At 33.2% G+C, this 139,372-nt stretch overlaps 2 protein-coding genes across 12 annotated transcripts; one reads left to right on the top strand and one right to left on the bottom strand.

The window, feature by feature from the left end:
• Positions 1-18,889: 18,889 nt before the first annotated feature.
• On the top strand, positions 18,890-70,445 carry LOC143239235 (arrestin domain-containing protein 3-like). Of its 2 annotated transcripts, none has more exons than XM_076480147.1 (8): positions 18,890-19,424; positions 51,562-51,634; positions 59,596-59,743; positions 62,102-62,204; positions 62,680-62,936; positions 63,808-64,015; positions 65,245-65,393; positions 66,762-70,445. In XM_076480147.1, exons 1-8 carry the CDS (start codon positions 19,166-19,168, stop codon positions 66,798-66,800), a joined length of 1,236 nt encoding a protein of 411 aa, XP_076336262.1. In that variant the 5' UTR covers positions 18,890-19,165; the 3' UTR covers positions 66,801-70,445. The 2 variants fall into 2 exon arrangements, with proteins under 2 accessions (XP_076336262.1, XP_076336268.1); XM_076480153.1 differs by lacking the exon at positions 18,890-19,424 and adding an exon at positions 48,459-48,689.
• A 3,609-nt stretch (positions 70,446-74,054) lies between these two features.
• Positions 74,055-137,688, bottom strand: LOC143239194 (dual oxidase 1-like). 10 transcript variants are annotated; one of them, XR_013021053.1, is made up of 32 exons: positions 134,635-134,902; positions 132,562-132,699; positions 131,625-131,786; positions 126,595-126,785; positions 121,504-121,630; positions 116,178-116,335; positions 114,866-114,926; positions 113,843-113,939; positions 110,673-110,733; positions 109,969-110,062; positions 107,550-107,713; positions 106,909-107,087; positions 104,846-104,970; positions 103,645-103,839; positions 102,377-102,490; positions 101,038-101,243; positions 98,746-98,931; positions 97,043-97,265; positions 95,454-95,547; positions 94,844-95,019; positions 94,082-94,169; positions 93,031-93,245; positions 91,543-91,773; positions 89,946-90,039; positions 88,304-88,353; positions 87,214-87,495; positions 86,581-86,810; positions 84,571-84,729; positions 81,582-81,737; positions 74,809-74,937; positions 74,252-74,474; positions 74,055-74,204 (listed from the first exon to the last, which is right to left on the bottom strand). XR_013021053.1 is itself a non-coding variant. In XM_076480113.1 (31 exons), exons 4-31 carry the CDS (start codon positions 126,772-126,774, stop codon positions 74,352-74,354), a joined length of 4,197 nt encoding a protein of 1,398 aa, XP_076336228.1. In that variant the 5' UTR covers positions 126,775-126,785; positions 131,625-131,786; positions 132,562-132,699; positions 137,378-137,682; the 3' UTR covers positions 74,055-74,351. The 10 variants fall into 10 exon arrangements, 9 of the variants coding, with proteins under 9 accessions (XP_076336228.1, XP_076336192.1, XP_076336242.1 ...); XM_076480113.1 differs by lacking the exon at positions 134,635-134,902 and adding an exon at positions 137,378-137,682 and having other exon boundaries at positions 74,055-74,474; XM_076480077.1 differs by having other exon boundaries at positions 74,055-74,474.
• Positions 137,689-139,372: the final 1,684 nt, after the last annotated feature.

Below are 139,372 nucleotides of genomic sequence, written 5' to 3'. Positions count from 1 at the left end.
CCACACTTACAGGGGTTTTTATCCTCACCTATTCGTTGTCCTCTAGAAAATTTAAATTTGGTGGTCAGTAACCAGTTTATTTTGCCTTAGCTGCATCATATAACTACCCAAGTTCATCATAGAGTCTTTTCTTACTTAGTGCTGTTTTTTTTCTCTAGGTTTGTGGATCATATGAAGGAATGTCTTCAATGCTTGCTTACTTACTTGCACATATCAATTTCATCTCAGTTTTATCCTTATCTTTGATTTGTTCATCTAGAGGTGGTTTAACATATTTGGGCCCTTCCTTTCTGATCGTCCAGGCTGTTGCTTGTCGTCTTCTTGCTCAGGAACTGCAATTTTGTTATTTCATGGATGTTCTGGCTTCTACTGGCTCATTCTGTACAGGAATTAACTATTTATACTTTGTAGCTACTTTTGTGGTGGCTAGGGTGGGCTGGTTAGTGAAATTAAAGAAGCTTGTTCTCATTTCCACTCAATATGTTGTCCACTTGATGGTCTTTTTGACAATACTATCACTCAAGCATTGCATTCTCCTTCAACACTTAATTCAATGGAACATTTGGCTTCCCTCCCACTCTCAGTTCATTAATTCACTGCTCATGAGGTTCTTACTTTTGAGGTTGTGGTTTTACATCATAACACTGGTCCCTGTTTGTCTTGCTCATATGAGGTTCCTTCAGTGGGCATTTCACAATTGATTGAACCTTGATTGAAATTCTCTTTTCACTTCTAATTCCATTCCTCCTTCCCTGCAAGATGATCTGTATTGGTTGCTGGATAAAACCCATACATTGTCAGGTGTGCCTCTTCCGTCCTTGTGCCCATATCTACATCGTTTCAGGGATGGGGAGTATGGGTCAATCACCAATTAGCTTCAGGTCAGTGGTTTGTAGACAGTAACACTTTGAATATCACTATTCTTAAACTTCTGTTCATACATTGGCATCATTTCCTACTTCTCTCCTGACATTGGCTAGAGAAAATTCCTTTGGATTCTATGGTGGTCGCATATATCACCCACCAAGGGGCACCCAGTCCAGAGATCTATACTTTTCGAAGTTGGATTTCTTATACTGGGGTCATGCACGTCACATTTGCCTTATTGGATGTCATGTATCAGATGCTTTCAATCTGGTTACAGATTGTCTTTTGCACACCAACTGTGCATTACATCCCCTCATTTTTAGGTATCTTTGCCACCAGTGGGGCTCTTCCTCTGAAGATGACTTTGCTCCAGGTATCAACACAAAGTTGACTCTATCTTTGTCATATGCATCTCATCTACTGACTCCTGGCTGCCAATGCCTTCAACATGGATTAGTCACACACTTATCTTTATGTGTACCCATCCATCTAGTTGCTTCATTGGATGATTTATCTTATCTAGTTTGCCTGATTGGTCCCGCTTTGTCAACTCAGCCTTGCTTTCCAAAGTTACAACAACTGCTCCCCTGTTTCTTGTCTACTTCTCCCCCACCATGGCCCTTGTGGAGGAGATTTCTCACCTAGCTCTTCAACCTTAGATATTCATTCTTCTTGCTTTCTGGATGTTGGATGGCCTTTATCCAATACCTTTAATTTCTAATATTATAGAATGTTTACTTCCACTGCTTTAACCATGCTTGTATGTTCCTTTCAAATACATTTCCCTCCCTGGCATCCCACCCTTCTCTAACAGTTTATTTCTATAATCCTATATTCTCTTGATTTACCTCCATTTGAATTATTTCCTTGTGTTCCATGTTCCACCTTTACTGTAAAACATATTTTCTTCTCTCAGCCTTTTTTCTTCATTTTTTCTCCCAAAGACCTCAGCAGTTCACGATGGCTGTTCCTCCCTTCTCCTATTTCCCATCTTCAAGTTCAACCAGATCCTCATAGGCTTCTGCTTCCACTCAGGGCTCTTTGTTGTTATATAACCTTTATTCATTTTTGGGGTACATATTCATGACCTTTGATCCCCTAGAAATCCTCTTCCCATCATAATCTTTCACCTTCTTCTTCACCACTTGGATCTGACTTGTGGCTCGATTGGTCTGTTCTTCCCTACCTTCATCCTGCTGGTCTTTGTTTCAGTTGTCCTTCCATCACGTTTGACACTTTACTCTTTCCCTTGCCTCTCATTTTTAATGTCCATTGCTGTAGATGCTGCAGAATGGCACATGGACCATTCCCAGTATGTTCACCTCTCACTATCTGCAATGTTTCTTCTTTTGCTGGATTTTTGTCTACCACCTGTAGCTATGCTGAAAATTTTGGTGGCAACTCTCAGGGATAAGTTTTTATTCATACTTTATTTTTTTCAGGGTCCTTTGTATACATTTTATTACATGGATCCCTCTATGGAGTGATGCCTGACCAGGTATTCTTTAATTCTAAATCCTCACTGTATAGCCATGTTAACTTATGCTTTATCTTTCATGGCTTCATGCTCACTATTGAGATGGAGTGTTCCACAAGATTGTTTATAGGTGAAGAACCTATTTTATTTTAAAAGTCCATCCTTCACCTTTTACCTTTCCATGCCTGGTCTTCATTTAGTCCTTGTTTCACATGTTGAATAACTTCCTTATTAGCTAGTTTCTTCAAATCATTTTCCATGGAGGTGTACCTATACAAGTGGAATGTATTTTTCCTACCCTCATGTGCATGTTGGTACCCCATGGGCAGGTTTTTGATTGAGAGTGAACCAACCAATTTAAGTATTCACACAGATTTTCTGTCTTCTTCCCTTCACTTCCTCTGTCTGTGTTGTGGGTTAAAGTAGTGATACTTGAGATTGTTGTAGCTATTCATCATACTATCTTAATATGGGGATGTTATTGGAATTTGAATGGTCCTGCCTGTTTCATGGATGAGGGAGTTGATTTCATATGATAGACATTTTTTCAGTACTGGTTGTCAAGTTCCCAGATCTATAGCTGAGAGCTAATCTTTGTGTCATATCCAGACATTAGAGAATCAGAGTAGTTCTCAATTCCCCAGTTCTCTGGTTTGAAGTGAAGATGTTGTGATTCTCATCCTGTCTTCACATGGATGTTGATATTACTTGAGAAGGTTTTGAATGTAGTGAACTTACTGAGTGTGGTCTGTCACACTTCAGCCACTCTAACCCAGGGGTGCATCCTTGTTTACCCATTTTCTCACTGTGGATTGAGTTACAATACTTTTCTTTGATTAGGATCACTTTCCTACCACATTCTCTCTCACATTTTCTATCTTGATATCTTACACATTCAACACATGGGCAAAGAGTTTACCTAGCTCAGAAGTGGTTTGGTTCCCCTCTTAAGATTTTCCAGTCTGAATTTATCATTTACAAAGGTATCTTAATTAGTGTGGGATTATCGCTAATCTTGTGAGGGAAGGGAAGTTCTGTATCAGAAGTCATAATTTTCCTGCAAACGTAGTTCCAATAGGTACTTCTCTGTAGTAGTAGTTCCAACGTAGTTCCAATAGGTACTTCTCTGTAGTAGTAGTTCCAACGTAGTTCCAATAGGTACTTCTCTGTAGTAGTAGTTCCAACGTAGTTCCAATAGGTACTTCTCTGTAGTAGTAGTTCCAACGTAGTTCCAATAGGTACTTCTCTGTAGTAGTAGTTCCAATGTAGTTCCAATAGGTACTTCTCTGTAGTAGTAGTTCCAACGTAGTTCCAATAGGTACTTCTCTGTAGTAGTAGTTCCAATGTAGTTCCAATAGGTACTTCTCTGTAGTAGTAGTTCCAACGTAGTTCCAATAGGTACTTCTCTGTAGTAGTAGTTCCAATGTAGTTCCAATAGGTAGTTCTCTGTAGTAGGTACTTCCTGTAGTAGTAGTTCCAATAGGTACTTCTCTGTAGTAGTAGTTCCAACGTAGTTCCAATAGGTACTTCTCTGTAGTAGTAGTTCCAACGTAGTTCCAATAGGTACTTCTCTGTAGTAGTAGTTCCAATAGGTACTTCTCTGTAGTAGTAGTTCCAATAGGTACTTCTCCAGTAGTAGTTCCAATAGGTACTTCTCTGTAGTAGTAGTTCCAATAGTTCCAATAGGTACTTCTCTGTAGTAGTAGTTCCACTTCTCTGCGTAGTAGTCCAATAGGTACTTCTCTGTAGTAGTAGTTCCAGCGTAGTTCCAATAGGTACTTCTCTGTAGTAGTAGTTCCAACGGTAGTTCCAATAGGTACTTCTCTGTAGTAGTAGTTCCAAGGTACTTCTCTGTAGTAGTTCCAATAGGTACTTCTCTGTAGTAGTAGTTCTTCTCTGTAGTAGTAGTTCCAATAGGTACTTCTCTGTCCCAATAGGTACTTCTCTGTAGTAGTAGTTTCCAGGTACCTCAATAGGTAGTTCCAATAGTAGTACTTCCAATAGTTCCAATAGGTACTTCTCTGTAGTAGTAGTTCCAACGTAGTTCCAATAGGTACTTCTCTGTAGTAGTAGTTCCAATAGGTACTTCTCTGTAGTAGTAGTTCCAATAGGTACTTCTCTGTAGTAGTAGTTCCAACGTAGTTCCAATAGGTACTTCTCTGTAGTAGTAGTTCCAACGTAGTTCCAATAGGTACTTCTCTGTAGTAGTAGTTCCAATAGGTACTTCTCTGTAGTAGTAGTTCCAATAGGTACTTCTCTGTAGTAGTAGTTCCAATAGGTACTTCTCTGTAGTAGTAGTTCCAATAGGTACTTCTCTGTAGTAGTAGTTCCAATAGGTACTTCTCTGTAGTAGTAGTTCAATAGGTACTTCTCTGTAGTAGTAGTAGTCCAATAGGTACTTCTCTGTAGTAGTAGTTCCAATAGGTACTTCCAATAGGTACTTCTCTGTAGTAGTAGTTCCAATAGGTAGTTCCAATAGGTACTCTCTGTAGTAGTAGTTCCAATAGGTACTTCTCTGTAGTAGTAGTTCCAATAGGTACTTCTCTGTAGTAGTAGTTCCAATAGGTACTTCTCTGTAGTAGTAGTTCCAATAGGTACTTCTCTGTAGTAGTAGTTCCAATAGGTACTTCTCTGTAGTAGTAGTTCCAATAGGTACTTCTCTGTAGTAGTAGTTCCAATAGGTACTTCTCTGTAGTAGTAGTTCCAATAGGTACTTCTCTGTAGTAGTAGTTCCAATAGGTACTTCTCTGTAGTAGTAGTTCCAATAGGTACTTCTCTGTAGTAGTAGTTCCAATAGGTACTTCTCTGTAGTAGTAGTTCCAATAGGTACTTCTCTGTAGTAGTAGTTCCAATAGGTACTTCTCTGTAGTAGTAGTAGTAGTAGTCCAAATAGGTACTTCTCTGTAGTAGTAGTTCCAATAGGTACTTCTCTGTAGTAGTAGTTCCAATAGGTACTTCTCTGTAGTTGTAGTTCCAATAGGTACTTCTCTGTAGTAGTAGTAGTCCAATAGGTACTTCTCTGTAGTTGTAGTTCCAATAGGTACTTCTCTGTAGTAGTAGTTCCAATAGGTACTTCTCTGTAGTAGTAGTCCAATAGGTACTTCTCTGTAGTTGTAGTTCCAATAGGTACTTCTCTGTAGTAGTAGTCCAATAGGTACTTCTCTGTAGTAGTAGTTCCAATAGGTACTTCTCTGTAGTTGTAGTTCCAATAGGTACTTCCAGTATAGTCCAATAGGTACTTCTCTGTAGTAGTAGTTCCAATAGGTACTTCTCTGTAGTTGTAGTTCCAATAGGTACTTCTCTGTAGTAGTAGTTCCAATAGGTACTTCTCTGTAGTAGTAGTTCCAATAGGTACTTCTCTGTAGTAGTAGTTCCAATAGGTACTTCTCTGTAGTAGTAGTTCCAATAGGTACTTCTCTGTAGTAGTAGTTCCAATAGGTACTTCTCTCTGCTCAAACTTCCCACCCTTACTATCCACATACTTCCAGTGCTTCTGTTTTCTTCAAAATGGTGGTTTGATTGAGGTGCATAGAGAGAGTCACATAAGTGTATTATGCTCTTATTGGTGGAGAGGTTATGTATGGTGATTTACATAAGAGACATGTTAGAATCACTGAATTCAAGTAGTGGGGAACAGAAGGCTCATGGCATGCATAAAGCAAAAGTATGCATATAGAGGGCAGCACTAAACAAAATAGCTAATCTTATGAGACCAGTGACATACCTATAGGAAATACATTTTCAGTATAAGAAAATTATAACTTATAAAAACAAACATGTATTTTATACACACCATTCGTTTATTTACACAAGTTTTACAAATACAATCCAATAGTGAAAGTATTGGTTTTTTACAATGTATTTATTTATATTTGTATATTAAAATAACTGCTTTTGTTATCTTAGAAAGTAAAATTTAAATCCATAATCTTAACATGTTTTCTGTTTATTTTTTTTGGAACTGTGATTATATTTGTTAATAATATTTGTCAAGATTGGAATTGATTTGTCAGTGAAAAATGTCTTGCAACATCATAAAATTGTGAAGAACTTTATGAATAGCAGCATTTTATGTACTTTTACTTTATATGTGTGTGTATATATGTAATATATGTATATATGTATGTGTTTCTTGTTCTCTTTAAATACAGAGTTTCATTATTTATGCTTCTAATAGAATATGCAAAGATGATTTTTTTTTTAAGTATATGCTACTGAATGGTTCCTTTAATAATTAATATTCTATTGCTTATAGGGAACCATTAACAAGAAAACGAATTAGCGTTTGAATGAATCTCTACATTTTCAAATTGGCCTTTGTATATTTTACTTGCTTAACACACAAAGAAATTACTTGTCCACATGGAATCATTGGCACACAAAAATTATAATGATTCGGGTGCAAAGATTTTTATGAAACTGTGCCAAAAAAAATTAATTATAGAATGCAAAAAAAGCAACACTTTGTTTAAGTTTCAGTTACAAAACAAAATTTAGGTTTACATTTGGGTAAGTCTGGGTGGTTTTCGTGAGTCTTTTTAGCACAGGACAGCAATTTATCTTTGTGTTTTTAACTTGTAAGAAAAGAAATATAAATAGTTAATTTTTATTCCTTAAATATTCGTGTGATAGCTAGAAAGATCAAATGAAATGATATACTGTATTTGCTGGTGTATAGAATGATTTCTGACATCACGCAAGACTAGAATATTACTTCTGTAAAGAAATTCCTAGAAGCTATTTTTAAACTGTGCTAACCTGTACTGTAAGTACTCAGTACAGCAACAGTGTGGTATAACTTAAGTTGCAAACATGTAATAAACAACTTTAGAAAGTTTATTTCACAGTTGGACTCGTTCTGTATTGTAAAAAACAAACAACCAAGCTAAACCTAAAATATAGTGATCGACTATAAAAACATGTTTAATAATTAGTGTTTGATAGATAAACTAACTTTGAGTGTAATATTAGCAATACTTTAGTATGCCAGATGAAATCAATACATTTCAAATAAAAAATGTCTTGATTAATTTTAACTGGCATGCGAGAAAAATTATTCTAATTATGAAAAATCAAGACAAACGGCACAATAATAGTAATGTTACCTTTAACACAGTGGGTAGCAGGATGTCATCACACATCCTCAGTAAGACGTACAATGTAGTTTTGGTTACATGTGCTATCAACCTGAACTTTCTCACTAGAACTTCTTTCATCCTGTGTGTTTAAGACGAGAGGTGAAATCAGACATTGTTTAAAGAGTACAAAGTACCATCTTATACACTGGCAAGTATGGTATAGGTCTTTTTTTATACATTAAGTAATGCAAATTGTGTATGTACTTACACTGCTATAAAGTGATTGAACTTAAACTTTACCAAGGTAATTACAGAGCACTGTACTTACCAATGATTTATCATACCTTACAATGTGTAAACTTGTATGTATTTATATAGAATGTTATATTTTTAGAGTTACATTTTGTTACATTGTTTCATTTGTTTTCGTTTTCTTATAAATACTGTTCACATTTACTAAATATACACATATAAAACTACGTAATTGTTATGTTCCATTAGTATTATTAAAACGTACTTTTTGAATTCATTAGTTTTGCTAGGTGCTAAGTGTAAATAATTTCACTATTTGTTTCAGATTTTACTTTTTCTCTAAAACTTGTATAAGTAAAAGTAAATTTTGGTTTATTGCCATAAATGGCAGTGTATTGATTTCCATGAGATATTACTTAATATTTTAATTTTCCTTGATGGAAAATAGACTATGTTTTATTTTAAAGGAAAGTATAAGCTTAGAATATTTCTATGCTTAAACATGTTTATATATAAAGATCAGAAGATATTCTAGAAACTGAACAAAGTAAATTACATTTTTGGAACACCAAAGTTGGAACTAACTAAACAACGAATCAGAAATGATATTAGATAGACATTACAGAGTAGGGACCAATCACTTACTATAAGACACTTTAAATAGAACCTTAAGTGTGTATTTTGCAGTAGTAACGAAGATCATTCCACATTCTATTAATCGAAAAAATAAGTGCCTTCTGTAGACTGAATGCTTGTAATTGGTAGTGATATGCATAAAATATAACATTCTCTGTTGTACTGCATGGTTTGTACCAAACCATTTGAACTATCTTTAATGAGGGCAAATAATCTGTTAATATAATACCAGGTTAATTAAATATGCTTATATGATAGTCAATTGGAAGTACTTTGTGGTTCTGATTTTGTAAACTACTTGTTTTTTACCTCTGTATTATATTACCCAAAGATCATAAATGTATTTGTGACTGGATAATTTCTTGGAATAGAAGGTAATAAAATAACAAGATATCCTGTGTACCTGTTGCAGTAAAGATTAAATCTAATATTAAAAAAAACGAGTTTTTGTGGTTTAAAAACTGATGATCAGTGTTCACGACATCATTCAAGTAATTGTGTTTGCAAAGTTAAGAAAAACGTGAAGCTTTTTAACTTATCTTGTGCAGTCACATTTCCTAACTTGAGTGATGATGTATCAAATCTATATTCACCATAGTTATGAGCCAGTAATTTCAAATGTGTAAGATGTTTTTGTTTTTGTAATGTACTGTGGGATTGATTCGTGGCATTGCAACTATGATTCTCACAAGCAACTCCTCATACTTGAATATATAAATATATGTTTGTGTGTGTATAAAAGAAATATATACATTTAATGTGCAATCTTTTTAATGTTATTTATTATTAAGTGAAGCTTCAAGTTTTAAATACAATACTTAGTTTTAAAATCAAAAGTAACATGTTTTAAAGTCACCCAAAAAGTTTAAGAAACAATTTTTAAATGATTAAGGTAATGTAATTTGCTCTGTTCTATTGTTTATTATCAGCCATTGTAAGCAGCAAGTCAACTTGCTGTTAACTTAGTGTATTTGCACATAACTTAGCTTATTCTAAATTTCGTGATGTTTTCCTTGTTATCCTTATCAAAGATAAAAAGTAGTATCAGTATTATATATTTTTCTATTTTAATGTTTGAATTTTGTGATTAAGCTCTTTTAAAGTTTTAATGTAGATTGCTTGAAACATAATAACATTAGTTCTCGATTCTAGGAGTATTACATTTTAATTGATTGAAAGTTTATTTCATTGTAACAGAACTATATGCAACATTTCAGTTTGAGCAGCATAAATATGTCAACAGATGTGATTGTTCAAAACCACCCTTGATGTAAGACCACAAGTATATAATTTCTTTGTTTTCCAAGGGACCTTCTTGTTATTTTAACAGTTATAAATATTTTGGTATCTTACAAACTTATTAGTATCATTATTAAAGTACCATATGTTAGTATTCACAGAAACGTTTGTAGTATATTGTGTTGCATTATTCTTTATAATAACTGTTAATTGTTCATATAGGTGTGTATAAGTATCTTGACACAGATGTTATATTGACTTCTGTTTGGTGCAAAACAACTGTTTAAGTACAAGTTAAACACTAAGTCATCTGAGGTATAAAACTGATGTGACAGTTTAATATTGTTTTCTATTTTGTATAGTCATAAAATACCAGTTACTGTTGATGAAACACATTTATATATTTTTTTGAAGCACTCAAATTACAACCCCTCATTTATTTATATCATTGGTCAACAATAATCATCTTAATTGTGTGGTTGTTTTTATGTTTGTGAACCTTCACTTTACTGAAAACCATTGTGTAAATTAATGTTTTTTTTAAAGTATCCAAACGTGATGGTTCACTTTAATCAGAGTGTCTTTCAGTAACCTTCACTTTATAATGGTTGTGTTTGTTTGTTTTATAAGTTTTGTTAAAATTATAGCAATTTCTGTTTAACCAAAGCTTATTCAACATAAAAAAAGACGCTAAATCACCAGAATAGCTCAAAAGGATGAGCACTATTCTATGAAAAACACATAGTATTAAAGAAGTAAGTAAGGTACATGAATTTGATCTTTTTCATCTGTGTAAACAGCTCTCAGTAAGTTACATACTGTCATTTTTAGCATATGCAGTTTGATGCTGATTGTAGTATGGAAAAACTTTTTAAAAACTGTTTTGTTCAGATATAGCATATTTCCTGATTGTGGTACTATTTCAAAGTTTCAATAAAGTTATTTAAATGAAGTTAAAATGTTTGTTATCTTCTTTAATTACTACAGTTAATTATTCAGTACTTAAAAATGTCAAACTTTCAAGATGTCATGGTCCATATTACTCAAATGACTTGGGAATCATTTTAACATAGAATTTCGTTTTTCAAATTAGTGGTCCACCTTGAGAAAACAAATGTTTTGAGACAAATGTAATGTCTTAGTGTTACAACTAAATTTGCTACCAGAAGAAAATATACATACTCTTGAAACTAATAACTATTGTATACCATATACAGGATGTTCAGAAAGTCACTCTGCACTTGTATATTTATCAACAGACATGTTTCAACATAGAATACAGGAGGTAAATATAAATGACAATTATAAACAATGTTGAAAGTAACCCCCTTTGGCATCAGTACAGGCTTGGATCCTTCTTATTTTGTTTCTAAACACCGCTATCAGTTGCTGGTTTGAAATAGACTGAATGAATGCTGTTATCACTGATTTCAAAACTGCACAGTGACTTTCCGAACACCCTGTATAACCTAACCTTCTGAAGCATACATTCAAACAGGCACAACAATGTCATTCCATGAAAGAGAATAAATGTATTAACATTTATCTTCAAAACTGTCCTGCTGGTTATTGTATTTTTATATAGTTTATGATTTGTTTAAACTGAAAACAGCTATTTGAATTCATGAAAGAATATCAGTTAAACATTTCATTTTAGATATCATATTGGTATGATGTTTAAAAATACAGAAATAGCTCCATTGTAGTCAGCGTAAAGTCTCATAACGTTAAAATCCAGGAACGGATTAATTAAGGGTCTACGAGCCTTAAAATTTGAAGATTTCCAGCGGTCATACTTGTTCATAACACAAAGTGGTCATTCAGGCTTTAGATCTACCAAGCTGTCATCAGATTAATATTACTTCGGGAAATGGCAATAATTATTAACGACAAAGTTTGTTTGTGGTTAAGCACAAAGCTATACAATGGGCAACCTGTGCTCTGCCCACCAAGGATGTTGAAATCTAGTTTCAAGGATTGCAAGTCCATAAACATACTGAGGAGCTGTTAACGACAACTAACCTAGTAAGTTTTTACGAAAGAGCAACTAAAAATCGGTTTGCAAGTTTTCATCACAGCCTAGTGGATATAGAGCGTTTAAAAGGGATTTGCATATAAGAACAATAATATATATGTGATTTAACAATATGAAATGGATGCAGGAATGGTTTAGAGAAAATTTGCTGGTTCGTTCAATAATCAACGTTGAAAATATAGGTTTTAACATACGTGTTTTAAACTTCTGCTTATTATGTTACAAAAAGCTTTAATTTTCTTGGACTGTGCTTGGTGATTTAGGGATTAGATGCTGATAAATCTTCAAAGTAACGTAGTTCTCATGCATTAAGACAATTTGACGTGTGCACAAAGATAATTTCGAAACAATGTTCATTGGAACTTTGATACCAAGACATGGTACTGGCTTGACCAGGTGGTTAGGGTGCTCGACTAACGATCTGAGGGTTGTGGGTTTATATCCTCGTCCCACCAAACATGGTCGCCCTTTCAACTGTGGGGGCGTTATAATGTGACGGCCAATCCCATTATTTGTTGGTAAAAGAGTAGCTGCTACGTTTCGATACTTGTGGTGAGTACAACACAGATAGCCCATTGTGGAGCTTTGCGTTTAACAACAAACAAAAACGTTTTTCATTGCTATAGATTTTGAATGTATTTGACGAAGGAACCTGCCCATTTCTCAAAATATCCGTTTTTCTCGGACAAGTAAGAAGAAATCTTATAACCAGGACACTGAAAAAACATCTTGATATAGAATTGATTGCACCCCGTTTCTGTAGTTATCTGTGAGAACAACTGTATGTATATGTGTAAACAACTTTTTTAGGTCATTGTCAACACCATGCCTAGTCGCAGTTGAAACCATACTTTTGAAAGAAAGAAATTCAAACGTTAGTCACAAAATTATTTCACACGGGTCCCCCACGTGGGACAGCGGTTAGTGTACGGACTTAAAATTCTAAAACTTCTGGTTAGTGTGTTCACATCATGAATCATGAGTTTCTGGTGTGTATATTAAAGTCACTAAAATGTGCTCTGCAATTTAGGCTTAATTTTTTCTGTGATTTAGTTGGACTGTTTCTGAATGAGAATTTTACGAAGGCTAAGGGCTGGCTTGGTCTGCGAATAGCAGAGAATTCCAAAACATTCGTGATTTTGCATCATATTATTGAAGTTTCGTTTTCAACTTCTTTAAGGTTATTAATACAATTCCAACGTGATCGAAGCTAATATGCATTTAAGATTAATCGAAGACTGACCACACAGTTTAGTTACTAAAAATGCTTTAGCTGAGGCTCTTATGATAATTATCCTTGGTTTGTTTTGAATTTCGCGCAAAGCTACACTAAGGCTATCTGCGCTAGTCGTTCCTAATTTACTAATGTAAGACTAAAGGGAAGACAGCTAGTCATCACCACCCACCGCCAACTTTTACCAACGAATAGTGGGATTGACCGTCACATTATAACGCCCTTACAGCTGAAAGGGCAAGCATGTTTGGTGCGATGGGGACATACAGTTTGATTTGAGTTTGTTTTAAATTTTGCACAAAGCTACACGAGGGCTATCTGTGCTAGCCGCCCCTAATTTATCAATGTAAGGCTAGAGGGAAGACAGCTAGTCATCACAACTCTTGGGCTACTCTTTTATCAACGAATAGTGGAATTGACCATAACATTATAACGCCCCTACGGCTAAAGGGGCGAGCATGTTTGATGTGACGGGGATATAAATTATCCTTAGCTTGGCTATCTTTTGATTCTGGATATTGCTGCAAGTGATAGTGAAACAGGAGATGTGTTTTCACAAGGACAGAATAATGTGGAACATATTATGACGTAACAGATGATATAATGTCAGCTTTAGAATAACATTACCAAAGTAGAAAGGTTAAAGCCTCGTATTTGTTGTTTATAGCACCTCACAACATTAGCACTATCTCTTGAATGGTAGAAAGTTCACTGTTTGAATTGTCGATGTAGTACTGAAATATCTCGTAAACTGATAAACTTAAAAGGTACGATTGCGTATTGGATTGCAATGTTGCAAAAGCATATCTTTGTGTATATCATTGTTTATAATAAAAAGCAAAGTAACACGAATAGACTGTCTTGCCAGATTGTAACAGCTTTTCTATTAATCGAATTCCCAGATTTTTAACATTGTGTTACTGTGAAGTGATTACAGAAAGCGTAATAACAAGCTATGTTTATGTGGATCCAATGAGCAACTGAATAACCTGGCTACTGGCTCTAAGTTAAACGTTACTTCCCATACAGAAAGGTCAAATACGAACTACACAGATTGGTAATAAACGACAGATGTACATAATATTTGACTCTCTAATGATAAGATCTGAGTTTAGAAAAGTGTTGTGGTGCTACTACGAGAAACAAAAATAATTATACTAAAGTTTAGGGTTCCCAAATTACCATGGCTCTAAGGCAGGAAATAATTTAGAATTTATATGATGTGGAATTCTAATGCATTTCGTGTACTACTGTCAACGTAAAAAATTAACCGTTTTTAGATACATTCATGATGAAAGATAAAGCAATCAAATTTTTACTATTCAGAGGAAGAACCAGTCAAGAATAATGAAATATCAATTAGTTCTATATTTTCTTTGTATAGAATAGTCTCAGATATTGGCTGGTTGTCGTCTTGTTAAGTACTTCACCAAGTAGTTCAGAGTTATCCTTTGGTTGGCACTTCAGCCTTGCCTATCAGTGATAAATTTGCTAAACAATGAACAGCATGGTTTAAAAAACGAATAAGAGAACTTCAACATGGAAGTGTTTGCACAGTTGTGTTAGGTGTAGTGAAACTATCATAACACCACCGGTTTGGTGAATCGTAGCTGAACGACTAGGATAAATACATGTATGCCATGTTGACGTATTGAGCAACAAGCAACAGTTGGCTGGTTGTTAACTAAACTTGCTGCTACTTCAGAATGAGGCTCACCATGGATGATTTCTTCTTTAGTGTGAATGTTCACATTGTTCTCATGAACATGTGGAATAGTGAACTTTTGCCGTAGTTGAAGTATATAAACTCGTGCATCTGCACTTTGGTAAGTTAGTCATACATTAGAAGAGATTGTATAGCAAGGCAGTAGAATCACAAGAGTTTATATCTGAAGACTACAAGTTATTTTTGTTTGACCTGCAGTACGTAAACAGTTTGGTTCTGGCTAGACTGGTTAAATTCATTAAACTGAAAGTTGCACGAGTCAACTGCCTGGTGAACATGCTAACAAGCTAAAGTAACTTATTTTTGGTTAATAACTGACTAGTTGAACAGTATTTTATGGAAAGTGTTTGATTAGAAGACGATACGAGTGATGTGTTGAATTTTTTTTACCTGTCTAATAGGGAATTAGAGGACATAAACATATTTTGTGTTTCTGAAGAAAACACGTTCTTTTGTTGGTCAGTTAAGTACTAGTGTTACACTTTCTCATTTAGTATGCAATGCTATTACATACTTGGTTTGGTTTGAATTTCGCGCAAAACTAAACGAGGGCTATCTGCGCTAGCCGTCCCTAATTCAGCAGTGTAAGACAAGAGGGAAGACAGCTAGTCATCACCACCCACCGCCGACTCTTGGGCTACTCTTTTACCAATGAATAGTGGGATTGACCATTACGTTATAACGCCCCCACGGCTGAAAGGACGAGCGTGTCTGGTGTGACGGGGATTCGAACTCGCGACCCTCAGAGAAATTACATAACAGATTTATCCAGCACACATAACCCATTGCGTTTTTTGGTTCATAATTAAAAATAATTCACAGACCTTTTATATTTACAAAATAATATAACAACCTTCATCTCCTTTGATGTAAAATCATTCACTTACGCATATTTCAGTTTTAAAAATAAGATACACATATTATATGCCAAACTAATGTAAACAAATAACTCAAGTCTGTCTCTTAAATTAGTCTAAGTTCATTACTGCAGTGTACACTAAATACGTCAACCTTCTGATGCACTCTGTAATTTAAGATTGCTTTAGGAGATTGACATACATGAGCAAATTTATATGTAACATGTAATACGCTAGGTGGTTAAGGCACTCGACTTGTAATCTGAGGGTTTCCTGGGTTCGAATCCCCGTCGCACCAAACAATTCAAAACAAAACAAAACAAAACCATGTAATTTCTAAACACTTAGGAATTAACAGAACATGGTATCACACGAAAATCAAACGAAGCTGTAACTGGAAAACATAAAAATAACAAACCTGGTTTATAGCCAATCATGAGTGTGTAAGTTTGGCAAAGTTTCCGAGACAATCTTGGTGTATTTTATCTTATCGAACCAATCAATACATTCGATCGCAATTTATCAGAAACGCTGTGTAATGTTGACGCCTGTGTAAATGTTGTCTCCTGGAAACAGTGAGGTTCGGCCCAGAAAACGTAATACGTGGTAAACAAGAAATTATAGCATATTTAAGTACTAAATATAATACCACTAATAATGGTAATATTGTTATTAAGTGATAATGCACCACTAAGTTATTTTCTTAATGTTTTACTGGCTAAATTACGATAAATAATCTTAACAAATATATTTAAAGTTGCATTAAAGTTGGACAGTATTGACATTATGATAATGATATATTATTATATTTTGAAATTCAAACTAATTTTTCAGGTGAATCAAGCTATTAAACGTGATTTAAAAAGTTTTAATGAACGATTATATATATTTGATACCAATTCAATTTTTTGTAAGAGCTTAATATTCAACTTTGTAGAAACGAGCGTGGTTACCTTTCCAATGATTCAGTTATATAACATTCTGTAATCCAATCATTTGATTCAACAAGATGTTTTTTCACAATTAATAAAAATGACTCACTGTAATTTCCAACAATATTTTGCTATAAAAATCTGATATTTATTACTATGTTGAAAATACGTGACTTATGGATTATATACAGTATTTCTGCTTGTTTGTTTGTAGTTAAACACAAAGTTACATGCTCTTTTTTTCTATCTGTGTTTTGCCCACCACGTGTATCAAAACTTGGTTTTTCGCGCTATAAGCCTTCAAAATAATCGCTGTGTCGTTTAAAGGGGGGCTCGATATTTTTGCATTAATATGTGTTAAAAAGCACAACATAATGTTTTATATTTTCACTCTACAACTTTATAAGTATTTCAGTGTTACTTACACAGCGCCTACTCTCAACGCATAGACGTCGTAACTGCCCTAATAATAAATTAGAGGCTCCGAATTATTATTACCCTTTATTGTAACAAATGCTTTTATCCTTATATCTTATTGGTTGTTTTCAACACTATTTTATCATAATTATGAATGTTTAATCACAACATTGGTTCCCTCAGTTATTCAGTGGTATGTATGAAAACTTATAATTCTAAAAATCGGGTTTCGACTAAAGATGGACATTATACAGATAACTTACTGTATAGTATTTTTTTATTAACAACAAGCGAACAACTAAACTCTACATTGGTTAATAAAGTTGTATATTTAACTGAGTTTCTTTAAGGAATTATTTTTTAAAATTGTAGTGGAAAAAATTTTGTTCTTTTAGTGCAAAGCTATTTAATGGGGTGTCTGTGCTTTGTCCGCCGCGGGGATCCAACCCCAAATTTCAATGCTGTAAATCCGTAAAATTATCACTGGCCATCTTGGAAATAACACCACCTGTCACACCAAACATGCTCGCCCTTTCACTCATGTGGGGCGTTATAATGTTACTGTCAATTCCACTATTCGTTGGTGAAAGAGTAGCCCAGCAGTTGACGGCGGGTGGTGACGACTAGCTGCCTTCCTGCTAAATTGGGGACGGCTAGCACAGATAGTCCTCGTGTAGCTTTGCGCGAAATTCAAAACAAACAAACAAGCCCATTGCGAACTTCCAATGCTAAAAACTGGGTTTCGATACCCATGGTGAGCAGAGCACGGATATCTCATTGCATAATTAACTTCAAAGTAAAAACCATAAGTTGATTTATTTGGAATGTTCAACTTAAAAAATACAAAGCTTATAGGTTCAAAATTAAAAGTGCCTTTCATTCAGAGTTTTTAACTTAATAGTTTATGCTGTGTTTGTACGTGAAAAAAAAACTTTATTTTTTCCAGAATGAATTCTGGTGGAAAAATCTGCTTGACTTGTGCAAGAAAATTTTAATAATTTGTTAAAAGAATATCATCATTATGTCTGCAAACATAAACTCATCTCCAAAAGTTATTTTTACTCTTTTTATATTGAGATTTTTTTTACGTATGAAAATTCAAGTTCAAATAAATATATATCTGAAACTTATTAGGTGAAGATAACACTCCTATATTTGTTCATTCACGATGTTAAAAAAACATATAGGTTCAAGAAGCCTTGATAGAAATGAATCAAAACCATATAATCTGAGAGCTTCCGAAGGATGGACTTTTCTTCTTCAGGAAACCTGAAGTATTCATTTTTGTCAACCCTGTATTTGCTGTAAGATACCATGTTGGTCAAATTGTGAACACACGTTGCCAAGAGGAAAACAGAAAGCTTTGAAGAATTTGTTTATTGCGTCACTACGGTGAGTTGTGAGAGAGCGTCAGTTAACCAATATTCCTTAAAAGACATTAAAATTGCTGATGAAATACAGTTTTTGTTTGTTTGTTTTTACTAACGTGGCCTAGAGGTTAGCCTGCCGGACCGTAAATCGAAAAGTGAAGTTCGCATCTTGTGAAAGACAATTGCTAAGTGCTAACACACAGGGCCCATGCTTCGAATCCTCAATTGGTGTCTTAAGAAATCAGAATAGAAAACTACAATCGACAGCGCACTGGAACGCCGAAAATTCCGAGCAGCGAATCTTTTAAGTTCGTAGAACGTATCTGCGTCCTGTTGTATTAAATTTCTCACCACACTCTGGGGTTGCACGCGTGTTTAAGACTGACGGCCAAATCCCACTACCAAAGTAGAGTAGCCCAAGTGTTGGTGGTGGCTAATGTTGACAAGCAGCTTTACCTCTAATTTGTGGATTCAACAGTTGTGAAGGTCGGCTGAAAACTTTAGCCTTTGTGTGAACACATATGAAACAAAGAAAACTAAAATCAAATTATTTAATATTATCCTCACATTCAGCGGATTTAGAGCTATCTTTGAACTATATGCACTATTTTTGCCATCATCTATATTAACCAAACAGCTTGTGACATAGCTATTTAAATCCCTTTTAATATAAATTGTTTACTTATTCGCTCACTATTAAGTATTTTAAGAAAAATATGGGTGGGTCTATCATTGAATGGAGGAGTCAGTAAAAGGAATGCGATCCGAGTGCCCTCTAAGCTATATTACATCCGCATGCGCATTAGTGTTTTCAAATCATTTGTAGCTGGAAAGTTAATCGCATTAGGTGCTGTCGAACTGTGTTAGATTACGAAAGAAAGAGCGTTATGTTGTTCAACCCTTTGTGTTGTGTTTTACATTTCTGTAGACGAGTGTACAAGAGTTACGTGTTTTAACGTCGTCATAAATATTTCGTTGTGATATGTTAGAAACTAATTGTGGAATCCCGTGTACTAATTAATATTGATTTCACTTTTCAACAAGCATGGGGAAATTAAAAGCTTTCGAAATAATTTTTGACGGTAATAAAGCTGTCTTTTATCCAGGACAAGAAGTCAGTGGTAAATGTGTTGTAGATTTGAGAGGAGATATGAAAATGAAGTCCCTTCGTGTGTTTATGCGAGGTGTAGCCAAGGTGCACTGGACAGAATCTCGAAGTACCGGAAATCGACTTGGAGCATACACTGAACATTATAACGCCGAAATAGAATATTTCTTTAAAAAACAAGTTCTGTTCGGCGGAGGTAAGTTAGCCTAATTATGTTAATAAGAAAATGATTGTAATCAAATTACATTAATGCCGTTAAGTCCTTTAAGAAGAAAAAAGAAGTAATTTTATCCAGTTTGACAACACTTCCATTTTTATATGTAAATTTTAATACCAAAATTAGTATATCAACCTATTTAAATTTAACTTTTGACAGCGATAGAGACACTTGATCTTTCACTCGGAAAGAAAGAAGGATTGACATTAACGGTTAAGCTGTAGACATTTCTCCTAAGGAGTAATATGTTTACACTAGTTTGAAAGCAAATGTATTTATTCATATGTTAGTAAGTTTTTATAATTTAATATATGCAAAAAAACAAAACAAGAAACAATGACTAACGGGTATATTCTTTTCCACCAGAGTTGGCACTGTAAAGTGCAACAAGGTATTATAACTTGTTTTTTCAAATGCCCCCTTGAGCTTTTGTAGTGTCTGTCATCATTAGAAAAAAAAACAAAAAGGTTGAAAGAGGGCTAATATTACCTGTGACGAAAATACTGTTGTAGGAGGACAGTTTAAGATATTTGGTGATCTAATAGTATCAGTGATCCTGGTGTTGAAATTTGTTAATAAGGTTAAAATTAAAGTGTTAATATATCACCTTTTTTCGTCTTTAATCATGAGAATGGTGGGACAACTGAACACAGATATAAATTTCAATTAGTTTTTAAAGGAAAATTTGATAAATATTTAAATGACAATGCTGGCTTTTTTTTTTTTTTTACATAAAAGTATAGCGGATGGGATAACCTTGATAGATCAGTAAGTCTCTTGTTATCAAGTGTTACGAGTTTTACCATTTTATGCATTCGTATTGATTTTGACATATAGATGATTAGAGTAACTTGTGTTTAAGTCTCATTTTGCTTGTACGTTGGTGGTTGTCGTTACTTGAAATGAAATTATCTGTGACCTATAATTTCTGGACTAAGGTTTGGAAGAACTTTTTATTTGCTGCTTCAGATTTTTCACTCCATAACGAACTTAATTTTAAACACTTGTGAGTTTCTGCTAATTGAATATCGAAGAGTAAGTAAAACATTAATAAAAGCTATAAATTCTAAATTAGTTGTTAAACAATATCTCAAGTTAAACTTTTGAACAACAACAAAGATAATGTTTATTTTTGCTGTACTTGTTATCTTAACCTAATGATAGAATGTCTCCATGCTAATTTAATGACATGCCTGAGAAGAAAATTATTAATGTATATATTGGAGTTAATGTCACTGATCTCCAAATATTTTAATAAAAATATTTCTTTTGTAACTTTAATGTGTTACATATGATTTTAAAAACACAATATTGTCATATATCCATGGACACATCTTAAGGTTAATTTACTTAATGTTTTTTTCGTGTTTAGTAGATTCTGGTAATAATTGGTTTATATTGTGCATACTTGTCAGTGATAAATAAGTTAAATTTAGTTCCACCTAGTAGTGTTTTAAGGAACTAAAGTGCATTTGATGTGCTCTTTTGATAAAATACCATTTACATTAGTAAATTTTAGTTTTCTTGTCTCTGATGCACTTGTTGGTGAATTACCAAAAACAGTTGTTTAAACGTCGACACATTGTTTTTCAAAATAAAAATAAATTTCATTAAAAGAGAAAAATCTTATAATAGTTATTTTTACTGTTGCTGAGTGCTCTCTTTTGGAATATGAAAATTATGTGAGATATTTTACATTATAAGGTACTTTAAATTCAGAATATTAGGCTTGATGAAAAAACAAAAAATACATGATATCTTACTTTTAATTTATTGCATTTTGTTATAATGTGCATTGTAGAAAAATTTGATTAATATTAATACAAAAAAACTATTTAAAATAGATATATTTACAAAGAAAATTTCCAAAAGCTTTGAAAAAACACAGAAATACAGATGTCATTAATTTGAATGAATTTTGTGTAACATTTCTGATTACACAGTGGAGGCTATAACATGCAAAATTTCAGACTTTTGGAAAATATGTCAAGAGACACAATTTGTAAATTGTGTTTATATTTCTGTTTAAATAATTTAACAAATACACGAAGTGCTAGTGCAGTTTGTGTTTTCTCTGTACCACTTCCTAGTTGATGAAGATGTACTGAATGGACTAAATGGATACTTTGATTTGACCAGTCAGTTATTTTAAAGTTTCATGGACATTCTGTATATTTTAGTTGTACAGTTTTCATCACAATATCAAAATTTTGTTAAACGGCTGTTTCAGTCAAACAAAAGCATGTGGTTTCTGTCTTTGAGGTAATTATCTCAATAATAACTCCCAGTTAGGCCTCACTTAAAATAATGTGTATATTTTCAGCTTTTTTTTTTATCTAACAAAGTATACTGACTTTCTAGTTTTTCTATACTGAATTTTGAAGACAACAGGATGAAGGGGATGATTTTAAGATTTGGAAGGGAATGGAAAGCTGCAGTAAAGATAATTTTATTTTTCTAACAGGATGTTACGGAATGGCTTCCCATTGACAGTATTGTATGCCAGCACTTTTAAAGAGTTTATAAGGGGAATTAATAATTTCCTCAAAAATCAGTAATGACTAATATTTCTTTTTATTGAGAATGAATGCATCGGGAAAAAGTTCCAAGTAGCCCCTAACACTAATATTTACAAATTCTTGTCTCTTCTATAATTGACTGTTACAGTTCTGTCATTGACGTACGGTTATGAGTACTGTCATATTATACATGTATTGTAGATTAATTGTTGGGAAATAGGATCTGTTGCAATTGAAACAAGTAAGTTAAAAAGTATACATTCTGAATTGATTAGGAAGTACATGTTTTACATATTTATATTTGTTTTAATATATTACTTTCCATTTTGGGAATTACTGGATTTTTTATGGATCTTTTTAAAATGTTCCTCCTTTATCTTTTGTTGTGCTTGCAACATGTGCATAATTTATATGGTAGTTAATGTAACGTACATGTTTAGTATTGATATTAAAGTCTTGAAACAATATTCATGTATGCATTACAACATATATAGCCTAGTTTGGATTGTGTGAAACTCTAGTGAAATAATACAGGTTGTGTCTGTCTGTGTATGTTGTTGTTTTTTCCTGAAATGAGTACAGGTTTTATTGGTATGTCATATTGAATAGAAATGTTTGGATTTAAATTTGTGATGGGCTGCTCCTATCCTGGGACTGTATTTTCTATTTCCTTCTGAGGTCTTCTTCAGGCCACTGTGTCATTTTTGTCACTGGAATTTATGTTGAAAACTTGGGCATGTTCCAGAACTCTTGTTTCGGTTCTGTTGAATGTTATCGTGTGTAGTGTTTAAGGAGAGAAATGTAGCTATGTGGGCTGTTTGTGTGAATGTCATAATTTTGATTTTCTAGCAATGTCCAAATATCCTTGATCTCTAGGCATTGATGCAAATTGAGAGTTGATTATTTGATATATTTTGTGTAAAGGGATTCTTTAATTGTTTTTTTTTAGTATCTTTAAGATAACATCAGAAAAGTCACAAAAATCAAAGAATTATTCTAAGTCAAAACCCTTCAACAAATAACAGGATTCTAAAAATCTGTGACTTTTGAATATTCTCTCCCCCAAACCACAATCACAATGAAGACTAAAACTAAGCAGCTCACAGTGAGCCAGCTACTCTCATTCAACACCAAATTCAACATTGTAAGTATGAATTTTAGTGACAAGGAAAACACAGCAAGGGTGTCATCACAGTAAATCCCCTCAAGTGTCCAATATATTTTGGGAACAACACACACTTATGTGTGTGTGTGATTGTGCTATTTGAAAGGTTATTGAATAACATAGTAAATAATTAGAGCAAACACTTAAAAAATGGACAGTTTTTATATAATTCTTAAACAGTGGAAATGTTGTAGGTAGTAGAATCAGTTAATAGTGGCTGCAACATAAGGATTAGAGACTGAATTGTCCAAGATCCTACTTTCCCTGGCCCTCCAATAAAAGTTCTATCTCTCATCTATTGAAAATTGAAATAAATTCATTTTGAAGACAGTGTTGTTATGAAGACTTCAACAAAAAAAATCAAAACCTAGTTGAAGTTATCCATACTTAAATACCTGGCTTTCAACAGACTACATGTGTGTATAACACAGATTGTTTGGCTTTTTCTTTAAATGTTTTTTTTTTTTTTTTTACACTTAAATGTTTCATAATATTTAGAGAAAATAATTTTTTTACATCTGTTTTGTCTGTATGAATTTTTTTCTAAGTGCAGATTACATCGGTTAATTTTAGTAATTCATGCGTGTGTACTTGACATAATGAGTATACATACACATACACACACACACACATTTCAGCAGACCTTTTGGCTCACTGAATCAATCCATGACCTCAAAATAGCATATGAATTAACATTACATTTTGTAACAGTATGAATTCTATCCTGTTATAGCAAGGCTATATATAAACTTCTAGGGCAAGTGATAGCAAATGGCGTAAGTTATAGCACTTTGACTGTTTGAGTCTTTAACGAAATTAACGTGAAATTTCTGGTCCATCTCTTGATTTTAAGCTGCTTTAAAATAATGTCTATAAAAACCAAGTACGACATGTGATATGCATATTAGACATTAAGAAACAAAAAATTAAGTACTTCTATCATTAACTGCTATGTATATATAACTTCAGTTAATATTAAATCTATGTACGTGTAATAGAATATAAAGTATTGGTAAGGAAAACTTGCCAAATTACCGTACGTAATTCTTCGCCTACGTAATTGTCTTTTTACTTCAACTAATCTTATATGTGTGTGGTTTACCGACATTTGTATTTTGACGTTGTATTTTTTCCTTATCAGTTATTTTGTAATTACTCAAGCATGAAACGTAATTCAAAATTCATTAACATGAATTAGTTTTGAAACTGATTTTTAATGTTAAACATTTTTATAAGAAAGTAACTTTAACAGATAGATGGTTGCTATCATAAAGGAACGAAAATTAAAATGTTCCCATGTCATAAAACTTGTATACGTAAATTTATTCCTGTACGATTGGCCTGTAGACCTCAGTAAGTAGTTACGCAAGCTGAATATATTTTCAAATTACGATTTTCTTTTATTTTGGCTACCTCAGAAATTTCAAGTGTTATTTGTGCAAAGTTCGAAGCTGATAAATAAAACACATTTGGAGTATTAATGTACAATTCCACAAAATACTATAAAGAAAATTACTGAAACATAATACACACGTATACATAGAACAAACAAGTCCTCATAGTGACAGAAGATATTTTATAGCTAACATATAAATGATTACTTGATTCATCTATCCAAGTTTCTTACCTTGACATACTGAGACCTCGAGACTATAGGTAATCGATAGGTGGCATTCGCCAATCGATTAATTGACGGATCGTAAATTGATTAGTACACTACGCCTTCCTTACTAAAAAACAGGTACGTGCTACCGTCTTAACTTATTCAACCACAACAATATTTTAACATGGTATCAATTTTCATATTCCATTTCACACTGACTTTGTATTTTGAGTAGTATTCGAATTACATTTTTTAAAGTATAGAAGATTCTCTCAAGTCTTGCCGGAAAAATCGACAATATACCATCGCGCGATCATCATAATTTGTTTTTCAAATTTGTTGTAATTCCACAAATTTTCTGTAAATAAAAAAATATGATTAGTAAACAGTAAAGGCATGTTCTACTCTCAAGATAACGTGTAATAATGTGTTTATTATAAATTTACTATTTCGGAAATTATTTAATCTTGAAACCTTAAGTTCAAGGAAGGTCAATTCAAATGTATCTCAGAACGACTGGTATGGGTATTAACATTTTTATTAATATCCAAAACCTCAACCCATTGATACACATCCCCAGCAACCAGTTAGAAACCCTTATAGAATTCATTACCACCAAAACCAACTTCATGTTCAATAACCAAAACTACCTACAAATAAATGGCCTAAGTATGGGGAATCTCGTGTCACCAGTTCTAGCCAACATTTTTATGACACAGATTGAATCTCAAGCGATCAGTTCAACCTTACACCCACCACTAAACTGGTACAGGTATGTTGGTGATACAATTGCTGGATTCACATCAACAGAACATTCGCAGTTTTTTTCAATCACGTTAACTCGATACACCCCAATATTAAGTTCACCTGTGAACAGGAAAAAACTAACCAACTAACATTTCTCAACTTCAAGATCACTAAAACTGATACACAATTCAAAACAGAAATCCACAGAAAAATCATTCATACTAGTTTATACATTCCCTGGGACTCAGCACATGAAACAAAACAAAAGCTCAACATGTTAAGAAACCAAATAAACACAGCCACAAATCTATGCTCACCCGATAAAATTAACGATGAAATCAACAACATAAAACAACAATTGATCAACACCAACAAATTTCCTCCAAAAACAGTAGTAAAAAATATACGCACAGACTTAGATCAACAACACAATCAACAAATAAACGATAATAAATCCAAATATACAAAAGTTTACACCACCGCATACCATATGTTCCCGACATCAGCGATAAAATAACCAACATTTGGAAAAAATCCAACATTCCAGTAAACACCAAATTTATTTACAAACCATGTACAAAACTGAAGTCCATACATTATAAAAATTACACTGACAAACGCAACACCAACATTATTTATAAAATACAATGCAACAACTGCCACGACTTCTATATTGGAGAAACAAGAAGAAAAATGGAAACCAGATTCAAAGAAAAAAAAACGTTTTTGAACACTGCAAATCAAATAAACACAACATAACCACAGAAAATACCCAAATACTAAGTAGGGAAACAAATATAAACAAAAGCAAAATCAAATAAGCCGTACTTGTACAGCAACTGAAACCAAATTTAAACCACACTAAAGGAACACTTTTATACCTATACTAATTAATAACCTAACATCCAACTGCAACGCCCCCTACAATCCTGTACTCTTTTTTATTCTCTCGCCTGTAAGACGTGTCCGTCAACGGTCACGTTCAAACTCTCTTTTCTGAAAATAACCTCGGAAGGTCAAAACGTTTTTCTCTGCTTCATTAGTACTTTTGCTAATGAAATGTTAATAATCATACCAGTCATTCTGCGATGCATGATAAAAAAAACTTCATGTTTACAAATATTGCGACGCAACGAAACCGAAGCATATTTATTAAAAAAAATTAGAACACGGTATTTAAATAAAGGACCAAATATCGACAAAATACCTCTATTAAGGCTTAAGTAATATACAGTCGTATGACTATTATAGTTGGAACTGTATATAAACTGCTTAAACCTGGTGGTGACAAAACTTTTTCCAAATATTGTATATTTGTTACTGTATTAAATTTTTAATAAGGTTTCGTTTGTTATTCATTCAACTCGTACATAAACGGAACTGTCTTAATTAACTAATGTCTTTGCTTAAAGAAAAAAACAGAAATCATTTAACTTAGATACTTTCTCAATTCACAACCAAAGGAACATTTACAGAAACTATGAATTTTTAAACCTATATATTTACTGTATTGATACGACCTATTCTATTTTTGTCTCTGTTCAATCATATTTAAGTTTTCTTCATACGTAGCTGTTTTCAATGTATTGTTTTATTATTAAGTTAAAAAAAAACAACAACTCCTGGTGCCACCATATCAAAGTTTCAACCAAAGCTTGTACGAAAACTTAGGTAAACGCTGATAATCGAGAAATGTGTAATATATTGTTAAACGGTGTTTGGTTTTTGTAAAAATAAAGTTATTATTGTAGTTGGACAGAAAATTCAAAGAACAAACAAGTAAGTTTTGTTTACAAGCTAAACTTTGGAGTTGTGCAGATATTAAAATATTAATTTTGGCTTCCTGAATTATGCTAAATATGTCAGAATGTGATAAAATATAGATTTTAAAATATTCTTCGAGTTAAAATTGTTTAAATGGTAGAGGAAGTTCTGTCTTCTGATACAGTAATTCAGGGTTAAGTTATTTTGTTCATCCAGAATGAGTGGTTTTCCGTAAGAGAGCAGAAAAAATACGGATAAATGATAATAATTTGACAAGTGTAAATGAAAGATTTTCGAAGTTTGTTTTCTGCGACGTTTGGAGCAGACTCCCTTCTTTAGACACGGTCTGACGAAGGGCTTTAATCTAAGTGTCAGTTTGTTCTTTATTTTCATTTATTCATGCTGTACATGAAAGTATACTGCACATGCAAAGTATTACAAAACGTTTAGCTACCTGAAAATACAGTTTAGAGTGGTTTCGTAGGTTTCTCCTTTTGAATGTTTGTTATTGGTGATAAACATTCTACTCATTTGTGACACTTTAAAACAATTTGTTATATAAAGTTAATAACTGTTATCACCCTAAAATAATCAACAATAGCATATTTAAAAAAAAAAGCTTTGGCTGTAGGTCTAAAACATCTGTAAGTTAATATATTCCCAACAATTAAAAAGTATTCTACTGAGCGCGTGCAAAAAGCAATGCGTGTATTAGACGAACAATACTAATATTGATAAAATCGAGAAATGTCAGATTTCTTGTTTTTGTTTATCCCGAATAACTAGACACAATTAGTAATTTTAATGATACAATCAATCTTGAAGCCTATAAAATTATTGAGTAGCGTAGTTGGTTAATAATCAAACGATTTCAAAGACTATCGAAACCCGGTATTTAGAGTTATTGAACCAACAAATATAATTACAGTAGTTTGAATTCTTTGATATTCTGTTTCAGCAACTAGAACCATAAAAGAACAGCAGTGTGTTTACACAACTTATATTTTCAAGAAGCTGTTGTTAGATCCATATAGTTGTGAACGGCTATTTGAAATGTTAATTATTCATAACTGTGAAAATCGGTAAAGTTCATTAATATAGATATAAAACCATGAAAATAACAGATGTGTTTATGTACTTACGTTTAGAAAGAGCTATGGACATTTTTTGAAAGGTTTATTAAATAATTGTTAATGTTCACAAAAAATCAAACAAACGGAAATTAATTTAAAATATCAGTAGACATTGTGAAGGAGGTTCATTCTTGTAAGTTTCAACTTTTTGTTAATTACTGTATTTTTCACTAAACGGTACAAGCAATACCACGATTAGTTTAAAGAAATGCCTTGAAAGTTGCAGTGCAGTAAGAAAGTATTCGACATATTTCTCACCAAGGTGTCCGTACGATATGTTATTGAAAGAATTGTATCTTTGAAAGTGCAAAAGAAAATGGATAGAAATGATGCGAGGAATATAAAGAAGTATTGAAATGAATTGTTCCTTTGTGCCATGAAGTCTTCACAGACTCTGGCAACACAAACGGGCGATAAACCATTTACCATTCCTTGACATAAGTGTGAAGCCACGCCGTCCTTTGTGTACCTTTAACGTCGTTTATATGATATGTGGCACAGTCGCGGCGTGATGTTGAATGATAATCGTCTGCGTTAATGCCGCTACTGACTGAGCATGTCCCGGACTTGCAGACGCGAGGACGCGCGAGATAGTCATTCGTAGCGTTTGTTGTTGAATAATTTGTTAAAGGAATCTGTTGCAACTCATTCCGCTTTAAGCTTTCAGCCAGTCTATTTCAGATTTACAATACGAAATTTGGACAGTTGACATTAATAGTTTTTGACTTGCAGACATTTGCCAAAATAATTAGTTGACGTCTCGGAAGAGTTCTGATAAAAACAAAACAAACGAACTTCATATAAAATTGCACGATTACTATTTTTATACCAAATGACAAAAACTGTAAAAACTCTGATGAAGAATGACCAGTCTTTCTAAATCGATCGGATTATAAGGTTTTTATCATGTTATATCAATATTATTAAACCTAGGTGTGTTTCTGACATCATGAATATTTTATACCAGAAGTTATATAGTATAAGTTATTAGATGAGACAGGTATCTGCCGGTTCGAAACGTGTTATTCTGCTGTACATGTGTGGGTCAAAGAGAGGGTGTCTTGGAAGAGGTAGAAAATTGTCCAAAGTTGATTAAAACTTAAGTCAACAAAAACAGTACGTTTTCTTTTTAAATTATAAATTTTACACATTTAGAGAACTATGTCCCGTCTCTCTCTTTTTTTTTTTTTTTGGTACATATTCAGTTGAGCCTAAATACACTGAATTCTCTATCATTTTCTGTCTTTTATTGTAGTTTGTGGTATTTTTCTTGGCTCGTATGTATATTATGTTCTAATTGAAGTGAAGTAAAAGGCAGTTTTATTTATTTATAAAAGACCACCGATTAAGTAAAAATTAAAATAACAAACAAAACAAACTCGCCTACTCATCTTTCAGTCAATCATGTTCCCAGAATTAATTACCCATAGTTCAAACTAGAACAGTGTGTCGGACCCATAGTTCAAACTAGAACAGTGTGTCGGCTGCTTCCGGCTGTTTCTCACGCGTTGTCATCTTTAAAACTAACACATTACGCAACATCCTACGTAACCTAATGGGTAATTATAAGTTGAGTAATGTTAACAATATCCTCAAGTGCACGTTGCTTTCACGTGAAAGTTGGTTTTAAAGTTATAGTTAATAAACAATGATGATTACAATGTAGTAGACAAAACTATACGAAAAATCCAGAAACATTTGAACTTGTATGTGCTGTAAAACTGAGTTTACGTTAGGTTCCCTCCTAACTCATCCGGGAATTATCGCTGTGTTACACTGAGCAACACACGAATTAAAAAGCTAAGCTGAATGTACATTCGGTTTTACGGCACACATACAGTGCCGGATGAGCTAGTCCATCATTTTCCTCAGTTCATTCTTTTACCATAACTTGCATACCACGCCTGACATGGCCAAGTGGTTAGGGTGGTGGATTTGCAGTCTGCTGGTCGTGGGCTAGAAATTCCGTCCTAATAAACATGCTCACCCTCTCAGTCGTGAGAGCGTTACAAATTGACGCTCAATCCAACTATTCGTTGGTAAAAGAAAATCTATCCCGAGAGTTGGAGGTGGGTTGTGATAACTAGCTGCCTTTCCTTTAGTTTTTCATAGCTAAATTAGTGACGGTTGGTGCAAATTTCATGACGAATAATAAGTGAAATATTAAATCTTTATCTAAAACATAATTCTAAATTACCGGAAGTACAAAACAGTTTCGGAAAATTTCCGCAAAATAATGGATCAATTAGTTAGATTTACTGAAGCTGTAAGAGAGAGTTTTAACAAAAGAGAGTGTCTGGTCGTTTGTCTTCTCGATTTAGAGAATCCCACTATTCGTTGGTAAAAGAGTTGGCGGTGGGTGGCGATGACTAGCTGCTTTCCCTCAAGTCTTACACTGCTAAATTAGGGACGGCTACCGCAGATAGCCCTCGCGTAGCTGTGCGCAAAATTAAAAACAAATCAAACCATAAATAGCCAAACATAAACCATTCCATGACAGATTTCTCAGCAGATCATTTACGTACTTTAAGAAAAACTTAAAAGAAATGTCACGCGCATTAGATCGCTATATCATGCATGATGAAAATAAACCTAAGTATCTCTCACCCTTAAATATGTACTGCAAGTTTAGTAACATACCACCTGTTGGTAGACCTATCTAATTCATCATCGTGTTGTTTTATCATATAGAACAGTGGTTCTCAACCTTTTCTGACTTGCGGCACACTACGACAATCTGAAAATTTTCGCGCCACACCTGGAAAGTCTTAACGATTTTTTTAGGTACACGTTATACGGCAAGTGTTAAAAATTTTGGAACGAAATCACGATCAAAACAGGCGATAATAATGTCACTGTGCATCACGTTTAGATATACGTAACACAGAAGAGTTAACTTAAAAAGCCTTAGAACGAAAATCACGGTCAAAGCAAGCGATATTAATGTCATCTGCACATTGACAATACTATCGCCTGCTTCATCTGCACATTGACAATACTATCTAAGGCTTTGGCCGTGATGATTTTGTGATAAAGCAGAAAAATCAAAACTTTTTTTTTTTACATATGTTTTCAATGTGACGCTTGTGCCTGCTTCCGAGAGCAAATCAAATTAAAGCGAAGCTCTAACGTAGACAAACAAGCTCGCATTTCATCATCGACTGTAAGAAGCCTCACTCTCTTTCTGGCTTTAATTTCAGTCAATGCTGAAAATCCAGTTTCACAAAGCCATGAAGATGCAAATGAAAGCAGAACTTCAACTGCTTTTGAACTGATTGCAGGATATGAATTTTTAATGGAGATCCAAAACTCATCCAAGCTCTTTTCTGGAAACAATGACTGATAAAATTTGTCGTTTCGCCCCCTCGGTGTGGATTCCTGTACGTGGTGAGGGGACCTCCCAGGGAAGGTTCTGTTCTATCTGGTTACCTTCTCTGGGATCTAAACATCCACCCACGTGTTTGCTGTGCGTGGCGACCCGTGAAGGGGAGGAGAGGATCCTGGTGGTTGAGGGGTCCAACCCTAACACACCACTTTGGCCTCGAATTCCTGTAGACGGGCGGCCTTTGGGTGGCCCCCCTTGGGTCAATCGGCTGGTCCACTTGGGCTAGAGTCAACCAAGTACCAGTGTTGGAAGTTCTCAACGGGTGTTGTGGACATTGTGCCTGATGCTGGTGTTTGGGTATAGTGCTCACGAAGAAACACTGGCGTTGCTGCATTGTCCTTGCGTGACTTTGTAGTGCGTCCCCTTGTGGGTACCGAAATTTTTCCTTTTTCTTATGGATCCTCTAAAAATTTAAATAAAATTGTAAAAAAACAGTCAATGGGTAAGCGACCACGTCTTGAATACTCAGAACAGCAATCTTCAACATCAGTAACACACGTACCTCATTTTCTTATATTACATTCTCTTTTGGAAAAACCTTTAGGACAAATGTCCCCTTTTTTTATTCAAAAGGGACTAGAGGGACTTGCTGGCTCTCCAAAGTCAGTAAAGAAACTTCGATCTGGTGACATATTGGTTGAAACATCCACACCACAACACAGTGAACTCCTCTTGAATTCAAAGGCAAATGGGGATATACCTATTGAGGTTACACCCATGCTACCTTGAATTCTTCACGAGGAGTTATTGTTAAAAGGGATTTGAAGAACGTTCCCGAGTCAGAGATTCTCGCTGGTCTCTCTACTCAAGGAGTTTCTGCAGTGAGGCACATCTCCACTCGCAAAGATGGAGTTACACTGCCAACAAGTACCCTCGTTTTAACATTTACTTCACCACGTGCACCTGCCACCATCAAGGCAGGTTATCTCATTTGCAGGGTTCGGCCATACATACCAAACCCTCTTCGATGTTTCCAATGTCAGAGATTCGGCCACTCAAAGACATCTTGTCGTGGTTCCCTGACATGTGCTCGTTGTGGAGGCAAGGACCACGATGCTTATGACTGTGACATGAACCCACATTGCGTAAACTGCAATGGTTCTCACCCCCCCCTTACTTTCATTCTTGCCCAAAATGGTTGGAGGAAAAAGAGGTGTAACGTTTGAAAACGACACATAACATTAGTTATCCTGAGGCTCGGAAATTGCTGTCCACAACTCCATCTCGGACATATGCTGCTGCACTTCATTCCACAACTACAGTGGGAGTGCAGACAGATCTCTCTGTGCCTCCAAGAGAATCGTTTTCAAAACAAATGAAAAGCCTTTTGACGTCCGTGGTTAAAAAGGTTGATGAATCGACTTCCACACCCATCTCTGTTCCTCCCATACCTTCCAACAAACCTCAAGATCCACGTCCTTCAGTTTCAAATACAGGCATTTCTTCTGATACATCTTTTTCTCCCACCACAAGAGACAAAACAATTATTCATTCGCGTCCTCAGTCACTGGATTCCCCTTCCAATAACAAAAAACCTGCCCACCCGACCCAGAGCAGGATCCATGGAGGTTGATAGACCTCCTCCGACTAAAGACAGTAAAGAAAAAAGACGTGGTCGTAAACCGAAGGGTTCTCCAGCCACTTTACCTACCCGTTCTTAAAAATGGCCACCTTGATAGAATGGAACTGTCGAGGTTTACGTTCTAATCTGGATGATGTCAAAACGCCGATTGCTTCCTACCATCCTGTTTGTCTTTCTTTACAAGAAACATTTCTCAAAACTGCTGATACTGTCTCCATTCGGCAGTTTTCTCTGTACAGAAATGACAGGTTATGTGATGGTCGAGTACATGGAGGGGTGGCACTGTTGGTTGATCAACACGTGCCCACCCTGTCTTCGTCACTCAACACACCCTTGGAGGCTGTAGCCAGCCGTGTTTCCTTGGGTCATACCATCACTGTTTGTTCTCTGTATCTGTCCCCTGGAGAGACATATGATCAATCAGATCTTGATGCTCTCGTTGAACAATTGCCATCTCCATTTCTAATCCTAGGGGATTTTAATGGACATCATCCCATCTGGGGAAGTGCTATTATTGATGGGAGGGGCCGATCTGTAGAGCGGATGCTCTCTGATCACAATCTTTCTCTTTTCAATACTGGTTCTTCCACTTACTTTCATGCACCTAGTCAGTCCTTTACCGCTATTGATCTCTCAGTTTGCTCCCCTTCATTATTCTCCCATTTTTCATGGAGGGTTGACAGTAATCCACTAGGCAGTGATCATTTTCCGATCCTTTTGAGAGAGACTGGCCGTGGTCGATGCCACCCTACCCGCGTGCCCCGGTGGAAGCTGGATCAGGCAGACTGGTCCACTTTCACTGCTCTCGCAGAACTTGATCCTGCCATCGTAAATCAGCCATCAATAGACGATTGTGTAGCAGCGGTAACTGACTGTATTACACATGCAGCTGCTCAGTGTATTCCTAAAACCTCGACACGTTTTCCACGATATCCTCGTCCGTGGTGGAATCCTGCTTGCCACTTAGCACGGAAGGCTCAAAAGCGGGCCTGGGATACTTTTCGTAGATGTCCCACACTTTCAAACCGGGTTGCTTTCCAACGGGCCCATGCACATGCTAGGTGGGTAAGACGTCAAAGCCAGAAGGAATCTTGGATTAAGTTCACAACCAGCATATCTTCTACCACCAGTTCCAAGATCATATGGGACAGGATTCGAAAGGTTAATGGACACTACAATTCTATCCCCCCTCTCGATCTTACTCTTTGATGGTCAGGAGGTGACTGATGTTCGGAACATCGCTAACACTCTAGGTGAAAGCTTTTGCCGGGTATCTAGCACTTCTGCTTGTTCCTCCACCTTCCTGGCCATCAAGACTCGGGCAGAGCGATCACCTCTTTCCTTTCGAACTGACTGTTTCTTTGACTATAATTGTCTCTTTACCCTGGTGGAACTAAAATTGGCCTTTCATCGGTCTGCCAGTACATTCGTTGGACCTGATGATATTTATTATGACATGCTGCACCATCTATCTCCTGCTTCTCTTGATGTCCTTCTGATTGTTTTCAACCGGATCTGGCAGGAGAATGTTTTTCCTGATGCCTGGCGCCAGGCTATTATTTTACCTTTCTCATAGCCAGGGAAAGATCCCAAGATTCCTTCAAACTACCGTCAAATTGCTTTGACGAGCTGTCTCTGTAAGACATTAGAAAGGATGGTTAATGCTCGTCTTGTTTGGTTCCTTGAATCAAACAACCTCCTCTCGCCCACCCAGTGTGGGTTCCGTCGACAGCACTCCACCACAGACCACCTAATTCGTCTTGAAACATCTATCAGAGAAGCCTTTCTCAACCGCCAACATCTTGTATCAATATTCTTTGACATAGAGAAGGTTTACGACACAACATGGAGGTATGGCGTTTTGCGAGACCTCCATACATATGGGTTACGTGGCCATCTACCCATGTTTATTAAAAAAATTTTAATGGACAGGAGATTCCAAGTTCGTGTGGGTTCGACACTTTCCCGTTCTTTTGTACAGGAACTTGGAGTCCCTCAAGGCTGTGTATTGAGTGTTACACTCTTCAGTATAAAGATAAATGCCATCACTGAACAACTCCCTCTCACTGTTGCGAATGGGCTGTATGTCGACGACTTTCACATCTCATGCCAGTCGTCAAACATTAGATATATTGAGCGGCAACTACAAACTGCCCTCAATTGTGTACGGAAGTGGACTCTGGCGAACGGCTTTAATTTCTCTCTCTCCAAAACTGTATGCATGCACTTTTGCCGTCGACGGGGTATTCACCCTGATCCTGAACTTCATATCGGTGAAATTTTGCTGCCAGTGGTCCCGGAGACCAAGTTCTTGGGGCTTATCTTTGATCGTAAACTGACCTTTATACCACACTTAAAGCAGCTTCAGGTCAAATGCACAAGAGCACTGAACATCCTCCGTGTTCTCTCTTCTACCAGTTGGGGGGCAGATTGCTGTTCAATGTTAAAGGTATATCGTGCTCTTATTAGATCGAAACTCGATTATGGATCAATGGTCTATGGCTCTGCCAGACCCTCGGCCTTAAAGATGCTGGACCCCATTCATCACCAAGGACTTCGACTCAGCACTGGGGCTTTCCGTACCTCTCCAGTTCAAAGTATATACATTGAATCTCATGAACCTTCTCTACACCTTCGCCGTTTGCAACTATCTTTACAATATACTTCGAAACTTCATTCCTTACCAAAGCATCCCACCTGGAAATGTGTTTTCCTTCCTCGGTGGGCAGTACTTTTTTCAGAACAGACGATCTGTCATTGCTCCGTTTGGCCTTCGCATCCGGGCGCAATTGGATGAACTGGATCTGTCCTTGGATAACATTGCAGATTCCACAGGTTGGCCCATCCCACCATGGCTTATTACAGCCCTTAAATGTGACCTTTCTTTCAGTCACCTAAAAAAAAGGCAGATACTCCAGATTGGAAGTATCGTCTTTTATTCAATGAATATCTTTCAAACAATCATTCAGTTCCCATTTATACAGATGGTTCCAAATCAGGTAATTCAGTGGGCTCTGCTATGGTTTGCTATGGGTCAGTAGTTGCACGCAGAATCCCTTCTACAGCTTCTGTGTTCACTGCTGAATTGTATGCCATATCTCTTGCCCTGGATCATATTGCAGCTGAGCAGTACTCCAACTGCACTATTTATACTGATTCGCTTAGTTCTATACTTGCCTTGGAATCGCTACATGTTAGCTCACATCCTATTCTCGCTGATATTCGAAACCGACTGGCCCATTTCTCATTAACAGCTAGTTCAATCCAGTTTTTCTGGATACCAGGCCATGTTGGTATTCGCGGGAACGAGCTTGCAGACACGGCATCTAAATATGTCTGCTTCAGCACCATCACTCCTATGCCTATTCCGTACATGGACTATGATGTTGTCTTCAAGGCTCGGCTCCGTGCCAGCTGGCAGTCCACTTGGAGTGAGCAACGTGACAACAAACTTTTTCAAATCAAACCCAAAATTGGACTTTGGCCATCTAACTTCCGTAAAGTTCGGAGGAAGTTGTTCTCAATTGGCTACGCATTGGTCACAGTTTTTTAACTCATCATTTTCTTTTATCTGGAACTGATGCACCAATGTGTAGTTTGTGTAACACTCAAATCACTATCAGCCACGTTTTACTTTCTTGCCATCGTTACAATTCTCAACGACGGCAATATTTTAAACATATTTTTTCCCAGGGTCAGTCTGTAACACTGGACAGAGTTATTGGTGATGGTGACTCTGTCTACCTTGATAATGTTTTTAATTTTTTAATGGCCATTAATCTTTTTAATCTCATTTAAGTGTCGCATATTTATTCATTACACCTTTTTAATTGTGGTTCCTTTTTTACAGTTTTAATCTCTCTCCTTCAATTTGACATTGGACAATGGCCAGGACTGGAAAGGCCAACTTCAGGTGACTAACGCTACTGTTTGAACTATCCGTTTGAACTACTCGTTAGTCGTCCTGGTGAGTTGTTATTATACTTTAGCTGCATATCATTTCACACTTTTACTACTTAACTTTTTAGTACTGGCCATATTGACTCATAACCCGGAACAAGGACTGGAAAGACCAACTTCAGGTGACTGACGGTGGTTTTTATACTTACCTGTTAGTCTTCCTGGCGGGTTATGATCATTACCATTCTGCTACAGGTAGTTCTTTACAACTTTGTTGACTGGATGTCAACATTGGTTTTTACGCCATTTTCTGTTTTAATTGCCGTTTTGCCTTTATCTTCAATTACTTTTACAAAATTTACTCCATTTACTTGACTTTTATCTTTTTACTGGACATTTGGCTACTCATTATTACGATTTTGCGGAGTGTCTTTTAAAACTTTTATTCTTTTACATTTTGATAATAGCTGCTATGACACATAACCCGGAACCATGACTGGAAAGACCAACTTCAGGTGATTGACGGTGGTTCTTGAACTTACCTGTTAGTCTTCCTGGCGGGTTATGGTCATTACCTTTTTGCTAGAGTAAATACCTTACAACTTCTTATATTCTGCCTTCTATCTTAACATTGTAGACTAGGTGTCAACATTGGTTTTATACTTTTTTGTTTTACCTTCATTTCCATTTATGTCTATTACTACATTTATTTTTTTTTTACATTTTTACCGAATGTCTGGCGCAGATAGCCTCGCTGCTTTGTGCCATAAAACACTAAATCAATCAATCAATCAATCAATCAATTGTCGTTTCGTAAATCAATGAGCTGTTCTTCCTCCTCAGTTGTAAGATTTGTTGTCTCTGTTGATTCCGAATGGATAGGTCACCCAGTTATATTCGTCGACAGCAAGTAACGGGAAGTAATGTTTCAGTGCGGACTGTAGGTCGCTTAATGTGTTCAAAATTTGAGGGACAATTTTCTTCTTTGACGGACATTTGTTAACAGAAGGAAAACAATCAAGGACTGGTTTCGAGATCTTATTCTTCCACAGCGTCACCTTTCATCAAAGGCCTTCAGTTTGGACGTTGCAGTAATAATGTTTTCAGATGGTCCTTGGAGACTAAGTTAAGAGAATTTAATTTGTCAAACAAGTCGAAGAGAAATTGAACCTTCAGCCACCAGATCTCATCAAGAAAAAAAAAATCAAAACATGCTTCCTCAAACTGCAAGAGAAGAAAGTACTTCAGTTTCTAGTTGGACAAGACGCTTTAACACCTTTCCTTTCGAAAGCGATCAAACTTCACTGTGATACAGTAGCTTTTTGTAGTCTGAATCCATCACTTCACAGAGAAGAGAGAAAATCGAGATTGAAGTGGCCGAGACTTGATGAAATTCACCACTTGAATAACTTGATTCATAACAGACTGCAAATCTTTCGGCAAGGATTTGGAGGCGAGCGCCTCTATGTGAATCATGCAGTGAACAATCCTAATATTTGGATTTTGTTGGCGCGTCAGAGTGACGAATCCTTTCTTTTTTTCCTTGCATTGAAGGACAGCCATCGGTGTAAACGCTGACACAGTTATTCCAATGTAATTTGAAGAGCAAAATGTTTTCATTCACCAACTCGAAAATGTCTTAGCCTTTCGCTGTACTTTTTAAATATTTACAAAATCAGTTTTCGTTTACGATTTTTCCATCTTTTATGAATCGAACAAAAGCCATAACTTGAGCTTCTCCACTAACGTCAGTAGATTCATCAACTTGAAGAGACCATAACAGAGACAATTTATCTTCAGGTGCTTCGAAGTGTTCGCAGACTTAATTCTTCAAATCCGACGACAAGTCTACAATTGTGCGCGAAATTGTGTCATTGGACAGTGAAACTTGCTTAACTTTTTTGGCGGCATCCGTTCCAAGCATAGTTTCAACGATGATTGCTAAAGCTGGCGCAATGACTGATTCGGCCTCCGTATGCGCTTTCTTGCGTTTTGCCAATAATTGAGCAACCTTATAACTTGCAATCAATCCTTTTCGGGCAGCTTCATGTGGTTCACAAGCTTCCTTGATTGTTCATGTTGTTGAGCCGCAAGGTTCTCGAAGTATTCTTTTGTTTTATCCTTCACAGCTGAATGTTTTGTTTCCAAGTGCCTCTTCAGTTTGCTAGGAACAAGCGCCTCGTTCGACAAAGCTGCATTACAGAGTAGGCAGAATGATAATTGAGAATGTTCCGATTCCAAAGCGATAAAACCGTATTTTTTGCTTTTGATTCAACACATTCTCCTTTGCAGCACCAGACTTACTTAAATATTTTTCCATGGATAAATGATAAAGCTAATTCATACACGATAAGCACGAAGTTCTGCAGTTGATATAAAATTTCTATCTACAGCTTAGTAGCTGTAGAGTGAATGAGAACGTATTCCATAAAGCAGTTTGGTTGTTTGATTCATCATTTATGACGTACGAAGCGCGTGTTGCGCTACAATTAAACTAACAGTCGAACTGTTGCAGTCGAAAATGAAATTTAAGTTTGAACTTCTCAGTGGTCGAGTTCAATGAAAACCATCGAATGTTTTGGAAGGTTTCAGAGTGTTTCTATAGTAACTTTTATTAACTGATGTTTTCGACTTGCTTGTAAAATCCCAAGAAAGTTGAATGTGTTTCAAAAACACCGCGGCACACTTACCAATCTCTCGCGGCACACAGTTTGAGAATTATTGATATTATGTATTAAAAGGGTATTTATGTAAATATACATAAAATAAACCAAGAACATGACAAACATTTGAATATATGGACAATTTATATATAGCGAGTTTGTCTCGGTATAAATGATGAACGTTCGAACATAAATGGACATGCATAATGAGAAACCCACTTAAAAGTAAGGCTTCGGCATGGCCAGGTGGTTAAAACATTTGGCTCGTAATCCAAGGGTCGCAGGTTCGAATCCCGGTCGCACCAAACGTGCTCGCCCTTTCAGCCGTGGGGGCATTACAATATTTCGGCCAATCCCACTGTTCGTTGGTAAAAGAGTAGCACAAGAGTTGGCGGTGGGTGGTGATGACTAGCTACCTTCCCACTTGTCTTACACTGCTAAATTAGGGACGGCTAGCGCAGATAGCCCTCGAGTAGCTTTGCGCGAAATTCAAAACAAACAAACAAAACTTAAAATTAAGAGTGTATCTCAAGACGGCTGGTATAGGTATTAAAACTCTTATTAAAATAAAGTAGATAACTCTCTTTGTTAACCCGAAGATGACGTAAAAAGGTCGAAACGTTGTTCTCCACTTTACTTTAATTAAAGTTTTAATACCCATACCAGCTGTCTTGAGATACATAAAGGCACATGGCTTTGACAGGGGTTTTGAATTCATATTAATGGACATTTGTGAAAGCAGTACCCTTTTTATGTTGCATTAAACATTTAACAGTTGCTTCAAACATGAAATTATTAATAACACCATAGAAGCGGGAGGTAGAGGTCAAGATTGTACTTGACCCTCCCAGGTCAACTCAAATGGCCTAAATACCGACAATTAGAAATGGCGAGATTAAAAAATCTATGCGCCTAGATTCAGTTGTGTGTACAGTTTTCTATAGCTGTATTGGGTTGCTCAGTTTTCTTCTAAACAGTTTGAAAACATTCACTCTGAAAACCCCTCGAGGTGAATCCTTGTACGTGGTGAGGGGACCTCTCAGAGAAGGTTCTGTACTTTCAGTTTACCTCCTCTGCCATGCGTGGCGACTCGTGAAGGGGAGGAGAGGATCCTGGTGGTTGAGGGTCTATCTCCAAAGCATCACTTTGGCCTTGTATTCCTGTAGACAGGCGACCTTGGGGTGCCCCCCGGGATCAATCGGCTAGTCCATTTGGGCTTGGGTCAAAGGAGTACCAGTCTTGGACGTTTTCAACGGGTGTTGTGGATATTGTGTCTGATACTGGTGTTCGGGTATAGTGCTCTAGAAATTCTGGTGTTGCTGCAGTGCCTTTGTTTGACATTGTAGTGCGTCCTCTCGTAGGACTCCATGATGGATGGGACAGTGGTTACTGAAATGTAGCATCTGTTATGGATACCACATTTATGAGAAAATAAATAAAATTAAAAACCCAGCAGATTATCGGAAAACGATCCCGCATGGGCGATTCTGCTGTACTATCACCATCGCAGTCAGATTCTGTACCTAATTATCCATTCAGTCAGATTCTGATTTCTAATTATCTATTCCTTATCTGAGAAATATTTAGGGCAGATTTCTCCCTTTGAATAAAAAAGAGATTGGAGGGTTTTGCTGGTTCTCTTAAGTCAGTAAAGAAGTTGCACACTGGAGACATTTTGGTGGAAACATCTTCACCAGAACATACCAAACTCCTCTTGAAATTGAAGGCCATTGGGGATATACCCATCGAGGTTACTTCCCGTGCAACTTTGAAATTTACCAGATCAGTTACATTTGAAAGGGATTTATAGAACATTCCTGAGCTGGAGATCCTCGCTCGTTTCTCCAGCCAAGGCGTTTCTGTGGTATGTCGAGCCTCTATTTGCAAAGGCGGAATTATGTCTTCTAATGTTCTAATATAAATGATTACATTACCATGTCCTTCTGCCACAGCAAAGCAGGTTATCTGAAGTGTTAAGTATGGTCATATATTCCGAACCCTCTCAGATGTTTCCAGTGTCAATGGTTTGGTCACTCAAAAACATCATATTATGGTTTTTAACATGTGGTCGTTGTGGTAGCAAAGACCACGATGCTTACGAGTGCAAACTAGAACCACACTGTGTTAACTATAGTGGTTCACGCTCCTCTTACGCTATTTCTTGCTCCAAAGGGTGGAGGGGAAAGAGGTTAAATGCTTGAAGACTGCCAATAATATCTCCTACCCAGAGGCTCGGAAATTATTATCCTCAACTCTGTCTTGGATAAATGCTGCTTCACTTTATTCAACTGCCACAGTGGGAGAGCAGACAGATCTTTCTTTGTGTCCAGGAGAGCCGTTTGCAAAACGTCTGAAGAATCTTTTGCCCTCCATGACTTAGAGTTAACGAATCTTTGTCTACTTTCATCTCTGTCCTTGCCGCTCCTTGCAGTGACTGCCTGGCTCCACCTTCTTTGGCTTCAGGTTTGGGTGTTTCCTCGGGCCCATCCTTTTCTACAGCCCCGAGAAATAAAACAACATCTTAGTCTTGCTATCTGATGACCAGGAAGTTGATAATGCCGAGAGCATTGCTAATACACTTGGCAAAAGCTTTTCTCGTGCATATAACACTTCTACTTTATTTCCCACTTTCTCAGCCATGAAAACACGAGCAGAGAAATCGCCTCTTTCCTTTTGGACTGATCATCTTTATTACTATAATTGCTCCTTTATGCTGTTGAACTAAAACTCGCTCTTCATTGGTCTGGCAGTACACCAGTTGGACCTGATGGTATTCATTATGAGATGCTGCATCATCTCTTTCCTGCCTTTCTTGCTATTTTCCTGGTTGTTTTAATCATATTTGACAGGAGAATGGTTTTTCTGATACTTGGTACCATGATACTGTTCTCCCTTTTCCTGAGCCTGGGAAGTATCCCAAGATTCATTCAACCTACAGTCCAGTTGTTTTGACGAGCTGTCTCTGTAAAATCTTAGGATGGTTAATGATTGTCTTGTTTGGTTCCTCGAATCAAACAACCTCCTCTCACCCACTCAGTGTGGGTTATGATGACAGCACTCCTCCATGGACCAACTGATTGGGCTTGAAACATCAATCAGGGAAGCCTTTCTCAAGTTACAACATCTTTTTTCTGTATTTTTGTTACCTTGAGAAACCTTATACAACGTGGAGGTATGGCATCTTGCGAGATATCCACTCGTATGGATTGTATGGCCATTTACCTCTTTTTATTAAACATTTTTAATGAACTGGTAATTTAAAATTTGTGTGGGTTCAAAATTTTATTTTTCTTTCCCACAAGAACTTGGAGTCCCTCAGGGCTGTGTCTTGGGTGTTATGGTTTTCATTATAAAGATTAATGCCATCAGTGGATAACTTCCCCTACAGTTTCAAACGGTCTCTTTGTCGACAATTTCCACATTTCGTGTCAGTCATAGAGCATGAAGTTTATTGAACGGCAGCTACAGACTGCCCTCAATTGCTTACTGAAGTGGACCACAGGAAACGGTTTTACCTTTTCTCGCTCCAAAACCGTTTGCATGCACTTTTGCTACCAACAGGGTATTCACCCAGATCCCAAGTTCCATTTTGGAGAAGTGGTGCTTCAATTTTTCATTGAGACAAAGTTCTTGAAGCTTATCTTTGATTGTTAGTTGGCATTTGTTCCATGCATCAAGCAGCTACATGTCAACTGTACAATGGCACCGGACATTCTCCATGTTCTCTCTTCCACCTCTTGAGGAGCAGATCGATGCTCTGTGCTAAATATATATTGTGCCCTTATTTAATCAAAACTGGACTATGGGCCCCAGGTCTATGGCTCTGCCAGGACCTCGACCTTCAAGATGTTGGACCCTGTTCACACTCAGCAGCTTTGGCTCTGCACAGGGGCCTCATAAACCTTCTCTATACTTCTGCCATTTGCAGCTGTCTTTACTGTATGCTTCAAAACTTCAATCATTACCACAGCATTCTACAGAGGGCTGTGTTTTCCTTTCTCAGTGGGCCATGCTTTTTCAGAGTAGAGGGTCTTCCATTGTTCCTTTTGGCCTTTGTATTCAGGTGCAGTTGGATGAATTAGGTCTGTCCTTGGATAATATCGCTGTATCTGCTAATCATCCATTACAATCATGGCTAATTACCATTCCCAAATGTGACCTTTCTTTGAGCCATCTGAAGAAGGTAGATACTCCTGATTGGGAGTATTGCCTTCTATTTACCAAACATCTTTCAAATCATTCTTCCATTTTCATTTATAGGGATGGTTTGAAATTAGGTGACTCTGTGGGCTCTGCTTTGGTTTGAAAGCACACAGAATCCCCTCTACAGTTTCTGTTTACTGCCGAATTGTGTGTCATTTTTCTTGCCCTGAATCACGTAAAAGGTATGCAATACACGAACTGTTCTGTTTATACTTACTTGCTTAGCTGTCTATTGGCTCTGGAATCGCTAACGTTAGTTATCACTCTGTTCTCGTTGATATTCAAAGCTGACTGGCCTATTTCTCTCTATCATCCACTTCTATCCACTTTTTCTGGATACAAGGTGACATTAGTATTCACGGGAACGAGCTAGCTAACATCACAGCTAAGCCTGTCTGCTGTGATACCATCACAGTCGTGCCTGTCCCATACATGGACTACGGTCCTACATTCAAGGCTCGATTACGTGCCAGTTGGTAGTCGACTTTGAGTGAGCAACGTGATAACAAGCTTTTCCAGATCAAGCCTTGCTCCAATAAACGCTAAACAACCAAACCACTATAAAAAATTGCTGAAATTTTAACCAGTTGTATAGAAGTTTTAATTATTTTTCTCTTTGTTACTTCACCAACAACAGACTAATGCTCAATGCCACACTGCGTTTTTTCCTAAACTTTTCAGTATTGAGATTGAATATGATATTATTATTAGTTATATTGTTATATCTCAGTTATATTGCTACTACAGACTTTAAATAGTACGACAAGCAAACTCGGGCCAGTCTTTCTTTTGACATAAGTAACAAGTGTTATTTAAATTTTTATCACGTGTCTGTCCATATCACAAATCTTCAGAAGATTCCGTTAAATCCATTAAATTTAGTGCTCTTGCTTTGTGACCAAGCAATATATGTTCAAGTTATGAACAACGACATAAAAGTATACAATAAAAACAGCAGAGAGTGAACGACTAACGTGTGCATTTTAAATTAACTGATGAAATGAAAGAATAAACAAACTTAATATTCTGAAAATTATTTTATTTCTGGATTTTTATTTCAAGGAAGATCCTTGAAAGTATAGATTAAAGCGGAACCTTCCTTGAATTTAAACTTCAAGGTTAAAAAGTTTTCGGAATGCTGAGTTCATTTGTTATATTTACTATTGTGCAGGTTCACAATATAAAAAACAAACAACAAAAAACGAGTAGTGGCTAATTACACTTTTTTCATCTCGGGGTTTGACATGGCCAGGTGATTAGGGCACTTGACTCGCAATTTGATGGTTGCGGGCTTAAATCTTCGTCACATCATACATGCTAGCCCTTTCAGCCGTAGAAGTATTATAATGTTTGGGTCAATCCCATTATTTGTTGGTAAAAGATTAGCCAAAGATTTGGCAGTGGTTGGTGATGACTAGCCTCCTTCTCTCTAGCCTTACACTACTAAATTAGGGACAACTAGCGCAGATAGCCCTCGTGTAGCTTTGCGCGAAATTCGAAAACAAAGAATCTTCATTTCGCCTATCGGGCCCTATCCATTATATAGTTTTTTCTCATAGCGACTACAAAGCATGTTCACACCAACAGTATGTTTGATGAAATAAACTCTGATCAGAATAAGTGTGGGCGTGTTTTTATATCAAAGTCACATGAGTGTAAACCGAGGGGAATCGAATCCCTTTTTAGCGTTTTAAGTTCGGAAACTTATCGCTGCCACACCATGGGGAGTGGTCAGAATGGTTAAACCCTGAAAACGTATGCCTAGTGAATCAACATTTATATTTCTGTATTTATTAATGAATGATATATGGAAACGATAAACATTTTAAGATGGTGGATATAAAAATATAAGTTGGAAATGTAAATGCTTTTTTGTTTCTATACAACACAATTGGTAAAATATTAAATAAGTTGAAGGTTTGGTTTGAATTTCGCGTAAAGCTACACGAGGACTATCTGCGCTAGCCGTAACTAATTTAGCAGTGTAAGGCTAAAGAGAAGGCAGCTAGTCATCCCCACCCACCGCCAACTCTTGGGTTACTCTTTTACCAACGAACAGTGGAATTGACCGTCAAGAGGCGAGTGCCTTAGCCACCTGACCATGTAGGGTCTAAGTTAAAGGTAATTAATATATTGTCACTAATTTTGTGTGTATATTTTGGAGTTTTAATGCAGGATTTCCTGTTGTAAAGACAATTTATTTTAGCTTTTTATAGGGAGGGATAGGGCAGAATGTTTGTTTATTGCACTTACTCCTGTTTAGGTTTGAGTACAAGTTAGAATTTTATCAATTTCCGCATGTTTTTGTTTAGTTTGTGTCGAGAGCATTGCTAATTCCGTTTATCACCTCAGAAATATACATGAAATTACTGGTTTTCAATAGGCTTATGTATAGTTTTAGTTTTTTTTTAGTTAGTTAGTTTTTGAATTTCGCACAAAGCTACTCGAGGGCTATCTGTGCTAGCCGTCCCTAATTTAGCAGTGTAAGACTAGAGGGAATGCAGCTAGTCATCACCACCCACCCCCAACTCTTGGGCTACTCTTTTATCAACGAATAGTGGGATTGACCGTAACATTATAATGCCCCCACGGCTGGGAGGGCTAGCATGTTTGGCGCGACTCAGGGGCGAACCCGCGACCCTCGGATTACGAGTCGCACGCCATACGCGCTTGGCCATGCCGGACCTGTATAGTTTTATTCGAAAGATTTGTGAACTTTGCGGTTCGTTTCTAAATACATTAATTTTATCTAAGTGGAGATGTTTTTCTTTTAATGTTATACTAGTGGCTACTTGATGAATATAAATATATTAATATAATATAAATAATTTAAGAAATTTAATATAAATATTTTCGCATTTTGAAAATGTAATTAGAAAATGTTTTGAAGTCGTATATGGTTCAGCAGTATGCAAAACTTTCACAATATATTGGTAGCTTCTATCTGTCAAAGAAAAATCGAATCCATAAATACTATATATACATGCATACACCGACGTGCAGTTTGACATGATTATACATATGTGACTAAAATTGATTGTTGGACGCGTTTAGTGTGTTACCTTAAATTGAAAAATCCGTGTTATATAGATTGATACATGAATAATAAATACGTTCAGCATGTCTACAGTTACATATACTTTGAAATTTCAAGTTGAAATAGACGCGAATATCTGCTGTTTGGAAGACGTGTTGCTGATAGCCTGAATAAGGTTATAATTTAAATCCGTTGGGAACTAAGATTAGTTTTTTTGTTTAGGTATTACTGTGAAAAAAATTCTGTAATATTTATGTTGCAACACACGTAACAGTCGGCTTGGAAAACACTGAAGTGGTTATATGTCAGACATACAACGACTCTTTATAAGTTCTGCGACTTCCAAGAATATACCAGTAATTAAATATATACGTTTTAATATTTATTTCGGAAGATGTTATTTTGGAAATTGGACAGTTGGCTATTGGAATTACTCTGTTACATTGTGTTAAATATAGCTCATTCTGAGGTCTTATTAAAGTAACCGTAGTGATAAATGTTTTCTTACCACCTACTTAGAAAAAGGGGTCGGATAACGGCTGTTTGGGTAATTTATTTAACACGCTAGGGTTTTTTTTATTATCTCTCTAATCTTATATTTCATTATTCTTATAACACAGAATAAGGAATTGTTCTGTGATTATGGGCGTGATAATTGTTTCCATGTCTTGCGAAGCGCTTATATCTTCGAAGTTATACACATTGAAAGTTTTTTATCTTTTGTTTACAAATTTTCAAGCTATAAAATAAAGGATAAAATCTACAGATACTTTAAGTCCTGAAACAGCGTCAGTAAATCAAATATGAAATGCCGTAATTCAATGTTAAAGAGGAAATATGTTGTTACATATTTTAACCATATTTTATTGTTTATTCGTATTGTATATGTGACCGTTTTAATAAAAATTGTAGTTCGCACAACGTTGACAGATTAATGCACCAGGCCTCAAAATCACTGTGATAACACAACGACGTTTTATTGTTATTGTCGCAGGCCGATTTATATTTTTAAACGTTTATAGGTAGCGCCTTTTCTGTTTGACATTTATAATTCAATATTTTGATTTTTCGACTTACTGTTTCACATGGTGTGTGATTAGGGTATGGTGAAGTATAGATATGTGGGGCAAAGTTATGGCCATGGACGTCCTCAGATAAATTTCTAGTGTAGGGATTAGTATAAAATTATCAATTGAACAAATAATTCAGTTACATATGTCGAATGACTAAAGAAAGGATTTTTTATTTTCCAAGGATAACCCCTTCTTTCTCTCTCACCTGCTGACACCTACGGTTATGGTAAGCTGTTTTTAAGTAGATTGAAAGACAGTTGCGATGGGCAACATGTATAATAAGCATGACGTCATACTGCACCGAAAAAAGTTTTTAAGGGCATTATCCCCCCTCTCAGCGTTGTCGCTGCGCATTGAGAGAATGGCGTGGTTAACAACAGGAAGCGTGCCTTATCCCCTGCTGAGAGTGCAGCTATAAATATACACTTGGAGTATGGATAACCTGTCAGGACTGCGAATTCCAATAGTCGGTATTCGTCGTTTCGTTTTGTGGATAGTGAATTTTCTGGCGTTTTCACATGTTGAATGAGACAGCAGTAGAACCGATTCACTTTGTAATCATAATAGTAAACTTGATATTATAAAATATTTTGAGAGCACGTTTAGGTTAAATCAGAATTATTTAAAAAATGAATTGTCATTTTAATTCGAGAAACGTGATATATTCAGTTGTATGAATGTTATTATAGACTTTCGTTTTAATAATACCTTTTTTATCTTGTGATCGTTCAGGTAAAACTGTTGTATTCACTTCATTAAAAGCAGGAATAAAAAGTATATTTGTTTAAAGTGACTGTCTATTATCTAACTTTTACAATGTATTAAAATCGGTCAGTATTTGTGTCAACGTTTACGTTCTGATAAATTATATAAAAAGTCGTTTTTCAGTATGCAAGTTTTGGAATACATAGTATTTTTCCTATGTGTAGTTAATAACAAAGAACATAATGGAGGAAGGTTTACCTTTAGAAATCGATCGGATTTTGTAAGCAGAACTTTGCCTTCTAACTTTGATGTCCGCATGTGTAAGGTTTGAGAATATATTATGATATTGAAGTATTAGAAAGCAGTGGGCATAAAGATTATTATAAAAAATCAAGTGGACGTCCTTTATTTACCATTTTTACTTTTACACAATGTTTCGTGGTGATTCTGAAATTTAGTTTTTCACATTACTTACTTCGAGATGTATTAAACAAATGTAAAAAAAGTCGCAGTTAACCTGGTTTTGTCGTAGTAATAAATATTCTAAACATTAGAAACAGCGTTAATAAAATATTTGTGTATGATTATCATGTTTCCGCTAATTTGATGTTTATTTTTTTGAGTAGCTACTGCTAAGACACACCGAAAAAAGTTATGGTTATGTTGTGAAACATCCACGTTTAAAGTATTTTAGAAAATTGTAAGATATATTTGGTTCAGTAGAGGAAGTGTCGCACACCATGTAATATTTGTGTGAAATCTATAAGTTTAATGATTTTTTGGGCTTCTATGAAATTTTAACTTGCTATACTATGGAGAAAACCTATAATATGAAGTGCCCCTCTGTGCGAGTTTGATTAATTAATCAATTTAATGTTAGTTAATGAGTTACACAGTGTTAGTATATGTTACAGTTAGTACATTTATAAGTGATCTAGTCATTCATTGAATTAAGTTGATTGGAAAGCTAGTCAGTCAGCATGTTTGTTATTGATTCAATAGTTGAAAAATTCTATAAGTAACCTGAGTATGAGCTCGACATTGATTTTTGAAATTCTGATGAAGTGTTATTTTGGAAGTTAGGCCTACCAGTGAACATGGCCTGTATATGACGTTATTGAAGAAAACATTTTACATCTGTTCTTTAAAACTTCTTATATTAGTGTAAAAATGATAACTTTAAAAAAGGGTAAAGTGTAAGTAGTTCTTTGATAATTGGATGCAAAAAGCCTGTAAAACAAACTGTTAAGTCAAGGAGTATTTTGCCAGTCGAAGCTGTGTGAGACTAATGATATGCAGTGTTCATTCGATTTTTCAAAGTTTAAACATTTTTCATTTCCCAGTTATTTGAAACTCATTAAGGCATTGCATGAATAATGTGGTTATCATGTAAGAATTATTAAAAATAAAAAGGCTACCACTTATGTATGTGTCTCTTCCCACCAATTTTTATATCCTTCGTGTGTTTACAATTTATATACATTAAAAGTGTTATTCAGAGCTGATTGTTGACATTATTTTAAAGGTGTTGCCATATCATTATGCCTTTAAATTTTGAACTGTGTTTGTATTATTTAAATAACTTAAAGTAGGCTTGCTCAAGTTCTTAAGGGGCACATTTTTATCTCCATGAAATTTGGAACAAGTTAGAGCTGTATGTTTGAGGCAACATGAAATAGTGATAAATACTGATGAAATACTTATTGTGCTAATATTTTGAAAATGAATGCTTAATCTAACACCATACCATTTGATTTTGTGATATCTTGTTGTCCTTAGGTTATGTTATGGTAAACAAATATTCAGAGAAGGCCGGAGTTGAACACCTTTTGTTCACATTGAAACAAAATAAAATGTTAATGTGAAAACTAACTTATTTCCATCATTGGTAGTTGTAGTTTAAATTGCATAATTACTTTGTCTGGTTACATTTACCATTTTTGTTGAAAGAATCAACCTGAATTTAGTTAATAAAAATTTTAAATGACATTGTTTTTATTTCTTTTTTTTTAAATTATATTTGGTTACAACATGGATCTTATGGTGGATTTTAGGGATTGTGAACTGCATGCATTTTGGTGAATGTGGTGGTTTCTTTATTTTGAATTTTATAAATGTATTTGATATGCATTGTGTGCTTGAATAAAGCTTAAAAGTATTAAAGCTACAAACTAAAAGTTTTATACATAAAGTCTACAAATTTATGTTACAACAAAATTGCTATCAACAATTTCTTGTCATAAATCTGTGTTTTAAACAAAAAGTTTTCTTTCCACTGTTTAAATCAGGTTTCTTCCAGTTATAACCATGTAACCAACATCAACTGTCAGCAGTTAAGATTATATGGCAACAAGCCAGTTTATTTTTTTCTCAAGATAAGCAAAGTGTTATGGAAGGAAAATGAATATTTTGGTGTAGTCTGTAGCGTAAAGGTTTGGACCAAAGTGACCTAGTTACAACTACTAAAGGAAGAGTTGTTATTGCTGTGACTAAGGACATAGGAAAAATAGTTTAATTTTCTTGATAATATGTCATTACTGTATAACTAGTCTGCATAAGAACACTGATGATTCTCAGGTTTATGTTTCAGTGCATAAATAAACAACAGAAATTTTTTTTTTTTTTTTTATAAATTAGATATGGGAGAAGGACGTGAGGTACTAGCTGAAGGTCATCATGAGTTTCCATTTTCCTTCCAACTTCCATCTGGGTGAGTTTGTGGACAAAGCTGAACTTTCCAGTGTTGCAGTTGGGAAAAAAAAAATAATATGAAAACATTAATCACTCTTTAAAATTATATAATGACTGTAAAATTATTTTTTAAATTCAAGTTATTGGTATTTCTATAGTAATAAAGAATTTTAGTATTTCTGAACTAGGTTTTTGGTATAATAGAGAATACATTTTGAGGAAGTATTAGAATAATGAGAAGAGCAACATGTTATTGTTGTAGTGTAAGTTTTAATTTTGTTTTCATAAATTTCAGCAGGGTATTTTCCTTTTAAGATGTCAGTTTTGCTTTTTTAGGATGTTGAAACAAACTTTGTATATGTAATAGCTCTAACAAAAGGTATAGTAAAGGAGTTAATAAAAACTTTAAATATGTTTGTAAATGTATATACTATATCTAATTTTAGTTTTGTTAAATAAGCTTTTTTGGTATAATAGATACTGAGAAATTTGGAATTATTAGCCTGTTTTTGTTTTCACCTTTTGTTGATTGTTTTATCTTTTATTAGAAAAACTCTTTTCAGTAGAATGCTTTTTACTTAATGTACAGGTTTTTAATCCATAGGATGTTGAAACTTGTAACGTCTTTAATAAAGACATGCTAAATAAAGCAGTTAAGAATAAAGATTCAGAAATATTTAGTCTCTTCTCTGTTCGACAAAGAGCTGTTATCTCATGCCACTGCTGTAAAGATTTTTGGACATGCTTCTAGCCTTGAACAAAGCTCCCACCTCTATGCATATTGGCAAGTTAACAGTCTGTGATGTAATAATAATCATTATAGTTTTCTACCAATAGGAGGGTATGCACATCCTCCATTCACGGTAATCCTCATGAGCAATTGCTTTGTTAAGATGTGTTTTATCCTGATGAATAATTTCGTTTTTTTGTTCTTATTGTTTTAAGCTTTTCTTACCATTTATAGTTGTCTTTTTTTTATCATTATTTGGTCAGAAGTTTAATTCTAAGTATCTTCAATTTAAATTTTTCTTTCAATCAAATTTTTAATTTTGGGATGTGTCTGTCCCATTGTCTTTCATAAAGTTTCTTTTGGTAATACCAGTTCCCATTATTCGAACTCAGTATACAAGTCTCATTAAGTAATCTTCAATGCTGTCATTAGGCTTATGTGCTATCAACATACTATGCTAATTCTTATTTCTTCTTTAAAAACAAACTGGTTTTGTAGATAATATCATTGACCTATGTTTCCACATTTATGACATTTCCTAAAGTTCTGACCTTTCTACAGCAACTGGAGGCACGTTGACAGTCATTGCCATTGTCCACTCACTTCATTCTATTCTGATCTCTTGCTTTTGTTGAGCCTGCCACATCTTTTGAAAAGTTTCACCAGTACTATGTGCTTGCCTGTTTTATCTTCTAGTTCCCTCTTCCTAGTGATATTCAAGTAATTTTACTTTTGTTCTTTCATTGTTTGTATTTCATAACTATCTCTTGTTTTCTCTTTGTTCAGTTGTTTTTTGCTGTATCTTGGACCATCTTGTTGCATAAGTCTCCATCATTAGAGTTTCTTCCTTTGTCTTATGAATTACATATTGTTTCTTCTTGTATTTTTCTTCCTCATCTTCTTATTTTCATCCTTTACTTAGTCAATTTCATTGCTATCTATCCACACTTCACCTTCTTAAGACTTTACATCAGGACCCCGTTAATTTTACTAGGGGAACTGGTACATATGTTTTTTCCACTTCAATTGTTTCTTCCATCCTGTTTCAGTTAACTTGGTTTCTTTTTTTCTTTGATCTACAGATTTGGATTTTTTTATTTTTGGGTGTTCATTCCTATCGTATTATCTTAGAGTCCTGTGTTGGCACCTTTCCTTTGAGATTAGGTCTTTGGAAGTGTTCCTTTCACATTGGAAACTCAAGCTGAGGTTGTTCATCTGCAGGCTTCTCTGTTTACTTTGGTTGTTTGGTTTTCCTTGTCCAAAATGTACCAATAGGTTTCTCATCCATGATAAAATTGTCTGCTCTTTTATATCTCACCCTCTTTTTCCTCTTTGATATTCTCCATTTTGGAGGGCTGATCATTATGGATCATGACAGTGACTTCTTTTGAAGCTCCCTTTTGGCTTTGGTCCAGCAAGAGCTTAGCTTTTCCTTTTTTGTACACCTGTGAACTATCTTTACACATGATCTTTGGATAACACAGGTGCTTTTATGTGCACATTTTATGTCATTTTGGACTAAATTTTCTTCTTTCTGGTTGTCTTTTGCTTTTTTCAGATCTTGGCATTTTCAGCACACAGAGGATGTTGTGTCTTAGTTATGAATGTCATGTAACATTTTCAGCACACAGAGGATGTTGTGTCTTAGTTATGAATGTCATGTAACATTTTCAGCACACAGAGGATGTTGTGTCTTAGTTATGAATGTCATGTAACATTTTCAGCACACAGAGGATGTTGTGTCTTAGTTATGAATGTCATGTAACATTTTCAGCACACAGAGGATGTTGTGTCTTAGTTATGAATGTCATGTAATATTTTCAGCACACAGAGGATGTTGTGTCTTAGTTATGAATGTCATGTAATATTTTCAGCACACAGAGGATGTTGTGTCTTAGTTATGAATGTCATGTAACATTTTCAGCACACAGAGGATGTTGTGTCTTAGTTATGAATGTCATGTAATATTTTCAGCACACAGAGGATGTTGTGTCTTAGTTATGAATGTCATGTAACATTTTCAGCACACAGAGGATGTTGTGTCTTAGTTATGAATGTCATGTAACATTTTCAGCACACAGAGGATGTTGTGTCTTAGTTATGAATGTCATGTAACATTTTCAGCACACAGAGGATGTTGTGTCTTAGTTATGAATGTCATGTAATATTTTCAGCACACAGAGGATGTTGTGTCTTAGTTATGAATGTCATGTAACATTTTCAGCACACAGAGGATGTTGTGTCTTAGTTATGAATGTCATGTAATATTTTCAGCACACAGAGGATGTTGTGTCTTAGTTATGAATGTCATGTAATATTTTCAGCACACAGAGGATGTTGTGTCTTAGTTATGAATGTCATGTAACATTTTCAGCACACAGAGGATGTTGTGTCTTAGTTATGAATGTCATGTAATATTTTCAGCACACAGAGGATGTTGTCTTCTCTCTTAGTTATGAATGTCATGTAATATTTTCAGCACACAGAGGATGTTGTCTTCTCTCTTAGTTATGAATGTCATGTAATATTTTCAGCACACAGAGGATGTTGTCTTCTCTCTTAGTTATGAATGTCATGTAATATTTTCAGCACACAGAGTATGTTGTGTCTTAGTTATGAATGTCATGTAATATTTTCAGCACACAGAGGATCTTGTGTCTTAGTTATGAATGTCATGCAATATTTTCAGCACACAGAGGATGTTGTGTCTTAGTTATGAATGTCATGTAACATTTTCAGCACACAGAGGATGTTGTCTTCTCTCTTAGTTATGAATGTCATGTAATATTTTCAGCACACAGAGGATGTTGTGTCTTAGTTATGAATGTCATGTAATATTTTCAGCACCCAGAGGATCTTGTGTCTTAGTTATGAATGTCATGTAATATTTTCAGCACACAGAGGATGTTGTGTCTTAGTTATGAATGTCATGTAACATTTTCAGCACACAGAGGATGTTGTCTTCTCTCTTAGTTATGAATGTCATGTAACATTTTCAGCACACAGAGGATGTTGTGTCTTAGTTATGAATGTCATGTAACATTTTCAGCACACAGAGGATGTTGTGTCTTAGTTATGAATGTCATGTAATATTTTCAGCACACAGAGGATGTTGTGTCTTAGTTATGAATGTCATGTAATATTTTCAGCACACAGAGGATGTTGTCTTCTCTCTTAGTTATGAATGTCATGTAATATTTTCAGCACATAGAGGATGTTGTGTCTTAGTTATGAATGTCATGTAATATTTTCAGCACACAGAGGATGTTGTGTCTTAGTTATGAATGTCATGTAATATTTTCAGCACACAGAGGATGTTGTCTTAGTTATGAATGTCATGTAACATTTTCAGCACACAGAGGATGTTGTCTTCTCTAGTTATGAATGTCATGTAATATTTTCAGCACACAGAGGATGTTGTGTCTTAGTTATGAATGTCATGTAATATTTTCAGCACACAGAGGATGTTGTGTCTTAGTTATGAATGTCATGTAATATTTTCAGCACACAGAGGATGTTGTGTCTTAGTTATGAATGTCATGTAACATTTTCAGCACACAGAGGATGTTGTGTCTTAGTTATGAATGTCATGTAACATTTTCAGCACACAGAGGATGTTGTGTCTTAGTTATGAATGTCATGTAACATTTTCAGCACACAGAGGATGTTGTGTCTTAGTTATGAATGTCATGTAATATTTTCAGCACATAGAGGATGTTGTGTCTTAGTTATGAATGTCATGTAATATTTTCAGCACACAGAGGATGTTGTGTCTTAGTTATGAATGTCATGTAATATTTTCAGCACACAGAGGATGTTGTGTCTTAGTTATGAATGTCATGTAATATTTTCAGCACACAGAGGATGTTGTCTTAGTTATGAATGTCATGTAACATTTTCAGCACACAGAGGATGTTGTCTTAGTTATGAATGTCATGTAACATTTTCAGCACACAGAGGATGTTGTCTTCTCTCTTAGTTATGAATGTCATGTAACATTTTCAGCACACAGAGGATGTTGTGTCTTAGTTATGAATGTCATGTAATATTTTCAGCACACAGAGGATGTTGTGTCTTAGTTATGAATGTCATGTAATATTTTCAGCACACAGAGGATGTTGTGTCTTAGTTATGAATGTCATGTAATATTTTCAGCACACAGAGTATGTTGTGTCTTAGTTATGAATGTCATGTAATATTTTCAGCACACAGAGGATGTTGTCTTCTCTCTTAGTTATGAATGTCATGTAATATTTTCAGCACACAGAGGATGTTGTGTCTTAGTTATGAATGTCATGTAATATTTTCAGCACATAGAGGATGTTGTGTCTTAGTTATGAATGTCATGTAATATTTTCAGCACACAGAGGATGTTGTCTTAGTTATGAATGTCATGTAACATTTTCAGCACACAGAGGATGTTGTCTTCTCTCTTAGTTATGAATGTCATGTAACATTTTCAGCACACAGAGGATGTTGTGTCTTAGTTATGAATGTCATGTAACATTTTCAGCACGCAGAGGATGTTGTGTCTTAGTTATGAATGTCATGTAACATTTTCAGCACACAGAGGATGTTGTGTCTTAGTTATGAATGTCATGTAATATTTTCAGCACACAGAGGATGTTGTCTTCTCTCTTAGTTATGAATGCCGTGTAACATTTTCAGCACACAGAGGATGTTGTGTCTTCTCTCTTAGTTATGAATGCCATGTAACATTTTCAGCACACAGAGGGTGTTGTCTTCTCTCTTAGTTATGAATGCCATGTAACAGGTCTCCAAATCTCTTTATAGTTATTATTTCTATCTTTTTGTTGTTCCCAAGGAGATGGGAGATTGGCATTCTATCATATATCCATAGCCCTTTGAACTGTTTCGTTGTCAATCTTTTGTTGCAAAATGATCTGTTTTCTTGGTATCAGGTAGGTATTTGCATCTAGTCTGTGTATTTCCAAAACTGGTGTTTTAGATGTTTTTTTTCACCCACTCTTGGAACTTCTAATTTTTTTACTATGGATTTTTGTTTTCTTCATGCTGACCACATCTTAGCTTGCCATGTCATGGGAACTTGTTGGAAGATGTACTGTTTTGCTTACACCAAATTCTTCTTGTGGAGTGGTCTCTGGTGCTTTAGTGAATGTTTTCACACTGTAGAAGACTTCACATTGATGTCTTTGTAATTTCTCTCAACATAAAGCTTCCTCCTTCTGGGATGTTTTTTAACTCCATTTTAACATTCTAGTAAGTATTTCTGTACTAATTAAAAGTATAGTTTCCAACTATCATCATTTGCAATTATTCCAGAAATTGAATAATTAAAATTATATTTAGTCATCTGTCGCAAAAGTGGTTGATTAAAAACTTGTGGTTTCTCATTATTACCCCCCCACCCCAATTCCAACTATAAAAACAATTGAAGTATTACTACCAAACTCGCTCAACCTGTTTACAGCTGATGAACTGTATGCCACATTTGCTGATTTTGAACTAATGATTAAAGGGAAGGCATCACCTACTGCTGTCTTTTTTTGTTTGTTTTATTCTTGTTTTTACCATGCATTGAGGAACACTGTGCTAAATGATTAATTAAATGTAATCATCCAGTTCAGTTTATTTCACACACTACAAACTTGTCATTAGTGAACCACCTATGAGATATTGCAGCTCTTTGCTAAAGGTTCTTTTGACAGTATCTTTTGCTCTGTCATTTTTGTTTGGTGAAAGTTATTTCTTCCTTCTCACATTGAATGATGTCACAGTAGGTTGTGCAGAGAGGTGAGAAAATATTTTTGAAGTTAAAAGTTTTCCTACCTGAAAGTGTTTTCCAGATATTTACTTCTTTTTACAACCTCCCAACTTTCATTTCTATTTCTTACATATTTATTTTGCTTTGTCAAGAATGAGTCTTTGTTAAAATACTCGTGGATGGAGCATGGGTTGTCCTCCTGTTGATGAAGGGCCATGGTCTGATGATGATCTGATCATAGTCTAGCATAAAGCACTTTAATATACTGTAAGGGTGAGATCTTTGTTCAATGTTGTGTTATGTGAAAAACCTTCGTGGCAGAGATGTAATAGCTCTTTAATTTTCAGGTAAGTAAAAGTTAACTTTAAAGTTCTTAAAATTATTTCTGTTTTACAAACATAGGTTTTATACATGTGTTGTAATATATTCTGCCATTGGTGTTTTGGACTGTTTTGTAAAAATATACATAGCATTAACAAATTAGTTTATTTCTTTTATTGTGTTTGCTGTAGGCTATATTAACTTTTACACAAGTTGCAGGCTTAAGTTTGCAAACAAATGTTTTATGTAAACTCTTGAAACTACAAAGGCCTAATACACTAATAACAATTAACAAAAATTTCTGTTTTTGTAATACATGTTGTCTGACATACTGATTAGCTTACAGAAGTATTTGACCCATCTTCACTCAGTCAACAATTACTCAGTCATTTCTATACTGAATGTTTCTCTGAAATCTCAATCATTGAACCAAATAATACTTTTTCATTAGAGAACATTCATATTTATAACTGATATACTGATCTAGATATCAGTTGAGACTGCTCGGTTATTACGTCCTCATCACAATTAAGAGCTTTCTCTAGCAAGGGGCCTGGCATAGCCAGGTGGTTAAGGCACTCGACTCATAATCCAAGGGTTGTGGATTTAAATCCCTGTCACACCAGACAGGCCTGCCCTTTCAGCAAGCAAGGCAGGCACTCGACTCATGATCCAAGGGTTGTGGATTTAAATCCCTGTCACACCAGACAGGCCTGCCCTTTCAGCAAGCAAGGCATTATAATGTGATGGTCAATCCCACTGTTTGTTGGTAGAAGAGTAGCCCAAGAGTTGGCAGTGGATGGTGATGGCTAGCTGACTTCCCTCTAGTCTGACACTGCTAAATTAGGGACAGCTAGCATAGATAGCCCTCATATAGCTTTGCGTGAAATTCAAACAAACAAACCAATCCTCTAGCAAACGTATAAATTAAAACATTGAACATGTAACTTACAAAGATCATATAAATTTATTCAATTTATGTGTTACTTCTTTGGATTTATATACATATATTTATGTATATTTTCAATTCAGTGGAATTAATATTAACAAGTTAAATGTTTATAACATCACATTTATGTCTTGTCCAGTAAAATATTTGGAATTGTTTATCTTATCAGTTGCTACTATTTTGAATTATGTTTATCATAATTTAAATCTGTGTTTCTCTTTTGGTACGTATTAGGGGTATTTCCACATCATTTGAAGGTAAATATGGCAGCATACGTTATTGGTTAAAGGCAGAGGTAGAGAAGCCTTGGACATTCAATCATAAAACTAAAAAGGCCTTTACAGTGATTAGTCCTATTGACATAAATAGGACTGAATATATGGTAAGTTATCCATCAGTGACAGTGTAATATACCATATAAATTTGTAGTAATAAGTGGTTCACTTCATAGTATTTTATAAAAGTAACTTAAAGCTGTTTTTATAAACAGTCATACAATAACATAAACAATTTGAATAAGTTGATTATATTTTTAACATGTATGTTTCTTACATATCTATTATTTTGCTTTCATTTAGCTTCATTTTGAAGTTGAAAGAGCTTTAACTTGTAGTTTAATACTTCAATATACACTTGTATTAACATTTTTTAAAATGTTATAATTTATAGGTATTTTCGTCCACTATGTATAATATTTGCATTACCCAACTTTCATTGTGAGTTATTAAAGTGAATAGTTGTTATGTTTCAACCATCAATGTTAATTAAGTGTCCTCAGTACCAGTTCTAACAAATTAATTTAGAAGATGGGTTAGCAGAAGGTAAACAACAAAGTTTGTTTTTTGGATGTAGGTAAAAAAATCAAAACTTCAAAACAAAACAAAAAACATATTAAACCAAAATTAGTAGGAATCGGTTGTAATTGATAAATAAGGAATAATATTTATTAATATGATTTGAAATTTTTTTCTGTTTTGCTATTTATCTCAAACATGAAATATTGGTCATCATTTCATGTAATCTAAAATATAGATATTTTAAGACCACTTAAGGTGTGGTGCTGAATGTGAGTGAAGTTCCAAAATATGAACTCACTTTTCATGTCTGTTTGGCATGTTGTATATTACATCAAAGCACTAATTCAGTTTATTGGATTGTGAATGTGAAGTAACAACTTCTAACGTCATTTCAGTGTTAAATAATCGTAAAAATATATTTTGTAATGTTCTATATTGCTTATACTGTATTTGATTTCTTGTAAATAATACAATAAAACCTCTGACCCAAAGAGAGAGAGTTTGTTAGGAAACAGTTTCAAAACTCAAGATTGCAGAAACAAAATCTGTGCTCTTACATTTGATTTTTTTTCCAGCCAAAGTGTTGAGGTATTTTTTTATATTGGTTTTATTTAATAGATGTGAATAAATTTGGAATAGGGGTAGATGTAGTTCCTCTGAGGTGCTGTCACAGAGATTCATTTTAACCATGTTTTGAACAAATAGTAAGAGTGGAAATAATTGATGTTTTTTATGCATAAAGTTTCTGTTTTAACAGTCAAAACTTTTAGACAGGGGTCTAAATTATGAATTTTCAATAATTCTTAAGAGTATGCATTTCCATTGAAACCATTTTAATTTGCAAAATATCCAGCATGTTGCATAAAAAATTATTTTAACAACACAACAAACATGTTTTTCTGCAAGAAATTTGTAGTTATACGAGTCTAAATCCCTTGCATTATAGAAAATTACTTTTTATTATTACTGTTGTCTGAGGTAACCATTTTAAATGTTAATTTCAATAAAAAAAAATTAATTAAGCATTCTTTATGTTAGACCAGTCAGTATCGGAGAACATTAGAAAATGTTCAGTCAGATGCCAAAACAAATGTTCACTTATTGACTACCTTTAGCTGGGTTAGCTTGTTGGTGTATTAAGTAAGCTGTACTAATTATTGCTTTGATTTTTATTACTGATCTGTGTAGGTGGCATTTTGATCAACCAACTGATAATCAATTGACTGTGTGTTATACAGCTGGAGATTGTGTACAAACTAAATTTGTAAAGAAAAGATACATGTTAAAAATACACTAGTTATGAATTTATCTTTAATGTGTTGGTCCCCACACAACCTATTTGTGGGTGGTGATAGTTTTCCATTAAGACCCACACAACCCACAGGGGAGTTATGCTCTATTTTCTATTTAAAGAGCCACATATTAATTGGGACACAACAGTTGCATATACACTCTTCCCAAATAAAGTAATTGTAAAATGACCAGTGGGACCCTGAAAAATATCATATAATAGGCTTGGGAGCCAACGTGTTAACTTCACTATATTAAAATATTAATATTGGTTACCAAAATGGAAGGTAGATATGACAGTTTTCCTGTTGAGTGAAGTTTAAAACCTATTCTACGTTTCTGTTTTCTAATGTAAACTTAGAACTTAAAACAAATTGGTACGTTACATTGATAATTGTATTTGTCATAATTACCACATGTAAAATATTCATCATGATCTTGGTGTGATAGTGGGTTAAGTTGTATTGTTCATGGATTAATTTGAATTTGTTGTAAAATGTTTACATTAGAAACTTTGTAAATCTATGAAAAATATTGTATGTATGATCAGTCTGAGTTTTCTTTTTTTTCCAATCTTATAGAAAGCATTGGTTGTCTGTACGTTATAGAATAGATACCTTACAGTGATAAACACATTACAATTTCTTGTACAGATGGCAGTTGAGAACAGCATAGAAAAAACTTTATGTTGTTGGTGTTGTACTTCAGGGCCCATATCTCTGTATGCACACACAGACAGAAAAGGTTATTGTCCAGGTAAACAGCGGCTTTAATTACATTAAGGTTTTTTATTTTTAAAAACAAATTATTGGTAGTTTTCTGAAAGATATTTACTTAATAATTAAAATGGTGTTAATATTCTGAATGACGATAAACTCAGAAATAATGTTTTGACCTTGATATTTAATACTAATAACATTAGCACAAACTGTATAATGTTATCATTTTCACTGTTTAATATTTCTTCTTGAATGTGATTTAATATATTTTATAAATATCCAGTATTCTCTGACTATAATTGCCATTGTTTATTCTTGGATGTGATTGTTATTCCTTCTAAGTACCTGTGATAGTCTTTCACTGCCGTTGTTTCTTTCTTTCTTAGCTGCTGTTAATATCCTTTGTGATTATTTGTGACATTCTTTGACTGTCATGACTTGGATGTGGCTAATGTCTTTTCTAAGTACTTATCATATTTTCTGACTGTCATTATTTATTGTTTCTTTGTAAGGGGAATCTATAGCTATCACTGCTGACTTTGAAAATCTTTCCTCGAGAACCATCATTCCTCACGCAACCCTTCACCAAACTCAGACATTCATAGCTGGCGGGAAGTCTCGCTCTCGCATATCAAAGTTTACTATTGTGACAGGACTAGCTATTCAGCCAGGAAGAACAGCAAACTGGGATGCCCAACTGCTGAAAATTCCAGCTGTCTCACCCTCTATCATCAACAGCTGCCTCATAAGAGTAGATTATGCTGTCAGGGTAAGTATTCTTATTTTATTGTATTGTACAAGAAATCAATTTCAGTGCCTGATTTCTTTAGTCATGACTTATTAGCTGCAAAGTAAACTTTTTAGTTGTGGTATTCACCTGAACATAATAGTATTTTGTTGATGAAAAATGAATAATTTATTAATTTTGTAACAAACTACTTTAGATTAAAATATCTTAATTATATTAATTAGAGCTGTGTGCTTTCTTTGAAGAACTGAACTTTTTAAGGGCAAGTTATGACATACTAATCTTGTAATCTTGAGTGTTTCATTTACAGTAATTTTTCACTGTTAAAAGTTAGTATCTAGATATTAAGAAAACTCACAGTTGAAAAGTCTTTCAAACCAAATGACTTCACAGTGTAGGCCTTTGTTAAGAATTAAAAGGTACTGGTAGATATTTGGAAATAATTTGTATATTTAATCCAAAGAAAATTTTGTATTTCTGAGTTGAGATGCTGTTAGCTGTTTTCATCTTGTGCTGTTATAATTGCAGTGTATATATACTGGTCAGGGATTTTTATTTTATCTGTTTTATTTTATTTCTTATCAGTTCATTGATACATAATAGCTTCCATGTTTTCTTGCTAAGCCATCATTGTAGGTGTATTTCTTTCCACACCAAATCATTTTCTTGTTTTATTTCTTTTGCATGCGTAAGAAGTGAAGCCTAATTCTCTATACTTTTCTCTCTATGTTTGGAGCAGATATTTTTACTGTTTATGTCAATTCATTGTAATGTTTCAAATTCCCAACTATGTATCTTATTTACTTTTACTTTGTACCAGATCACTGAAATATTGTTGTTAGCTCTTAACCCGTGTCAGAGCATTTTGTTTAAACTTTGTTTCTACTTGTAGCTAACTCTACAGATACCAGGTGCATACAACTTATCAGTTGACTTACCTGTAGTAATTGGAACAGTTCCCTTACGTACTCGACCATCAAACTACAGGACACTTTCTTCCAATGTAGAGGACCTTTCTAGACTTAATGAATCAAGGTTGGAATTTTACCCACCAGCTCCACCTTATAGTGAGCTGGATCTCTCGTCACTTCCTGATGAACGTAAGCTAATGGATATATATCATACGTGTATATTTTCTGTAGAATGTTTCTACTTACTGAATGAAAGCTAAAAAAACACACATGGATTATAATTGCAGACAGTAATTAAGTGATAAGGGATTCAAAAAGTTGTTGAATTAAGTTGCTAAAAGTTCTCCACTGGGACAGTAGTAAGTTTTCGGATTTACAACACTAAAATCAATGGGGTTACAAAGTTACTCATTTTACTGAATGCATGAGAAATATCTTTTGAGTAATTTTAATTGCAGAAAGAGCTGAAAACCACCAATAGACAAGTAAGAAAAAGCCAGTGTAAATTAATTGTTCAAATAAATAAGAATATATATTAGGTAATTTTATGTTGTCAAATTGCGCTTGACAACTATAATAAGAAGGAATTGAGATTCCGTATTTTTTTATTTATAGATGTAATTACTTGTTATCAGTAGGCATTGCATTACATCATATGGTTTTTCCATGTGTATAGAATATGTAAATTTGTTTTAAATTTGAGAATTTGTAAAACTAAGCTTTTATAAGCCAGTTCAATTGTAGTAAAATTTGGAGCTCAGGATTGTGTTCATACATATAATAAGTATTTTTTAAAAAGTCATATGTATCATTAGAAATTAAAATTCGTAATATTATTTCTTAATATTGTGAACCATCTGTAGTGGTCATTGATAATATAAAGTGTAAGTAAAAGAAACAAAAGGTCAGGTGCTCACTCTTTGTGAACCCTAACTGGCTTGGCATTAGTGTTATTGTTTTTCTGCAAATTTTAAAAGATATATTATTGAAATACATTTATTTTCAGTTTATTTAGTTTCATACTATGGTCATTTTTGTCAGCAATTACACAGCTATTAAAACATTTGTAAACGATTTTTAGTAGCCGGTAAAGTTTATTTGCTTAGTTTGTGAAATGGCAGTTATGTATGATATTACTTTGAAACTTACAAACTTACAGTTATGTATGATATTACTTTGAAACTTACAAAGTTATGCAACATTCTTAGAGAAAAATACAGTTTTTATTTTTCTGTAACAATTTTCAGAAAACTAAAGAAAATTTACGGATATTGTTTATACAAGTTATAGTGCCAATATTTTCATTCTCACACTGGAAAACGTGTAATTCAGTTAAGACCTGAGATTTACTTGACTGATTAAATCCACCTCTCTACGAAAATATTGAGTTTTTTTTTTTTTAACTTCCTATTCTTTAGCTCCACCCACTTATGCTGAGTGTGTAGAAGGATCAGTTGACATAACAGATGATGACGACGATGGGGACATTATTGGAGATACCCGTTTCACACCAATGTATGCTTATGTCCATGACTACCAGTACCAGCCTCCTCCAGCATATTCTGAGGTAAATATGTGACCTTAACAAATATTTAGAATAGCAAGCTGTGTGGATGACTGAGGAAGTACTGTTTTACTTATATACTTGTACTTGCATAATATGCAAAGCATACTTATTGCTTAAATCATGAAGTTCTGTTTCTATAAAGTACATTTTTACAAGACAGTCTAATGACTTGAGTATATTTTGCTACATGCTAGGATACTGGATGTGGTTGTTAAAACATTTCAAGTTTTCCGAACAACATTTCTGACTACTTGTTTCTTGGAACAGTTATTTAGTTCATGCTGGTGGTTCTGATGGCCAAAACATAAATAGTTTATGTGCATTGATTATAAAAATGTTAGGCTTTATGAACTATGTTTGTCAGTGATAACTTTGTAAAAAAGTAGTTTGTATAATTCCTACCATTGTGTTTATGACAAATACAATATATAATGGATTCACACTTGCATTTATAACAACTACAGTATATAATGGATCCACACGTGTTTATGACAAATACAAGATATAATGGATTCACATTTGAGTTTATGACAACTACAGTATATAATAGATGCACACATGTTTATGACAAATACAAGATATAATGGATTCACATTTGAGTTTATGACAACTACAGTATATAATGGATCCACACGTGTTTGACAAATACGAGATATAATGGATCCACATCTGTGGTTACGGCAAATGCAACATGTAATGGATCCGCATCTGTGGTTACGGCAAATGCAACATGTAATGGATCCGCATCTGTGGTTACGGCAAGTGCAACATGTAATGGATCCGCATCTGTGGTTACGGCAAATGGATCCGCATCTGTGGTTACATGTGTAATGGATCCGATCCACAACATGTAATGGATCCGCATCTGTGGTTACGGCAAGTGCAACATGTAATGGATTCACACTTGTTCTGACATATAAAACACATAGTGTTTCGATACTTGTGTCCTGTGTTTATGACAGGTAATAATATATATAGGTGCTTCAGTATTGAAGCATACTATGCTGGTTTGATAATAGGCAGGCAGACAATTATTGATAAGCATAAGGAAGATTATTTGTGATAATGGAACAAATATAGCATGGTTCACCATCAGTAAAATTCTCTTTTATTCAATCGTCCTTTGTCTACCTATTGTTAAGAAAAGTACACATGTTATATACCAGAGTAATGTCAGTTTCTTAGTACATTGGTGATTATCTGAAATGTCTTATGTTATTTTGAAACACTTAAGTTCATTGCTTTTATTAATAGGTAAAGCTGAATTATTTGTATGTTCTGCTTAGCTAGGTGAGTGTATTAGAAGTTAGTCTGTTTTATACAGTGAACGTAACTTTTCAAACTATAGTTGTTTGATTTTCTGTATAGGTGGACCCTCATCCAACTCCAGGGGGAGGACAAGGCTGAATACGGTGTTGGCACACTGTGGGTGATTTGGACCATCTGGATTGTAAACTTGTCATTAGGCAGTACTGTGTTAATAAAAACCTTGTGTTTTATTTAAATCAAGCATTGTGACTCTGTGTTTCATGGAATGAGGTTGGGTGGCCTAATGAATGACAAGGTATTATCAGTCTTTGTATCCCATTTAAGGCCAGTCCTCTATTCCATCTAGATGCTCTGAAAAGTCTTAATTAGACAGCGAGAGTGAAATACTGACCTGAAGTAAAACAAACAAAAAAGGTAAAGTGTAGACTAAACTGAGTGTAGTAGGTTGTGTACCTGAAATGTGGTAAGTAAGCAGTGTCATGAAATCAAGGGAGTCTACATGTTTCTGGAAACTGTCACATCAGGTTAATAAAACTATGTCGAAACATGAACGTATCAGATGTATTTAGAATACTTTCAGTATACATATAGTTTAAATTGGTGTTTAGACTGAAAACTCCAGAAGAAAGTGGACAATGTAAGATCTGTCCATGTGTTTATTTATTTATACAGTTTTCTTTTGTCTAACTCTTATCTTACTTCAAATAATTTAAATGATGTACTACTCATTTCACTGTTTTCTGATTGGTGTATATGTTCTGTTAGTATGTGATAGCCAGCAGTACTAGTAACTCCACAAATTTCATAAATCTGTCATTGTTTTATCCTTTATCCTTGTCAAGAGCAGGACACTTTAACAACAGAATTGTTTTTTAAACTGCTTCTGTTTTACCATATAAAATATTCAATGTTCACAATATTATAATAAAACTAATATTTTCATCAGTCACAACAACACACATTTTAACACTAAAGTATTTAAGAATGTGATGTTGTTTCTCCTTAAGCTGTGTAATGGTCAAACAAAGTGAAAATTTTGGTTCAGCTTTAGTTTTTAGTCATAAAACTAGAGAAAACAGCAATATTTTCTAGTCGTGCAATATTTGGGCTTATTTAAGCAGTCAGTTTATAATGTGTATTTTAAAAATTACAGGGTATATATTTTCTGACTAAAAAATTCAAAATTAATGTTGCATGTATTTCTTGAATAAGTTTATTATAAAATTAACTCCTATATTTCCTTAATGTTACTTGTCATAGCTAATTTCATGCTATTACTATACTACAACTATGCACTTTAATGTTGCTTCTTATAATTACAGAACAGAGTGGCAAATCCATACCTTAAATTTAATAGCATACATCCATAAGATTGGAAATATCTTCTGTTTCTGAATTTTCGTCATAACATTTCTTACAATTACAGTAACAATTCTTCATTCCACTAGTATTGGACCATCAAATTATTGTGCCAGTTTGGAGATCAGCCATTCACCAAAAATGCTTTTGAAATTTGTGCATGAAATTTCACTTTTCTATGTGTACGTTTTCTTCTTTTTGAATTTGAAGATGTGGAAATAATTTATTTAATCTTTTAATTATTTTTTTTGCGAGTTGCATCACAAGGATGGTAATGTGAATTTTATCATTACTGTTACACCAGCTATAGTAATTTTTTTTTCTGTTGGTGTAATTATTTGTTGTAAAATTAAGTTATGAATCCCAATAGAAAAGTGTAGTTATTATTCTATTTGAAAAGCCAAAATTAATTTTCTGTTGTTTTTAGAAAAACAAAACAAGAATGTTTCCTACATAATACATCAATAGTTAGTAATCATTATATCATGGTGACAAAGCTTCAGGTTGTAATCTCTGTATCCTGTGTTATTTTGAAACAGTCAGTCATAACTTGATGAGGTTGGGAAACATTGGGTTATATTCCCTGATAATCAGTATCTTGTGTTATTTTGGAATAGTTGGTCATATTGTGGCGATTGGAGAATAAGTTGAAAATTTGAGATAGTTTTGTTTTAAAAAAAATAGATTAATGTAATAAAATTAATTATGATGAATATTGAATCTGTAAATCATTCATATAAAATAGATAAGTTTGAGTTTAGATTTTCTACAGTGTAATTTAATCTTATGAAATGTTTTACTGTAATTGCTTATTAAATAATTACGGTTCAAATAAAATAAGTTATTTATTTAAAGGAACTGCTTAAAGTTATTTTTGGTAATTATTTTTTCCATTCCATTACCAATCAAGTAGCTGTTGGTGAAACTGCATTTAAATTTAAACTTGGTCACTTTATGATAAAGCTATTTGCACTAGTAGTGTCACATAGAGTTTTTCTGCATGCAGAAAGTTAAGAAAATCCTGGACTATATAAGGACCACATAGAAAAAAAAATGTTTTTTGTAAGTAATGCATATACTTAAATGTGGAAAAAATATTACATTGTAGCTTTTCTTGAATATGGCTTAGCATTAATGAAAATGGTTATCTCATGTTTGAGATTTTTTAGTTTACTCTTGCACATTTTTGTAGTTTTTAAATTTAGGAGGTATAGAAAGGATATTGTGCTAAATAGAATCTAATGCCTTTATTTATAATTCAGAACAATAAAAGGTGAGTTCCATTTGAATTATTACCTTTGGAGAGTTGATTTCTCGTGGTAAGAATCAGCAATTATAGACACAAAATCTTTACTGCTAAAACAACTAATGGCCACCAAAGCAACCTGGTTGTGGTGCTGGGAATTATAAACTGGGAGATAGATCATTAGGTATTAACTGCCAGAGAAAGTTTTGGCAACAATAATTTAAAAAGAATACTTGTATGCAAAAACTGTCTAAATAAAGTTAGGAGTAGCTTAACAAAAAAACAAAACAAAGAAAATTTGATGAATGAGGTCACATTACGTATTTATGAAGAAGTTACATAGCTATATTGCCAAATTTAATTTATTATTTGTAATTAAAATGCACCTATTATGTTGGTGACAATGTACTCGTAATTGTGCACTGTAAGAACTTAGTAGTAAAAACTATAAATAGTGTAAACTATGTACGTGCAACCAAACATTCTAACAGCACAAGCTTTGAATACATTAAAATCTGTATTTTCCAGGAGTTGGATCAAGTTTTATTTTATTGAAAAAAAAAAAAAGAAAGAAAAATCGAACAATTCTTGTTATTGGAGAAATGTACTAAAATTGTGTTATGAATTTTAGTTTGCTTGTAATAATTTTATTATATAAACTACAAAAAAGGTGAAGAAATAAAAGTATTTATTGTATTTTATTGTAACTTTACTATCATATACATTTTATTGTACAACTGTACTAAACATCTACTGGACATTCGTGAATTAAAAGCTCTATTTTGAAATTAAGAAGAATATAACATCACCTTAAAGTTCTGTTACAAAAGGTGTAACAAGGATGTGTGTGTACACTGTTTTAATGTATGTTTTGTGAACTTAGTATACTGTTTTGACTTCTGCGTAACTTATTTTTATGCCACGTTGTTTTATAGCATTATTTTCTTACTAAAGTTAATAACTTCATTGAGATGTTAGAAAATCGAAGTGTACAAAAATTGTGATATTACTGCTGTAAGAAAATATTCTCAGGTTAAATGAATAACTAGAAATTCAAAAACGTTTGCATTGCTCTTACGGAGGAATAAATCTAGCAATATGTAATATGTAAGTCTTTCATTATGAATGTATGTGTGAGAAGATGTTTTTCCAATAAAGTCAGAGCGTTGAAAGATCAAGTTTGTTACTTCCTTCCAGTACACATTTGATATGTATTGTAACTTGAACAAAACTTGTTAGAATTGGTCATTTTGAAAGTTGGAGAAGTAAAATCTAAAAAGAAATCTGATACTCAGTGGAAATGTTTATGTGGTTAGTTAAGAACTTCATTAATATTTGTAGCTTCTTATGCATATTAATAAAGTTTTCCCACATAATTAACCAGAAAGACTGTAGAATATTACATCCACTATGCCTTAGTAGATACAGTTGTCAATAAATGTCTTTTGTGATTAAAATTACTTGCAACATCAGTCATTAAGTCAAAATTTTCATTTAAAGTAATATTCCAAAATTTCTTCATATATTAATAGAATACACCTTAATTTATCCAAGTTTATATATGTAAAAACTGCTCGTTTGGGTTGAGAGAATTTCTTACGTAGAGGAGCGAACAACATTTTGACCTTCTTTGGTCATCGTCAAGTTCACAAAGAAACTGTGTTTTGTGAACCTGACGACGACCAAAGAAATTCAAAACGTTGTTCACTCCACTACATTAAAACTTTTCTTCCAAATGAGCCGTTTTTACATATACATTTTTCTCTACAAGTGGGTTTTCTCGACATCACTGATTATTATCCAAGTTTACTTTCTGCTGTGAAAGGTTTCCTTATGTTACAATTTCTTGACTTACATTAGCATGCTTTAAGATTTTTTTCACCAAAATGTTCTTTATATTTGTAACTTTTGTGTTTTCCAATTAAAAGAAATGCTGATTTTGTCAAAACTATACTGCTATTGATATTTTCTTGTATTATTACAACAGTTTACAGTTGCTTGCTGGGTTTTAAATTAGAAATGAATAAAATTAAAACGTGAGTGGTGCCTGTATATAAAAGAAACTTACACATGTAAAAGCATGGTTACATCATTCCATTTTAATTATTACTGACCAATCTATGTCAGTAAATGCAATATTATGCAATACATTAATTGTTTATAGGTGATTAAAATCGGCACTTAAAACGAATTTAATATCAACCAAAACCAACACAAAGTAATAGAAATTCAAAAACTGTTTTGCTACTATTCCTTACTGTCATCCATGAGTTGTAAAGGATAAAGCCTGTTGTCATAATACCCAAAGGTGTTGGGGATATTCCATCTATAAGATAAGGTCAGCTACTTGAAAATGGTTTCTCTGCCCCAGTAAACTTAGCTTGTCTCAGTAGAAAAGTGGATGAAGGTTTTGTTCTCTGATGAGAAAAAATTTAACCTGGATGGCCCAGATGGCTTCCAACGTTACTGGGACAGTAAGGATATCCCACCAGAGACATTTTCTACACAACACATTGGAGAAGGTTCCATCATGATCTGGGGTGCTTTCTCCTTCCATGGAACAATGGAGTTTCAGGTTATACAGGGGAATCAAACAACAGCTGGTTATATTGTGTACACATGACTGGATCTTTCAGTAGGACAATGCTGCAATCCACAATGCCTGCAGGACAAAGGACTTTTTCATGGCAAATAACGTGATTCTTTTGGACCATCCAGCGTGTTTGCCCAAACCGAACCCCATTGAAAATGTTTGGGGGTGGATGGCAAGGGAAGTCTATAAAAATGGATGTCAATTCCAAACAGTGAATGATCTTCGTGAAGCCATTTTCACTACTTGTAACAACATTCCAGCCAGCCTTCTGCAAATGCTTATATCGACCATGCTAAAGCGAATGTTTGAAGTTATTCACAATGACATCCATGCAACGCATTACTGAGACCTCACGTTGGGCATTTCTTACCCTGTTTAGGACTTCTTTTTAATATGGTCTTAAACTTTTGGCCAGCTAGTATTTAGGCTAATTTCATAGTGTTCACATTTTCCCTATTAAATGCTAAAGGTTTTTTATTTTCCCTTTTCTTATTTTCATCTTTCGAAGCTCTGCTCAAATAAGTAGTTGAGTCTAGCAACTTTGTTCATTGGCCTTAAGATTTTGGGCAGTAGTGTATGACAGTAAGGAATGGTAGCAGAGATGTGTTTTTGAATTTCAATTATTTTTTGCTGTTTTTGGCTTTTACACACACACACACACACACACACACACACACACACAGTATATTATCAAGAAACCAAATTCTCTTAATTCTTTTTCAATAAACCTTAAGCTTCCCAGTGGCTCAGCAGTATGGTTGTGGACTTACAACGCTAAAAACTGGGTTTTGATACCTGTGGTCGGCAGAGCACAGATAGCCCATTGTGTAGCTTTGTGCTTAATTCAAAACAACTATAAACCTTATCCAATGAATGTGTAGAATTTCAGATAAAGTAATCACACATTAATGTACCTCAGAATGGCTGGTATGGGTAGTAACACTTACTAATAAAGCAGAGAGCAACATTTTGACCTTAGGTCATCATCAGGTTAAGAAAGAAGTTAATCATGCATTATTTCCATTTTAATTTTTTAGAAGAAACAGGCATATCATATTTGATTCATAAAACTTACTGTTTATGATGTGTTGTATAACTGATCTTTGTATAATACTACTTGCTATGCTTTTCAAAATAATTTTATTGTGGCCAAACATGATTTATAATTTAAAATATTTATGATGCAATGCACAAATTGATAATTGTCATTAAAAATGTGTTGTGGCTACACTGAGATTTTGGAAGTTCCCCCTAATGCAGTGTTTCCAAAACAGTGGGTGTGCCCCCTCCTGAGGTGGCAGTGATGGTAACCTTTTGGATGGAAGAAATAGAAGAGTTAGAGATAAAAACTGAAATATCACTTTGTTTTCAAAGTTATTTTGCTTTTTATTTTCCTTGCAAGTATTTTTTTAATTTAAAGAAAAGGTAAAGAAATGGAACATTTTGCTGTTATCACTTATAAAAATGATTTGCTGAGTTGGGGGGGGATACAATGAAACCTTTGCTGAGTTGTGGAGGTGTCACCATGTAAGTTTGGTAAACACTGCCCTGATGGTACATGTAGGCTAGTATATGATTCATAACATAGTAAGTACATACCATTAAAAATCTATTTTTGCATTTTTATGCAGGTCTGAACATATAAATAAAACCTGAAGCACTATCATTCTTCCTCCAGTTTACTGTTCTTTGCATTTTTTATCATAAAATATTCCTTTAATGTAGCTAAATTTTTTATAATTTCCTGACTTTCCTCATTTTTTTAAATTTTAAAGAATTATTACTTTTCACAGTATCCTTTCTGGGTTGTTATTACTGGTAGAATCAGTGATTCTATATAAAACCTCAACTACAAAGTTGCTCGGGTAATGTTTTTTTTTTGTTTTATCTGTTATAATAAGACTCTTACCAACAAATCAGTTAGTGTTTTTTGGCAGTTGTTTTTACAAGTGACGAGAATATAAACTCCTTACTTTAGAAATATACACTAATTTGTCTTGTACTGTGTGATACAGTTTCTTTCATAAAATATTTCATTTCACAGTTTTGTATGAAATGCTGAAAATACAGTGGATTGACAATAATATATTTTACACATTTTGTGCAAACTCTATATTCAATTTGTGTTTTTTTATCAACAGTTCAAAAATAAAACATTTCACTTATGGTAAAAGTAGGACAAAGTAAAGGTTGATTTAAAACACAACGGATTCTTTGGCAATTTTATTGTAGACCGTTGAAAAGAAGTTAATACATTCTTTTTAATAACATTACAGTAAAAAGCATGGACTATAATATTACATTGGTGGCTTTAGGAAACATATATAACATTAAGTTTGAGAAATGATAAATTAAGATAAGAGAACAGACAGAGTTTGTTCCACAAACAGCAAAGTTTTATCACCCAGTTTTGTTTAAATATGCTTTAATAAAATGTTTATGCAAATTACAAAAACAGTTAATAAATGAACAGAATATGGTCAAACAATCACTATATATTTTCAGAATGGTGAACAAATAAAGCTCCTTCTTTCTTGTTAAGTTCTTCACAAGACTGTTGGACATTTTGTATCAAGGAAGGAGAGCCAAAAGTGACCACACCAAATTTTCCCACCTGAGAGAGAAGAACCAACTGGTTATTAATAGCTCAGTGCTGTAAAAACATATGTGATTCCTTCTGAAAGAATACATTAAAACAACATCTGACATTTTCTAGTATAAACTAAAGATATATGAATGTAGTATCCAGATTAATTAACGTTGCATTAACATCAATAATATACAAGTACAGCCACAATAAAATGTCATTAATATTAAAAGTGAATGATCTACTACGAACATGAAAATTGTTTTTCTTATCTTTAAATGACTGATACCATTTTAAATTAAATATGAATACTGAAAGTAAGATATTTCTATGTGACAAATTCTGTTTTTTTCCCACTTACTCCAGGATGTTCTACTTGCAGAGAGGCTAAAAGTAGGCGGAAATCTGGACGGCCAAAATGTGTTGGTGTACGCAAACCTGTAAGGAGGTTCCGTCCTGATAGTTTCTGAAAGTACTGCTCACAAACATACTGAGATAAAAAACAAAGTTGACGAGTTATATTAAGCATTCACAGCTTTCGTTACATGTAAAACAAGCAATTTAAATGTAAAAGAAAGAAGCTTTACTGTTTACCCAATGATTCATAATGTCACAATTTCTTAATGACATTTTGTGGAATCTTTCTTTTGTGGAATTTCAAGGCACATGTGGTCAACGTTTAACTAAATTAACCACAGTAATATGAGGAACAACTGAATAGTAAAGCTTCATAAGAAACAATGTGACCATAAACTGAAAGGCTATGTAACATAATTGCAATATAATTATTTATCCCATTGTTGATGTCTTTAGTAAAGAATCTTTCAATATGTAGTTGATCATTGGAATCTCCTTAGGCTGATGTGGAACTAGGGCAGTGACTTTTTATCCATGTTAATGGGTAACTAGGCAGTTAATGTATTCTGTCAGAATGATTGAAGTGACCCAAAGCTTATCTTATACACATTAGCTTTCAATGTGCCCTAATAATATCAAAAATAATCCTACATAGTGTCCATAATCAGTAATACAGGTAACTAACTCAGAACCTGTGAATATGTCTAGACACCTCAGAATCAGATAATTTCCATCCTCCTAGATTCAATTCTTTCCTAGTTGCACCAAGTTAGCCATCACCAGCTGAATGCAAATAGTATATCAATGTAGGATCTTGCTCTTGTGTGGTTCCACTTGGCATAGGAAAAATTCCAGATTGGGTTCTTTCCAAGTTGCCTCAAGCTAAGCATCACCAGCTGAATACAAACTGTACATAAAAGTAGGATCTTGTTCTTTAATCATTCCACAAGCAGAGTGAATAACCCTGGAATGGATATTTTTCTCCTTACACCAAGCCAACTATCACCATCTGGCTGAGGTAAAAGAACACTGAAGGTCTCTACGTACCACTTCTAAAAACTAATAGTGATTTTACAGATTCGTACAAATCACTCCTGATACCAGGTGGTTAAGTTACGTGGATTTACATCTGCCCTGTTTGTGTGACAAACTTAGCAAAATTTCAAAGAAACCAAAACAATATAATGTGCAGGGATTACTTATCTAGCTGAATTTTAAAAACAGCCAAAGTGATGCACGTTATAACTGAAATTGATACCAAAATGAAGCTTGATATTGTTTGTTTGTTTTTGAATTTTGTGCAAAGCTGCATGAGGGATATATGTACAAGCAATCCCTAATTTAGCAGTGTAAGAATAGAGGTAAGGCACAACTGACTGCTAACTCGTGGGCTACTCTTTTACCAACGTATAGCAGGATTGACTGTCACATTATAACGCCCACACAGCTGAAAAGGTGATCATGTTTGGTGTGATGGGGATTCGAACCTGTAATCCTCAGAATACTAGTTGAGTGCCTTAACCACTTGGCCATGCCAAGTTGTGTGATGTTGTTTTGAATTAAGCACAAAGCTCCACAATGAGTTATCTGTGCAATCCCCCTATGGGTATTGAAACACTGTTTCTAGAATTATAAATCTGCAGACATACCAATATGCCAACTGTTAAATGTTAATGAATTCCATAATTTTAAGTGAAAATGGACAGTAATTTCATCTTCAAATATTTCAACAATTTAAATTAACATTGATCAAATTCAATGTCTGATGACTGCAGTCTCAACTTACATGGGTGGTCCAGTCTAACAAATCATGTACATAATATGAATAAACATTATTAGTGCTTTACTGTATTAGAATAGTAACTAAATCAAATGTTACTATCCTACCCTTTGGTGTGGATGCCTGGATTTGGTGAGGGGACCTCCCAGAGAAAGTTCTGTCTTTTCAATTTATCTCCTCAGGGATCCAAACATCCACCCATGGAACCACATATGTTTCTACAGTACTGAGCTGTTAATAACCAGTTGGTTCTTCTCTCTTAGGTGGGAAAATTTGGTGTGGTCACTTTTGGCTCTCCTTCCTTGATACAAAATGTCCAACAGTCTTGTGAAGAACTTAACAAGAAAGAAGGAGCTTTGTTTGTTCACCATTCTGAAAATATATAGTGATTGTTTGACCATATTCTGTTCATTTATTAACTGCTTGCTGTGCATGGGAGGAGGAGAGGAGTCTGGTGGTTGAGTGATTCAACCCCAACATGCCACTTTAGCTTTCAGTTCCTGGAATAGGGAAAAACAATGAGGTCATAAATTAAAAGGTTCTCTATTCAGTTCTCCTCCACTTAAATAAAAATGGCTACTTGAAACTGTGGAAATAGAGGTTTTCATTCTAATCTGGATGATATTAAGGCCTGGATTGATTCCTATCATCCTGTATTTCCTCACAAGAAATAATCTCTGAAACCTACAAACACAGTAATGTTTTGTCAGTTTTCGTTAAACTGAAACAACAGATTGGATGAGTGCATGGTGGAGTGGCACTGCTGGTTGACCAGCATGTGCTCACCTTCTCTTTGCTACTTGATACACTCTTTGAAGCCATCATCATCTGTATCTCCTTTAGTCGTACCATCACTATTTGTTCTCTCTACCCATCTCCTGGAGTGACTCATAATCAATCAGAACTTGATACTCTCACTGAACAGTTGAAATCTCCTTTTTTAATCCTGGAAGACTTTCATGGACACAAACCCCTCTGGAGTGGTGCTGTTATTGATGGGAGGGTTCATTCCATAGAGCACATAATCTTGGATTACAACCTCTCTCTCTTCAATACCAGTTCTTATGCTTACTTTCATGTACCCAGTCTTTTACAACTATTGATCTTTCTATTTGCTCTCCTTCACGTTTCTCTCATTTCTTGGAGTATTGAAGGTGATTCACTGGACAACAATCATTTACATTTCTTGTTTGGTTCCTTTTATCCATCCAATGTGAGTTCTGTTAAAAGTGCTCCACTGTGGACCATCTGATTTGACTTGAAATGTTGATCATGGAAATCCTCCTCAATAGAGAACATCTCGTTTCTGTGGTCTTTAACATTAAGAAGGCTTATGGTACGACATGGTGGTATGACATTTTGCAGAACCTCCATTCCTAGGGATTACATGGCCATTTATCTACTTTCATCCAGCTTAGGCAATTCCAAGTCTGTGTGGGTTTGACAATTTCCTGTTTTTCTCCACAGGAACTTGGAGCCCTTCTGGGCTACGCCTTGAGTGTCACACTTTTCAGTATCAAGATTAAAACTATCACCACACAACTTTCTCCTACTCTTGTAAACACAACACAATCTTTGTTGACGACTTTCACATCTCTCATTGATCATCAAACACAAAGATTATTGGGTGGCAACTTCATATTGCCCTCAACTGCCTGTTGAAGTGGACCACAGCAAATGGTTTTCATCTTACTCATGGTCTACAAGGCAAATTTCTTGGGGCTTATATTTGACCATAAACTGACTTTCATTCCTTGCATCAAGCATCTATGTGTCAAGTGTAAGAGGGAACTAAACAACCTCTGTATCCTCTCTCCACCTCTTTGGGAGTATTGATATTCTATGCTTGTGATCTATCATGCTCTCATTCACTCCAAACTGGACTATCGTTCTGCCAGGACCTTCGTCTTCAGGATGCTAGAGTCCATTCATCATCTGGGGCTTTGGAGGCTTGGCATGGCCAAACATGTTAAGGCGTGTGACTCGTAATGTGAGGGTTGCGGGTTTGCATCCCCGTTGTGCCCAAAATTCTCACCCTTTCAGCCATGGGGGCATTATAATGTGATGGTCAATCCCACTATTCGTTGGTAAAAGAGTAGCCCAAGAGTTGGTGGTGGGTGGTGATGACTAGCTGCTTTCCCTCTAGTCTTACACTGCTAAATTAGGGACAGCTAGTGCAGATAACCCTCAAGTAGCTTTGTGCAAAATTTAAAAAAAACAAACCAAACCTGGGGCTTTGGCTCTGCATAGGGGCTTTTCAAATTTCACTCCAGAGTTTGTACATCAAGTCCCATGGATCTCCTCTTCACCTCCACTATTTGCAAATTTCTTTGCTGAATGCCATTAAACTTTAATCCTTACCACAGCATCCCACCTGGGGTTGTGTCTTCCTTCCTTAGTAGGCTATTCTCTTTTGGAATAGGTGGTCTGGTATTCTTCCCTTTGGCCTTTGTAACCAGATGTAGCTGGCTGAATTGGAAGTGTCACTGGATGATGTTGCTGCCTCCACTGATCAGCCCATCCTGCCATGGCTTATCACCATCCCCACCAATGACCTTTCTTTAAGTTATATGAGAAAGGTGAATACTCCCAATTGGAAGTACCTTCTTCTCTTTGCTGAACATCTTTCAAACCATTCTTTCATTCCATTCTACATAGATGGTTAGAAATCAGGTGATTTTGTGGAATCTTTCATGGATTGTTGTGATTCTATGGTTGCTCACAGGATCCTTTCTACAGTTTCTGTGTTCACTGTTATTTCTCTTGTCCTGGACCACTATTGTACTATTTACCCTGCCTCTTTTAGTTCTCTATTGGCCCTGGAACCATTTAGTGTTACTTTTAATTCTGTTTTTGTTGATATTTTGATATGATTAGTGAATTTTTCTTTATTTTCTGTTTCTATCTGGTTTTTCATGTTAGTATCAATGGGAATAAGCTAGCTGATAAAGTGGCTAAGTATGTCTATTCTGGTGCCATCACAGCTGTGACTATCCCACATATGGGTTATGGTCCTGTAATGAGGGCTTGGCTTCATGCCAGTACCCAGTCGACTCGAAGTGAACAATATCTTAACAGGGTTTTCCAGATCAAACCTGCTGTTGTTCTTTGGCTATCTCATTTCCATAAGAATCATAAGGAGGAAGTTGTTATAACTAGGCTATGCATTTGCCACAGTTTTTTAACTCATGGTTTTTCTTTTATCTCAAGTCACAACAGCCCCTGTTTTACTGTTATGCCATCAGAAATGACCATGAGTGACGGCATAATTTTTGCTGTGTCTTTTCTATGGACAACTTTCTCATGTTTTTAATGTTTTACTTGCCATTGGCCTTTTTAATTCTATTTATATCTTTTATCAGAATTTTGGACATTGTTTGATTAATTTATTTTTTACCTTTTATATAACATTTTTCCTTTTACTGGTTTTACCAGTTGTTTGGCACAGATAGCCTAGCTGCTTTGCACCAATAAATGCCAACCAATTGCTATTCTACACAGTATGTCAGTTTTAAAAATAAATATGAAGATTCACAGTTTACTGACACATGGATATGCATTTATAATATTGGACAAACTGATATTGTGAAGATATTTCAACTACAAATGTATATTTTTTCTATGAATAGTGATTTTGATCACTGTGGAGGTAGTGGGTACTTGAGAGCACTGCCAGTGAATATATTGCTGCTATATACAGATCAACCAAGAGGCATTCAGGCTTAGTATCCCCTAACGTCTCTTCTTCAGAACATCAAAACTGCTAGCTTAACTTAGGCAATTTTAACCCACACCTTAACTCCTGCTGCAAGAGTGTACAATGCTGTATGGAGTTGTGGATGGATTAGCAACATCTAAGAGAGAAATTCCACAAACCTTTTCAAGAACTTCAGATCTAAACTTTGCTCCAGACCCATAAGCAACTTTTGTGCATAAAAAGTTGCCAAAGTGTGTTTTAAAACTTAGTACTGTTCTACTAAGATGGTTATTTAAGGGTTTAGGAATGATTTCATGAGAATATGAAGTTATTAGAAGGATATTTATATTATTTTGTGATGAAATTGAAGAAAAAGAACCACCAAAATATATTTAAAGTATACAAAAATCAATACCATTAGAATGTAGAGAAATGAAATAATGGAATTGTCAAATATATGTAAAAATGGCTGGTTTGGGTTGAGAAAATTTTTTATGTAGATGAGTGAACAATGTTTCAATCTTCTTTGGTCATTGTGAGGTTCACAAAGAAAGAAAGAGGTAACTGACCACATGTTTGAAGGGGATTGTGTAACTGAGTATAGGAATGTAGAGGGTGTGCTTTGATATTTGATTATATATTTATTAATATAGGTATAAAGGTGTTCCTTTGTATTGGTTTATTTTGAGCTTGAGTTGTTGTATAAGTAAGGCTTCTTTAATTTTGCATTTGTGTATGTTTGTCTCTTTATTTAGTATTTGGGTTTTTTCAATGGTTATGTTGTGCTTGCTCCTCTACATAAAAATTTTCTCAACCCAAACCAGCCGTTTTTTAATATATATTTTTCTCTACAAGTGGGTTTTCTCATCATCACTGATTAATGAAACTGTCACATAAGAAAATAAGTATCTGTATTTATTTATATAAGCCTCATGGTTAGGGCACTCGATTTGCTATCTCTGGGTTGCAGAATTGATATTTGTCGCTGAATATCCTTCCAGATGTGAGAGTGTTATAGAGGTACAATGAATCCCGCTATTCATTGGAAAAGAGTAGCCCACGAATTGACGATAGGTGGTGTTGACTAGCTGCCACCTTCTCTCATTTCAAAACGAGTGATGACTAGTGCAGATAACTTGGGAGTAGCTTTGCTCAAAACAAAACAAAAGTGTCTACAGTCACTAAGTTCCCTTGTAAAACATTTTGGATGGGCCATGTCATGTGTCGAAAGGATACCTGAATGCTTTTATAAATACCAACATACAAAAGAGATGTAATTAATTTTAAATTCTGCACTTACCAACATCACAGTATGCATATCTGATTTTTGGTAGAACTGAGTGATGAAAACACGAATGTCTATGAGACCAGTTTTATCCTTTTCTTCAATTTCTCTTATAATATTTATCATCCATGGGTACTCTTTCTGGGACCGTGTGATCCACATAAAATATACCTATAAAAGGAAAATATGCTTATTAAATCAGGATTAAAAATTAACAATACTTATGATAAAGCTGGATTAATACCAAACAGTTATCATGTTAAAGCAATATAAAAACAAAGAAGAAATACTGAGTTATGAATGAAGAAATTATGTATCTATAACTTCAGATTAATTTAAAGTTCTGTAGTAATCTTATTCCTGCACTGTTACTACACAACTCGTTAATTGCTCGTGAAATTTCATATGACAAAACAATTACACACATCATTTAGGTTGAACATTTAAATGCTTTAGCAATGTTCAGGTAAACCTGTGCAATCAAACCTGAGTACCCAACCCCACAACAAAACACAACCAATTATTCCCCAGTTGAGATGTACAGTACGTTAATTTCAAAACTGTAAGTGTAGACACTTCATTTTAAACAATCCTCAACAGTTTTATTGTAATTAAATCTTTGAATCCAAACCCCAGACATCCAAAATTTCTCCCTCCCTCCCTTATATGGGTTATTAATTTTGAAGACTTGTAGAAGATGAATTTAGATTATTGTTTTTAATTGCTTCTTATGTGTTATTAATGGCAGTTTTCAAAATACATTAGTTAAGTTATGCCTGACAGCCTTAAATCTCTTGATCATCCAATTTTTGAGACTGTCAACAAAACTGTTTCTAGTTTGTTTTATTTTTCTTAACTTCTATTGGGAAAAAACCAATGTATGCAAAATTTCAAGTCAGTTTGTCCAAAATTGTGGGAGGAATTCAACATTCGACTTGTATAGATAGGTACGATTGAGAATACACACACACACAAATATTTTTGTTAGAATATACAATTTCTTTTGCTATTTGACATAGGAATAATGTCTACAATTTTGACAGTATCTGCATTTATTTGATGGGTCCTGAGGAAAATTCCTAAAGAATAAAGAGGTTTATATCTTAAAAAAAAATCAACTATCTAGTATCAAATTTATATTGCATAATTAAAATAAGAAGCAAGCTTCTCATGAACAGGCTCTTGGTTAGATCTGTTAAATTAATATAAAGGTCAAATCACCGTCATCCAAATGTTATGTCTGGTTTATATTAACTTTATAACTCACCCTGTACTAAAACAATATATTTTCAGTTTCAACATTACGCATGATTTATATATAAAACAATGTTTGTAGGGTAATATAATTGCATATTGGACTTTTCTATTACACTTTATTTTAAACTGACAAAGATAACCTTGTATCAACTGGTCCCTAATATAGTTAAACATTTTTTATCAGCAGGTTTTCAATGTTCCACACCTACTTCACTATAATAGGAAAAGTTAGGACTTCTTATTCACTCTGTATATTAATTTCCTAAAACTCTTAAAATGTTTTTTAAATTGTTCTTTATCACTTTGCCAGATATTTAGAGAGTTCCTATGGATGACATCAGAAAACTGAACATTATTTATACAAATGTACGAAGTTTATTAAGTTAAATCCAGAATATGTTATTTCAAACATTTCTTTAAAACTGCATGATAAAAAAATTTCTAAATTCAAAGAACAGTCAAAACCAGCATCACAGTTGGACATTATTTGCATCCTGAATTTGAAAGTTTAGAAAACAAACCAACAGAGATGACCAAATTATGTTGTTTTCCTAAAAGAAATGTCCTTTATAATTAAGCACAAAGCTACACAATGGGCTATCAACAAATGTTTGCAGTATATAATAGAATCCTTTATAATTAAGCACAAAGCTACACAATGGGCTATCAACAAATGTTTGCAGCATATAATAGAATCCCTTATAATTAAGCACAAAGCTACACAATGGGCTATCAACAAATGTTTGCAGTATATAATAGAATCCTTTATAATTAAGCACAAAGCTACACAATGGGATATCAACAAATGTTTGCAGAAAATTCCTTTTAATACACTTTTAAAAAAATCAGAAATTTCCCCAATTATCAGATGATGAAAACTAACGAGTGAAACATTAATGAAGCAATTAATAAGTATGCATGGTTGGTTCCAACATGCATAACAGTAGCCATTCAAAAGTTTGTGTCTGATAATTTCAAGATATGTAAATATTACACTTCAATCCTATTCCTTCTACTAAAACGACCCAGCATGGCCAGGTAGTTAAGGTACTCCACTCGTAATCTGATGATCGTGCGTTTGAATCCATGTCACACCAAAAATGCCTGCTCTTTCAGCCATGAGGGTGTTATAATGTTATGATCAATCCCACTATTCGTTGGTAAAGAAGTAGCCCAAGAGTTGGCAGTGGGTGGTGATGACTAGCTAGCCTTTCTGCTCTTTCAACCATGAGGGCATTATAATGTGACGGTCAATCTCACTATTTGTTGGTAAAAGGGTAGCCCAAGAGTTGGCAGTAGGTGGTGATGACTAGCTACCTTCCCTCTAGTCTTACACTATTAAATTAGGGACAGCTAGTGCAGATAGCCCTCTGGAGCTTTGAGAGAAATTCAAAAACAAACAAAAAAATCCTTCTTTCTTTAGTAAATTTTACCAGGGGTTTATTAAGGTAGTTTCAACTCACTGATTTAAAGAACATATCTTTCTTTCTTATGGTTTGATAAATGTTATAGTGACCAATCATAGTTTCGTTTTTCTTCATGAAAGTTACTTGTTTCTCTAGGCCTTTCCTCTAACAAATTTACATAGCTGAATAAAAAATACTTAATTCTCACTTAGTTTAAAGTTTCTTTTCATGTTATAAACACATCAAGGGCCTGAGAAGGTTTTAACTTATTCTATTGTTTATAAAATGTTTCATCTCTATGTGAGAAACCTGGTTTTACAAAAGAGTTAATTTGCATTTACTTTTTTACAAAAGTTACTTTCATCTGTGGATCCTTGAAGTAGCAGGTCTCTTAGTAAAGATGATAACAGTGGACCTCCTCTACCTCCACCAACAAGTACGGTGACATCAGAAAACAACAGATTCCGGTGACCTTTACCATAGGGTCCATCCAAGTACAGCTTCAATGTTAAAAACATAAAATATTATTCATGTAGAATGTATGGTTTTATACCTTACTATAAACCATATTTATTACAACAATCACTGCTTTAATTTTAAATGTTATTTGATTGGCATTTACAGATTAATTGCATTTTATTAAAAGGTTCATTATAAAAAAAACACAATTATTTAAATACATAACCATGATTCATATCGAATACTCAAAAATGGAGAAGTAAAAATACAATAATGTTGATCTGTGAGAGTTGTAATGTAAGCAATTATTTTTGGATAAAATAAAAAGTTATAAAAAACAAGGTTATCCTAACATAGAAAAATGTTATTTATTTCATGATTAATCTCCATGGACTATGAATTGATGTGAGATGAAGGACAAAGTCTCCTTTAAAATATTCTATGGGGAGTGAATGCAAATTACCATTAAAAAACAGGAAAAAGATGTGTAACCACATGTAATCTTTTAATAAGAGAACTACGCTTTGCATTATGGGCTTGGTGGTTAGAGCATTGAACTTGCAATCTGCAGGTTGCAGGTTTGGATCCCATCACCAAACATTCTCATCCTTTCGGTTGTTATAATGTTGTTGTTTTTTATTTTGTGCAAAGCTACTCAAGGGCTATCTGTGCTAGCCACCTTTAATTTAGCAGCATATAGTTGAGGAAAAGCAGCTGGTCAACACCACCCTCCACAAACTTTTGGGCTACTCTTTTTACCAATGAATAGTGGTATTGAGTGTCACATTATAATGCTCCCACCATGACTGGAAGGGTGGGCATGATCAGTAATGAAGAATGAAACCTGTGATTTGTCGATTGTGAGTCAAGTGTCCTAACTACGAGGCTGTGCCGGCCCTCCACTGTGCAGAAAACAACAACATCTGGATTCTCTCTTGAAGCAAATTAAAAAGCAATATATTTGTTGACCAAAGTAAGCAGAAATCCATCAGATGACATAATATGATTAGTTCTGAATGTTATCAACCAGTATCATGAATAAAGATCATTCTTAACAAAACTTCAATTTTTAACTGGCTTTTTTTCTAATTTTAAAATATTACACAGCTTTTAGAGCAATTTAGATTTTCAATCTGATAACATATAGACCATAAAACAGTGTCTTAATCTAAAGTATTAAAAAAATCCTAGCAAGATTATAGTTATCTTTGGCCATGTTTGTTTCATCACTTCTACCATCAAAGATGGATGGAGGTCATGTTTTCACCCATGCACATGTGTGTTTGCTTGTATACTTGTGAGCAAGATTTCTCAAAAATGGCTCAGTTGATTTGGACGAAAGTTGGTATGTACATCTGGACTATGACCCATTTTAAAAGTGAATGGTTTTTAAAGGATCAAGGTAAAATGTTAATGCCACAGAAAGGTAATGAAAATCCAAATCTGCCCTATCTGTTAATATGGGGACCAATTCTTTACTACAACTCAGTCAAATATGATCACATTTTAATTAAACTTGGTGGATTTATCTAGAATATTATTCTTCATTGTCCTGCCAATAATGGTCAATCCCCATTCATAACATCAGGCCTACAGATACATTTTACTATTTTTAACAGTCGAATATTATCAATGCTGCATGGCAAAGGTGCCTATTCTGCTGAATATCCCTCTAGTGTTTGTTTTTTTATTGAGAAAATTTAACATAATGTTTTGGGGCAACATGAGGCCTATTGGTTCACCTTCAGCTGTTCTGTCCACTAAACTATTAATAAATAAATTAAAAAAAAACAATAATAAATCTTTAAGTCAACTCTTGTCATTCATATACTTAAGCTTTTTATTGACCTCACTTAAGTTACTGCAGGAAATTGGAGCTGTGTTAAAGTTACCTCAGGATATCCAAGATGCTTCAAGGTGGAATGATTGAATTTCTTTAGTAAATTGGCAGTCCAGGGTCCTTCATTTTGGATATGTATGACCAAAGTTTCTTCTTGTGGGGCTGATGACACAGGAAAGCAGTAATATTCATGGTGGCTTATGGCTGGACAACTGATTCTTACCCATTGACCACTCATGAACTTGAAGTTGGGAGGTTTCTTGATGAAAAGCAACATCACATCTGTCAGAAAAATCAATGATAATGAATAGATAAAAATAACAAAATCTGATGTACAACAGTTTTATAATGATTTATTTTATTAGATTTATGATATCCAGTGAGTTACGTTTGGTGTGACTATGGCACATGCATAAAAAAAGATAACACATTAAGAAACATAACTGATATAAATTGTAGCATGTTAGGTTATACTACAAAACATAATTCTGGGTGTAATAATATAAAATATCAAAATCAGAAATTATCATAAAGGAAAAATGCTATTCTTAATAATTCAGTTTAAAAAACATGTCCTATAAGCCACATTATTTTAGTATAAAGATATAAACAGTATCAGAAGATATTGCTTTGAAAAATATAGGGCTAATAGTAGCATTTCAACTGTTAATAACTATATGCATACCTGAAGAAAGAGGCTTAGCATGAATCACAAATACTTCAGTAATCTTTCTGGTAATATTGATTAAAGTATTCAGAATAAATAGAATGCATGGAAGCAGAAAAAAGCAGTAGAAGGCTGGGTTTTCAAACACTCTACCCAATCCGTGGAGATTTAACAAGATGTAAACAAGTACATATAAACTGCGACTAGACCAGAAAAAATCAGGGTGGCAATAACATGCATATTTGGTAGTAAACAGGTAAATTGGTAGAAGAACTAGTATCAGCAACACTCCAGTAATCCCTAGAAAAATAACAAGATATAAGTTTAAATTCTATGAGTTCCAAAATAAATAAAACTACCTGCAAGTTTATTCCAGTTTTACAGTGTGATTAACAGACTACTTTATGATGAAAATTACACGTTTATTGTAATTAATTCATGATTAACGTTCTTTGAAATACGAGTAACTGAAACCATATAATAGTAGTAGATTTTCAGTACTTCTATTTTACAGAAATACTGGTAGAAATATCTATGTAATTAAAGTGTGTTATGAATTGACAGACAGTATATTTGTAAGTTTTTAATATTTAAATTCAACATAGTTAACAAAGAGGCAAGTTTTGACCTTAAAATACTTTTCTAAACAATTGTCTGAATGTTGAAAGGTTTTGCAATGGAGGAGTCATATTCATTTCTAGTTATGAAAAATTTTAATTTTAATAATTACAATTTAAATTACAAAAAATCCACAACTTCACCTTAATTACTTTTTATGCTTTTATATATAAAACATCCTTTGAATTAACTTTACTTGCAAATACCACAAAATCATTATGGATTAATTACTTATTTTAGATAGAAATCAACTGGAAAAGTAAGGTATTATGAAATGTACTACACAGTTTCAAGACTTCTGATATAAAATATTTTAGCAGTAGTGTTTCTATTAAAAATAAATAAAACTGTAAGTAATGAAATAAGTTTTCAATAAATGCTGTCAGTATTTTATTCGTGTGGAGCATAATCAGGACAATATATAAGGAAATACCAACTGTAAAATTAAAGGAAAAATCTATTATCATTCAAACTTCACAAACAAACATACCTGTGATAGTTTGGAAGAGCCAGTAATGAAAATCAGAAAGATCTCCTTCACTAAAATATTAACAGAAAATATTTAATGAATGGTTTTGGGTACTAGAAAAATCTATGTTACAAAACTCAGTGGTACTCTATACTCTTTTCACAGAAAATGATGAAAGAAATTTTTAATAGAATTTATTACAATATTCACAAAACACTTATAGAATAATAGAAGAAAGTCTTTGTTTTTACATAATCCATTTCAGTGGCCAACCTGAAGACTTAATGCTAAAAACCAGGTTTTGATAACTTTAATTAGCACAACACAGATAGCCTATTGTATAAACCTGCATTTAACAACAAAATAATACTTATAAAGATATAATAATAGTTTATTGATGTTAAGAAACCTATTTGAAGTAAATATATACAGTAAAGAACTGATATGGATTTTAAACACCATAAATGTAAACAAATTTCGACCTGCTTAAGTTGCCATCAGGTTAAGAATCTGATGATGACCTTATCAAAAACTGTCACTTGTTTTGTGTTTTAAATATTCATATCAGCCATTTCTACTATGTAAGATGTGTTAGAAAAATAAATGAAAGAATTCACAGTTGAAATAAATCTTATCTATACAAATCTGAAAATATTTTGTATATTCTAAACAGTGTAGCATGTATTTAATCAAATTAGCAATCATTCAGTAATTCATAATCTAAAACAAATATTTCTGAGAATATAGGTAGTATGTTCAAACTCTGTCAGATACACAGTATTGTAAAAAGAACTATGATTGTACTGAAACTGTTCAAACCTATTAATTTCAGCACTATTTAGAACACCGAATGTGATGCTTCTAGCAACTCTATGAGTAGAAATTACTACATTAATCATTATGAATAGTAAAAGTCTATTTTTTGTTCATCTTCGTAAAACAAAGACTACCTACTGTTCACAACTTATGAAAGACCATACCACATATAGCTGGCCTAACCTATCCATTACTAAGTCAATAAGTCATCTGGCAATAAACACAAAAAGTAGGCATTCAAAACCTCTTTAAAACATTGTATTGGTGATCTCATGAAAATAAAAAATAATAATGTTTATCCAATTTTATTAAATGTTGCCAGTAAGACCTTTTATTAAATACTAAATTTCATCTAGTTGGCTAAGTTTATGTAAGAGCATATAAGGCATCAGTTGAAACTCTCCTTATATCAACTGCTTAAGAGATAGCTATTGTTACGATACATAACTCCTACACTAGTGGTTATAATAACTAAAGTATAACCTTTAGATGGGTAGTTTTTTTTTTAAATGATATTACTCAGCTGATTTGATGTGTTCTAATATTGGATGGACAACAAATTGTGCAATTGAAATGGTACATAAAATAATAACAGAGATTTCACAAAACTTATTATTATTGTGATATTGTATAATAACACATGCAGACACCACAGGAATTTATTCAAAATGTTTGAAACTTAATTTTGGAAGAAACTCTTACATTCTTTGTTATTGAGCTACATAATCATTTTAAAACTATTTAATGAAACAAATTTTGATATAATATATGCAATATTTTGCAAACAGATGAAAAGTTTTTTTAGAGGTAATTGAATTAAAATGCTTTTCTTAAATGTAATACTCACATATGATAAAAACTGGGGAATAAGCATGACCAGTTAACTGCAGGTTGACTTGATATAGAGTAGAAAAAGATCATATGACCAATCACGTGAATAACTGGGGAAAAATTTAAAACTTCATAAAAATGCTTATAATATAAGAATTAACAAAATAAATGTCTAGCAAAATTAAGAGAAATTAAATTTCACAACAAAAACCATGTTTTGTTTAAAACTCCACACAAATTAATCAGTGTATAGTTAAAAGCTATTCTTGAGGATAAAAAAACTTCCTTATGAAATATTATAAAAACTGAGTTAATATCAAACATTTTCATAGAATAGAAATAGAGGCATAGAAACATTTCATCTACCTACATATATTATAAAACAAATTTGCATACACACAAATTATTCTAAAAATAAAATGAGCTACTCTGATCTGTCAGAAATTAAATTGGGTATATAAAAAATAAATTTGGTTCTCCTGTTAAGATGCCTTCATAAATCAAAGTGGCTATTATGAATCAGATACTTTGAAGAACAACTTGACCTCAAATTAAATATTTTCAGAAATAACAATAGGTACATCTTAAATTATTGTAAAAATAATAAATTCTCCATTCAGATAGTTTTAGAAATATAACAATTTTTGGGACAACACGGAACCTATTAGTCCAACTTTGGCTGTTCTGTCTTCTAAACTAAACTAAAACTGTTAATAAACAAATAATAAAAAAACAATAAAAAAATCTTCAAGACAACCCTTATCATTCATACACTTAAATGTTTCTCTTAAACTCACTTAAATTGACTACTTCTACAACATCTGAAGGCTAACCACCCTGTTAGAAAAATAAAACTGTCTGAAGATGACTCCCGCTCTACTGAAAGTCCCTTACTTCTACTATTCTCACTGTTAAATATGAGAACATATGATGCATCAACACTATCAATTCCATTTACAATCTTAAACACTTCAGTCATCTAGCTCTTCTTTTTACCAGAGAAAACATTTTGAGATATTTCAGTCTTTCCTTACATTTTAACCCCTTCATGTCAGGCACCATTCTAGTAAACCTTCTCTGAACACTTTCCAACAATTCAACGTCTTTCGTAAGGTAAGGAGCCCAAGACTGAACACAGTATTCTAAATGCACCCTAACCAGTGACTTACACAATGAAATTATAACCACTTTACACTGGTATTCAATATTTCTGTAGATAGAACCTAAAACCCTATTTCCCTTACAACTAGCAACTGTGCACTACTTGGATAGCTTTAGACTAACTGACTCTTACACCAAAATCCCTTTCTTTCATGACACTGTCAAGGTCATTCCCATCCAATTTACACTCATAATTCAAATTGTGATAACCCACAGGCATCTAATAACTTCAGAAGTATTTCAGTTGATAATGTTAAAAATAAATCTTTCCAGCAATATGTCTTTCCATATAAAATGTACCATTTAGTAGCTTTGTGTCTATACACAAATATACCACCTGGTAACCAAAGCATAATTTATTACTTAACAAAATACATTACTTATTAGTGTGAAAAATTAATACAGTTCTTTAATAATGTCACTAATAAACAATTTAATAGAAGCATACTTACCAGTAAATATAAAGGAACAAAATGCAGTATAAGAGTGAAACGAAGCTATACTACCAAGTGGAAATATAGAATTTAAAAAGGTACTCCTACAATTTATAACTACATGATGGCACATGGTCAGTAGTAGCAGAGAAAAGGACAACATCATTGGGGTTGTAGCCCCTTGACCAATGGCTAAACTATAGCTAGCTATCTTTCCAAAGTTTGGGTAGGCTGTTTGTAGGATATAACCTGGAAAAAAAAACAACCCACTAGCTTACCGAGTTGAGAGAAACACTACGTATAATTTTATAGCAAATTCATCATATTAATGTTTTTTCTTATACATGAATAAAAACACTAGTATTTTCAACAGGTCAAATTATTATGTATCTCTGTGCATTAATCGAGTTGAACATCATACTGCACATCATCTGATATCGTCAAAGCACACTGTTAGCTTCTGAGCAAAATACAACCTTTTACTGAATACTACATAAATCAAATCTAAACAATGTTCAATTAATTTCAACAATCAGATGTTATTTTGGTGGTAAGTAATTCATTATGATTATATCAAATGCTTTAATTACTTCTGAATAAATGCAGGTCCAGCATGGCCAGGTGAGTTAGGGCATTCAACTTGTAACCTGAGGGTCACTAGTTCGAATCTCCGTTGCATCAAACATGCTCACTCTTTCACCTGTGGGGGCATTATAATGTGATGGTCAATCCCACTATTCATTGATAAAAGAGTAGCTCAAGAGTTGGCAGTGAGTGGTGATAACTAGCTGCCTTCTCTCTGGTCTTACACTGCTAAATTAGGGATGGTTAGTGCAGATAACCTCATGTAGTTTTGCTCCATATTTAAAAAAACCCAAAAAAACTGAGTAAATGCATCAAAGCCAATTGTTCTTTGTTGTTGTTTTTTTATTATCTACACAAAATAACAGATATTTTTGAAAGTTGTTTTTAATACAGTAGAAGTTTCCACTCTTTAAAGTAATATTATATTTTAATATTAGAAAAGTACAACACAATTTTAATAAATACAATATGAATCATTCTAAGGTCAGTTTATTCATGCATATTTTATGTGTTGTTGTAGAATAATTGCTTTCTAATTCACCAAAGATTTCTTTTACACATTTAGAAATTTTAATTCATCAAAGCTATCTCTTATTAATCATAAAGCCAGTATGACAAAATTTACAAGTACTGTAGCATCCTAAAGATTTAATGTTTTTGTTTTTAAATGCAAAATGCTTTTATATATATTTAAATTTAGATAAAACAAACCAAATCTACAGCAAATTCTAATGGAAGTTAGGCAAGAAAAATAAGTACATAAATCACATAACATGCAACTTGAAAGTTTCTGACAATAAAACTTTCTTCTTAACCCTGGGTGAATAAAAGTGTGCAAGTTTTGAGGCTTCATGTATTATGAGAGACTTTAAAGTATTACATTTTACTAACTTACCGTGTTCAATTTAAATAACAACTTACTGTAGAATTTTTGAAGAAAAAGTCCAATTAACACCAATGTACAAAAAACAACCCAGAAGACTTGCAGCCTGTACAACTCTAGAAAATGCCGAAGTAGTATCAATAACAAGCATAAGCCCTTCTTTTTGTAACTTGAAGTGACTGTTGCAACCTGCACTTGGGAAGCTTGTGAAGGACAAACCTGATTGGTTAAAGTCTGGTTTTCATTCACATCACTACACACAAAACACAAAAAAGTTTAATTAACAAAACTTCCCAATAGAATACTTTAGATAAACTACAAAGTATACAAAACTTAAATTAACTAGTCTTGCATTTATATTGATGTAGGATGAGATTTTAGGCCTAAAATGCAACATTTGTACTTTATTAGAAACGGAAAGGTTTGACAGTTGTGATAGATTTCAGATATTTGGTATAATAATATTATTTTTCAAATACAGTTTTATAGACATTGGGTTTGAAAATATTAAAATTAATTATCACATTTTTACGTATTAATGAAAAATGCAAGTGACACTTGCATGTAGGGATTGTTACAATGTGAAAACTTTGTTTTATTTCTGTTAACTATATACAATTACAATTAATACGGTCTTTGTTACTTATGCTACAGAAATTATGTGTCTGATAAAGCTGAACATGTCCAAAGAAGGTAAAAAAGGAAATTTAATTTTAAAATACATTTTTTGACTAACTTATCATCTGAAGATTACATTGGTATAGTATATTATGTTATTATATTAGGAATTAACACAATTATATTTTGTAACTGTTTAGAATTTAAGATGCATATAAATATAATGTACAACACATAGCTGTGAATTAATATGCTTCAAATGTTTTCAATTTTATGTGAATTTATTCAGACATACTGAATGGAAGTGAGATAACTAATCTCATGTCACATTCATGAAACAATTTCTAGGCATTAGGATAATGAACAACAAATCTTGCTTACATTAATTAATTTGAAAAATAACTATTAAAAACGTTTTACTTTCTGAATGTTTTATTAAATATTAATACAATATAAATGTCAACAACTAACCAGTATGCTTTAATTATTGTATCCTGAGCTCGTACAAGTGAACTTTGATTCAAATTTGGTGGTAAGTTTTCTGGGTTACTTCTTCCAACTGTAATATATCAAAAATCTTGATTAAAAGATTGATTGGGGAAAAAAAGTATATCATAAAGATAATTCAATTGGTGCACTTACACTAGTTAGTTTTACCTCTAACTATAAATGTTGAAAAAAAACAGTAATATATCATTTAACAAAATACTAAGCACTTTACTACAATGTACTGTATTAAAAAAGAGTTTGTTTTGGTTTGAATTTTGTGTAAAGCTACACTAGGGCTGTACTATCCCTAATTTAACAATGATAGGTTAATGGGAATGTAGCTAGTCAACAACACCTACTGCCAACTTTTGGCTTACTCTTTCACTAATGAATAATGGGATAGACTATCATGTCTTAATGCTACCTTGGCTAAAAGAGCAAGGATGTTCAGTAACAGAGATGCAAACCTGCAACACACAGATTGCAATTGGAAGAGTTAAAAGAAGTTATCAAAATGTAACTGTTTGTCATTCACACAGGTAATTCAGATTAGTACTCAGATTACTGTGTTCCCCTTAAGAGAGAGTGAAAACGTATATGATAAATAATTTTTAACTGTGGATTAGGTCACATTATAAGATACTTTAAATAGCTTTGGTAGCACTAGACTTCAATTTTTTTAGATAAAATATCCTTAGAAGTAATGGTAGTGTCTAACAAATAAATTACACAAAATATTTTAACCATCAAAGTTCAGTACGAAGTAGCCTAATTCCTCTGCATGGTCTCTTATAAGTTCTCTTAGGTTACTTAAAGTGAAGTGTTTCTTGTCCTGGAGTCCTGCTGCTCTTAACATGGGACCAATCATCTTTCCTGCTTGGTCGGAAGTGAGAGATTCATTTGTCAGGAAGAGCAAAGATCTGCAAATAAAGGAAAGAAAAACAGGGGTTACAACAGAAACAACTTTAGTACAAAACTTAAAATAATATTTTGTTTATCACAAATCTCTAACTACTACATATTATAACTACTTAATAATAATACCATTACTCTTGTGTAAATTTAGATATCTGAAAGAATTATGAACATATTGGACATGAATTAAGTGGTACACAAAAGAACATACACATGAGTACCTAATAATATTAAAATCATCAATACACTTTGGAGATTAATTTTAATATACAATCAACTGGAAATTTCCACAGTAAGCACATCAGTAAAAACCATTTCCTTGCAATTTAAAATTAAAATCCTCAAAAAGTGACAGATGTTATTTTCATAATACAGATGCAAAACGTTTCCTATTCTCATATTATTGTGTATGTTTTTACGATTTTAGGAAAAAACTTACTTTATCAGTGCCATAAGGTCTTCTCTCACCAAATTTCCTGAATTATCTATATCATACATGTGAAACAGAAGTTCACTTTTTTCATCAACAGCCCCTGTTAACAGAATCTTACAATCAATTACCATAATTGTGCAGCCATAATCAGTCATCTTAATATTTAGAATGAACAAATTTTATAATGTTGTATAATATCCATAATAATAAAAGACCCTGTGTCCATGTGTGACCACCATATTTCCACGAGGAAAGAATCTAGAGCTCTGAAACTATTGCACTCATGATAGGATGATTTTCTGTCGTATATTACTTTTCAGATTTGACACAAAATAATTTTGGCCAAGTTTTTTGCCCTGTAGCCCTTAAGCCCAATAATTTTGCTTCCTGAAGGTCTATGGAAAACTATCATATTTTTTTCTAATTCTCACTTAATGAATGAAAAATATGTTGAGGTTATCTACCAGATACTCTTGAATAAGAACAAACTGTTCAAAAACTGGGAAAAAATTGACATATTTTTACAAAAGATGAATAAACCTCAATAGAATATGGGACCAAACATTTCTTAGCCAGCCAAGTTCATTGGGACTTCCCAGAATTCATTGAACAAACCCTCAGAATACTAGAAAAGGTTTAAATAAATAAAGTTTAGAAAATTAGTTTTTTTTTGTTTTTGTAATTAAGCACAAAGTTCCACAATGGGCTATCTGTGCTCTGCCTGCCATGGGTATAGAAACTTGGTTTCTGGCACTGTGAGTCCGCAATCATACCATTTGAGAAATGACATTAAACAAAATAGTTAAAAGAATTTTGGTGGATGAAAAAAAAATTTTCTTTTACTCACATTCATACAATTTTTGGTCTTGAATTCTATGTGAACATTTGTCAAATATGGTTTACTTTACAGAATTTGATTATCTGATTTTGCATTTTATTTTTTTTAAACTTAGAAACTGTCATCAGTGATGGCATCGACTTTAGGACTGATTAGGCCTAAATACTCTAAAAAGTGAAAGTTAAATTAATTTAATTGTTTTCAAAACCTTGATTCAAATTCAACTTGAAAAAAGGCTGCAAACAAAACAGTGGGAACATCTTGATGATTCTGCAGTAAAAGTTTATACATAAAAAATGTGTAAAAAAATCAAAATCAAAATATTTGCTTTAAAAAATAAGGCTTCAAGAATTTACATGTTGGGGAAATGGCATGAAACAAAACAGCCAAAGAATACTGGTGCTTGACAAAATTCAAACACAAACATGGAAAGAAAATACAAGTCTGAGAGTTAAGAAAAATGTGAATCAAAGAATACTGGAGAATGAAAAGAATTGAAATAAAAACTTGAAAGGAAAAATAGAATCCAAGAATTGAAATTAAAACTATTTGGTTATAAAATAAGTTAGATTCAAATAGTAACTGACATATCATTAACTTGTGTGATGGGGTAACTAAAAACGTAATTAAGATAATGCAGATACCTGACTGATACACTGAGGCCTCTGCAAATTATGAGGGGACCTCAGAATTCTATTATTTCATTATTTTAAAATTCTGATGTTTTGATACACTATAATTCACTTTTATTAATCACCATAAGCAAAAATCACAATCATATCAAGAAACTCTCTGAATGAGATGTATCCACTTTTCTGTTTATCAACAAAAGAAAACATTTGTGTGACAAAAATAGAATCCTGCGGCAGAGACAGAGCTTCAGCAAACTCGAAAGGCACTAGTTTAGTGTTGATAACTTCTTTAGCCTGGATGGCATCTACACGAAGTAACTCTTCTTGGTCATGCTCAATGAAAAATGCCTGCTGGGAGAAAAAACATAACTGCAATAAAACACAAAAAGGCATAGTAGAAATAACATATTAACTTAATAGCATCAATAAAAATACTTACAATCATGCTGCAAGTGTTGTTTATCATTTATTAATTATAACATTTCCATATGTAATTTCACAAAAAAGTTAAAAATATTCATAGATGTTTTATTAGCACAATTTACAATACCAACTAGCTAAAACGATGAATTATAAATACTTGTGAGGGGTTGCAAAAACGAATATATGGCATTATGTCAACTACAGTATACATATCTGTTATATCAAGTGTTGATAATGTCTTTTGTTCAATATCAGAGTTTGTCAAGCTGATGTTATAACACTGGTGGATACATAAGTTTATGAATAGGGGCAGCTGAGATGATGGCTTAACCAAATCTTTGAAGTATATTTAATATCAAAAACAATGCACGAGATTAAATGTTACATAAAATTGAAGGGTGAACACTGCTTTTCATCATGACTGAGCAATGTCTGGAGAACTTGGTGCACTCCAGAGAAATGGACATTGCAGTGAGAAAGTATTAGATGGGTAGACCAAAAAAATCTGGCACACTGTGTTGTACTGTTTGGAGCTGTAATTCTTCCTAGTCAGAAATCTTTCTTTTTTAATTGATTGACGTATGTTGTATTTTGAAGTACAATAGGAAGCCCCTCCTTTTTAGACTGATGTAACCTGTAATTTTAAGTCCAGTGATGCTCACTGTATTTTAATATACAGTGAGAAGTCCACCTTCACAACATAAAACAAATGATTGGAGTGAAATAAATTAATTAATTGGTTCAAAATAAGTGAAATACCTGCACAATCTTTCTTCTTTTCTATATATTTTTACTACAGGAGTATCCATGTATGGGGGCACCATAGGAGTTTGTGAGAACACTCCCCAGTGTTTACCAACAGTGCTTATAAATGATTTATAGAAATATACTTTAACATAAAGGAACATAAGTAAGTTTATACGAATATTTTTCACTTGACATGTAATTACAAATGTACTGAGAAGTTCTCTTGCCATATCACTGACTGTCTAAGAGAAGGTAATGAGAACTTGGTAGCACAGAGAAAAGTTGTTCAGTCATTTTATATTAATGTAATAAACTACTAAATGTTCAATAAGTGTTTACACAAAACAGAATATTTCCTGTAAAGAATATGTAAAACTACTTGGACCAAGGAGATCTCAGAGTCTATAGTTATCTAAAAAAATCAGCAAGTCTAGTAATCGATAATAATGGTTTGTAAGACCAGCTGTGATAAGAAAGGCCATTTAATTTATCAAAATCCAACTCAGTCAGTTCACATTTTAATTTTATTGCTAAAAAAGCTAGAACATGTATCTATAGCTTACAGAATCTCTAAAAAGACTTCTGGTAATTCTACAAGAATTATACTGATGGTAATTATTCATAAGGAACTTATTTAATTTCAAAAACTAGACTTCACCTGGGCAAAAACAACACGAAGAAATGTTTCCAGTTGTGCATATCTATCAGCTTTAGTTAAGGCAAATCTCTGTATATGGTAGTTATTAACATTCAGTCTTTGTCTTCCAACTCCTATGTCACCTAAAAATTTTTCCAAGTCCTGAAGGAAACTTTCTCGATAGGAGGTGTTTTCAAATAAAAGAACCTAACAAGAATTTTCAACAGGTCTTAATTAAACACTGTTAAAGGTGTAAACCTACAAATACAACAGATAAACTTTTACACTTTTTGATCCCAACATGCACAGCATTTCTTGTTGAATTTAGTAATCACACCTTCGTCTTATCTCGAGTTGAAAACTGTAAGCTATGAAACACATAAACTAAGCTTACAGGTGAGAACTAAGAACTGTGTTTTTTCTAATTTCTTTATTGAGATTATTAAGGTGAAGTTAATCATGGTATTAATGTACTTGACCTAAATCTAAAATGTGATTCCACATTATTTTCTAAATGGTCTACAGAGCTAAACGTGTCATGATATTATAACTGGAGTTAACAAGTAACAGAATTATTTATTGTTTTGATTCACTTTTTGTGTATATTTGTGTTTGTTATTTAAATGTGGAGAATCCAATATTTTAACTCTGGCCACAATAAACGTGTATGACACTAACTTTCCATGGAAAATTAATTTTTTGGCAACCTTTTATTTTGTAAACTGGTTAGATTGAAATATTGAAACAGAATTTAATAAAAGTGTTCAATTTTTTAAATCACTTTTCTAACTCTGTGAGTTTCTAGTTTTTCTGTCATCTATTTATGATATAATGTTTAAAATTTCTTTCATATCACGAAATACGTATAACTGCTTAACAAAGCAGAGAACTAATTTACAATAGTATTTTAAATATATATTTCTATGGTTTGTTAGTGGCAAAGTTACTAAGGTTATTTGTTGCCATCCATAATTTTAAGCTGCTGACCACAGAGAGGACAACTGGATGGCAGCCTCTACTAATAACTCCTGGGCTACTTTTTACCAACAAATAGTGGGATTGATCTTCATATTATAATGTTCTTTAGGGAAAACAGTGACCATTTTAAGCATCTGGTTTAGATTCCATGTCCCACAGATTACAATTCAAGCAACCTAATCATTAGACCATGCCAGGATCTTTTAATATAAATAACTTTTGTACAATGTACTAAAATACAATAACCTCATGTCAAATGATAAAAATGAAGTGGGTTAAAAATTACAGTGCAATATATGTTTGTTTACAATATCTAAAATAGATACTTTCTTGTTCAACTTGTTTTTCTTATTTTTATTCTTAAAACAATGCTTAACTGCTACATGTAAACTGTTTTCACCAGTAAATAGTAATACTTTCTTCTATTATTAATTTGAATGACACCACGTGGAACACACAAATGTTGAGATTTGAGCAAAATCTAATTTAGACCCATATGTTGGACAGAGAGAGGAAACCAGTTAGTAAAAACTGCCTTTTCTTAATGAAATAGTTGGATTTACCATCATGGCTATATTACCTCCACTGAACAGAAAAAGTAATGCAAGTTGAGCACAGCATTTAGAAGAGATCAAATCTAAATCACTAGATTTTACTTATTTCATTTATCATTCTGAATTGAGGTTTGTGATTTTGAAATTTTTTTGACTAATACTAGAAGGTTTCTTAGTGCTCTGGCTTCATTTATTAAAAATTAAACATTATCTCTAGGACTCAAGTAACATAATGAATACTGGAATAAGTAACTTATTTTATAAGTTAAAATGATGTAGCATGTCCACCTTTAATGATTTGTAAAAGGTTAAAAAAAAAAAACAAAATACAGCTTACTCCGGACATTAAAACCTCTTTTCTTGGCTATCAAAATTTCAGAAATCCATAAATAAAACATAGTACATTGCATTAAAACCAATAATTAAGATACAATCTGTCTTAACAAACCATTAATTAAAATATGACCTGTCTTAAGCATATCCTTTATTAAAATACGACCTGTATTCTAAAGACAGCTGCTGTGGGTGTTAAAACTTTAATTCAAATAAAGTACAGAGCAACGTTTCAACCTCCTTACCTGAAGATGACCGAAGAAGGTCAAAACATTGTTCTGTACTTTATTTTAATTAACGTTTTAATACCCATACCTGCCCTCTTTAGAATACATTTTTACTTCAAGTGCGTTTCTTGTCATCATAAAATATGACCTGTCTTAGCAATTCGTTAATTATGATACAATCTGTCTAACCAAATCATTAATTAAAGTACAATCTGTCTTACCAAATCATAGTGACGAGAAACTCTGATCAGTAATTTGTCATGTTCTCCAAAGGTGCTGACCAGTACCTCCAGAGTATGTATTCTTGAAAGATCAATATAACGAACAGTTTCACCAGTCAATAAACTGACTTTAATGTTCTTCAATTCTGCACAAAGGTTGACAATGACACAGCGAAAACCTTCTTCATGGCTTACCCATTCTATAGCTGAAGCAAGAATATGAGACAAGATATCAAAGTCTATGCTTTGTTAATAAGTTGCTAGGACTTGCTATTTTATATATTTACCAATGATGTATATAAATTCATATAATAAACCATCAACTTTAAAAATTCAGTACAACAGAATGTTACAGAATATTCTAATTAAATAAGACCATATAAAAGATACTGATGCAAAACAGTCAATTTAATCTACTGTCCCAAAACTTTTAAATACCTAGCAACACCTCTGAATATGGCTAATCTAGAAGTTTGAAACCAATCTTTTGGCATTAATAAAAATAATTTTCCAACTTGTAGTATACAATACTCTAGGTAGAAAATTACCTTTGTTATTCAGTGTTACATTAATGGCTGCTTTGTTTTGGAGTTGGTTTAGCATGTTTTGCTAAAGTTTACTAATAATGTTACAATTCAAAGTTATAAATTCGGAATGTAAGTGTTAAAAACTTGTTACCAAAGCAGAGTTAAAAAGCTTGTTTTATATTACTGTTTTGGTGTCTCATATCAAAAGTTTTGTATATAAAGAGTGATCAAGAACAGCTCAGTGCTAATTGGCTTTCATGCAGTTTTTGCTTTGCATTTACAAACATTTTTATATTTTTACTTTTAAAAATAACACAACAGAACACATAGGAGTTAAGTTTCAACACTGTCTTTTTTTTTATTATTATTATAGTCTGCAATGAAAAACAAATTTGGGTTACTGGGTCTTAAACCTACATTGTTCATTGGCTGTACTTGCATAAATATGACACAACACAAGAAAACATTATCTCTGTGTAATACTTGTGTAAGGTTTTGATACATGTGGCAGGAAATAGCCCATTGTGTAGCTTGGTGTTAACGACAAACACCATCTTACTTTTAAAATTATGAGAAAATGATTTTTTTTAGCCTCAGATGTAGAGGTATTGTTTAACTGTTTTGACAACTGGGTTAAATTCTGAATGATTCATATACTAGGCAATAACTTGTTAGTGAACTATTCTACCATTATATTTAACGTTTATTTTGCATATTCAATTATTTAACTGGTTTTAAAATCCTTGAAAAGTATGTTTTTGTGTAGTTAAAAAGAGACACTTCTAATAAAAATTACTTAACATTTTTTTTACCTACAACAGAATTATCACATAAATCTTTTCGTTTTTCAGCATTCATTCTTTTCAACTCTCCTAGGGCACTGTTTGTTCTTCTCCTTGTTAAAAATAACAGCAGCAAAATACAACCTGAATTGACAAATAAAAACACATTTATCACAGAATTATTTTCTCTAAATTAAGTAATAATATTTACAACTAATAAAGGAGCAACTTGAAGGGCAAACTTCTAATTTTGTTAATAAGTTTCAACAAACAGAACATTTGTGAAAAGAAACAAACTGTACATCCAGAACATGAATACATCTATATAAACAACCCTTATAAACACTGCACCTGTAAAAAATAGAAAAAAAAGTCATAGCCTGGACATAGCCTTAATTAGAAAAATACAGTAAAACTATACTAAACACTGAAAGGGGTCTTTAAAAAATTCTTTTATCCAAATAACCAGATGTGCGACAAAAATCAACAACTCATCAACATGTTATACCATATCTACTTTATCACAGGAGTCAGTTTATTTATTAATTAAATTAGAAAATTCAATTACTTGAAGTAAAAGAAAATTCTGGTAACATCAAATAAATGACAAAAACAATCACAACCCAATGTTCAAAACTAAAGTTTATCTGATATGTTGAACAGATGAAATAAATCGAGCAGCAAAAATAACCCAGATCAAAAAATAATTTTGATATTGTCACTGCTTGTTTTCAAATATTTGTGCAAAGCTACTCAGTAACTACCAACATTCACCACTAGCTGTTCCTTAGTTGAAAATAATAGACTGTAGTGTTGGCAACATTATCCACTACTCTTTTACCACTTTTGTTTGACTGAATGTTGTCACCATCGTGGCCACATCAACCTTAAAACATAATTGTAGCCTCAAAGCACAGAGTATGATTTTTTTTTACCAACTGCATGCAAATAAGTAACTCACAGATTCATAAAGTGACATGCAAACGTCTAAGTATAATGTAACAGAAAGACACAGATATTTATCTTTCACTAGTAGCTTATACCATAAGAAGATGACCTGAGAAAAAATTAGTTACTAAAAATGTATACTTATTGAGTCTTAACAAATACACAAATTATTTTAAAGGTATCATGACAATATGAAAAGGCTAAAAAAACGTGATTATGAACACATAACTTTTGTAGCTTCAACAAAAATGTTTTAAAGTTTGGAAAACCACAAATGAAATATCCCATTCAAGCTATAAAACCTCAAGAGAACTTGTAGTAACAGTGTATTTAAATGCTGAAATTCTTACCAAGTATGTAAATTCCTAAAAACAAAAGGAAAAGTGTCAAAGACACTTTTTTCCTATAAGAAGACCTCAATGGTGAAGGAAGATCACAGTTTACCATGTCTTCAGAATCTGAATAGACGTAGTAGCAAATGTCTTCTTTCTCCTTCACCATACATTTACTTTTAACTAACTTCACTGCACAGCTACTATTTGAATCTGTATCACAAGGGAATAGAATAACTGTTAATATAAATAGATACTTCAGCTGGAAGGTTTCTTTTTAACCTGTCTGAAATAATACAAAATAATTCGAAATACAAAAAGTAAAAAATTCTGCATAAGAAATAATATATTTCAAAAGGAATTTCAACACTTGTAAAAAAATTCACATAATTAATTTAAAAAGCTTGAAAAAGAAAGAAATATGAAAAGTAACTGTCATGTGACATGCATTACACAAAACAACTGACACTTATTAACATTTACATTTTATGGATAAAAAAGTTATTTTTGAGACACAGCAATTCCTTGCAGTACTGCAATTTTTCCTTAAGTATATTATGAAAATAGGAATACATTATTCTTTGTTACATATTTCCCCGGGCTCCAGGACTGTAGCCTCCCTGACATCTCCCTCTCGTCAGGCTTGCCTATATTTTTTATTCCTATTTCCATACCTATTCATAAGCTTATACACATAGCTTGTATGAAATATTCCCCAGTTTGTTTTTACATTTACTCATCTTTGCATAGATTTTGTGTAGCCATACATAAATAATTATGTAAAAGTCATGTGGATTGATATTTACATGACTAGGTAACAAAAATCAAGTCTAGAATTTAAATATCGTATTTTGAATTTTAATTAAATACATAAACATTCCTTATTGTAAAAACCTGTGTACTTAATTTTGATAGCACTAGTGATCGAGTCATCTGAATTGCTGTACCCATTATAAAACTAATTTTACTTACTGTTAAAGCTGTAAATTATAATAAAATATACTTCATTAGTAAGCAAACTCAAAACGAAACTATTAAACAATATTGTTCATTTATCAAACAGTTTTGTTAACTTATTTCTTTAAAACATAGTATACTTGGTCAATATTACATGTTGTTTCAATTAATGAAAATACCTGCTAGTTTTTTTATTTATATTCAGATAAATAATACAGTTATATTCCAAACATTACACAAATGTAACTTTTTTAAACCTTACCTGTAACTTTGGATGGAAGATGAAAGTTATCTAAGATTATGCCTTTTGGAATGTTCATTGATAATTTCAGTATATGATGTAGGTTTAACGATTTGATTATTTTTACCTCATCTTCTGTAAACAAACTAAAAACAAGCACAAGAAATTATTAACAATGAAATTTGTTAAAAAATATCGACTTTGTATTTTTAAATCAAAATACACATTTTTAATTATTTAGAATTGAACTAAATGTTTTAAGATCTCCATGTTTTATGCAGTATTTAATAGCCATACATTGTTTGTACTCAACCTTTTTTATTTAGTAGAACCAGTTACATATAAAAACACAAAAACAAACAAAAAAAAAACAACTATAACTTGAAACAGCAAAACTGACACAATAATACTCAAGTTCAATTGTAAAATACAATTTCTCTAATGTTTGTTTTTTAAATATTGTGCAAAGCTACATGAGGGTTATCTGTGCTAACCTTTCCTAATTTTGCAGTGTAAGACTAGAGGGAAGGCAGCTAACCATTGCCACCCACTGCCAACTCTTTTACCAATGAATAGTGGGATTGACTTTAACATTATAACATCCCCACAGCTAAAGGGATTAGCATGTTTGGTGTGATGGGAATTTGAACCCACAATCCTCAGATTATGAGTCGAATGCCCCAACTCCCCAGCCATGCTGGGCCTTTCTCTAATGTTAGCTACATTATACTATGTTGTAAACTTGATGCTAAGCTCTTAAGTGGCTTAGCAGTAAGTCTGAGAGACTCATCACGCTAAAAAATCTGGTTTGATACCCAGGATAGACACAGCACAGCCTACTGTGTAGCTTTGTGGTTAATAAAGAAATAAACTTGATAATGAAAATGTAATTTGTATATAGGTTAATATCACTAAACCATCACACATCACAGAAAGCAACAATTTCTAAAAATCTAGTGTTATTGTTTGTTATTGCATAAAATTAAAGGATGTCAAAACTGAGTAAATAAACATTTCCATTAAAGCAAGTTACATACACGAGTAATAACATGAAATCATCATTACTAATCCATTACCTTGTAGTTTATATTCTTGGAAATGAGAGTTTGTTTACCAAAATATAAACAAGACAAACAGCAAGATTTCAAAAACAGTAATCCTCATCTTACTTTTAAAATTACTGCAAAACAGTATGATTTAAAAAGGCAAAAAATAAATATTAATGATTGTATTCACATACTATTAAATAATACCAGTAACGTTTTTGCCACAGTACTTCTTTAAATACACGATTTCTAGAATAATGTAATACAATTCTAATCACAAAAATGTATCTCAGATGGCTTTACTAAAAAAGCTTTATTGGTGAAAATGTTAATACCCATGTCATCTGTTTTGATATACATTTTTCCTTCAAGTGGGTTTCTCATCAACATTTCTAATCACAGACACAGAAATCTGAAAGTACATTTGTCCTAGGCCTAATATTAATTAAGCCTTTAAGTACAGTCTATATTTGATAAAAGATATAAATTAACACTGTGACTTGTGTACATTTTTTGCTTTAATTTAGTTAGAGCTAAACATTACCATAATTAATACCATCACTATACAAGTTTATAATGTTATTATATTACCTAACATTAGATCGTTTTGAAAAACTTTGATAAGTCTTTAATTAATATGTTGTTATACAAAATGCCAATTAAAGTACGTTTACATGTGACTTTTGCTTATATTCATTGAAATGAAAATCAGCATGCATGTGCTTTATATAGCAAGGTGCATGCATATTTTCAGGACAGATAAAAACTAAAGTATTATTATAATAGATATTTTAAAATACTGCTTGAAGAGATACATTTTGAATCTCTGAAAAAGATACAATGTTTTTGTACATTTTAATCTAAGTATATCTTTAATTTCTGATTTACTATAGACTACTTGCCTCTAATTGACAGGAAGCCAAGCTTTTTAATTTACATAATAAGTTGCTATGACATCAGTGCATGATTGAGAGACAGACTGACAAACAAATACACAGTTTTATAGTATACACACACACAACAGAGATGTTTGTTTACCCATTCCTGAGATTCTCAAACCAAAACCTATCTCCATCACGAATCCTCAGAAATTGATTTTGAACAGCATTATGAAATAATATGTTAGTATTTTCAGATATTTCTAACAGCATTCCAACCAGGATATCAATGTTATCTGTCATGTTCCCATACAGTTTTGGAAGAAGTTCATTAAAAACCTGCAAAGATTAATTAATAATTCACAGATCAATAATCTTGCTGTAACATATGCTTTAAAATGGATATTAAGATTTTTTGCCAGTCATTAAATAGTTATATACAATCTGCCATAAAACTGTTATAATCTGTAATCTTAAACTAAATGGTTATGAACTTGTTACCCGAGAGAGAATGGTTGTGATTTGTTACACGACATGAAATGGACATTGAGGTAATTTTTTATTTTTAAGACAACAACTTTCACACTAATAACTGCAATGAAAACAAAAATAATTGGAACAACTGGGACATGATACTTATAAATAACATCTCAGGTTTATATTTTGTAAGTATGGTTAAATCTGACCATTGATTCAAGTTAATGACACAAAATAATATCATTAACTTTGAAGAGATACAAATTAAAACTACTAAAGAAATTAAACACACGTATTACATTTACTTTAACTGCATGAGCATACCTCAGGTTTCCGTTGGCAAAGCTTTGGAAACAATTTTGCCATTTCATTGAAAGTGTCAAAGTGAATATCAAATCCAAGTTCCTGAAGTGCTGTTTTGTAATCCGGAAATCCACAATCACGCTGACATTGAATTTCACGAGATAAAGCAAGCTTTTGATTATTTTCTAAATGTTATTGAAACAGAAACACAAAAAACAAAAAGAGATATTTACTGACACTATACAATGGGCCAAAATATCTGATTTTTATTTAAGCTTGCAGGTTTATAAGGATAATAATAATAAACATATTCAAACAAAAATAAAATCATTCCTCATCAACAAAATCACTTCATGCTTAGAGGAAGAGAGCATGATTTTAATTAATTATGGTCAAAAGATATTAGTTGTAGGAATGTTATATTATCTAACACTGCATTCTTCATAAAGCTCTTTATGGATTTTTATGAAGAAAAGGAGTGTATAATAACAGAATTCCAGCCACACCCTGTTTGCTTTATCAAGATGACTTGGATATAATAAATATAACAGTGTTAAGCACACATTTATATAAGCAGTTTGTTACAATAACAATTGTTACAACATGAACACTTTTTCCAAGCTCTCAAAGCATAATTATAGTGAATTATACATGTTGTAAGACATTATCAAATAATGAGCCTAATATTAATGTGTTATGACAAGTGAAATAATTAATTATAATCATGTTTTACCAGCTTGGAAAAGGAGTTCACACCCCAACAATTGTTTTCTTGTTGTTTTTTTTAATTTCATGCAAAGCTACTCGAGGGCTATCTGTGCTAGTCATCTCTAATTTAGCAGTGTAAAACTAGAGGAAAGGCAGCTAGCCAACACCACCCACTGCCAAATTTTGGGCTACTCTTTTACCAACAAATAGTGGGACTGACCATCACATTATTATGCCCCCACAGCTGAAAGGGTGGGCATGTTTGGTGCGACAGGGATGTGAACCCGCAACCCTCAGATTACAAGTCTCACACCTTAACCCACCTGGCCATGCCATGCCTCCAACAATTGTTGGAGTATGGTTTGGTTTAGTACCAGTGTTTATATTTGTAATGGTTAAGATATATCTTATTGGCTAGATGTTTTGAAAATGTAAGAAAAAATTAACTTTCTTTAAACCTTTTCCTTCGACATATATTCATATGACAGCAAACAAAATTTTTTGTAAACTTAATTGTGCATGAAACATGCCAATAAAAGAGGTAGGACTATGAACTCATGAATGATTTGAAATAATTATTTTTCAAGTGGAAAAACATTTTCTATATTGTTACTCAGAACAGTTATATTTTATTTAAAAAGCTTATTATGTCATGAAATATGTATCTTTCTTAGATTATGCATGAATCCTATTTCTATTCAGCATCTGTTTTCACACTCTTTTAATGTTTTGTGTATCAACTGGTTGTTCATAATCTGATTAACAACCAATTTCATCTAAAAAATGCATGTATATACCGACTTTTCTTTCAACAAGTCATACAGCTTTTGAATAGATTATTTCTTTCTATTTGACTATTAAGAGTATTTCCATTAAACACCAGTAGGTGGCACTTAGGAAGTTATTAAATATCAATTGCTTAAATATTGTACTTTCTGAAAGGAAACTACCATTGAATATATGTAAATAATGATAACAATGTTCATGAAATTATGTGTCATTTACACAAATCTCCTAAACAAATAAAGCAGAAGCAGTCTAGTACAAGTTTCAGTCTTGGAAAATAATTATTTTCAAAGAGTAAGTGGAACCATTTGAAATACTTAAGAATTTAAAAGTTAACATGCATACATGATTTCAACACTTGATATATTGGGCATTTGTTTCTTATAATTGTCAATACTTATTAATACTAGTATAAGAGACTTATGAGAACACAAGTGCTCTAACTCATTGTGATAGCAAAATTTAATTAATGTTTATAAAAAGTTCAAACTTGCTGATTTTCGTACTGTTTTTAATTTTACTTGAATTCGAAGGTTTATGCTAGTTGGTCTATAATAATACTGTTCAACATACAAGTGACATCTGACAAGTTCACCAAAAGTTTCTACACCCAGTGACATTTCTAGTTTGTTTTTTTATTGGTGGGTAAATTAATACTATCATGTTAGTGGAAGTAACAATGTAGAACATTTAAAAAGACTTAAGAGATTAGGCCTAAGGTACAAGTGCTGATGGTGGGTCTGTCCTCATCACTCCCTACCTACACCACTGATATTACACAAATATCCTTGTCTAGCACATGCAGTCCTTTTCTATTAATGTGTGTAGTTACAATGATCCACATTTACAAGCTCCATTGGCTAATACTAAACACGTTAACCAGTATAATAACCATTAATAACTATGAAAAATATATACAGTTGATGGTATATAAAAGACCACAAACCTTCAACTTCCTCATATATGATCTGTGTGCCATTCTCTAGTGGCTGTAACGACATTCCTATCAAAAGTTCCTCTAAATCTGAGCTTCTCACGTTCTGTTTTATCAAACATAAATACACAAATAATTGAAAAAATGACACCATAAAGTAAGTTATATACACACACACACACCAACACAATAGTTCACTTTTATTAATCTCAGTGTTAATTTACAAATAATTATTGAGTACTGTCTCAGATTTATTAAGAACAGTAACAAAATCTAGAAATTACAAAAACATTCTTGAATTTAACCGACACTCTTCCTTAAAATTTTTCTTCTTTTCATCCAATCTGTTAAATTTAAAAGAATATGTGCCTTAAAAAATGAACTTTAAATACAAAGACAGTGTAAAATATTACAAAAAAGTAATTTGAATAACATAATGGATATATGATTTTTTCTTTTCTTTTATGCAGCATATATGGTAGAAATTTATATAAGGAAAAGTCCAGCTTTGTCTTGTGAATGAGATGACATTATTTTCTTTGCTATTACCTTCAACATGAAAACTAAAACACTTTTCTTCTCAATAAAGGAGAAACCAATAAACAAAGGACAAGAGAGGAGCAGCAGGTTACAATATTCAATCCTACAAAACAATACTTCTAAACAGTGAACAAAATTCTTCAAAACAGATTTATAGGTATACGTGTCAAACTTACGTGTGAATTTCTGGAGCTAGGACACGTCTCAACAGCACCTGTAATACTACAGTCAGTAGACCTGGACCCACAAAAACAGCAATATGGAGATTACACGAAAACCTTATGGCAGTACATTATAACAAACATAACATAACAAAAGTTCTGAATGTAGTATGCATTATACAAAAGTAAGTACATTACCCAAAAGTCTGATGATAATACCTTAAATAAAACTCTAATGATAATGTCATAGTATGTTATACAGAAATAAGATGAGAGTATGCATTACATCTGATGCAACATGTTAACTGAGCTTACATTTAATAATATATATTTGGGATGTAAAGTTCAAATATACAGGAATGAATGGATATTAAAGGATAAAGTAAAACTTCCTATCAGAACATTTAAGAAACATGTTCAAGAAACGTATTATTCACACTCAAACACTAGTTTAAAAAATAACAACAGAACCATATTTTATTAATTTATCTAGATGTTGAAAATTTTATATAAAAGCCATATTTCATGAAGAATGTGAACATGGTGCAGACAAATAACTGGCATGACAGATTCTAAAATTTAAGTTCTATGATTCATATCCCATTACTGTTGAAGAAATGAATGATGTTGTACACAGTAGAGTTGTGGATGAATTATAAGAGAGATTGTTACATCTCACTATTTGACAAGAGTTGTTTAAGGGTTAGTGATGCTGACTAGTTGTATCCCTTTGAGTCTAGTACTTCAAAACTAGGAATGGTTAGCATAAGTAGTTTTCATGTAACTTTGTTCAAAATCCACCAAACAAAAGGAAAAAACGTGAGGAACACAATTACAGATTTATCTTTACAACAAGTGCTCTGCTGGTACAGCAGTAAGTCTATGGATTTACAACACTAAAATTAGGGGATTCAATTCCCTTTGGTGGACTCTGCAAATAACTCAATGTGGCTTTGCTATAAGAAAACACACACACATACTCTATCTTTACAATAAAACATACAAGCTTATGAAATTTTTTTTAACTTAAAATTAAAAATCACAAAAATACTAATTGCTTAATGTGACAAAAATAATAAACACATGTTTATCAAATATTTCAAAATGATTTCATTCTATATTCAGTGAAAACTGAAAAAGTTTACAGTGTAATATAATGATAATAACAAAGAAAAACAACAACATTACACTATTGTAAAAATATTACGTGTGTTTATCCTAAAAAGTCCATTGATTATATTTTAAAAAAATATTTCTGTAGTTCTACTGTTTACCATTAAGTTACGGTTTCCACTCTATGAACTTACAGACATTAAAAAGCTGTATATTTACTATGTAAATCCAAAGTTTCCAATAAAGTTTCAAAAACTTATTTATTAACTAAACCTGGAAGAAAAATAATTTTTCATATTAAATTCTGGACAGTGATATGTAAAAAGCATCAAATGTAAATAATGCTTATAAAAGGGTTAACAATGCAGACTAATAGGGTGAAGAGCGAAAATAAAATACAAGTTATAGAGCAGAAATGTATTAGTTTGAAATAGATTGATTAAAAAGAAATTTTAATTCATAAAAAAACAAACTCTAATTCCACAATCTCAAACATGTTTCCTTATATCAAAGACTGAAGCTTAAAATGTTTAAATAGACAAAACAAGGAAGTATTTTAGGCCTACAAATGTAACAGAGTATACGTTTTGCAGGAAATGTTTGTTATCACACTTTTCTTATTCAGCATGCTACAAATTTCAATAGCACAGTGTGCAAAAAACATACAACATTTCACAAAAAACAACAACAAGGGCACTCAGACAGATTGGTTATAAAATGAAAGAAAACAATTTTTCTAAATTTCAGAAATCCATAAATAAAACATAGTACATTGCATTAAAACCAATAATTAAGATACAATCTGTCTTAACAAACCATTAATTAAAATATGACCTGTCTTAGCATATCCTTTATTAAAATATGACCTGTATTCTAAAGACAGCTGTTGTGGGTGTTAAAACTTTAATTCAAATAAAGTACAGAGCCACTGATTTTCAAGATTGCATGTGTTTATAGTGAATAATATGAAACTTTACCCTTGAAAACTCTAAAAATCCTTCTCGGGTCCTGAATCATCAACAATCTGGATAATGTTTTGTAGCGTGATGAGAATTTTCAACCTTAACATAACCATGGAATTTGGTACAAATCTCGCATTTTACAGTTATTAACTGAAAATGTAAAAATTCCCAATCTCTTCATTATAAAAAATGCTTTAACATTACCTGTTATCCAGATTCAGACCAAATTCTGAGGAGATCTATCTCATACTGACTGCTCATCTTGTGTAAAATTTCTTGCACATTGAGATACGTGTACAGAAACTCATGCATGATTGCAATATCCTTGCAGGGTGAAGGTAACTAGCTGTTGTAATATAGTGAAGTAGCTGCTTGAAAATAATTTAGGCTTTTGTGGAATGTTATGTTTATTGATATTATTTTGGAATATTTATCACACATTCAGTCTGATAATCTGTCACCTCAAATGACCTTGAGAACCCTTTGCTTCTCTTTATACCATCTTTTCTTATTTGTAAAAAAACTTTCACAATTAATATCACTTGCTATAAGACTTGAAATGATTTTGATTGAGTTAATCATTTAACTAAATAAAAACTTTAGTAAATATTAAGTAAAAGTGGAACTAAAATATTGTACAATTTTTACTTAATTTAAGTAAAATAAAGTTTTAATTTTACTCTTTCATTTTAAAAACTAACTTAATACTATATTGTTTTAGTGAAATTACTCATATTTCTTGACAGTTCACAAGGTACATTTAATTCTACTTAAACAACACATTTTTATTATTTTTTTTGTAATAAAAATATTTGAAGTTTGAGTTTGCTACAGAAAAATTTATAAATGCAACTTAAAAATATAAGTTACAGAGCAGAATTAGTTATTTACACAAATTATTTTTATGACATGAGAAATATTAAATAACAGGACATACTAGTCACTGGACAAAATATTTTACGTTTTTAATTCAAATTAATAATAATTTTTTAGTAATAAACTGAATATTTCTACTTCTCACGACTTGGAGCATGTCCAGCTAAGCCTTCATAGCTTTTTTGTAATGGAAATAAAAGGGTATATAGGATATACATTAAAAAAAACACTTACATTTTGTAAATCTGAAGAACTTTAAATGTATGCTTTAAACTTGCTGCTGCTGGTTCAAACACATCATAGATGGATGGATCTAATCCTGCCTTATAACCTGTAAACAGTAGCATTTTCCTTGCTGTTATAGAGTTTTGCATGTAAATGAACATTAAATTCTTATTTTGTATTTAATTATATTTTTATTATTTGATAATGATTTTCAATACAGTAACACTCACTTTTATTTGCCAGCCTTATAGCAGAATTATTTTGGGATTACCAGATAGCTTACAAACTTTTTTTAAATACAAATGTAATAATCTAGTAGAGATATATAACAAACTAAAATATAAAAACTCACTTACTGTTAGTTTAACAATCCAAAACAAGTAATTGCACTATTATTAACACTTCCCTATCTACATCTAGCTGTGCATATTTCAAGAATGAGTAATACTGTATACAAACATTATGTGATCTGATTAGCCATATGCTTTAGGACTCAACTTGATATCTAGGCCTAAATCAATTTTTAAATTGTCTTTCAGCTACTTAGTTTAAGCTTTTCATCTGAACAGTGTTTTCTAAACTATCTCTTTATTTTTCAGTCATTATAACTCACACACTTAAACAACCTAATATATTATCTTTCTATACTTTTGTAACTTTCTTACTTAGGTTAATACATTTGCTAGATGGGCAAAACAGTACAACTATGACACCTAAAAGCAAAACTTGTAACAAGAGCAGTTAATAAATACTTACATCAGTTAAGAATAATGTACCATTTAAAACTATTAACAATTATACAAATTTAATATTGTATGTTTCAGTACAATGCAGGAGATATATCCTACATTTTATTGTAAGAAATTAGATAAAATTCATTAGTTTCATTACATATTGCATAATTAACTATACCTTTGTTTAAGTGTAAATTATTAACACCACAACTAAGCTTATAATTATTTATTAAAAACAACAACAGAGACAACAGAAGAACACAACTTATAGTTTGTCAAAAACAATTATGTATCATACCAGAATATTTGGGTAATTCTTCATCCAACCATACTGGTAACCAAATATCTATTACGACATGCTAAAAATAGAAATAATAAGTGAAGAATGAATAACCCTTTTATCACAGGGTGAGTTTTTCTGAGACAACTTATTTTATTTCAAGAAAAACTACTCACCTGTCAAGAATCCAAATCTTATGAGGGAATAAGAAATGTTTGTTCAGTATGGCTCTTAAATAACTTTAATTGTAATTAAAAAATATTTTACATTAAAAAACGAGAAAATCTTATTGAAGATATATAATTAACAATGGGTGATTACTCAGTTTGACTATAGGTACACGTTTTAAGTAGTTTTCCTAGGAACTAGTTAAACAATGAATTTCCACAAAGTTTTGATCACTTTCAGTTTCAATAATAATGATTTCAAAGGGAGAATTAAAATAACTTAATTTTAAAAATTAAAAAAAATTACTTTAAATTACTTTAAATTTTTAAAAAAAATTTAAAAATTACTTGATCCAATTATATAACTGTTGTTTCTGAAGACTTTTCAACCTCCTCAATTTCCAAAAATAGATTATCTTCTTTCACAACAACATCCAAGTGGAATAGAATTCTAAAGTAGAAAACTATATATATATATGACCTGGCATGGACAGGTGGGTTAAGGTGTTCGACTCGTAATCTGATGTTCATGGGTTTGAATCCCAGTCATACCAAACATGCTCTCCCTTTCAGCCATGGGGGCATTATATAGTGACAGTCAATCCCACTATTTGTTGGTAAAGGAGTAGCCCAAGAGTTGGTGGTGGTGGTGACTAACTGCCTACCCTCTAGTCTTACACTGCTAAGTTAGGGATGGCTAGCACAGGTAGCCCTCATGTAGCTTTGTGCAAAATTCAAAAACAAACAAACAGAAAATATCTATTTCTACAGAAGTTGTTGCCCTTAGTGGCACAGTGATCGTCTACAGACTCACACTGCTAGAATCCAGGTTTTCATACCTGTGGTGAGCAGAGTACAGACAGCCCATTGTGTAATATAGTGTTTAACTATGAACAAGCAAACAAACACAGGTTGTCTATATTTCTAAGTTTAAAATTTGTCAATATGATTTTAATTGAGCTGACTTAGAGAGATATTTACAGTTCAAAAAATAAAATGTGATTTTGAATAAAAATTACATTTCAATGAAGTAGCTTTTCTTGTGCAAACATATTTTATTACAACACACACACACATGCAATTATAAGGAATATTTACAAGAAATTTCCATACTGACAATTTCAAATTCATCTTCGTATAGCTAAGGCTATTACATATAGTACCTGATAAATTCCAATAACCCATTTTCGGGCTTCATTAAATAACTGTTCATCTGTCCAGTTCTGATGCACCTTCTCAAATATTTTAGCCAAACTGTTGTGCAATTGAAGCCACAACAATCCAAGTTTTGAAACAATTGGGTCTTCAGTGGTTCCTAAGTCTATAAACGAGAAGAATTTTTAAAATAGGTTTAGGGATTGTCTTAATTATTAACCTACAGTTCAAAAAATAAAAAGATAGTTTTGAATTTTAAGATTTAGTTAATTCGGTTACTATTAAAATTAAATAATGAATATTGCATATGTTTGGAACACTTGAAGTATAAATACAAGTAACACCATTTACACATATTAAGTATAAATGGCTGTTTATAACTCATTCATAATCTGTTGTTTATATTACAGTGATGTTGGAAAATTTTTATTTACAGAAAATATACAGAACATTAATCAAAAATAAACACACACAAACTAAAATTAAGTTAAAGCACCAAAGACCAAAACCGAATAAAAAAATCTTTACATATAAGCAAAACCAAGTTGTGTAAAGTTAAGTTAAAGTTTCCATATTAAAATAAATCTTATAAAAAGTAACAAACAGCCAAAAATAAAACAGAATATTTTAATAAATGGAAATCTAAAGCAAGAAATAAATCAAGAGTATATTATTACGCTAATACAATATGAATGCAACAGAACAAACAGATACCTTTTGTTGTAAATCCATTCATATAAAGAAAACTAAAAAGTTTAATAAAAGAAGAGAATACAACTAGCTGCATAATGAGGTCATGAACTCTCAGCCATTTCTTGGAGATTCTTAAATCTGAAAATTAGTTGCTACTTAAATGTGTTTCGACACTTTTTAATATTATCTCTTTCACCAAGAGTTGGAAAGAATTATGTACTACAAAACTGGAATATAGTGTTGCAAATATCGAAGCTTTCCAAGTATTACAGCAAGTAGTTAATAGGAAAAGTACATAAATCTGATAATTAGTTATTACATAACAAATTTATCTGGTGACCTGTAAAGGAAGATGGCTTTGCTAAAATTAATAGCAGAAAGAAGCCATTTTCAACCAAAGCTATCAAATAACACTAATCCTAGATGGCAAAACATTGTATATAATCTATGAAAATCTATTTAAAAGCAAAACCAAATAAGTTCAGAATATTTCACATTGTATCTCTATGTGAGCTCATGATTGTATATACACCCTTATAATATCTTACCATGGTAGATAATTAAAGTTACTGTCTGTAGGTTAGCTAATCATGAATTAATGATTTTTGTCATTCTCTTTCTTTGGGTTAATTGTACAGAACACTCTTTAATTTCAATGAATAACCTTCACATCAAACTACTGTTGCACAGCAACATATTGTTTTGTACTTTGTAAACTGCTTGTGATAAGAAGTAGCTCATGAAATATTCTAGTTTCTTTTTTAGTAATTTTTAGATAAAAGTGATGGTACAGTGTTCACTTTATGCTAGTTTTTGATAAAGTGTTTGCATAACTCAAAAACATATACATTCAAATTTTTTTATTTGGTATGAAAAAGCTGTTTTTCGTTTATTTTTTGAATTTTGTGCAAAGCTAAAAGAGGGCTATCTGCGCTAGCCATCCCTAATATAGCAGTGTAAGGCAGCTAGTCATCACCACCCACCGCCAACTCTTGAGCTACTCTTTTACTAACAAATAGTGGGATTGACCATCACTTTATAATGCCCCCATGGCTGAAAGACAGAGCATGTTTGGTGCAACTGGGATTCAAATCTGTGACCCTCAGATTACGAGTCAATGAAAAAGCTGAAAATAAAACTTAAAGTGAAATAGATAGTGAAAGCTATAAATTGAATATTATAAAAATGGATTAAAAACTTTACAGGTTATGGAGGAAATGAATGTTTGGCAATTTGTATTACTAAACAATAACAAATAACATAGTTGCCAAATAAATTTGTAACATACACTTTTCATAAATAATGGAGTTTACTTTTTTATTCAGTCTACAAGTATTCACAAAGTAACTGTGAAATTCTGATAAATAATAAGAAAAATCTTGTATTTGTAGTGTTTACACAAACTTCTAGCTGCAATGAATCATTTAAAATCTATGGCAAACAAGATAGTAATGGGGCTTAGAAAGAAAGTAGGGCTACAAGCTACTGTAAAGAATAGGAAAGATATAGTGTAAATGACTCTCTAGTTAGGTATGCAGATAGAGTAGTGTGTAGAATAAATAGAAGTAAAAGAATACACTTATGATATCCAGGAGCAGGGGGTTCAGAATATAACTGATAGAACCAGAGAGACAGTTAAGGGTGCTCTTTGACTGATTGTTTAAGAAGAATATTCATAATGAAACTTTGTAGAATGGATGACATTAACATTTTTGTGTTGGTGAACTGCAGACTTACAGGTGATTTAGATCACTTGATGCATTTGGCCAATATATGGCAGATGATATTTAAATATCCAAAATGTAAGGTGATGCATGAAGGTTTTCAAATTCAAACTACTGTTAAAATTGTAATAGGAATATGTTAATTATTGTAAGTGAAGGAAAAGATCTTGATGCTGTCATTGAAAAATCACTTAAGTAATGTAAACTGTGTATTGTAGCTAGTAACAAGGCTAATAGCATTTTTGGTAACATCTATAGAAATATTGAATACAAGACAAGTGATATTATTGTTGTACTGTATAGATCACTTGTAAGGCTTCATTTAGAGTACTGTGTAAAGGTTAGGGGTACCTACCTCGAAAAAAAACACAGAATTATTAGATGAGATTCAGAAAAGAGACACTAGGATGATTCTTTGGATGGTGAGATTGTCCTGTGAGGAGAGATTGAAATATCTAAATTTGTATTCTCTGAAGGGGAGTGGGGGTCAGTGGGGATTTGATTGAGGTGTTTAAGATTATTAAGGGTATTAATAATATAAATTGAAATGTTTTTTTATGTTTGCCAGTGAAAACAGTAGGATAAGCAGACATAAATTTAAATTTTGACAATGTAGAAGTAGTCTGCAGTTTAGACTATTATTTTTCAAACAAGGAAGTTGGCTTTTGAAATGAGCTGCCTTAAGTGTGATGGAGGCAGAAAATTTAGCTCAATTAATAAAAAATGGATGAAAACATGAATAATAAGGAGCAGTTATAATTGGGAATTGGAAAGGACATCACTGATGAGCAAACAAGCCTCGTTTTATCCTTCTACGGTGGAATCAGCTGATAGCCCAATGTGGCTTTGCTATAAGAAAACACACGCACACACTTTTTTTAAAATTTTATAAATTTATCCAAAAGTATGGTAACCATGTAACAGACTAAAAAAACAAAACATGGTCGAACTGTACTAACAGAAAATCAAAATAAACTTTTGAGACAAGGGGAATACAAGTTTATCACTTACAAAAAACAGTAACTAAATCCTGCCAATCCACAACTCAATACAAACGTTAATAAATGATATAACATAAACATCAATGTTATTAATTTTAATAAAGAAAGAAAACAGGAAAAAGAAACAGAAAGAAACATAAAAAAATTATGAAAACTACAATATTTCAAAATTAAACCTTTTCTCAGGATCAATAAAAGTATCGAGCAACAATCAGCCATATTTTTAGCTATGGCATATCGGCTCATGGGATGACTCTTGGTTTTCAATTTAAAATTTAATTACACTTTTGAACTCAGAAGATCAAACCTTTTTGATTGACGTATTTTACCACGTCTAAAGTCTCATAAATTAACTTAATCCCGCCCAAACGAATTTCAATTTGAGGGTTGACTGTGATAGATCCTGATGAGTAATAACACTGAATCGGGTTTATGCATACCCCACGCTTGGTAATGTTGTCGAATAAAAATATAACTGATAAAAAAAAAAGGAAAAGGTCTCACAGATTAACTTACTCTAGCTCTAACTAAAAGAATGCTGTGGTTATTGAGGATTCCCTCTTGTTTTTCACTACATATCGTGAACCAAGTACTCTAAATCAAGGAAGGGTTTTTGTTTAGTGGTTAGGTCACTAAGTTAATCTCTTATGACAAGTAATTTGAGTAATCTTACACAAAATCTGGTATCTGTAAGTAACCGCTAGGGGAAGCCTGAATACAAATATACTCAAGTTTAATTATAACACTGAAAGTCATGTATGAATGATTTATGTACAGTTGTATTATCCCTGTATTTGTGCTTGCAATTTTTTTGACACTGCCATTCCTACATCTTTTTTCTATTTGCAAAATGTTTAATTACATATTTTGTGACGATTTATCCCCTGCCTGAAAGTCAGTGCATCTATGAATGTGTGTAATAAAATTGGATATTATGTGTATTGATTTTCCTTTTTATTTCTTTACTTCATACATGATATAGGATCCCTAAAAACACCGATTGTATAGTGTACAAAGCATTGGCTGGTAATCCTGTTTCACCCTGTTCTTAAGTTTTTTTTTAAAGGCACATCATAATTCTGTAAGAAAGCTAACTTCAAAGGGTACTAACGTTTTCATACTAGAATTGTGATAAAAAATACTACCACTAGGTGATGACATAATGCATTACTCAGAAGCATACTGAGTTGATTTAGGCTTAATTAAACTGATATTAGTGATGAAGTAGTTGCAGAGTTCTCTCCACCGAAGTATGACAAGAAGAAAGATGAACAATTTTGCGATTGGTCATTTTCTGGTTTAGTATCTTAGCAATGGTTTCTTACTTTGTTTTGGGGCTTGTTGGGTAGAGAAACAAATGAATTTATTATACCTATTGATTACCTTGGTTATCCCAAGTCTACTGACTATGATAACTAAAAACTATAATTAAACTAAACAAAAGAAGAGACAATAAACAAAAGTACAAGAAAATAAGAGTAGAATCCGCCATCTCACAATCATACGCGAACACATGAGGCATTAATTATAAACACCTAAATATATGGAAATCTGTAAAGCATTCATAGTTACCATAGTCTTCAACAAATATAACTATGTATCTATGTACAAACAGTTAGTACACAAACACGATAAAACATCGAAGAACCACAATACTATAATAAAGTACCATTATTAAGTTATTAGATGAAAATAAATTTAACTTTAGTTTAATAAGAACAAAATAGTTTTATATGGTTTTACTTTTATTGTACTCCTTTACTATTTAATAAAATAGGCGAAATAAAAAAAATATTCAGTGACTAAAAGTGTAATTTAATGTAATGATAACATTAGGTGATAATATTGTGCAGGACACTATAACTTTCAGCAAACTTTTTTTATCCTGCACGTAATTTGGAATATTTAATAATTACCATCGGCTAGTTGATATTTCTTTCTGGCTGACAGCCTTCCTCCTTCAAATGATCGTAGCATACAGGACTGACTTCTAGAATGCCCATATAATACTCCTCCGTCCAACCACGGTGTGACTTGATTTAGCTATCGATAGAATATTTACTAAAACCAAAACTGTCGCCAGTTTACTGTACACAGATGGATCATGTTCAGATAATGCAAACACCATTATAAGGCATGTAATGTATCTCTTGACAAACGTTTTCATAATAACAGAGGTAAATTTAACTTTATCATTAATAATATAACAATAACAAATTTTCTATAAAAAATTAATGTTTACACAATATTATTTTAAACTTAAAGACTGTTTGAAATTAAGTATAAAGCTACGTGATTGGCTATCTGTGCTCCGTCCACCACGGGTATCGAAACCTCGTTTCTAGCGGAATGAGTCCGCCAACATGGTCAGGTGGGTTAAGGCTATAGATTTGTCATCTGGGGGCCGTGGGTTCGAATCCTCGTCGTACCAAACATGTTCGCCCTTTCAGCCGTGAGGCGTTATAATGTGACGGTCAATCCCACTATTCGTTGGTAAAATAGTAGCCCAAGTGTTTGCGGTTGGTGGTGATAACTAGCTGCCTTCCCTCTAGTCTTACACTGCTAAATTAGGGACAGCTAGCGCAAATAGTTTTTGTGTAGCTTTGCGCGAAATTCAAAAACAAACCGCCAACATACCGCTGGAGGCTAAATTATTGTCTTACAATGCTTGAAAAATACCCTTTATGACAATGGTCCCCTGCCTTTTTATGCCATCTGCATGTTCAACTTAAAGATCTTACACATAATGTTGTGCAAATACCATAGAACTATATTGCTCTTTTCTCGTGTTTAGGTCATTATATATACATGTGTAAACCTTTTCCTTGAGACTATTCTAAAATTCAAAAGTACTTAGCCTAACAATATAGAGAAGTTTAAAATAAATCAAAAATATTATTCATACTTGTACCATATTTGTTCTCATGGAATGGGATGAATACCTGTTCTATTTTTCCATCTACGTGAGATATGAGACACTTTGATTGATATGACATGTAGAGGGGGGAGAACTTGTGCTTGCATTGTCTGTGTTGTTTTTCTAGATAGATGTTCTCCTTCATTGAATATAGCACACTGTTGTCATGGTCATATGGACAACTTTTTTTGCTTCTGGCACATGCGTTCGTGGATTCTCGCCTGTTATGTGACACCGCACTTTACTTACACTGGGGGGAGCGGGTTATGACTTGTTGCTATTCTCTTTTTAGATGGTCCTGGGACTTCAAGTTCATCCATATTCCTTTGTTTTCCAGAGTCATTATGTACAAGAGAAATTCTGAAATTCTCGGTCTGACCACATTTTTTATGACTGAATATTTCGGGTTTATTACATCACCTGCGATCGCCAAGCAATTCCTAATATAATTCCTAATAATTCAATTCCTAATATATTTCTGATACATGTTTGACCTTGATTTCTTATCAGCTGTTATTTCACGATATTTCGCTGATTTTTGTATTCAAAATAGTTTTAGTGTAGCATACTCAACCTGTATATCGTAAATTTTCAGATTTCTAAAAGATGAATGCATTAGCCTGAGTCAAAAATTCAAATTTCAGCTAACTTGGAGCTACACGTATTTTAAGAAAAAAAATACATTCAGAATCATAATTTTACTTGCTATGTTTCTTGACCTTGTATGTAGTATTATTTTACTTTAGTTTATTAGGCATCAGACTTATTTTGGAAAAGAAACTTATTTCTTGTTTATCGTTGTTGCTAGGCAATTAATCGAATTGTTCAGTTAGATCCTGTTGTTTATTAAATGTCTCGCACACGCAGAAGGCTTAGGTAATTAAACCTAAAGCTTATGCATTAATTTTTAAAAATCTAAAAAATATCGTGGTGATAATCCAAATAAATTACTTAACACAAAAAATACAAATAAGATCATCAAATCACTATCAGATAGATAACGCCCTTAAAGAGGGGCGTGCCCCTATCTGGCTCAGCCAGTTAGTTTGAACTCATGGCGCTTAAAGTGAGGCTTAATTAGTCATGGTGGAAAGAATCTATTCTGTAACCTTGCCCTTGAAAACAAACAAATAAAAAACGTAAAATAATTGCTGCTTATGGAGCAAAAAAGGGCCTTAAACTATGAAAACAGAATATTCTGTTATGTAACAGCTGTATAACACACTTCCAGTGTTTTATTAGATATATATATTTTTATTTATTAAACTAGATATACGTGGTACGTGTTTTCAACATCCAGACGATTCTTGCGTAAATTCTTTACAAATTTTTTTCCGTTCCTGCAGAACCCGGCATAGCCAAGTGTGTTAAGGTGTTCGACTCGTAATTCGAGGGTCACGGTTTCGAATCCCAGTCGCGCCAAACATGCTCGCCCTTTCAGCCGTGAGGGCATTATAATGTGACGGTCAATCCGTTGGTAAAAGAGTAGCCCAAGACTTGACAGTGGGTGGTGATGACCAGCTGCCTTCCCTCTAGTCTTACACTGCTAAATTAGGGGCGGCTAGGACAGATAGCTCTTGTGTAGCTTTGCGCGAAATCTAAAAAAAAACAAAAACCGTTCTCCCAAATTTAATTTTAAAGCGAACACTTTTATGACGTCATCTTCACAAAGGTTTTAAAATCAACTTTTATGAATTTTTTTGGCAAACTTTTCACATCTGTAACCTTATTTTAATCAATTATTCGTTTTTGCGGCTTCATCAGGGTTAGAACGTTCAACTGTTGTTAAAGTCAGAAAACGTTGTAATGAAATATTCAAATCAATATCAAATTCCGATAAGAGCAAAATTAATATTTGGAAGTCGTTCTGTTAAAGACTACAGCTAATTTAATACACCTCGTTCTTTCTTACGAAGATCAGAATGCATTCAGTGATGTCTAGCTCCTCTACGTAACATTTTTCTCAACCCAAACGAGTCGTTTTTACATATATATCAGAATGCATTGTTTCATGAGTTTGTTAGGCTAGGCTAGGTTACTTACCTTCTTCATTAACGATGTTAATGGTACTGTTTAAGTTAACTTGTGTCATTTCTTGCGATAGTGTTTTTTTTTTTTGATAAAGTCGACTCATTTGTTTTGTTTTTAATTTCGCGCAAAGCTACACGAGGGCTATCTGCGCTGGCCGTCCCTAATTTAGCAGTGTAAGACTAGATGGAAGGCAGTTAGTCATCACCACCCACTGCCGACTCTTGGGCTACTTTTTTACTAACAAATAGTGGGATTGACCGTCACATTATAACGCCACCACAGCTGAAAGGGCGAGCATGTTTGGTGTGACAGAGATTCGAACCCGTGACCCTCGGATTACGAGTCGAGTTCCTTAACTACCTGGTCATGCCGGACCATGTCGACTCATTAGTTTTAATGTGCAATTTCTGATTTCTCAAACGTTAGCAGTTGGTTAAAATAATAAAATAAATTTTATTACTATTTGGATGGTGTATGGAGGTCGTTTTTCCCAACCTTTAGATCAAAACGTGTAAATCCTTCCAGTTTGCAAAACAAAATTCTGAAAGACCATTTCTTGTGCACTTCAATTAAAATAATTGCTTCATAATCTTTGAATGGTTTGCTATTTAAGAATAAAAATTTAATAATACCTCAAATGACAAGATTACCTACATTCCATCAATATTGTAACCCGTTTGTTTCAACATATCGTGATAGAAGTAATAAAACTCCTGCAAGCCTATTTAAGTTGCGTTTTTTGTTTTTTTAGAATAATTACATACGCCGAAAATGTACTACACACTGTTAAAAATGTGTTTTTTTAAAGTAAATCAGCAACAAAATTTCAGAGAAGTAATTCTAACCTATACAAAACGCGTCAGAAAATTTAACCACTACACGATTAGGGAATTCGTCTTTTGTAATACTGTTAATGATAACAGATCTCTATTGTTGTTGTTTCCTTAGTATAAAGCTACATAACGGGCTATTTGCACTTTGTCCATATCGGGGACTCAGACCCTGGATTTTAGCGTTCCAAGTTCTTAAACCTACCGCTGACCCACTGAGTGTTCCCGAGATTTTTCTTATGACCTTTGAATTACAAGTAACGAAGTGACCAGGTTGCAGGACAGAATTAAAAATCACGAGCAGATTCTGAGACAGAATACACACATCAACAAAGGCCCAAATGAAATTAATTACAATATATGAAACTATCCAAAAATATAACTATTTATACCGGAAGAGAAGATAAATATTACCAAGGGTTGAAAATAAAACAAAACAAACTCAAAATACGAGCTAAAAAGAACTGATTTTGAAGGGAAATACGCGAAGAAATAAACAATAATAAAAATGATTGTACGATAAATGGCTAAGAACAGAAATAAAGTATGGATTCGATTATGGATACATAACGCTAAAATCACAGGTGGACTTACCAGATAGGCCGATGTGGAACACACACATATATAAAGTGGGCTAAGAAATGTCCTGATAAGACTCAAAAATTAATTTAGTTGTTTATTATTAAATAGTCAAATTTTATTTTTCTAAGTTAATAGTTGTGACAGATAAAGCATGTAAAAACAACAATAACATGAACACCAAAAAACAAACAGCAATAACATGAATCCCAAAAAACAACATGAACACACAAAAAACAAACAATAACATAAACAAAAAACAACAAAGCATGCAGAATGTCAATATTTTTTATTATGATCTCATTTCGAATTATTATCCGTTCTACAAAAAACTAACGTGACCTAGAAAGCGATCTAGCAGACAGCCATTATGAGTAACAGTTTCCGTTAAAGGAGGAAGATAGAAGGACAGTAAAAGTTGCTTTTGTTCATAGTGTAAAGATTCAGGAAGATCCCAAGTTTCAAATTCGTCATCACCACAACTGCGATAAAATCGCGGGCGAATTTTTATTCTTTAAAATGACTGAAAAATGTAAACATCACACGTGTGGACAGGTGTTACAATCACACGAAGTTTACTAACCTAAAGTCGATAGTTTAATTACACTTTCTGCTATCTAAATGAAGTTCCAAGTGTATAGAGAACCCACCTGGTGTCCAGAGCTACTTGGTGAAGTGCCAGAGGTTTTTTTACAAATTGATCGAGAGTACCGAATTGGCTTTTCGTCATATGTATCATTTCCTTCGTTCTCACTGCTGTCGTCTGGTTCTAAGACATCGAAATATTCAACAGGACATTCTGCCTTTTTCATACTTGTTATTTCTTCCATAACTAGTTTACCTGAGATGTAAAAACGCCAGATCAGTTTTGGGTTACAAACAACAACAACACATAAATGTACCGATCTTGTGTGTAACCACGCTGAATGACCATTTCAATTACAATTGCCATCAGATATTACTCTCATGGCCAGACTATAGGATACAAGCTTGTTATTTCGATGTCAGTATATTTGTTGAGAAATATTAGCCCGTGAATATCGGTAAAGAACTATGGTTGCATCTACCAAGTTGAAACTTATCTCCAAAGATCTTTTAATACAATAACGCAACAACTAATCACCATCCTATTAAGTTTAAAGGACTGGTTAACAAAGGAAACATGGCAGTTACTTCAGTAATCAACTTAATCATATTTTATTGAAGTTAAAGATCTAACGTGGACGTCACCAGTAACAATGTTTTGACATCTTTTGTGCGCTATTCCTTTTGGCAAAGACGCAAAGATCTAACCTCCATGTAAAAACGTTCTCCACATTAAGTCCAGCAATTCGGACTATTCGGAACATTTAACAAGGTAATTTATGTTTTTACTGTATTGAGATGAAACGTCGTGTGATCCACTTGTTATTTACAGTTTACGTCGAAGCATCACAGAACCATTCATCTTCAGTTTGTGCCTGAAATAAGGAGTTTTTACTAGTTGTGTCTCTATATAGTTGTTGTACTTCACTATTGTCAGTACCCCATACAAATGTTGTAATCTTCTGTTGTCAGTACCCCCATACAAATGTTGTAATCTTCTGTTGTCAGTACCCCCATACAAATGTTGTAATCTTCTGTTGTCAGTACCCACACACAGATGTTGTAATCTTCTGTTGTCAGTACCCCCATACAGATGTTGTAATCTTCTGTTGTCAGTACCCCCATATCTTCTGTTGTCAGATGTTGTAATCTTCTGTTGTCAGTACCCCCATACAGATGTTGTAATCTTCTGTTGTCAGTACCCCCATACAGATGTTGTAATCTTCTGTTGTCAGTACCCCCATACAGATGTTGTAATCTTCTGTTGTCAGTACCCCCATACAGATGTTGTAATCTTCTGTTGTCAGTACCCCATACAGATGTTGTAATCTTCTGTTGTCAGTACCCCCCCATACAGATGTTGTAATCTTCTGTTGTCAGTACCCCCATACAGATGTTTTAATCTTCTGTTGTCAGTACCCCCATACAAATGTTGTAATCTTCTGTTGTCAGTACCCCCATACAAATGTTGTAATCTTCTGTTGTCAGTAATCTTTGTTTGTCAGTACCCCATACAGATGTTGTAATCTTCTGTTGTCAGTACCCCCATACAAATGTTGTAATCTTCTGTTGTCAGTACCCCCATACAGATGTTGTAATCTTCTGTTGTCAGTACCCCCATACAAATGTTGTAATCTTCTGTTGTCAGTACCCCCATACAAATGTTGTAATCTTCTGTTGTCAGTACCCCCATACAAATGTTGTAATCTTCTGTTGTCAGTACCCCCATACAGATGTTGTAATCTTCTGTTGTCAGTACCCCCATACAAATGTTGTAATCTTCTGTTGTCAGTACCCCCATACAAATGTTGTAATCTTCTGTTGTCAGTACCCCCATACAAATGTTGTAATCTTCTGTTGTCAGTACCCCCATACAGATGTTGTAATCTTCTGTTGTCAGTACCCCCATACAGATGTTGTAATCTTCTACTGTTAGTAGCTGTATACAGTTGCTGTAATCTTCTGTTCGAGGTATGTTTGGAGAAAGCCAAATTCTAACCATTATTGAAGAAGTTGGACAGTTAGAGCCCATCCTGATGTCTGTTAAATTTTACAAGCTTATTCACTGGTGTGTTTTTTTTCTGATGGCAAACGTACTTAACCGCGATTACAACTTCTGCTAGACTGCAATGACAGACATTTTTCAATAACTACTTAAAAACAGACTTTATTTGAAATAAATAGAAAAAATATGCTTAACATTAAAATAAATACTATTTAAAGGATAAGAACCCCCAAAAAGTTTCTTTGGTTTTTGAATTATTACAAAAATAAGTCCAAATAAAATTATTTAAATCACGAACAGTGTTTATTAAAGATGATCGTGTAAGTTGGACACACATCTTGCTTGTAGCAATACCTACTTTCTAACACGATAAAGAACTATATGAAGTTATATTTTAGCTATGACACAGGTAGATTACACTGTCAATATAACTGTCAATGGTTTGCAATCAATTGTCGCAAACTCGCGATCGTTACAATACTGAAAACCAAATCTAATTACAGTAGTCCAAGTTTTGACGCTCCTTACTGCTGATTGTTTTGTTTTTTAATTTCGCACAAATCTACACGAGAGATATCTGCGCTAGCCGTCTCTAATATAACACTAAGACTTGAGGGAAGGCAGCTAGTCATCACCACTCACCGCCAACTCTTGGACTACTCTTTTACCAACAAACAGTGGGATTGATCGTAACATTATAACGCCACCGCTGCTGAAAGGGCAGAATGTTTGGTGTGATGGGGATTCGAACCCTCCGCACTAAGATTGTGAATATATGTGTGCGTGTGCAAGATTTAATTACGTAAATATAAGCCAATCAATACAGCAAATTACTTGAAGATTCCACTACTTACTATTTGATAATGAAAGAAAACACCCTCCAGGTGGCACAGCGGCATCGTGGCAGCCTTACACTGTTAGAAGCCAGTTTTCAATACCACCCGTGGTGGGCAGAGCACATATAGCCCATTGTGTAGCTTAATAAGAAAAAAATGAAAGATTGGTTTGGTTTGTTTTGAATTTCGCACAAAGATACATGAGAATTATATAAGCCGTCCCTAATTTAGCAGTGTAAGACTAGAGGGAAGACAGCTAGTCATCACCACCTACCGCCAGCTCTTGGGCTATTCTTTTACCAACAAAATAGTGGGATTGACCATCACATTATAACGCCCCCACGGCTGAAAGAGCTAGCATGTTTGGTGAGACGGGGATTCGATTCCGCGACCTTCGGATTACGAGTCGAGTGTCTTAAACACCTGGCCGGCCCGGCTTGCCTTCGAGTAGCTTTGCGCGAAATTCAAAAACAAAAAACAAACCCACCTGACCATACCGGGCCAATTATTTTACCGTTCAACTACTTGCAATACAAACACGTGACTATAGAAAAATTGCTCTGTAGTTCAAAAAGTAAGTACTCGCGACGTATTTTCGGTGCTATTAAAATGCTCACAACACACTGACGTATGCATTACACATTTTGGACATACTAGGAACCTCAAACTTTGATAAACTTGAAATTAACACTAAATAATTCATTTTCAATTTACTATGCGAATTACTTTATTAATATGCGCATATTAATAAGCTCTGATTCCGATTATCTAAAAATAACAATATCTTGAAAGCTAATAAATTAGACATAAATTTGTTTGGTTGGAATTCAGGAAAAAATATACATAATGCTATCTGTGCTCTACCCACCACGAGTATCCAAACCCGGTTTCTAGCGTTGTATGTCTGCAGACTAACTTAACACTGTGCCACTAGGAAGCATTATAAGTTAATTTAAAGCTTAAGGAGAGAAGAAAAGCACGAACCTAATGTCATAAAAGAAAAGACAAACGAAAGAAAGTATTTCCAACATACAAATCTATCCTCCAGTTGCAGACTTCTTATAGTTAGCGTGCAATGTTTTCGGTTTATTTTCCACCACTGAAGTATTATGTTGTTCAGTTTTGCTGTATTTAAGCATGTGCTGGTCAATATGATTGTTCCCATGGAAACTTGGTTTTTTTTTCTTTCTGGCATTGTTCTTATTTGCCATTGAAATGTCTTCACGTAGGATGAAGGAAAAATTGATCCAATTTTTGTAACGTTTCGGCAGTTGCTAGGGCGGTTACTATAGGATTATTTTAATTTTAAGTTCAGGATTATGATTTTTAATATCACATATGTAGGGGTGTTTTAACATGCAGTGTTGCAGAAACTGAAAGTAGACATTTTAAGTAGTAAGTATGTATTTATCAAAATGGGGCTCGACATTTTGATAAGAAATCTTGTATGCAACAGCTAATCAGAATAAGCTTTTAGTCTTCCAGATGTTTTCGAGGTGAATGAAACATCTAACATTCTTCTTTGCTCATAAGTAATTTTGTACATTTTAAACTAACTACGAAATACTTTAAAATGACAACTTACTTGCAATACAATGTGTGACTATTTGTGTTTCAGACAATACGGCTTAGCATCAAATGACTAATTTCATTTCAATGGGATGAGAGGTGTGGTCAAGCGTATTTACTAATAATGGCTTTTGCCTTTTTATAGTTATAATACTACGTATCCTTATTTCGTATTAATTGTTTTGTTGGTGTATCAACAACTGTTCCTGAATTTTTAAATAATTTATATATCGTTAGTCAGTCTTATAGGGAGGGATACCACATATACATATTGTTTTTTTTTTTTTTTGTATTCTTTTTCGCATTCATAGCGATTCAGGGTTAGTTCTTCAAAAATTGAAAATACAAGCACACGAAATTTCTGGTAGTGTTAGACAGCAATTCTGAGATATCACATTATTTAGGTATGTGAATAATGTCATGGGATTTCGTCAAATTCATTTGACATTACACAGCAAAACTGCAGTCCACAGCAGAGGGTACGGCCAATCAAGGAGCGCATTAGACCTCTACGTCATTGATTCTCTTCGGTGAAAAACCTTTAACACATGTATATTCAATTACTAAAGCTTTTATAGCTTAGGATCTGAAGTAATAACCTAGAGGGCGTAACCTAGATATTATACGCTATCATACCTGTTTGTCTATATACTTTTATAACATTCTACCAAAGTGAACCACTTACCGAAATACAGAAACAGAACATTCCTTCTACTAGTAGCACTCTTCTGGTAAAATATATCTTCCAACGTTTTACCAACTAAATTACCAGATGGCCGAGTGGTGTCTAACGGCTGTTTAACTCCATCAGCATACACTGTTTCTAGTAGCCGAATAACTGGGCTGTCTGTTGCGGTTATTCAATTAAAAAAATAAGTAAATAATAGTCAACCACGTACTTTTTCAATGTAATGTTTTCAAAAATTACGAAAAGAAACTTAAATTTCACAAACAAATGTTCGATCAGCAAGAATAATGTAAGTTATGTGTAAAATAACCTCTATGAAATACGGTTATTTTTAGTACATCGTTGGCTGTATGCACAGTCGACCTGTGGTGCTAGTTTCGTAATGCAACAATAACGGCTCTGCTAAAACATATACAATTCAATATTTTTATATAAAGGAAAGGTTTTGGTTGCTACAGATTAAACTTTAGCTGGAGAAAAAAAGTATTACAAACAATGATATTTTACGTTCAAATAATACACTTAATATGTTCGTTTATCGCATCTTTAGAGTGAAGTTGGTATTGGAGACTAACTCTTAAGCCTAACACGATGTATCAACACTTTTAAGTTACATGGATTTAAATATTACTGGCGCATTGATGTACGATACTCTTCCATTTATATTTTTATATAAAACTATAAAGCTAAATTTATTAATTCTTGCTCAATAAGAAGAAACTTTTCAAAACGGTTCAATATTTCACTTCCACCTCGGGTTTCTGTGAAAGTGAAAAGTGATGTTTTAAATATACGCTTTTGTAAAACTAAGTTTTAAAGCAGACGGTTTTTCATTCTCTTTCGAGAAGAGCAGATTTAAACGTTTATTTTGAAATCTGAATATTTGTTGAATAAATACAGTCAAGTATGATGGAAGTATCAACTAATACCTTACCTATTGCCCCAAGATGGGGTAGAGCACGGTTATTAAACCAGCCATCGTAACTCTCGTATTCCACCAGGGCCTCCGTTTCGTCACGTGCTGGAAGCCAGAGACTCGCCGCACGAATAGAGTTCAAAATGTTGGCATCCACTGTAAAATATATAAACAAAAAATTATAGAATATCGACAATACCTATTTGCCTTAAAAACAGAAATAATGATCCTACAGAGGGATGCGAATTACACGGTAATATGTAGATTGAAAACTATTAAAGTTTTGTTTAAAAATATAAAAATTGATTTAAAAAATTGAGATTACGATAAAAGTTCTAAAGCTTGTGAACTTTGAATAAGTGAAAGTTTTTTTTTAAAATAAGACAGTTATTTTATAAATATTGGAGACTTATGGCGATTGAATGTTATAATGAATACAATATTACCAGTTAACTTTGACATCACAAGGAATTATTGCATTACGCTAATTAAGTACACGACAAGCTAAGCCTCACCCCAAGGTACCCTGTAAATTTATACATATTATGCAATGCAGCGTGTCGTAGTTTTTTCCGGGCACTAGGGGAGAAAAATCCTTGATAATAAGATGATTAGGTTGTCAAAATTAATATAATTATGTTGGTCAATATACACGGTTGGCAAAAGCTGAATAAATAATTATCAGTTGATTTTTCGTGGGTGTCTTGGACTATCACAGAAAAATATAATTAACAAAAGTGGACCAGAAACTCCAAATGCTCCAGGGCATGGTGTAAGAGGTTATACACGAAAACGCTATTGGGCTAATCTATCAGTATATATTTACCCTTTAGCGAACTCAGTTCAATAATTTTAATAGCAAAAACCTCAAGCACTTTTCAGAATATGTTTCAGAAATTAAATTATTCAGATAATGTTTTATTTACCATGTCTGAAAATTCGTGTTAAATGGATAAGACATTTCAAACGAGCTCTGAGGTACTGTTGAGGGGTATTTTCCCATAAATAACAGACTTGTTTTATATTTTTTTCACTAGTTATGGGCTCACATAGTGCATTATTTTTTACTGATTTTATATTTTTGTTTTAACGGTATTGAATTTACCTCTTTTACTGTGGCTGTTTTAAACATGTGCGGAATATTTATACATTTATTGAGCAGTCAATGAGTTAAAGAACTGATTACAAAGGGTATAAATTAATAAGCTTTTATATAAAACATATAGGCAAGTGCACCAGTATTTAGTGTGATTTATTATAATATTAATGATATTTTTGTTCACACTTTTTTCGTATGTATGTGGTTCGTTGGTGCAGAAATATTTTAGTTTATTTTAAATATCTATGAGGCTTACGTATCCCCTAGGTAACATTACAGATTAACGAATCCAGGGTTCGATTCCTGTGGAGGGCAGAGCTCTCATGCCCCATTTCACAGCTTTGTAGTCTTAACTACAGACAAAACAAAGACCTAATTTTTCCTTTTCATTAATTGTTTGTTTGTTTTGGAATTTCGCACAAAGCTACTCGAGGGCTATCTGTGCTAGCCATCCCTAATTTAGCAGTGTAAGACTAGAGGGAAGGCAGCTAGTCATCACCACCCACCGCCAACTCTTGGGCTACTCTTTTACCAACGAATAGTGGGATTGACCGTCACATTATACACCCCCACGGCTGAGAGGGCGAGTATGTTTAGCGCGACGCGGGCGCGACCCGCGGATTACGAGTCGCACGCCTTACGCGCTTGGCCATGCCAGGCCTCCTTTTCATTAAAGGAGTTTGATCATTATTATTATATTATCTGTTACTCAGTTTTTTAATCCATCTCTAATCACTAATCGTTTGTATTTTCCAAGGAAACAAACAAACTTTATTACTATTAGTTCTAACGGCTAAGCGGAAAGTCTGAAGTCTTATAAGCTGCAACGCTAGAATCCAGGTTTCAATACCGATGGTCAGCACAAATAGCCCATTGAACAGTTTTCTAGCTTAACAACAAATTAATAAAATGATTTTCTCATTTTAATTTCTTAATAGTCAAAACTGCCTCTTTAAAACTATACTTATACGTTGACTGGGACCTATACTTACCTTTCGAAGACAACGTCCACCGAGTGGTTGAATTAGTAGATGTGCTATTAGCTGTCGCAACGGTATAGAGTAAAGACGAAAGAACATTGAGTGTGAAAATACTTGCTATGATTAAACGCATTTGGCAAGGTTGTTATTATATATATTATATTGTTATTATATATAACAACCTCAATAAATTCTGTACATTAAACAATAGAAAATATAAACATCAGTCTCTTTAATTTCATAGTCACGTCTAAATGACCTCTGTTAAAACAAAAATGTAATTTAGTCTCGTGTATACTGCTGTCGGTTGGAAGTTTGATATCCTGTTGTTAAAGAGCTTCCTTTAGTTGAGGGTTCATACGACTTATCAAACCGGAAATCCGTCCTTATTTCCTTCCAGCATAAAGTTGCTTATTTGTTTGTTTTGAATTTCGCGCAAAGCAACTCGAGGGCTATCTGCGCTAGCCGTTCCTAATTTAGCAGTGTAAGACTAGAGGGAAGGCAGCTAGTCATCACCACCCACCGCCAACTCTTGGGCTACTCTTTTACCAACGAATAGTGAGATTGACCGTAACATATAACGCCCACACGGCTGGGAGGGCGAGCATGTTTGGTGCGACCGGGATTCAAACCCGCGACCCTCAGATTATGAGTCGAACGCCTTAACACGCTTGGCCCACATAAAGTTGCAGTTCAATTAAACCAAACAGAGAAGACGCTCTCAACATATTCTTATAATACTTTTTATTTATACTCATAAAAACTATATATATTTAAAAAAAAACTGTGAGGTTTGATGGCGTCAGGCACTACAAAATATTTTACTATTCTTAACAAAGGATTTGAAGTCGAATTCAAATAGTTTATTGCTCGAGTAGGATATTAGAATTAAAATATCAAAGTAGCAAGAAATTATTCGATTTGCGTGATATATGGATATATTTAAAAATGTAATGGTAATTCTGAATTTCTATTACGTAATGTGTAACGGATTTACTATTGCATGTTTATTTTAACATCGATCTTTGTTTTAGTTAAATATATATTTAGAAATGGTTGTAACTTATACTGTTAAATGTGTATTGCGAAATTCTCGCCTTTTCTCTATCTTTGTAGAAGATTCTCGAGTGTAAGAATCAACAATATATGTTTTACGAAAACATTTAGGGTGTCTTTAAATATTATTGCCAACTAAAATTTCGAGAACCTCGTCTCAAGTTTATAAATCGACGCGCCAAGAGACAGTATATATTGTTGGCTTGCTACAGTTACTATACTATAAACCTCAGTAGCTATAACTGTGATAAACGCTTATCAGTCAGTAAACTACAGATATTTGACACTAACATTTGTAGATTTCGAATATTATAAAACTTTAATTTTAGAGAATTAACTTCAGACGTCAGTATTTCTACGAGGACATTAAATATTTTTGTCAGTGAAAAATTTACATGTGATCAATGAAGTAGCTAATTGGTTAAACGTTGTTTGAACTGTATCGGTATTAACTCTGAATTCATTCGCTCATCGTGAACCGTCGGTAAAATATTCGATTTCAGACCAGATAGAAGATTTAGTATTGCTTATAATTATGTGAAACTTTTGTATATAAGTCATTATTTCTAATAACCGTTATTTTTAATTATTTTATTGTTTGAATATTAAAATATACTTGTATTAAGAAAGAAAATTGTGTTCACCAGTTTTCTCGATAAATATAAAAAAAAAATGATACTTATCAACATTCAGTTAACTTCTACATTCACATTCAAATTTCTGGCTATTTGAAATTGTAATACCTAACATAATAAACCGGAGACTCATCTGGAATAAATTACAGTACGTAACAAATATAAAAATGTGTTAAAAATTGAAGATAAAGTTCCGTTTCAAGCATTTCAACAGCTATCATTGTCGTGCGCAAACTGTGGAACGACCTCTAAGGAGGTCAGCAAATAAAGTGTTGAAAACTACTGTGCAAATATAAACGCTATTAAGTAATAGAGTAAAAAAAATTAACATTGGAAAATGACACGTTCATTATGTACACAAATAGGCTATACAGAGTGGAGCATAAAAAGCGAAGCATACTAAGAAAGGGTTCATCATGTAAAACGTTCTCGACTCAATAGCTAACATTCAGCCAGTTTACGTAAGAAATTAGTAATAACTGTCACTATCTTCTTGCGAATAGATGATTATAAGAAGCCGACATGGTCAGGTGGTTAAGGTAATGGACTCGTAATCCGAGGGTCCCGGGTTTGAATTCCGTCACACCAAAAATACTCGTCGTTTAAGCCGTGAAAGCGTTATAATGTGACGGTCAATCCAACTATTCGTTGGTAAAAGAGGTAGCCCAAGAGTTGGCGGTGAGTGATGATGACAAGCTGCCTTCTCTTTAGTATTATACTGCTAAATTAGGGATGGCTAGCGCAGATAGCCCTCGGGTAGCTTTGCGCGAAATTCAAAACAAATCAAACCAACGGTCCCTCGGTGGAACAGCGTTAAGTCTTCGTATTTACAACGGTAAAATCAAGGGTTTTATTTTCCTCGGTAGACACAGCAGATAACCCCATGATGTTTTCCTGTAAGGAAACAGAAACAATGACGTAACGTTGTCGGCGATTGGTAAATGTTGAAAACGTGAAGTAGGTAGTTTAACACATATTTATTAGCTGCTTCATTGCACAAACAAATTCAGTATCTATATCATAAAACTTATATACGTAGCAGTAGTTAGTTAATATCAACTTACATCAGTCATAACGTGTACACACAAAAGTTACAGCGACCGACGAAAGAATCTCAGGTTAGCACCTTTCAAAGTGTTGTAGATAGGCTATGATCCACGAAAGAGGTACCCCACGTCACCTTATTCCAACGAAGACCTACCCTCGTTAAACTAAAGTTCACAAATCACGATTTTCAGCTATTTAAAATTGCACATTATTATATTATCACACATTTAAGATTTAAATTTTGATTTTAGACAAATTTGATCATCATGTCCTGAATATTAATCATTATTCTTTACATACTAATCATAAGTAATGCAACATCCTGTTCAGTTCGCCAACTCATACTTTACCCTTTTGCTGCCACTGGCGCATGGATATTTGTTTCCCTTCAGAGCTGTGCATTTGAAGTTTAGAATTTTGTATCGCCATAAAATAGGGCATTGCCCCTCAAATTCCCTATGTTTGCAAGAGAGAGTTTGCACCTTTGTTAATCTGGATAAGAATTAAGAGTTCGAAATGTTGTTCTCTACTTTGTTCTAAAAAGTTTCAATACCCATAACAGCAGTCTTGAGAAATAAAGAAACAGATACTTATGAATTGCACTATCATTTATACTTATGAACAAAAAAGTATACTATGATTTATATTCATACAAAATGAAGTATTCTCTGATTAATGTTAATCAACAATGAAATATACTATGATTTACATTAATTAAGAGTGAAGTATTTTTTGATTTAAACTTATACACAATAAACTATTCTATGATTTATACTTATCAACAATGAACTTCTCCATGATTTATATTAATATACAATGACGTTTACTGTGATGTATACTGATCAATAATAAGGTATTCTATAATTTATATTAATAAAATGTGAAGTATTCTATTATTTATACTTAAGAACAAAGAAGTACTCAAAGACTTATATTAATCAGTTCAACAAGGAAATATAATGTGATTAACACTTATAAAGAATAAAATATTCAACGATTTATATTAATCAACAATAAATTTTCCTAATTAATGCTAATTAACAAGGAAGTATACTATGATTTTTATTATCAACAATGAAATATTCTATATTTATACTTATCAACAATGAAGTATTTTTTGATTTATATTAATAAACAATAAAATATACAACGATTTATACTAATCAACAATAAATATTCTATTATTTATATTAATAAACAAGAAAGTATACTATGATTCATACTTATCAACAATGAAATATTGTACGATTTATATTAATGAGCAATGAAACATTCTATGATTTATACTATTCAAAAATGAATTATTATATAATTTATATTCATCAACAATGAAGCATTCTATGATTTATACTTATCAACAATGAATAATACTGTGATTTATATTAATCAACAAGGAAGTAAACTATGATTTATATTTATAAACAAAGAAGTATTCTACAATTTATAATAACCAACAATGAATTTTACTCTGATTTATACTTATGAACAAGGAAGTAATCTAGAATTTATACTTATGAACAAGAAAGTAATCTAGGATTTATACTTCTCAACAATGACGTATTCTGTGGTTCCTGTTAATCAATAACGAAGTTTACTATGTTTTATTCTTATAAAGAATTACGTATTCTATGATTTATACTTATCAGCAATGAATATTGTATTATTTATATCAATCAAAAAGGAAGTATACTATGATTTAAACTTACTAACTATGAATTTTTATGATTTATACTTTTCAACAAGAAAGTATTCTATGATTTATACTAATCACCAATGAAGTATTTTGTGATTTATTTTTATCAAAAGTAAAGTATTCCATTATTTATATTAATCAACAACGAAGTAGTCTTTGATGTATATTAATAAACAAGAAAGTAAACTATGATTCATAGTTATCAACAATGAACTATTCTCTGATTTATATTTATCAACAGTGAAGTATTCCAATATTTATACTTATCAACAATGAAGTATTCTATGCTTTATATTAATCAACATGAAAGTACACTTTG

Source organism: Tachypleus tridentatus, chromosome 2 (genome assembly GCF_004210375.1).
Source record: "Tachypleus tridentatus isolate NWPU-2018 chromosome 2, ASM421037v1, whole genome shotgun sequence".
Lineage (NCBI taxonomy): Eukaryota > Metazoa > Arthropoda > Merostomata > Xiphosura > Limulidae > Tachypleus > Tachypleus tridentatus.
The sequence above is the reverse complement of the archived record's forward strand: the minus strand, read 5'-3'. Positions and strand labels throughout refer to the sequence as shown.

Bases quoted from the DNA above. Each gene is read 5' to 3' on its own strand.
- LOC143239194 (XM_076480077.1), bottom strand. From the start codon at position 134,755: ATGCGTTTAATCATAGCAAGTATTTTCACACTCAATGTTCTTTCGTCT. The intron at 132,700-134,634 runs GTAAGTATAGGT...TATATTTTACAG, and splicing joins GTGGACGTTGTCTTCGAAAG to TGGATGCCAACATTTTGAAC. The intron at 88,354-89,945 runs GTGAGTATTACA...TTAATATTTTAG, and splicing joins TTCCCCAGTTTTTATCATAT to TGAAGGAGATCTTTCTGATT.
- LOC143239235 (XM_076480147.1), top strand. From the start codon at position 19,166: ATGGGGAAATTAAAAGCTTTCGAAATAATTTTTGACGGTAATAAAGCT. The intron at 59,744-62,101 runs GTAAGTTATCCA...TTTCTTGTACAG, and splicing joins TAAATAGGACTGAATATATG to ATGGCAGTTGAGAACAGCAT. The intron at 62,937-63,807 runs GTAAGTATTCTT...TTCTACTTGTAG, and splicing joins GAGTAGATTATGCTGTCAGG to CTAACTCTACAGATACCAGG.